We start from the raw sequence: 121896 nt of genomic DNA, 5'->3' as shown, positions 1-121896 counted from the left end.
ATCTGCAGCAGCTGACATCTCCCTGATGATTTTCGCTCTATTATTGGATATATCAGGTTAGTATGATCTGAGCCGATATTTGTAATATCCACCGGATATTACAAAGACCCTATTTCGATGATTTTTCCCACAGCTCCATCGATAGCAAGAAGCTTGAAAAACGCAAGGAAACCGGTCACCGCTGAAAGCCTGCAGTGGTGGCCGGTAACCTTGGCAATGAGCTGTAAACTATATAAGTTATAAATCCCTCAATTCCTGAGAACTGAGAGGTAAACTGCAAATTGAAATTTTAATAAAGATGTTATGCTATGTGACCCCCACTCCACCCTTGAAATAGTCACGGCTGCAGGAAGCGTTTGGGACTCGCCCTTCTAGTTTCTTTTCGAACGTAGATGACAGGGGGGAGCAAAATCATTTCTACAATTTCCTAATTGGCACTTTGGAAGACTGTCTTAGTGGTTTTGATTTCTGAGCATCTGTAAAAAGAATGTCATCATGGTGAAAAATTTCTTGGAATCAGCGTGTGCCCGGAGACATACGTACAATCTTGTGAGATGAAGACACTGGGATTGTGAAGAAGGAGTTTTACCCATTTATATACAGAACTTATAAAAATAAAGCCACTACAAAATGATCATTACAAAACCACGATAAACCTGTATCAAAACCTTTAACTGTACACAAAATGCTATGGTCACCACTGCCAAGCAATAATTCAGTGTCTATACAGCACGCAATACAGTGTGCTCTGTTATGATTCATGCACAATGACCGATATCACTAAAAAGCTAGATTAAAGCCTGACTCCATTTCTCATCTTCAAGCATACATGATTTCCTGCCCCTGTAGCCGCCTCCTTCCATTTGAAGATGCACAATTTCTTCCGCCATTGTCTTGTTCTTCGCGCACTAGGCCGCGATGCATAGCATTAGAAGACCAAACTTCCTGCGACCACCTCTCGAAATGTGGCCACGTGTGAAGCGTAAGAAGTGCTATGAACTCTATGTGTATGCGGTCTCTGCAGTGGAGTTAGGCTTTAACTCTGTTTTGGAGACAGAAGTAATGGGATGTACACACACAAATAGACAGACCGACTGGCATGGCCGGAGCAGGTACACGGAAGGATGGGTACAGTGGTACAACTTTTAAACATTCAAGGGACCATTTCTTTATAGCAGACAATATTCTGAACGGGTCACAAAAGTTATAGACTTCTTATCTTTAAACTCACGTGTAAAGCGGAAGGAAAGAGAAGCTTTTGCTTTACATACATTACTTGTTTTGCATTATGCATCGACTCGACATATAAATAGTTGGCAAAAATTATCACTAATACTGAAATGTTTTATCACTTGGTTGTACAGTGGCCAAAAATAAAAAGCAGGTACAGCAGTCAGTGTTGCGCCAGCAGCCTCTGGGTGAAGTTTATGTTGCAGTTTGAGGAATTGTCTGTGATCATCACTACTTTTATATAATAAAATAAAAAAAAATATAAAATAAAAAAAAATAGCTTATTTTTTATGTTGTGTTTTTTTTTGCAGGGCGTTTGCATTTTATGCATTTCTGGTATGAAAGAAAAAAATTCTAAGGCAGTAATCTTGGGAAGTGGTGGGGGTAGGGAAGATAATTTTTAAAATTATAATTAGAAAAAAGAAATAAAAAAATAAAATCAACCTTGCAAAGAAAATAAAAATGAAGCCTCACGATTTTTATGGCTTTGATCTCCTAAAGAAAAAAACAAAAAGAAAATGAAGAATATTGCCACACTGAGTGGGTAAAGGCAGGCGAAAAGAAGCCCCCCAACAAAATAACCAGGTAAAGCAAAATGGAACTGGCCTGATGACTATTTTCTATGCTTTTGTGATTGGGCTTTAGCAGTTTTTAAAAGGGAATCCAGACAAGTGCGGATTCCAGCCAGATGGAGCAGAGAGCCGGCCGCCTCTTTGAGCTCCTCGTCAATATCTTGGCATGATTCCTTTCTGAGCTTTTTGCTGTGCAAATCTTTGCCCGAGGAATTCACGCAGGGTTGGGAAGCATAACCACTGTCACCAAGAGCATCTTCTTCATAGTCAATATCAGTTTCGTCCTCGCTGTGAAACCCTTCGCTGCCATCACTTCCTGCCCTACTGTTCTTTGGGATGAACTCGTAGACCTCATCCACCGACGACAAGGAAGACACACTGGACCGAGATTCACATCGCTGAGAGTTGGTGCCGCTCGCACTGTAGTTGTGATCCTCCTTGGGATCGATGGTGATGACAGTAGAATCTTTTTCTTGAAGAGTCAGAGACGTACAATGCTTGAATGCGCTGGTGTAATTGCGTTTCTTCGGTAGCACCACCTTGAGGGGCTGAGGATTCTGGTCTAAAGAAAAGAAGATCAAACAAAATCAACTGCAAAACAGACTGAAATTTACAGATAATTATTAGTGATGAGCGACTATACTCGTTACTCAAGATTTCCCGAGCATGCTCGGGTGGTCTCCGAGTATTTGGGCGTGCTCGGAGATTTCGTTTTTGCCACCGCAGCTGCATGATTTGTGGCTGCTAGACAGGCTGAACACATGCAGGGATTCCCTAACAAACCGACAACCCCTGCATGTATTCAGGCAGTCTAGCAGCCACAAATCATGCATTTGCGGTGACAAAAACTAAATCTCCAAGTACGCCCAAATACTCAGAGACCATGACATATAGCAATTAGAGTGTCCATTTGGGCGGTGGAAATAATACACACCAAGGGTCCATTTACACAGACTGACTGGCCGCACAATACAACCATAGGTCAGTAAATCTCTACAATTTGGCGGTCATATGTTTACACAGGCAGACTACTAAAATAAGCGATACACACTGGGTGGTCTATAGATGCTGAGTGCACATGGGCTGCCATGGTTCTCGGCTTCTTGGCAGACCAGCTTACATGGAACGATGCACCACTGAGTGATTATCGTTTGTGCTGTGCAAATAATGGATGTGTACCATTAGTAACAAGATCCCTTTAAATACTATAGATAAGATTGACATACAAAACAAAATATTAAAGCAAAGAACGCAAAAAAAAAAGTGATTCTTACAATCCAAAGGTTCCTGCTTGATAGAGCTATTTAAGAGCATCATCGCAGTGGCAGCGTCAATATCAGAATCTGCAAAGTACAAAGAAGAGATTTAGAAGCGAGAAAGTCCTTTCTTCAAAGTTGTCTGGGCAAAATTGCCGAGCCCACCATATACACTCAGTAGTAAACATCTTTCATCCATCTGGCCACGTGGTTGCACTTAAGTATGGAAGGCTTTCCTTTACAGTTGTGGGCCAATTACTGGGCCCCATGTTAAAGAAAGCCATTCCTGGTGACCGACTACCTTCAATGTGCTTTAGAGAGGATATTTCCATCTCGTGTGTTTATGGCATATTCACAGGATCTGCCATAAATGATTGGAGAATACGCTGCTGTCCGTGGAGACGTGGATGGCATTCCCATGCACATGTATAGGAATTCCCAAGACTATGAATACCTCGCCACTAACCGCGCGCATCAGGGCCTCGCTCTGTATGTAGATGTGGGTCTCAGTGGTGACACCAACAAGCCATTAACGCAAGACATTGGTAGTATGAACAAGATGGAATACACCTTTAATAAGACATCTGGGTTTTTTTGGCAAAAAAGTTGTCAATTTGTTTTCTACGCTGATGAGCCCCATCATTAGCCTCTAGTTGGATGGATTTTCACAGCTCATCTTTTAAGGTTTATAATTTGACAAAGTATAATTTATTAGTATCCACGTACATTTTAGACTTGCCACTTGGCCCTTAGAAACATTTTGCAAAATCCATCCAAATGACAAAGTTGTACATCATGTACCAAAGCGCTGCAGCACGATGAGGTTCTCCGCTGAGCTCAGACAGAACAGAAGATAATGGTGAATATACAGCAAAGAATGGCATGAGGCGGTGAGTACAGCACCTGACCCCTGCCCTGTCAATCAATCAATCAAACATTTATCTCACATATGCTGCAGCCAGGATCATATTCCTCACCAATCGTTACACCGATGCCTCTACCTTGTGCCAGTCATTACACTGGTCACCCATCCACTCCAGAATACAGTACAAGCTTATCACCCTCACCCACAAAGCGCTCCATGGCTCAGCACCACCGTACATCTCCTCCCTGGTCTCAGCCTACCACCCTACCCGTGCCCTCCGTTCCGCTAATGACCGGAGGTTAGCATCCTCAATAATCAGAACCTTCCCACTCCCGTCTCCAAGACTTTACACGTGCTGCGCCAATTCTTTGGAATGCACTACCCAGGTTAATATGATTAATCCCCAATCCACACAGTTTAAAGCGTGCCCTAAAAACGCATTTGTTCAGACTGGCCTGTGTGGCCCATTCAACATTTTTACCATAATCAGGTTCCTCGCATCATGTTCTCATACGCTTCATGCATTTTATAGCCCTCTGTATCTGTACTGCTACATACTTAGGCTGATAACCGGTTCATGCAGCTTTACATGAACACCCGAGCCTTACACTATGGCTGGTCCGAACAACGAAAGCAATTGTTACCATCCACCTCTCGTGTCTCCCCTTTTCCTCATAGATTGTAAGCTTGCGAGCAGGGCCCTCATTCCTACTGGTATCTGTTTTGCTCTGTGTTTATTGTTATGCTGTAATGTCTATTGTAAGTAAAAGTCCCCTCTACAATGTACAGTGCTGGGGAATATGTCGGCACTATAGAAATAAAATTATTATATTACATTTATATTTTTATCACTATCTAGTGTATATTGAAAACAAAAATCTTGCAGTTTACACACTGCCCACTAGGCCTAATATTAGACTCCTACCTCCTGCATATCAGATGGGCATTAGAAGCAATTGACTTACCCCAACCCTACTGAATTGTATGGAAGTGTTTAATAATCATGCTGTAACTGCACAAAGATGTGAAGGGAGGAGGCAGAGGTGAGCTGTGACATTGTCAGTTGTAAATAGTGGATCCTATGTTATCTTCTGTATATAGATGTGTTATTAGTCAATGTACAGGACGGTGAGCTGTGATATCACCTACTGTGAATGGTGGAACCTCTGTTCTCTCTGACCATAGAGGTGTCATTAGTCATTATAAGGAGGGGGGGAGGAGGTGATCTGTGACCGCCTACAGTGAATGGTGGATCCTGTGTCATCTACTGCATATAGAGGTGTTATCAATCATTGTACAGGAGGAGGAGGGGGCGATGAGCTGTGATAACGCCTATTATAAATGGTGGATCCTCTGTTATCTACCATGTATAGGAGGTATAATCAGTAATTTTCCAGGAGAGGGTGAGCTGTTATCTATTGTATCTAGAGGTGTTATCAGTCCTTGTACAGGAGGGGTAGGAGGTGACCTGTGATATCTCCTATTCTGAATAGTGGATCTTTGCTATCCACTGTATATAGAGATGTAATCAGTCAATCATTCATTTTACAGGAGGTGTAGTGGGTGAGCTGTTATCTTCTGTATACAGGAGGTGTTATCAGTCATTGCACAGGAGGGCGAGAAGGTGAGCTGTGATATCGCCTATGGGGGATCCTGCGTCATCTACTGTACAGTATCCAGGAGATGTTATCAGACAGTTATAATTACCGGTAACCATACTGCTGAAAACTCTTCTGTACAGAACAGCATGAGAGAGTCTGCAGTCTAGTCTATAAAACCTAGCGAGAAAATTCAAACATTTCCAATTTCATGATATAGTACTTCTAAATGTGTCCTGTAATATAAACTCGCAGGAAGCGTAGACAAGGTCAAGGATGCTTAAGAGCCCAAAAAAACTGGCAGCTGAAACTTAGAATAAGGAATACGGACATCATGGGAGATGACAAAGTAGAGAGCCCCTAACAAAACATCCACTGGCAGTACTAGAGAAGTGTTTGGCCAGGCACAATGTACTTGAAGATCAGGACCATGTCACTTCTTTTGTGCGGATCTGCAGTGGTTCTGCACCCTTCCATTATAGAAATCCGCAGGGGTAAAAAAATGCATGAAATCCGCAACAAAAACGCACAAAATCCGCATTAAAAAAAACGCATCAAATCTGCACCTGCGTTTTCTGCCAGGAGATGCAGATTTTGTTCCGAAAATTCTGCACCCCAATCCGCAACGTGTGCACATAGCCTAAAGGCCGCCAACATTTCTAACACTTAACAATGGTCAGTGTGTGAGTAAATAATCCAACATACTAGACATACCTTTCACAGATTGCCCCCGAGTCGGTTTTGTTGCAGACGATAAGCTAAGAGGTGATGCACTGAAAGAAAATAGCAATTTATTACAAAGGACCACACAATATATGAGCGAGAGAGGGGTGCAGAGAGCGGGGGACAGAGCGCGACAGAGCGGGGGACAGAGCGCGACAGAGCGGGGGACAGAGCGCGACAGAGCGGGGGACAGAGCGCGACAGAGCGGGGGACAGAGCGCGACAGAGCGGGGGACAGAGCGCGACAGAGCGGGGGACAGAGCGCGACAGAGCGGGGGACAGAGCGCGACAGAGCGGGGGACAGAGCGCGGGACAGAGCGCGACAGAGCGGGGGACAGAGCGCGACAGAGCGGGGGACAGAGCGCGACAGAGCGGGGGACAGAGCGCGACAGAGCGGGGGACAGAGCGCGACAGAGCGGGGGACAGAGCGCGACAGAGCGGGGGACAGAGCGCGACAGAGCGGGGGACAGAGCGCGACAGAGCGGGGGACAGAGCGGGGGACAGAGCGCGACAGAGCGGGGGACAGAGCGCGACAGAGCGGGGGACAGAGCGCGACAGAGCGGGGGACAGAGCGCGACAGAGCGGGGGACAGAGCGCGACAGAGCGGGGGACAGAGCGCGACAGAGCGGGGGACAGAGCGCGACAGAGCGGGGGACAGAGCGCGACAGAGCGGGGGACAGAGCGCGACAGAGCGGGGGACAGAGCGCGACAGAGCGGGGGACAGAGCGCGACAGAGCGGGGGACAGAGCGCGACAGAGCGGGGGACAGAGCGCGACAGAGCGGGGGACAGAGCGCGACAGAGCGGGGGACAGAGCGCGACAGAGCGGGGGACAGAGCGCGACAGAGCGGGGGACAGAGCGCGACAGAGCGGGGGACAGAGCGCGACAGAGCGGGGGACAGAGCGCGACAGAGCGGGGGACAGAGCGCGACAGAGCGGGGGACAGAGCGCGACAGAGCGGGGGACAGAGCGCGACAGAGCGGGGGACAGAGCGCGACAGAGCGGGGGACAGAGCGCGACAGAGCGGGGGACAGAGCGCGACAGAGCGGGGGACAGAGCGCGACAGAGCGGGGGACAGAGCGCGACAGAGCGGGGGACAGAGCGCGACAGAGCGGGGGACAGAGCGCGACAGAGCGGGGGACAGAGCGCGACAGAGCGGGGGACAGAGCGCGACAGAGCGGGGGACAGAGCGCGACAGAGCGGGGGACAGAGCGCGACAGAGCGGGGGACAGAGCGCGACAGAGCGGGGGACAGAGCGCGACAGAGCGGGGGACAGAGCGCGACAGAGCGGGGGACAGAGCGCGACAGAGCGGGGGACAGAGCGCGACAGAGCGGGGGACAGAGCGCGACAGAGCGGGGGACAGAGCGCGACAGAGCGGGGGACAGAGCGCGACAGAGCGGGGGACAGAGCGCGACAGAGCGGGGGACAGAGCGCGACAGAGCGGGGGACAGAGCGCGACAGAGCGGGGGACAGAGCGCGACAGAGCGGGGGACAGAGCGCGACAGAGCGGGGGACAGAGCGCGACAGAGCGGGGGACAGAGCGCGACAGAGCGGGGGACAGAGCGCGACAGAGCGGGGGACAGAGCGCGACAGAGCGGGGGACAGAGCGCGACAGAGCGGGGGACAGAGCGCGACAGAGCGGGGGACAGAGCGCGACAGAGCGGGGGACAGAGCGCGACAGAGCGGGGGACAGAGCGCGACAGAGCGGGGGACAGAGCGCGACAGAGCGGGGGACAGAGCGCGACAGAGCGGGGGACAGAGCGCGACAGAGCGGGGGACAGAGCGCGACAGAGCGGGGGACAGAGCGCGACAGAGCGGGGGACAGAGCGCGACAGAGCGGGGGACAGAGCGCGACAGAGCGGGGGACAGAGCGCGACAGAGCGGGGGACAGAGCGCGACAGAGCGGGGGACAGAGCGCGACAGAGCGGGGGACAGAGCGCGACAGAGCGGGGGACAGAGCGCGACAGAGCGGGGGACAGAGCGCGACAGAGCGGGGGACAGAGCGCGACAGAGCGGGGGACAGAGCGCGACAGAGCGGGGGACAGAGCGCGACAGAGCGGGGGACAGAGCGCGACAGAGCGGGGGACAGAGCGCGACAGAGCGGGGGACAGAGCGCGACAGAGCGGGGGACAGAGCGCGACAGAGCGGGGGACAGAGCGCGACAGAGCGGGGGACAGAGCGCGACAGAGCGGGGGACAGAGCGCGACAGAGCGGGGGACAGAGCGCGACAGAGCGGGGGACAGAGCGCGACAGAGCGGGGGACAGAGCGCGACAGAGCGGGGGACAGAGCGCGACAGAGCGGGGGACAGAGCGCGACAGAGCGGGGGACAGAGCGCGACAGAGCGGGGGACAGAGCGCGACAGAGCGGGGGACAGAGCGCGACAGAGCGGGGGACAGAGCGCGACAGAGCGGGGGACAGAGCGCGACAGAGCGGGGGACAGAGCGCGACAGAGCGGGGGACAGAGCGCGACAGAGCGGGGGACAGAGCGCGACAGAGCGGGGGACAGAGCGCGACAGAGCGGGGGACAGAGCGCGACAGAGCGGGGGACAGAGCGCGACAGAGCGGGGGACAGAGCGCGACAGAGCGGGGGACAGAGCGCGACAGAGCGGGGGACAGAGCGCGACAGAGCGGGGGACAGAGCGCGACAGAGCGGGGGACAGAGCGCGACAGAGCGGGGGACAGAGCGCGACAGAGCGGGGGACAGAGCGCGACAGAGCGGGGGACAGAGCGCGACAGAGCGGGGGACAGAGCGCGACAGAGCGGGGGACAGAGCGCGACAGAGCGGGGGACAGAGCGCGACAGAGCGGGGGACAGAGCGCGACAGAGCGGGGGACAGAGCGCGACAGAGCGGGGGACAGAGCGCGACAGAGCGGGGGACAGAGCGCGACAGAGCGGGGGACAGAGCGCGACAGAGCGGGGGACAGAGCGCGACAGAGCGGGGGACAGAGCGCGACAGAGCGGGGGACAGAGCGCGACAGAGCGGGGGACAGAGCGCGACAGAGCGGGGGACAGAGCGCGACAGAGCGGGGGACAGAGCGCGACAGAGCGGGGGACAGAGCGCGAGAGGGGGACAGAGCGCGCGAGAGGGGGACAGAGCGCGCGAGAGGGGGACAGAGCGCGCGAGAGGGGGACAGAGCGCGCGAGAGGGGGACAGAGCGCGCGAGAGGGGGACAGAGCGCGCGAGAGGGGGACAGAGCGCGCGAGAGGGGGGCAGAGCGCGCGAGAGGGGGGCAGAGCGCGCGAGAGGGGGGCAGAGCGCGCGAGAGGGGGACAGAGCGCGCGAGGGGGGGACAGAGCGCGCGAGGGGGGGACAGAGCGCGAGAGGGGGGGACAGAGCGCGAGAGGGGGGGACAGAGCGCGAGAGGGGGGGACAGAGCGCGAGAGGGGGGGACAGAGCGCGAGAGGGGGGGACAGAGCGCGAGAGGGGGGGACAGAGCGCGAGAGGGGGGGACAGAGCGCGAGAGGGGGGGACAGAGCGCGAGAGGGGGGGACAGAGCGCGAGAGGGGGGGACAGAGCGCGAGAGGGGGGGACAGAGCGCGAGAGGGGGGGACAGAGCGCGAGAGGGGGGGACAGAGCGCGAGGGGGGGACAGAGCGCGAGAGGGGGGGACAGAGCGCGAGAGGGGGGGACAGAGCGCGAGAGGGGGGGACAGAGCGCGAGAGGGGGGGACAGAGCGCGAGAGGGGGGGACAGAGCGCGAGAGGGGGGGACAGAGCGCGAGAGGGGGACAGAGCGCGAGAGGGGGACAGAGCCAGATATATAGATTTTTTGTTTGTTTGTTTGTTTTGTTTAGCACGGAAAGTTATAAAATTTGCCAGTCTCTTTAATTAGAAAATTCATATTCATTCCTGTACCAAAAAAAAAAAATAAAGAAAAGAAAATGTGGCAAACTGCTTCCAAACCTCTGCTTTTTCCCCAGCCTGTTTGCCAGCCTTCCGCTGCACTGATATCTGGACGTACTTATTGGAAACACTGCTGATGGCAGTGATGGGTCAGCTCCTGCGTCACTAGGTTCACACTGCGTTAACAGCAGCCCGTCCAACACATGCGTTAACGGGCTGCTGTTATCGCAGGTGCCGATATGTCATCGCGCTAGCGCAGATATAGTATCTGCTAGTGCTAGCAGTGACTGACCTGCAGCCCGCGTCCCAGGGTCGGTCACTCAATGACGGCTAGCGCACGCCCATCATATGACTTAATGGCGGCGTTAATGGACTGCTTTACACCGTGTTATGCCGCGGTGTAACGTAGTCCGTCTAACGGACGCCTATAACGCAATGTGAACCCAGCCCTGGAGAAGCTGCTGCAGGCGATTGCTCTGATCAGCCCAACACTCAGAGGAGGAGACAGGAGCCGACTCATCACTGCAATCAGCTGTACTCCCAATGATAACACTCATATCAATGCAGGTGAAAGCAGGAAAACAGACTGAGTAAAAGCTGGGGTTTGGAAACCATTTACATGCATTTTTACCCAGCAATTAAGACAAATCCCCCTAATAAAGTGATTTGCTAAGTTGCAAAGCTTTCTATGCAGGGCAAGAATTCTATATATAAAAAATTGAAAGTTTAGTTAGTCTTTAAAGGGAACAGTTCATGTCCTTTTGTGTATTAAACTGACCCCCCAGTGTGTTGTTATTGATGCAATGTGCATCAGTAACATTGTTTTCTCAAAGAAAAGCTCCCAGTATATGTGTAAGAACACTTTCTACCATTAGTAGATTGCATCACATAGCGCTATGACAAACAAAAGGTGGCACTTGTTACAGCTTCTGTCACAGTCAGTCATGGTCCTGTTCAATATTATTCACGCCCACCATATTGCGATTGCATGCTTGGCATGACGCCACAGCAGCGGCCTCAGAAATCCCATGGTTGCGCCCTGCTCATCGGCTCCCCGGTGTGCGCACTGATTCTGGATGTACATCCCCAGCTTCTTTTCACATGTGCGCATGCTCCGGAGCCGCTGTAAGTCAGTGGCCACATGATAGCATGCGCGCTCACAAACTATGTGCGCCACTGTCATCCAGCTCGCCACCGCGCCCGCTGGGGACGGACACCCAGATTCAGTGCGCATGCCAGATTTTCTTTGAGAAAACAATGTTAGTGATGTACATTGCATCACTAATACCACACCAAGGCCAGTTTAATACACAAAAAGAACATGACAGGTTCCCTTTAACTGATGTTCATATTTACTATACTCTTCGGACTACAAGCAGAACAATGGAGGCACCCAGGGCAAAGACGCTATTGTTTTATCAAAAACCGGTTTCAGCTTAAGTGCGGCTTGTGTATTTAAGTGAGAAACCATCTCACATCAGATTGTTTAGTCTCTCGAGCTTTTAGGGAGCTGGACTAAGGGTACCGTCACACAATGCCATTTTAATCGCTACGACGGCACGATCCGTGACGTCGCAGCGTCGTATGATTATCGCTCCAGCGTCGTAGACTGCGGTCACACTGTGCAATCACGGCGCTGGAGCGATGCCGAAGTCCCCGGGTAACCAGGGTAAACATCGGGTTACTAAGCGCAGGGCCGCGCTTAGTAACCCGATGTTTACGGTGGTTACCAGCGTAAAAGTAAAAAAAAACAAACCGTACATACTCACCATCTGATGTCCGTCCGGTCCCTTGCAGTCTGCTTCCCGCTGTGACTGAGTGCCACCGTAAAGTGAAAGCAGATCACAGCGGCGACGTCACCGCTGTGATCTGCTCTCACTTTCCGGCCGGCAGTCAGTCAGAGCGGGAAGCAGACGGCGGGGGACCTGACGGACATCAGATGGTGAGTATGTACGGTTTGTTTTTTTTTACTTTTACGCTGGTAACCACCGTAAACATCGGGTTACTAAGCGCAGCCCTGCGCTTAGTAACCCGATGTTTACCCTGGTTACCAGAGAACGCATCGCTGGATCGCTGTCACACACAACGATCCAGCGATGACAGCGGGAGATCCAGCGACGAAAGAAAGTTTCAAACGATGTGCTACGACGTACGATTCTCAGCTGGGTGCCTGATCGCAGTAGCGTGTCAGACACTGCGAGATCGTAACGATATCGCTAGAACGTCACGAATCGTGCCGTCGTAGCAATAAAAATGCCACTGTGTGATGGTACCCTAAGTGTGGTTATTCAAAAGAGAAGAGCAAAGTGAGACGTTCCTTCTGGTGCAGAAGAGAAGTATAAAGGATTGACTTGGAATGTTAAGAAGTTGAACCTCTTAGCCTCAAAAAGGATGGAATCTTCAGAGGGCAGCAAATTAAGTATTTCACTTATGCCAAGTACCCATATCCCTGCGTACCTGGAAGGAGAGGCAGGAAGGGTGTACAATGCAAGCGCTGCAGAAAAGGGCTGCTTCTTCAGTGCTTGTACAAGGTTCGGTTTATACTCTGGATCAACACACCATAAGGAGCCTTTTCCATTTACCTAAAACAAAATAAAAAAAAACGCAAAGTAACTATTAATGTAAAAAAAAAAAAGCCAGTACAAATACCATCTTGAACCAGTCACAGGTCGACATCCCAGGGCCTATACCATACCAAAAGACGTCTGATGCCCCAGCAGATCTGGCCCCAGAAGGTGGCAGCCTTCATTATATCAGAGCTGGACTCCATCATTGTTGTCGCTTTATTACCATGTAGAAGACGAACCTGTGTTACTTCTAAAACCAGTAAATGCCCATCTGTAGGAACATACCTGTAAAGTCTGTGGATACTTAAAAGGCAGTCTGTCAGCAGAAAATGACTGTTCAAACCAAGCACAGGCGCTCGGTGCATGACCAAGCAGTTTAGCCCACCTTCACAGCAATTTTTTTATTTTTTTTTCCCACTTTTTAAATCTATGTTCTACCTTAATTTACAGTTCTCGCTTTACATGAGTCAGAGAAAAGTGGATATAGATGGAAAACAAGAATGGTCACAACAAGAGTGCACAGAGTGCCTGTGCTGGGCTTGAACAGTCGTAGTGTACTGTCAAGGACACTTTAAAAGGGTATTCCCATCTCCTAGATCCTGTCTGAATATGTAGTAGGTGTAATGATAATATTAGCAAATACCTCCAATTAAAAATGTAGCATAGTTCTTCTGATTAGCCATTTCGCTTACCCCATGTGCAGGGAATTACAGTAGCTTAGTTATGACCACTCATATTGTGACAGTTAATTAGTTACATCCACCAGCAGCTAGCTAAGCCACTGCAACGCCCTGCATATGGGGTAAGCGACATGGCTTATCAGAAGAACTACACTACATTTCTAATTATAGGTATTTGCTAATATGATTATTACACCAACTACATATTGGGATAGGATCTTCGAGTTGGGAATACAATACCCTTTTAATAAAACACCAATACACATATCCTGCTGAAATCCACAGGTTTGGCCGATATGCATCTAATGTTTGTAGCAGGTGTAACCCATCACTCTGCTCTTCTAAAACACAAATTTAAGCTGATAAAGCCAAATAAAATAAAATAAAAAGGTCCATGAAGAGGGATGTGAGCTCTATCAGACTCCAGGAGAGCAGTCAGAGGGTATTGACCGAAAAGTCTGATCGCTCGTTCCTCAGATTTCACACTGAACTATGCAGCCAAGAATACATGGAGGCAACAGAAGGCACACGGTTGGATATAACACATCAGGACAGTAGTAGGAGCAAGCAGCTGTTTATTTTGTTTGCATGGTGGAGAGGGATACAGAGAAACAATATTCAGCAGGTCAGCGGCCCGTGACTGTTTCCTCATACTACCGGAGTCACTGACAATCTACTTTTTGATATGTTACATTTGAACTCTGTCAAATATTGCACCACACATGTGAATACCGACCAGTGTGTTTATCCTGTTTTAGAAATCCAGGTAACGTGTCCTTGGATGTGCTGCTGATGACTGAAATTATATCGACTATCTGACTACAAAAGATTTATTGAACAGGTTTAAAGTCAACGCGTTTTGAAGTCATACAAAAGACCTATATAGGTTTTATCCTGACGAAAAAGTCCTTTGTATGACAAAACCTGCAGCAAAAATACCGAAAGAATTGAGATGCTGCAGATTTAAGGCTATGTTCACACGTTGCTTTTTTGTTGCCAACAAAATCTGATCTCTTGGCAGACAAAAAGCAGGTTTTGCTGCCTTTTTCAGGACCCCAACATTCAGCTTTGCTTCCATTGTACAAGCATGAACAATGCAAGACATATGTGAAACTTTTTTAGGAGTGTAGGAGAAGCTTTGTAATTTAATTCTTTCATTTATACCAGAAAAACACGGATGAGACCATGATGGAAAACATTGATTACACCGGTACAGTTTTTTCACGCACAGGCTAGCCGTGTGAAGGAGCCTCAGAACACTCTCCCTTTAATAATGACAATCAGGAATGTGAAAGCTGTGTATTGACCTGGTAACTTGTTGGAGATCTGAGAACCTGAGCTATTCCATATAGGACTATAAAAACCAAATCAACTTTTACACCACAATGTGCATTCCTATTCTGCGGTCATCAGGAAGTTAGGTTGGGAATTTAAAGGGGGTGTCCACTATTGTTTAAAACCCCGTTTTAAATGCTCTCAGTGTGCTGAATAAAACAAAACAAAAAAAAAAAAACAACATACTTACCTGTCGGACTAGCACCGCGCCACCTCCCAGAGTGCTGAGGCGATCTAGTGACACTGTTTATTTCACGCAAACACTGCAGCCAATCAGAGGCAGCGGAGATCAACAACGTCAGTGTTGAGAAGAGGAGCGACGCCAGTCCGGGAGGACAAATATGCTTTTTTTTTTTTTCTCCTTCCATATGTTGTTATCCAGGACACTGCGGCATTTAAAAATGAATGTCACAAGTGGATGAACCCTTTAAAATACCCTTCGGCCCTGCATATAAGTCACTGGAAGCAAATTAGCCAGTTACGTTGGATGCATTGTTGGTGATGACCCTGTGCTTACAGTGCACCTACATGTTTTAGATGTGGGGGGAATCAGAAATCGCCTGCTTCTTCTAATCTTTAATAAAGGAGCACGCAGCTTCAAGTTTAGTAAGACCAAGTATGATCTCACATTACTGAGAGCTGAAGAATAGAGCCAGGAGGAGGAAGTGCTGCCATGGCAACCCAAACCAGACTGTTATCCGAGACCAGAGCGAGACGTGCAAGTGTACAGCGACTGCCTATATGGAGCTGGTGGGAAACACTTCCAAATATAGGCTTCCCTATAGTGACCAATATATATTCACACATATAAAAAAAATGATGTTGATTTCCAAAATTAAATGGTTAAATTTTTTCCATATAAAAAAAAAAAAGCGTAAACCAGGCATCATTCAGTTATAAGGGCTTCGATATTCGATCTTTTCCGTGTTCAAGTCTGAGTCAGAGTGACAGAAAAGATCATAAATGTCTTAAAGGAGGGACTTGTTCCCATCCTCGGTATGTGGGGGCCTCGATCCTTATGCCACCTGGTTTAGAGATGCATTTAGACTGCGGGTTGTAGGGAAGCCTTCTCCCAATTAAAGGCCCCAGTGCAAAAAATGTTGGTGCTCAGCATTGAGGCGCAGAAAGGACGGAGCGGTGGCTGTGCATTTGCCTTTAGTTCTATGGTCTTGGCAGACAAGCGCACCTGCTCAGCTAACTCCCATAGCAGTGAATGAAGAGCACCTCGTGCACAGCCACCGCCCCATTTATTCTCTGTCTGGATGGAGTGCCACCACAAGGGTCAGAGGACTCATTTCTGCAGACTGTTCTGGACCGTGGAGGTGGGATCAGCACTGTCAGACATTTATAACATATCCTGTGGACTTGCCATAAATGTCTATGATGGGAAGGCAAAATCAATGGCGATTGTGGCCTGTTCAGCGTGAACTTATTTTGAGGCCCATCAGGAAGTAAAAGGCAAACCGCATTATGAAGGTGGTCTTTCATTTTAATGCCCAACAAGCGTATAGATGATTATCAGAAAGCTACAATAGCAATAGAAGAGGACATTAAAAAACGTCACAGCCCCCAGTCTTGTGCAGCAGCTTTCTCCCACTATATATAGCCCAAAGATTTTCTGGTCTATACCAGAAGGCAGACAAAAGACAGCAGCGAAACCCGTGGGCCATTTTTTTTTTTTTTTTATGGGATGGGGGGGGGGGGGGATAAAGTGAGAGGCAAAATTATTTCAACCAAATAGGTGTGTCATCGAGTCAGTCAATGCGATCCATGAATTTAGGATAGACTAAAAGCGATTAAATTCTCCACCATGCCCTCAATAAAGCTTTTACTTTTGGTCGCTGCAAACATACAGAAAATTATAATGAAAGGCAAAGTGCTAGAAGAGCAGAATCTCCCCTCAAATGACTCCATTTTGGAAATTATAACCCTTTGGGAATTTATCTACAGGTGTAGTGATGATTTTGACTCCATGGGTGTTTTCCAGAAACAAGCAGCAGTGGATGTTGCCGAGTGAAAACCGCAAACTGACGTTGCAGTGACCAGGACGTTGCAGTGACCAGGACGTTGCAGTGACCAGGACGTTGCAGTGACCAGGACATGCTTCTGGAGACACACACCTGTAAATTAGGAGGGCTCTCATCACTACAGAAATGCCAAACATATGGACTCTAAATGTGGTTTAGACACACTGGGGCTCAGAAGGGAAAAAAAATAATAATCAACAACTGGTGAAGAATTTGTTTTAAATTATTTTTTACACCGTTCGTGCAGTATAAGTGATTAGGTGACTTTATTCTTAGGGACGGGGTGATTCCAGCGATACCAGATTTACATCCGGTTTTTGGGTTTGGCTGCTGTCACACTAAAAGGCGTTTCTTTATTGCTAACTGCTTTTTTGTGGGATGAGTTGTCGTTTTTATTGGTACCATTTTCGCTCACATGACATTTTTTGATCGCTATTCCGATTTTTGGGAGCCAGAATGAACAAAAACCAGCAATTCAGAAACGGTTTTCTGTTTTTTAATTTTTTAAATACCATCACGCATGTGGTAAAATTGATAAAGCAGCTATATTCTATGGATCTATACGATTACAGCGATACCACATTTATATCTGTTTTTATGTTTTGGCGCTTTCACACAAACTATTTTGTAGAAAAAAAAAATATTTTTGCATCGCTTTATCCTAAGAGCTATAACTTATTCTTCCGCTGACGGCAATACCAAATGTGTTCCTTATTGTTTTTGTTTGTTTCTCTTTTTTTTTTTTACTTAAATTTTTTTATCTAAAAAAAAAAAAAAAAAAAATTATTTTTTTACTTGAGGATTTTTTTTTAGAAAACTTTTAATAAAAAAAAAAAAAAAGTTAACGTTGTCCCAGGAAGAGACATCAACTTTATACTGACAGATCGTTGATCTTATACTCTGTAATGCTTCTGCACTGCAGGGCATCAGAGCGGCGTCTGACACCTTCCTTGAAAGACCCTGTGGCCATGTTGCTGACCAGGGTCACCATGGAGACCATCGACAACGCTATCGCATTGTGTTGTGCCATAGGGAGCAGACAGGGAGCTCCCTCCCTATGCGATGCACCTTGATGTCGCTGTCCCTATTGACAGTGGAATCAAAGGGGTTAAAAGTCCACTATCGGTGCTAGCTCCGATCGTAGGTGTAGCTACAGGGTGTCAGCTCTCACATAGCGGTCACCCGCATCCAAATGTGGCGGTGATCAGTGTGAGCCCGCGCGATCTCTGCGAAGTAATATAATCTTGCTGGATTGGTGAAGCAGGTTGTAGGTCATTTTAACCATACAAATAGTGCAAAACAAATGATGGCACAAAAAAGAAAATTGGCTGCTTCACATCAATGGAGTGGATCTTCTTCCAGGCTGCTTTATTGACAGGGCAAGACTGCCAACGTCATGCTGCTCAACAATAGACAGCGGGGAGCCGGCTGTCAATCACATCCCATCAACAGAGCAGAGCGGAAGAGAAGCGGCTGCTGTCGACACAATGTCAGCGGCCTGTGACCAGAAATCTGTGCCTAACACAATGGGTAGGTAGCAACAGGCCGCCTGTTAGTTCTTAGGCAGACCGTAACATAAATAAATTATACTCCCAGATACCCCCTTTAAGGAGTTATGGTGAAAATGGGAGTATCACTTTCATGGTAGTGGAAATTTAAAGTGTTCCTCTTTGGAGTGACATTATCCAGAGATTGCCATTTTCTGTTGTTTCCCTATGGCAATGCTTTTGTAAATGCTGTAATGTGAGTTATATAAAACAACATTTTTACTTACTTTACCATGGCTGCGCTCAACTTTCCGAAAGCATTTATTTAATGAAAGGTTGTGTCGGACAGAGTTCTTCCAGCCAGTTGGGGCAGTAGCAAAATACGGAAACCTGTCGAGGATCCAGCTGTAGATTTCTTTCACCGGCAGACATTTGTTGGTGGAGTGCTCAATGGCCATATAAATTAAGAGACTGAATGAATATGGAGGCTTTGAGGAGGCAGAGGTTTTTTCGGGGTTTCGACAACCAATTGGGGAACTGTCACCTTCAATATCATACAGTGGGTTATTTGCGGCCAGCCCCTCACTCCCCAGGCTGAAGTTGTTCAGTAAATTGGTACTTTCATGAAGCCAGTTCAAGTTTGTCAGCTCTTCGTCTGCCGGAGCGCAGTCCACTGCAGAGGCCTTTGGTCTGTCGGCACCAACCTCTTCTGGTAGACTTCCCATCGTGTCAAGTGGACTTAATCCTGCAACTTTCTCAGCTCCGGGGGTCTCTATATTTTTGTCTGGAGTCATTCCCGTAACCGGACCCATGCAACCTTATATCTCTGATAAAGACAAAAAAATAAAAGAATCAGTATAGGTTCAAGATATTTTTTATTATGTTTCTAGTTCTTTAACCTATCGAATCTAGTACTTCAAGTCAGTTATGTATTTCTCATGCACTGACACATTTTGTAATTTATGATCATAGACATAAAAAGGTATCTCCCTGAACTCACAAGGGATAATATTTTTTGGTTATGACATACATATACATTCCCTGCAACAAACAATGGAAAGTCACAGTTTATATTGCGGTAAGCGTTTCATCTTTGCAAAAAGCCTACACATTTTTCATATGCAAATTCCCACCCACCAACCCCTACCCGCAATCAGAAAAAAATAGGTTCTTGATTACAATTTTGAATCTCCTGGTATCTTGTATATTCAGCACAGATATATGAGCATGTAGCGGAGCTTCTGGGGCTGTATGCACTTGGAACTTGCCCCCCAGGAGGATCAGAGGGAGAAGAGTAATAGATGCACTAAACCAGAGACACAAAGGTTTACATAAAGGCTCTATACTTCAGCCTTAGGATATTGCTAAACAAACTTGCAAAGTTGCACCACTTTCATCTCATAAGCATAGGAGCAATAAAAAAACAAAAAAACAAACACAAAACTCCATACCCTAAATAAAACATGAATGATTAATTCCTAGAGTTGAGCAAAGATGCTGCGCTAGTTGGACATCCAGTCCGGACCTCCGAGGCAGCAGGACCCGGCCGGTCGCCTCTTGCGCTTACTAGTCCTTCAACTCCCAAGGTAAGCAACAGCGGTACTCAGGACACAGATGAGGAATGCAATATTTTAGTTACATAGTTACATAGTTATTAAGGTTGAAGGAAGACTGTAAGTCCATCTAGTTCAACCCATAGCCTAACCTAACATGCCCTAACATGTTGATCCAGGGGAAGGCAAAAAAAACCCATGTGGCAAAGAGTAACTCCACCATGGGGAAAAAAATTCCTTCCCGACTCCACATACGGCAATCAGACTAGTTCCCTGGATCAACGCCTTATCAAGGAATCTAGTTTATATACCCTGTAACATTATACTTTTCCAGAAAGGTATCCAGTCCCCTCTTAAATTTAATTAATGAATCACTCATTACAACATCATACGGCAGAGAGTTCCATAGTCTCACTGCTCTTACAGTAAAGAATCCGCGTCTGTTATTATGCGTAAACCTTCTTTCCTCCAGACGTAGAGGATGCCCCCTTGTCCCTGTCTCAGGTCTATGATTAAAAAGATCATCAGAAAGGTCTTTGTACTGTCCCCTCATATATTTATACATTAACATAAGATCACCCCTTAGTCTTCGTTTCTCCAAACTAAATAGCCCCAAGTGTAATAACCTATCTTGGTATTGCAGACCCCCCAGTCCTCTAATAACCTTGGTTGCTCTTCTCTGCACCCGCTCCAGTTCAGCTATGTCTTTCTTATACACCGGAGACCAGAACTGTGCACAGTATTCTAAGTGTGGTCGAACTAGTGACTTGTATAGAGGTAAAATTATGTTCTCCTCATGAGCATCTATGCCTCTTTTAATACATCCCATTATTTTATTTGCCTTTGTAGCAGCTGCCTGACACTGGCCACTGAATATGAGTTTGTCATCCACCCATACACCCAGGTCTTTTTCATTGACGGTTTTGCCCAGAGTTTTAGAATTAAGCACATAGTTATACATCTTATTACTTCTACCCAAGTGCATGACCTTACATTTATCCCCATTAAAGCTCATTTGCCATTTATCAGCCCAAGCTTCTAGTTTACATAAATCATCCTGTAATATAAAATTGTCCTCCCCTGTATTGATTACCCTGCAGAGTTTAGTGTCATCTGCAAATATTGAAATTCTACTCTGAATGCCCCCTACAAGGTCATTAATAAATATGTTAAAAAGAAGAGGGCCCAATACTGACCCCTGTGGTACCCCACTGCTAACCGTGACCCAGTCCGAGTGTGCTCCATTAATAACCACCCTTTGTTTCCTATCCCTGAGCCAGCTCTCAACCCACTTACACATATTTTCCCCTATCCCCATTACTCTCATTTTATGTAACAACCTTTTGTGTGGCACCGTATCAAAAGCTTTGGAAAAGTCCATATATACTACGTCCACTGGGTTCCCTTGGTCCAGTCCTGAACTTACCTCTTCATAGAAGCTGATCAAATTAGTCTGACATGAACGGTCCCTAGTAAACCCGTGCTGATACTGGGTCATGAGGTTATTCCTCTTCAGATACTCCAGTATAGCATCCCTTAGAATGCCCTCCAGGATTTTACCCACAGTAGAGGTTAAACTTACTGGCCTATAATTACCGAGTTCAGTTTTTGCCCCTTTTTTGAATATTGGCACCACATTTGCTATACGCCAGTCCTGTGGTACAGACCCTGTTATTATGGAGTCTTTAAAGATTAAAAATAATGGTCTATCAATGACTGTACTTAGTTCCTGCAGTACTCGGGGGTGTATCCCATCCGGGCCCGGAGATTTGTCAATTTTAGTTATTTTTAGACGCCGCTGTACTTCCTGCTGGGTTAAGCAGGTGACATTTTGTTTGGTTTTTTTTAACCCTTACAACCCCTTTCAATTATTGTAAAATGGTTTGGCTCAGTTTTCATGTTTAGACCTATGGCTAGTTTAAAATTTGGATTTTTCACATCTCTAAATACTTAAAGGGAATCTGTCAGTATAATGAACCCTCCTAAGCTATCTATATCAGTGTTTAGGTCCTAGTAAGCTAAATAAAACGATACCTTGATATCTGTGATCCGATGTCTTATTCCAGTTTTTTTTAATATGTAAATCAGCTGTTAAGATCTAAGGGCCGGACATAGATCTGTGCGAGTGTGACAGGGTAACGCCCATTTTCATTTACAATGAGCTTCAGATGCAGATTCTCAAGGAGATCTGTGTCCGGCCCATAAATCTTAACAGCTCATTTACATAAGAAAAACGGGAATTTCTCTTGAGTAAGACATGGTATCACAGATATCAAGGTATCATTTTAGTCAACTTTCTATGACCTGCATGCCCATGTAGACTGCTTAGTAGGGATGCTCCTACTGACAGATTTCCTTTAAGTAAAACTAGCAAAAGCTACAAAACAGTAACTTTATCATTTTGAATGGAAATTATTTTTTCTACTATAGCATAGGGATCAAACACTAACGCTGTTTTTACACTATTGATAAGTCATATCATTATCCCGCTGATGATAATCCGCAGCACCTTTGTCGCTCCGTATATTTGAGGCCTTTTAGAATGAAAGATCACCGATTCTGCGTAAGTAAAAAAAAAAAAAAAATTGGGATCCATGGAAACACTGACAGAAATAAGTGCCACCCTTCACAGACTTTTGCCATCAGGTGCTGCCTAGGAGACCATTTGCATTTTTTCCCCCCATGAAGAAAAATGTACAGCCATATGGTCACTGTCCTGCCCTCCCCATCAGACAGAGATCTGTGATGGACAATTCCCCAGGCTCACAAAGCCAAATCTCCATCAAGTCTAATGTTAGAGGAACAAATGGCTGTGAGCCGATACCAGCCTTACTGTAGCCACCATGATGCCCCCAGTTACTCACTGTGTATCGCTATAATACTGCATATTCAAAAACACAAAAAAGATAAGAAATCATTCAGCCTCTTTCCCCTGACAACGCCAGGTCTCTGGTGAAACATGTCAGGGAGGCTTTAGGGCACTTTTTACTTAACATCGGTCAGATGTGTATGGGGATTTTGAAGGAAATAAGGCAGCGGCCGCACCAAGAAATCCCTACAAACCGTGGTACAGGCCAATGACTATGAGCAAGGAGATAAGTACTATGACCAGTAAGAGATATATTCTATTTATTATTATTATTCTTCTTCTTCTTCTATCTGATCTGCTCCTTACACACTCTGACCTCTGTAGGTTTTTAAATAATTCATTCCTTTTAAATAGAGGATTAAAAGTTACACTTTATGGTGCTTAGATGTTTTTTTTGTTGCCTTAGGCAAATTGTAATTAATCAATATAATACTGCAGCGCAAACAGCCAAGATATCAAAATGCTGTGAAAGTCAAACAGTAATATACTGCAGACCTGCCGCTGACAGACAAATATTGTAGCCAGACATAATACAAACAAGCTCTTTTTACTGAACTGACAACGCTCTGCCATTTGTCACACATTACAAATAGCTCCTTGTCCTATATGTTGACTGGTGTTGGAGGAAATACAGTATTTTAACTAAACCTATAAAATAAAATAAAAATTACTGCAATGATAAAGGGCATCTAAAATTTCCACAAAATATTGCAAGGTAACAAAACTTAAAATGTGAGAAATTGAAGGTGTGTCCAAAGGTGCTAGACAAAGTGCTGCAATTCTTCAAGTCATTTTTAAGTGTCCTGTATACTTTGTTTTGGTTTTTTAAATGGGTCTCCAAAAAAACAAGTGATAAAATGCTAATCAGTAGTGCAGTTACTGGCACGTAGGCTTTGTTCAGAAGTCCATGAGTTACGTATGTGTTCTGTGTCTTTCAAGGATAGAACAAGTGCCCATAATAGCATATGGAGCCGTTCACATGCCCATTTATTATTGCGGACCAAGTGGTCTGAAAACAATCCCAGAGACATGCATGACCTTTTTTTGATCTGAATCATGGATCTTCGTTTCCCATACAAGTTTATGGGTCTGTGAAAATCAAAGACAGGACATAGCTGGCCATCATCTGTCCGTGATTGGCATTGTAAACATTGATGAACAACAACATAGGAACAACAGAGAAAAGTAACACGTGCACCAGTTCTGCATTCTTCACCCACTCCTGATTTTGGCTTACAATTGTGCACTGAATGTCCGAGCACCTACAAAAGGCACATTCAATTGCATCTGTATTTTCCACCTCTGCCCACGAATAGGGTAGTTGTCAAAATTTTTGTCCATGACTGTATACTTGTTTGTCCGTCGCTTCATTCATTCCCCATGGAACTGCCGGCAAAAGCCGAATACAACGCTTGGCAGCCCTAAGGGAAATGGATGGAGCGATGTCCTAGCGTGCACACAAACGCCATTCGTACTAGGCTGTGTCCCATCCATTATGGCCAGGGATCCTCCTCCTATCTACATGTTACCACCTAACCTAAGAATAGATGATTACTTCTATCTACTGGAAAACACCACTAAGTCGGCGCCCTTTAACAATTACATAGAGCAAAGCTTTCTGATCATCAGCATACCAGTGTGCAGAGACTCTGCCCTGATTGATAAGGTTATTTAACTCACTTTCTTTAGCATTGAGCTCCATTTCTCTGTTCCTATACACAGATACTGTAAATACTCCTAAAAATCTCTGCTTTTGTCACCAGAATGGGACAGACCTGTACGTGTCTCCCATTTAGTTCAATAGGCGCTGGCTTATAGGAAGAACAGGGCAAAGGCCAATTAATGAGGCAACCTAGTGAGTCACGTAAGAAAGCAGCAATCACATTTCCTCTACCTGTAGATCACGCAGTTCTTACCATTTAGGAAATGCTGGAAAATCCCTTTAGATATTTTACTGTACAAGTAATGAAATTGTGCCATGAAACTTCGACCCCTTTGTGTACGTTTCCCCTACAGCCGGGTATTGTCCGTCTCCTCCATAAGCAGCTGCTAAGATTGGAGGTCAGATCTAAATCCCAAAACGCCCAACAAAAGGGCGAGATTCGATTACAATGCAGCACGATGTCAGTATCCAGGACAACTGAGGCATTAGTGTGTCTGCTCGGGCCGCGCCGCAGTAAAAGCTTAGGCCACAAGTGCAGCTGCCGGTCTTTATCAAAGCATGACAGAAGGGAAAACAGATCTGGTTTTATGGACTTACCATTTATACACAAAATTACACTATTAGCCTTTATCTATTGATTGACATAGAACAGTATTTATCTGTGTAATGCCTATATTTAAAAAGGAAAAAATAACTAATGTTCCTAAAAGGGGTTTTTTACAGGATTTTTATAAAAATTGTAAGAGCAAAGAATGTAAGAAAATAAAGAAAAGTAAAAAAAAAGTTACATGCCATTTTCAGCAGCTGCTCCACAGCTGGCGCTTTCCAGTGGCATTTATTTTGTCACTGTATATTCATGTGACCTCTGCAGCCAATCACTGTCCTCAGTGGTGATCTCTGCAGCCAATCACTGTCCTCAATGGTGATCTCTGCATGCTTGGCGCAAAACCACTGAGGTCAGGGATTGGCTGCAGCAAACATGTACGGTAAATATTGGTCAAATGATGATACCAGCAAAAAAAAACAAAAACAAAAAAAAAAAAGCATAGACCAACAAGGACAATTGAAGTGATGGAATTCACATTAGCATCTTAGCACATGATTTGCTCTTAAGTATTTTTTAGCCTGGGGAATTATTTGAAATATACCAAAACCAATATCTTAAATCCTTGCAGAGGGGCAGTCCGCTCTCCTGGCAGCTCTGCTTTCAGAAACCGTTGTATTCTCCAATAAAATAGCAAATTCTGATTAATCTTTTCTTAGACTCAAGACTGCACCATGGCACACGTTATTCATCTTGGAAATTTATGACACGACTGACAACTGAGCTTTAGTATTCCTTTGTCAATGGGATAAGTTGTACTCATTCTGACATTGAAAACGAACAATTTCAGGCCGGGGTCACAGGAGTGAACATGCTCTCCTCCAAGAGAATCGAATAGATCATGGTAATGACCCTCTGATCAAACTCTAATCTGAGTGACTGCTTAGGCTAGTTTCACACTAGCGTTAACTGCAATACGTCGCAAATGCGTCGTTTTGCCGAAAATACGCATCCAGCAAAAGTTCTTGCTGGATACGTTTTTTCGTCATAGACTAACATTAGCAACGCATTTGCGACGCATTGCCAAACGTCGCGTCCGTTTTGCGACGCTTGGGCGTGTGGTAGCGGACAGTCGGGAGAAAAAAAACGTTTTTTGCTCCCGACGGTCCACTTTTTCCGACCGCGCATGCGCGGCCGGAACTCCGCCCCCACCTCCCCGCACCTCACAATGGGGCAGCGGATGCGTGGGAAAAATGCATCCGCTGCCCCCGTTGTGCGGCGGAGACCACCCTAGCGTCGGAAACGTCGGCCCGACGCACAGCAACGGGTTGTTCCCGACGCTAGTGTGAAACTAGCCTTAGTGTGATCCAATGCTCTCGGGTGAGAGGTGAGGAGACGAGACGATGGAGAACAACACTTTTCCATTGTGCGAGTTCATGGAAATTGAACTGCACCCAGATGTCCTCCAAGTGCAGTCTGATATTTTTCAGGCACCCATGGACTTTAATGGGCGAGTGGCTTCTGATTTCAGAGTGAAATCACAGCAGGCTGCGATTTTTTTTCCACAGATTCAGTAAGTTTAAAATTAAAAAAAATAAAAAAAAAATCAGTAATCAGCTCATTAAATAACATTGGTCCAAGAGCTATCTGATTAAAAAAAATTCGATAGCACTCAACCGACAAATACGGTGGTGTGAGCGAGTTCTCATGTGTATGGAGACATCTTAATGACGAGGCGAAAGGTATCACCCAGTTGTCAATGTAGTCATACATTTCCAGAAAGAACATCTTAAGGCCCCACGCCTTATATTTTGCATTGCTCTTCTAATAAACATTCTGATTGTGCAAATAATAAAATATTTGAATTTGGCTACTGGCTGCATTGCTGCAATCCTTCAGGCTACATGCACACGTTGCAATTTTGCTGCGGATCCGCAGCAGATTTGATGATGCGGATCTGCAGCAGTTTTCCATGCCTTGTACAGTACCATATTAATGTACGGAAAACAAAATCCGCAGTGCACATGCTGCAGAAAAAAAAAAAACGCGCGGAAATGCAGCGTTGTTTTTTCCGCATTTCAATTCTTTGTGCGGATTCCGCAGTGGTTTACACCTGCTCCACAATAGGAATCCGCAGCTGTAAAACCGCAGGTGGAATCCGCACAAAAAAAAAAAAAAAAGTATAAAAAAAGTCTCTGAAGACTGAGGCTATGTGCACACGTTGCGGAATGGTGTGTGGATTTTTCCGCACTGTTTTTGCAAAATCCACACTGCGGATTACCTGTGGATTTACCACAGTTTTTTTGCGTTTTTTTTTTTTTGCAGATTCCACCTGCGGTTTGACACCTGCGGATTCCTATTGTGGAGCAGGTGTAAACCGCTGCGGAATCTGCACAAAGAATTGACATTCTGCGGAAAAAACGCTGCTGCGTTTCTGCACATTATTTTCTGCAACATGTGCACTGCGGATTTTGTTTTCCATATGTTAACATGGTACTCTACAACGCATGGAAAACTGCTGCAGATCAGCAGCGTCAAATCCGCTGCGGTTCCGCAGCGTGTGCACATAGCCTGAGGGCGTATCACCAGAACATGCCATGCTGTTAGGATAGGGCATGGATAGGGGCAATTTAAATACCAGTGATCCATCCCTCATGTCATGCTGTGACAGTATGTGCCATTTTGAAGAATGCATGACCTGTATAATGACAATATATAGAAGCGAGTGTCCCTGCAGCAGTTCTAGTGCTGGAGTACAAAACAGATTGACCGTGTCTTCAGGATAATCTTGGGACATCTGTACTGACAAGGGCGAGTTACTAGCTAATAATATTCTAGACAACCAAATGTTGTAATCACTTCGATATCATATTATTCTGATGTTGGTGTAGATGACAACGAGTCACACTAGTCAGTGAAGACTTACAACCAGGATCTTTTGACTCCCATTTTTAAAAACATTAGTTGGATAAAGGAGTTTAAGGGTACATGTACCCAGCGTCAGCTGCAAAAAGTAAGTAATGCACAGCAATATAAAAAGGAGTGTCAGTGCACAAATTCAGTCTTTTGTTACTTTTTTTTCTTTTTTTAACCACTGCAGGGTATGGAAACCATGAAGAGGTTAAAAGAAGCAGTATGTTCATTCTTCGGACAGCTATAGTTTAACTTTTAAAAGAAAAAAAAAAGGCGGAAGCAAACCTTTATTTTATTGAAAAAGTAAATGAGGGGTCCTTGGTTTATCCTGGCTGTGGCTAACAGCTCAAGACACCATTCTGCCCTTTTAATTACAATGCTCAGCACCTCCCCTCATGTTGATGGACAATGCTCTCTTCCAAGCACTGCAATAACTGAATCCTCATCCCCCCCCATCCCCGCACACACTGGCACCGCAGGGATTACAGTAATAGCACACACAGTCAGTACGGCCGCTCGCTGAACACAGTAGACAGGGAGTGGAACATGCCTGTACCGACACTTGTGCTCTCGACCTCTGCACAGTCAGTGTGCGCAGGGATGAGGACTTAATTCAGGCAGCTTTCCAAAGTAATCATGGTCATTCAAAGTAAGGCTACCGTAAGTTCAGAGCATGATCGTGGATGGGCCAGAACGGTGTACTGAGACTTGGACACAGTGGGGCAGCACCAAAGACCCCCCATTTACATATGTACCGTATTTTCCGGCATATAAGACGACTGGGCGTATAAGACGACCCAACTTTTGCAGTTAAAATATGAAATCTTCTTAAAAGTCGGGGGTCTTCTTATATGCCGTATGTCGTCTTATAGGGCCGGTGACTAATGTGCCTTTTGGGGTGGGGAGTGGTCCCGATGATGAAGAGAGGAAAGTGTGAGTGGAGTAGCCCCCTATTACCTCATTGCGGCAGCGTGGGGGTCTCTGTGCTGGGGAGCGGTGGCTCCTCATTGCGGTAGCATAGTGTTTCTGTGCTGGGAGCGGCAGCTCCTCTTCGTGCCGTGGGTGCTGTGGGGCGGTGCATCTTCTTGCAGCATCGGGGCTCCTCCGGCATCTCCTCAAGGCCCAGAGGTACCGGCAGCTCCATTGCTGCGATGCGGTGGCCTCCGGGAAAATGGCCGCTGGGGGCGGCGCATGCTCAGATTCAGATCTCGTCTCCCAAGATCTCGGGACGAGATTTCAATCTGAGCATGCGCCGCCCCCAGCGGCCATTTTCCCGGAGGCCACCGCATCGCAGCAATGGAGCTGCCGGTGCCTCCGGGCCTTGAGGAGATGCCGGAGGAGCCCCGACGCTGCAAGAAGATGCACCGCCCCACAGCACAGAGCCCCCACAGCACGAAGAGGAGCTGCCGCTCCCAGCACAGAAACCCTATGCTGCCGCAATGAGGAGCCGCCGCTCCCCAGCACAGAGACCCCCACGCTGCCGCAATGAGGTAATAAGGGGCTACTCCACTCACACTTTCCTGTGAGAAGCCCCCTCTCTTCGTCATCGGGACCACTCCCCCCCACCTACCATATGCACATTTGTCTGTACCCGGCGTATAAGACGACCCCCGACTTTTAAGAAGATTTTGAGGGGTTAAAAAGTCGTCTTATACACTGGAAAATACGTAATAAAACTTTTTTTTTTATATAAAAAGAAACTAATATGTACACTACAGGTATGATGTTTATAGCAGCCAAGTGCCCTATATGAATGTGTAAGTGGTTGAGTTTTGGGGATGACACTCCTTTTAACGTTAGCTCTGCCATTATTGATGTAGAAGTGGGCTCCATACATGTAATAATGTGGAAATGAGCAGCAAGAAGTGGCCATCTAGAGCCTAGTATGATGCAGCACTTCCGTGCTGGACCCACTGCGCTGTGCATCAGCAAAAGGTCTTTGGACGTGAAACAAAGTGACATATCAGCAGATACTAAGATATCACCAAACTGTTCTAAAAGGAGTTATTGCCTGGTACAGGGCTTTTTCTGGCAGGTTTTCTATATGTTGCCTTCCTGTTGTGTCATTGCTACATACAAGAACTAGGTTAAGGCCAGCTTTAATGTATCTGAGCAACTAAAGCATTTGTCCATGAAAACATTAGCATTACCATTTTTAAAGACGCTATTTTAGATGGCAGCACTTTTATAAACTATCAAATATTATATACTGGCATTTAACAGCCATTAGACCAAGAAAGCTTTTTTTTTTTTTTTTTTTTAGTTTTGCTCTTGATAAGTGATCGCTGATCGATATCTTTACCTTTAAAATGTGTCCTGGTCTGAGCGTCTATTGATTAGACGCTCGTCTGGAACAAATGACCCAAAGCTGTACTGGGAAAAAGAAAAATATATAAAAAACAAAACACAACATGAAGATCAACATTTTTATTGATCTCCATTTTAGGTCTGCAGAGCCCCATAGCTAGCATTAAAATTAATTATACAGGTGCTTCTCACAAAATTAGAATATAGTCAAAAAGCTAAACTTATAATAATAATTTTTATTTATATAGCGCCAACATATTCCGCAGCACTTTACAATTAATTTATTTCAGTTATTCAATACAAAAAGTGAAACCCCCTATATTATATAGAGTCATTACAAACATAGTGATCAATTTCAAGTGTTTATTTCTGTTAATGTTGATGATTAGGCTTACAGCCTATTAAATCCCAAAAGTCATTATCTAAGTAAATTAGAAAACTTTATAATACCAGCTTGAAAAATGATTTTAAAATCCAAAATATTGGCCTACTGAAATGCACTCAATACTTGGTCGAGGCTCCTTTTGCATCAATTACTGCATCAATGCGGCGTGGCATGGAGGCGATCAGCCTGTGGCACTGCTGAGGGGTTATGGAAGCCCAGGTTGCTTTGATAGCAGCCTTCAGCTCATCTGCATTGTTGGGTCTGGTGTCTCATCTTCCTCTTGACAATATCCCGTAGATTCTCTATGGGGTTAAGGTCAGGCGAGTTTGCTGCCAATCACGCACAGTGATACTGTTGTTTATAAACCAGGTATTGGTACTTTTGGCAGTGTGGACAGGTGCCAAGTCCTGCAGGAGAACGAAATTTCCATCTCCAATAAGCTTGTCAGCAGAGGGAAGCATGAAGTGCTCTAAAATTTCCTGGTAGATGGCTGCGCTGCCTTTGGTCTGGATAAAACACAGTGGACCTACACCAGCAGATGACATGGCTCCCCAAACCATGACTGATTGTGGAAGTTTAAACACTAGACATCAAGCAGCTTGGATTGTGGTCTCCGCTCTTCCTCTAGATTCTGGGACCTTGATTTCCAAGTGAAATGCAAAATTTACTTTCATCTGAAAACACCTTGGACCACTGAGCAACAGTCCAGTTCTTTTTCTCCTTGGCCCAGGTAAGACGCTTCTGGCGTTGTCTATTGGTTATTAGTGGCTTGACACAAGGAATGCGACACTTGTAACCCATGTCCTGGATACGTCTGTGTGTGGTGACTCTTGAAGCAATGACTCCAGCAGCAGTTCACTCCTTGTCAATCTCCCCAAAATTTTTGAATGGCCTTTTCCTAATCCTTTGAGGCTACAGTTATCCCAGTTGCTTGTGCACCTTTTTCTACCACACTTTATCCTTCCACTCAACTTTCCATTACTATTCTTGGATACAGCACACTGTGAACAGCCAGCTTCTTTAGCAATGACCTTTTGTGGCTTACGCTACTTTCACACTAGCGTTAACTGCATTCCGTCACAATGCGTCGTTTTGCCGAAAAAACGCATCCTGCAAAAGTGTTTGCAGGATGCGTTTTTTCAGCATTGATTAACATGAAGCGACGCATTGTGACGGATTGCCACACGTCGCACCCGTCGTGCGACGGATGCGTCGTGCAGTGGCGGACCGTCGGGAGCAAAAAACGCTACATGTAACGTTTTTTGTTCACGACGGTCCGCTTTTTCCGACCGCGCATGCGCGGCCGGAACTCCGCCCCCACCTCCCCGAACTTCCCCGCACCTCACAATGGGGCAGCGGATGCGCTGGAAAAATGCATCCGCTGCCCCCGTTGTGCGGCGGAGACAACGCTAGCGTCGGCCCGACGCACAGCGACGGGCCGAGCCCGACGCTAGTGTGAAAGTAGCCTTACCATCCTTGTGGAGTGTGTCAATGACTGGCTTCTGGGTTTTCATTGGCTGTAAGCCATAATAAATCAACATTAACAGAAATAAACACTTGAAATAGATCACTGTTTGTAATGACTATATAAAATATACGAGTTTCACTTTGTGTATTGAAGAACTGAAAAAAAAAATATATAACATGATATTCTAATTTTGTGAGAAGCATCTGTATATATTATATACACATACATACACTCACTCCTGTAACTCTCCATATTTCCCATTTTAGGCCGGTTTCACACATCAGTGGCTCCGGTACGTGTGGTGTCAGTTTTCTCACGTAGCGGAGACACTGACTCACGTAGACACATTAAAATCATTGTGTCTCTGCACATGTCAGCGTGTTTTCACGGACCGTGTGTCCGTTTGAAAAACACGGAGACATGTCAGTGTTCGTGGGAGCGCAAGGATCACACGGACCCATTAAAGTCAATGGGTGCGTGTAAAACACGTACCGCACACGGATGCTGTCCGTGTGCCGTGCAGGAGACAGCGCTACAGTAAGCGCTGTCCCCCCAGCGTGTGGTGCTGAAGCCACCATTCATTTCTTCTCTCCAGCAGCGTTCGCTGGAGAGAAGGAATGAAAAAATCATTGTTTTTTTATTCCCACGATGCTTCCTCTCAGCACGTCCTGTATGAGCGGTCACGTAATACCGCTCATTACAGTGATGAATATGCGGCTCCACCTCCCATAGGGGTGGAGCCGCATATTCGTCACTTATGAGCGGTGCCACGAGACCGCTCATACAGGAAGTAGTTGCGGCGCTGAGAGGAAGCATCGAGGGAGCCGGGTGACTATTTTATTTCCAGCGGGCGGGCGCACAGGGGGTGGTGACAAGGATCTTTATTTTAAACCCTCAAAAAATAAAAACAATGATTTTTCATTCCTTCTCTCCAGCGAACGCTGCTGGGAAGGAATGAATGAATTCCGGCTTCAGCACCAGATGCAGGGGACAGCGCTTATCTCTAGCGCTGTCTCCTGCACAGTCCGTGTGGTACCCAGTCGGCACACGGGCAGCACACAGCTGCCGCACGTGTGCCACGTGAGCACACGGACACGGATAACTCTGGTACCGGAATTATCTGGACGTGTGAGACTGGAGATATATATATATATATAGATATGCATATAGATATACATATAGATATACATATAGATATACATATAGATATACATATACATACACACACACAGCAATGGAATAGATGCCAAGTGCCTGGCAAGGGAAAGAATTCCAGGGTGAGATACTCTTTAAACCAGCTGCAATGAATGGGCGAACCTCAACCTTATAACTCTGACGTCTCTATAAGAAAATTAGGGTCATTTAGGCATTTTAGAGCCTACAATACATTGTGATTTTCTCTTCCAACAGCAAGTTAGATAATGAGTACATGAATTATGAGTGAACCTTGTGACAGGTGGAGTTCTTGTACCACTAGTACAGGTATGTATTCAATTTCTAAGCTTAGATGCATCTTGCTAGATATGTACAGATAGTTTTTCTTCCATTCTGTGAACTCCAGAGCATAATGATAACTCAGGATTGCTACATATTAATATAACCTGCCCTTTAACAGCATTAACATCCAACATTAGAATTTGATTATATAATTATATCTATTGTAGCATAGCGCCTACTACGTTGTCTTGGGGGACACTCGCTTGGCACAGGATTAATGCACTCAGGCACGGTTTTCTATCAAAACAGAGTCTTTTAGGTTTATTTCGCACAACATTAAACCACATCCATAGGAACTTAGTAACAGCTTGAACAGTATCTGGACATATTCAACTTTACCACAGTTCGTCTCTGACCCCGGTCAGCATTACACACGGTTTTCAGACCGTTACCCGTTGGCAACCTTCACGGGTTCCTGGACACCTCTTGGCCTCAGAGGTGCCCCAGACACAATGTCTTTCTCTTCCTTTCACTCTGACCCCGGTCAGAACACGAATCTCCATTCGTTACCTGCCATTGCCGCACAGGTTCTCGGATACCTCTCTTCACCAGAGGCATCCTTCCGACATTCTCACTCTGACCCCGGTCAGTACAACATGGATGTCCATCCGTTCCACAGCCTGGTCTGTGCGAGGTTCAGAGCCCCCGTCATGTGCTCTTCAGGGAGCCGACACCCCCAACACATGGGGCTCTCTCCAGGACCTTCCAGCACAGACCATTCAGATCCACACTCAGAGCCCATGTGACCAAACCTCAGTCACATTATATGCTACTAACCACTCCCCTAGATGGGAGTGTGTTTGTGTGGCTAGTTTGTCCTGCCCACCTCACACCACTAGCCTAATAAGTCTCCCTTACAACTACACCATAGATATACACTCTTGAGGGACTACAGGTCCCAGAACAACAACATTGCATCAGACTTACCACGCAGACTCCCTCTGTGACACATATCGGCCATTCACAACACTGCCAGTCACTGTTTCACCATGATTATAATGATAAATATGCCTCCATGCTTATCCCAAGGAGCACACACAGCGCCCCCTAGCTGCCACAGGGGTCACTACACCACACTATCTATATATATTTTATATAGGAAAAAAAAGGGTATACTGTGTGAATATACTGAATAAAATTCTGCACACCTCAAACTCATATCTATGTTGCCCATGAAATGTCATCATTTCTGCATTATCTCAGATGTCCGATGTGCTGCTCCTGTCATTCCTAATAGTAGGCTATAAATAAAATTGACAACTGGGCGTCAGCAGTTGGAGGGTGTGTCCCTACACAGTCCAATCAGAGGTGGCAGGATAGAGACAAACAGGTTTGCCAAAGGGAATGGTATCAACCCTGTTAATTTAGTCATACGTTTCCAGATGAAAGCGAAAAAAGCTCAATGCAAAATTCTTAGAAAACGTGTTTCAGAATTGTCATTTATCGGTGTATTTACTAACACCGACATGTCAGGAGATCTGACCAATTCTTAATTATCAGGGCAGTGAACCGAGAGCAGACATAGGGCCCAATTCATTATTATATTTATGCTCTCTTGTTGTCTAGTTTTTGGAGTTTTTAATTTTCAACTAATTGTTTTTAAAATCTATACCAATATTCCCAATATAGGATGCCGCGCTGAAAGAGGATAAAACCATTTGTGACTGAAACATGAAAACAGTGAATATTCAGTTGTATTACCTTGTAAGTGTAACCGGCTTATCCACCGTATGGAAAGTGAGCTGTTGCTGCAATCGTGCCGTTCGCACTACTGAGGGGAGAAGCAGCGTTTTGCAAACCACAAATGCAAGGAAGCGTCCTGCCGATCTGCCGAGTCCCCTGTGCGCACGCTGCTGGATGTGCCGGCAAGCAGCCTCGGCCAATGGTGCCGCCGTGCAGTCGCGTGGTGTGCGGGGGGCGTGGCTAAAGCGGTGACGTCACCTGTCCATCTGACGGACACTAGCAAGGGGCCAACCCCGACGCGTTTCAAGGGAACGTCCCTCTTTTTCTCTTTCTTTTTCTGACACCTTGAGAAAGAGGGACGGTTCCCTCGAAACGCGTCCCCTCAGTAGTGCGAACGGCACGGTTGCAGCAACAGCTCACTTTCCATACGGTGGATAAGCCAGTTACACTTACAAGGTAATACAACTGAATATTCACCGTTTTCATGTTTCAGTCACAAATAGTTTTATCCTCTTTCAGCGCGGCATCCCATATTGGGAATATTGGTATTTATTAAGTGTCAGCAGGTGTGCACACAACACCTGCGTAGGTGCCTGCAGCTTGTTTGGTACAGGTTAGCGTAGCGCCGGTGTGGTTTTTCTTGATAATCTTACTGTTTTTAAAATCTATTTTACACATTTTTTTTTTTCTTTCCACTTAATATTTGCCAATGCAGGTGAGTTTTTGTTTTCTATATTTTATTTGCAGTTAATTTATCAAATGGCAATTTTTGAGAGAAAAAAAAAAGTGTCACAAATTTTTTGCAACAATGTACTTTGTTATTTAGGTTTGAGCACATTTTTGTAACATTTTAGCAAAATGTGACTTTTTGCTTTGCAAAAAATGGAACAGACAGAAATAATGAGAATTTGTTACATGTACCATCTTGAAAAATTTGGGATAAAAATGTCAATGAATACTACAAGTCAAAGAGTTAAGGAAAAAAAAAAAAAGCAAATGATGAATCGGTCCCCAAGTATCTAGCAATCTACATCAGGTATTATTCTGCAATAATTCTTGCAAATGAAGCAGCATTCATTGTGAGGAGTCATCTTCTTGCCAGTCATCAAATGAGAAGAGGCAGCATCCCCATCAATTGTGAGAAGGCTGCTTCAGTGCAGTGTCCCTTTCCATTCTCTGTTGCCACAAAAGGAAGGAAAAACTGCCTTCCCTTGCACTGATTGCGTATACTAGTGATATGCTGTCTCTACCCGTGATGGGAATACTTCTTTAATTGTATTGATAAGACTCTGAATTAAAGGGATTAGTTTAATGAAGACTTCCCTTTCATAGGCAAATAAACAGGTGCATGTCTGGATTCTCTAAATTTGGGCATGACTACGTATTTGCGTCTGGCATAAGTATCAATATTACTGTGTCTAGTGGTTTTCATACATTTTAGTGATCAGTGCACCCTGATAACACATGATAGAGTGCCTTAAAAAAAAAGAAAGGTGACAGAACTTTATCAGTCCCACAGCGTGGAGTGGAAATGTACAGGCTCAACACTTTCTTAAAAAGGGAGCCTGTCAGCTGTTTTGGCCGATATAAAGGTACCTTCACACGAAGCGACGCTGCAGCGATAGCGACAACGATGTCGATCGCTGCAGCGTCGCTGTTTGGTCGCTGGAGAGCTGTCACACAGACCGCTCTCCAGCGATCAACGATGCCGAGGTCCCCTGGTAACCAGGGTAAACATCGGGTAACTAAGCGCAGGGCCGCGCTTAGTAACCCGATGTTTACCCTGGTTACCAGCGTAAAATCTAAAAAAAACAAACAGCACATACTTACATTCACGTCCCCCTGCGTCCACTTCCTGACTGACTGAGCGCCGTACAGTGAGAGCAGAGCGGTGACGTCACCGCTGTGCTGCTTTCACTTTCACTTTGCGGCGCTGAGTCAGAGGAGGAAGCAGACTGCAGGGGACGCAATGTGAGTATGTGCTGTTTGTTTTTTTTACATTTTACGCTAGTAACCAGGGTAAACATCGGGTAACTAAGCGCGGCCCTGCGCTTAGTAACCCGATGTTTACCCTGGTTACCAGTGTAAAATATCGCTGGTATCGTTGCTTTTGCTTTCAAACACAACGATACACAGCGATCGGACGACCAAATAAAGTTCTGGACTTTATTCAGCGACCAGCGACATCACAGCAGGATCCTGATCGCTGCTGCGTGTCAAACGAAACGATATCGCTAGCGAGGACGCTGCAACGTCACGGATTGCTAGCGATATCGTTATAATGTCGTTTCGTGTGAAGGTACCTTAAGATGCGGCCACCGCCTTTCAGGGCTTATCTACAGCATTCTATAATGCTGTAGATAAGCCCCTGTTCAGACCTGAAAGATAAGAAAAATAAGTTTTATTATACCCACTGGGGGGGCGGTCCGGTCGGTGTTGCAGGTCCGGCGCCTCCCATCTTCTTGCGATGCCGCCCTCCTGTTCCATCTCTCCCCGGCATCGTGCTCCTGTGCAGGTGTACTTATCTGCCCTGTTGAAGCCACAGCAAAGTACTGCAGTGCGCAGGGCCTCTGACCTTTCCTGGCACCTGCGCACTGCAGTACTTTGCTGTGGCCTCAACAGGGCAGATAAGTACGCCTGCAATGGAGCGGGGGCTTATCTACAGCATTATAGAATGCTGTAGATAAGCCCTGAAAGGCGATGGTCGTATCTTATAGCGGCCAAACCTGGTGACAGGTTCGCTTTAATTTTCTAATGGGGGACAAAGTGTCCCTTTCTTGCGATCGGAGAGGAACTCAACCCACTGGTCAAAAAGTCGTCACCTTTACTTTGGATACTTGTTAAATTATTGCACGATAAAATCTTTAAAAGAACCATAGCTGCACTATAAAATCAGAAATCACAAACTTAATTAGGGTACTTTCACACTAGCGTTTTTTGCAATACGTCGCAATGCGTCGTTTTGGCGAAAAAACGCATCCTGCAAAGTTGTCTGCAGGATGCGTTTTTTCCCCCATTGACCAACATTAGCGACGCATTGACACGTCGCAACCGTCGTGCGACAGATGCGTCGTGCTTTGGCGGACCGTCGGCACAAAAAAACGCTACATGTAAGTTTTTTTGTGCGACGTGTCCGCTTTTTCCGACCGCGCATGCGCGGCCGGAACTCCGCCCCTCCTCCCCGCACCTCACAATGGGGCAGCGGATGCGCTGAAAATCAGCATCCGCTGCACCCGTTGTGCAGCGCAAACAACGCTAGCGTCGGTACGTCGGCCCGACGCACTGCGAAGGGCCGAGTACGACGCTAGTGTGAAAGTAGCCTTAATCGGCATAACAGTCTTGTGGAGCAAGCTGAAATAGATGGACCGCAATACGATCGAACTGGTTGAAATCCAAGCAGTTTTCTTGGATGGCAGGACCATCTGCCAGGCATATTACATAAGAATAATTTTTATGTTAAAAAAAAATAAAATAAATTATTTACCCAACTCCACCCGTCAGTCGCCCTTTTGAAACAAGGTTCTTTGTTGGAGACTACTCTTGACTTGTCTGTGGCAGGAGGTGCTTATTTGGAAACTAGATGAATGGATAACAAAGAGCATTCATCCTACTCAAGTATGCGACTCTTATGCAAATCCTGAACAATCTGAATGTGAATAGCTGTGAGCCCCAGAAAAGACCCCACAACAGGGTATTATTAGGAGGCCTGAAGATCAGACCCTGGCTATGTAAGGTGTGAAAAAAGAGAAGTGGTACAATACCCATGTGACTGGGTAACTGGACACAAGAAAGCACTTCAGCAAAATCAAAGCCTGTCTTCGGTACATTGCACCCATTGTTTTTTATACAAAGAGGACACACACGACCAATGCTGCCGGCCCCTGAAGACGCAGCACATCTACAGCTCAGCCTTTAGCTTACACTGCCTGGATAACAGAATACCCCATCCATCTATCTATCTATCTATCTATATAAAATACACGTCGTTAGAAAGTTCCTATTGACTTACCATACCTGTAAATATTTGCATAAAACATCAGTGTCTCATGTCAGAATCTGGTGATTATCCGGGGATAACACTAATTATATTAGCATTCTATGACAGGAATAGTGCACCCAGCCACTGGTCTATTTACTTCCATATGATCACCGAACTTCTTGGCGACTTCTAATATTCTTGGGGTGGGGTGGGGGAGGGGAGTTTAAGGGGGCAGCACGGTGGCTCAGTGGTTAGCACTGCAGTGCTGGAGTACTGGGTTCTAATCCCACCTTGGACAACATCTGCAAGGAGTTTGTATGTTCTCCCCGTGTTTGTGTGGGTTTCCTCGGGGTACTCCGGTTTCCTCCCACATACCAAAGACATACTGATAGGGAATTTAGATTGTGAGCTCCATCGGGGACAGCGATGATAATGTGTGCAAACTGTAAAGCGCTGCGGAATATGTTAGCGCTATAAACAAAAATATATTATTATTATTTAATATGGTCACATTTATTAAGAGGACATAAGTAGCCATTATTTTGGCAAGGGCTAGTGAAGACAACTGTATTTTCAGTCCAAGTGCGGTCCAACAAAATATCAGCTCACACCCGGACAAATTTTATTCTATGCAGCTGTACATGATTTTCATCCAATATTGGGATTGCACTCAGCTTTGCAAGTCAATGAGTCCATGGGGTGGGGGGGGGGGGGGGGGGGGAAACAAACAAAAAAAAATCCCTGCACACTGATGACAAATCAGATCGCACTTCTTCACAGCTACCGTAAAATCAGGCTGCCGAGATGCAACACCATTTTAATAAAAGCATTTTTATTCCTATTTTTCTCCCCAAAATTTGGGGTGCGTCGTAGGCTGCTTTCACACACTTTTTTTGCCGTCAGTCACAATCCGACGAATTTTGAAAAAAAAAAAAAAAAGGATCCGGCAAAAGTTTTTTTTTTCCTCATAGACTTGTATTAGCGACGGATGGCCTCACGTTTCATCCGTTTTTCGCAGGATCCATCAAAAATTGTTTGTTTATTCGGCGGCCGGAGAAAACGGACATAGTAAAGTTTTTTGTGTCCGTTGAAAAAAAAAAAACGGACAGCGATCCGTCGCCATCTGTCGTTTGCTAGAATGGAAGCTTATGGCGCCGGAGCCGTCAAATGACTGAATTCTGGCTACTGATTTCGGCTACTGATTCCGTTTTGTTTTTTTAACTGACCATGCTCCGATTTTTTTAGGATCCAGTTAGGATTGGTTGTTAGAGACATCTGGTGGGAATTTCATATCAATAGAACCTTTAGAAATATGTTAAACACTTATTTCACCCGCTGCGAACAGAATATCAAAAAGGAAAAAAAAAACAAAACAAAAAACCTCACAGTAAAAATATTATACCATAAGTATTGTCTGTTACCTTGACAACATCAAAATATTTGAGCTATTGCCTAGCAACTAGATCAGTAGGAAGCTAGGAGACAACGCTGTTGCACTTTACTCTTACTGGATGGATGTCATCACCTATGATTCTGCAGAAGTGGTGCAAAGGGGGTAATGATGACACTACCATCCTTTTATACATCTATAACTGCAATAATGGGACATTGAGAAAAAAATAAATTAAAAATGGTGTGTTGCCAGAGATTCCCTATAATATTTTGAATGTGTAATTTTAACATCAATTGAAAGACAATACGATCAGCTATTTTCAGGTTCCATTAATGAATCATGGTAAGCGCTAAAGGACAAGGTGTGAAAAATGTAGACGGGCAACACGACTGCTTCATCAGCACTCTCGTCTCTGCGTCATCTTCTTGTTAAAGATGAAAATCGGGAGTTATACCGCCCAGGAGCAAAAACCTACAGCAGCCAGCGCTCCCTGCCCTGAGTATGTATTTAACATATGGCAAATCTACTGTATATAAGACGTAAAACATGACAAGGACATGATTTACAGCTTCTTCACATACCAGAAGCAAAACTAACTAAAACACAGCATTGTAAACAAGATCCATGTGAGATTGGGCCACAAGCGTGGGGAAAAAAAAAAAAAGTATTTGATACACTGCCGATTTTGCAAGTTTTCCCACCTACAAAGAATAGAGACATCTATAATTTCTATCTTAGGCACACTTCAAATGTGAGACAGAATTTAAAAATTAAAACCAGAAAATCACATTGCACTATTTTTCAAATAATTAAACTGCATTTTATTGCGTGAAATAAGTATTTCCAGTTCACCAATCCTGACAGCACCATTGAGGAAGTCCTTCTTAGCCTCATTGGGACAGGAAACGAGAGATGAAAAGGACCTTCCCATCTCCACCCTCTCGGTGTTTTTTCCTGTTCCATTAAGGATAGGAATGACTAGAGGATGCTCCTATTCCTGGCTCCACCGGGCAGATCAGCATGGATGGGGGACCCAGCCTTTCCCTTCCTTCTGTCAAGAAATCTGCATCTGACGCCCTCCGATGGGGGGTCCCTCAGCCTACCTCAATGACCGCTGGTCCTGAGTTGCGAGCCGCTTCCTCCTTACTGGGGGCTCTCGGCTCCGGCACGCTGAAACCCTGCAGGCGTGTTTCCTGGAACGTCATCTCTGCATGCCTGACAGAGCACTACCGGGTCCCAGCCAGCGTGCGTTCCACTGCGGAACGCAGAAAGGAGGATCCAGCGAAGACATCAGCAGAAGAGATCCGAGATGGGCATCGTATAAATAGGGTCCTGAAATATGTGTAGGCTGCCCTACTGTATGCTTAGGACATGGAGGATTCTACTAAGACTGACACTGTCTTGGAAGAGAGCCAGGGGCATGCGAGTAAACACACACATAGAATCTACTCTATGTATTCTGGGGGGCCACCTGTCTCGGCAACTCCTAAGAAAGATAGCAAGAAGTCAGGAAAGGGTAGATCTGCAACGTCAAACTACCAGATACCTGGCAGAAGCACCTGTGTGAATACTGCACTTCAAAAATTATCAGAGAAGAGCAGACCTCTTTGCTGTCGGACATAAGGTCCATAATCAGAGAGGAGGTCCAGGCCTCAAATTCTGTGCTAGTATACGCCCATACCTCATCCCAGATTGGGTCCCATAAAAGACCAAGGGAGATAGAAGTGTCCTCTGAGGAAGAAATGATGTCGGATGAATCAGACCAGGAAGAGGGGGAAGTATTTACCGACCCACCAGAGGGAGGGAAGAGATACCTCTTTTCCTCAAACGACAGACTGGTTATTCCTAGAGACTTCAAACTTCCCCTACCCTTTAAGCCAGAAGACATCCCCAAGATCGACGTTCTGGTAGCCAAAGTGGAGAAGACCACCTCAATCCTGTTTGAAGACTCCTCCAGCCTGAAAGAACACATGGACCGGAAGGTGGACGGCCTCCTAAAGGGAACCTGGGAAACCTTGGCAGCCATAAGCCAAGCTAACATCTTGGCAACCTCAGTGGCTTGATCAATGCATCTATGGGTTGATGACATGTAGGAACACTTGAGGTCCAAGACCCCCCAGGGACACCATCCTAAAATACCTTCCCCAACTGAAACTGGCGACCGGATTCATGGCTGACGCATCAGCAGAATCTGTACAATTCGCAGCCAGGAATGGGTAATTATTCAATAAAGCTGGAAGAGCTATCTGGCTAAAGACTTGGTCCGGGGACACAGTCCAAAAACAAACTCTGTTCCATTCCCTTTTCGGGCAATAAAGTGTTTGGGCCTGTTTGAGATGATATTCTGGAAAAGGCATTAGACAAAATTAAGGGGTTCCCTGAGGAGAAACCAAAGTAATACCAGCCCTTTTGTAGGCTCCAATCTAGCCAGAAGTCAGGCTATAAGGGAAAGGGCAAAACGGGCAGATGGAGCTACCCCAAAGCAGAAAGGGATAAGAACTTTATTCTTGGTTCAGGCTCAGATAGAAAATGACACCATTGGGGGGGAAGGGGGTGGTCAGCTAGGGCAGGTCCCGGGGGGCTGGCAGGAGATCTCAGAAAAATCAGTGGATTTTGGGGATAGTTTCCCACGGTTACAAAACAGAGTTCACCCAGCTACTTCCAGAAAGGTTCATAATAAACAAACTCCAGCCTTCAGTTAGCCGCTTTCCCAATTGTGGACTGACATTCAGGATCTACTATTTGAAAATAAATAAATATCCGAGCAGTAGTTCTGGTACCCGAGCAGGAAAAATGCAAGGGCCATTACTCCAGCCTCTTCTGAGTAAAAAAAAAACCTCAGAAAAAAGCAAGACAATAACTAATTTAAAGCCCCTAAATCAATGGATATAATACAAGATGTTCAAGATGGAATCCATCAAATCTATGATTGCCCTTATAGACAGGAATGCGGTGATGTGTACCCTATATTTAAAAAACGCGTACTATCTAGTGATGAGCGAGTGTACTCTTGCTTGGGTTTTCCAGAGCACACTTGGGTGACCAAGTATTTGTTAGTGTTCGGAGACTTAGTTTTTCATCACGGCAGCAAAATGATTTACAGCTATTAGCCAGGCTGAGTACATGTGGAGGGTTGCCTGGTTGCTAGTGAATCCCCACATGTAATCAAGCTGGCTAATAGCTGTAAATCATGCCGCTGAGGCGATGAAAACTTAATCTCCGAGCAGTCATAAATACCGTACTCGGAGACCACCCGAGCAACGAGTACACTCGCTCATCACTAGTACTATCCCGTCTATGCTTCATTTTAGAAATTCCAAAAGGTTTGCTCTGAGGCTCCAGGGGAGAGTCCGTCACTAGCAGTTCTGTTGTCTTCCCTTTGACCTAGCTTTAGCACCCAGAGTATTTACTAAACTTGTGGCAGAATTAGTCACCTATCTAAGGAAACAGGACATCATCATAGTACCCTACCTAGACGACTTCTTAAAGGGAACCTGTCACCCCATTTTTTGAAGATGAGCTAAAAATAGCATTAAATAGGGGCAGAGCTGGGCGTTACATTAGTGTCTTTGTGTGCCTTTATTACCCACCTATGCTGCCGAAATACCTTTGTAAAGTCGCCGTTTTCTGCTGTCACTCACGCTGGTCTGGTCCTATGGACGTGGTGACAGCGCTGTTTCTCCCCCAAATCCTGCTCATCATTACGTTGGTGGCGTAGTGGTGTGCGCATGTCCAAAAGGATAATCCACTGCCCAGGTGATGAAAAACAGGGCGATCTGGGCTATTTAGCCGTTTACCAGTGGGCGCGGCCATCTTTCCTGTGGCCGCGCGTGCGCAGATGGAGCGCTCTGCTGCCGCCGCGATCTCCATCTGCGCATGCGCGGAATCCCGGGGCCATTTTCCTGAAGCCCCGGGGCAGCAGAGCGCTTCATCTGCGCACGCGCGGCCACAGGAAAGATGGCCACGCCCACCGGTAAACGGCTGAATAGCCCAGATCGCCCTGTTTTTCATCACCTGGGCAGTGGATTAGCCTTTTGGACATGCGCACACCACTACGCCACCAACGTAATGATGAGCAGGATTCTGGGGGAGAAACAGCGCTGTCACCACGCCCATAGGACCAGACCAGCGTGAGTGACAGCAGAAAACAGCAACTTTACAAAGGTATTTCGGCAGCATAGGTGGGTAATAAAGGCACACAAAGACACTAATGTAACGCCCAGCTCTGCCCCTATTTAACGCTATTTTAGCTCATCTTCAAAAAACGGGGTGACAAGTTCCCTTTAATCATAGCCAGCTACGAAGAACACTGAAGCACTGCTGGACCTAGATTTCCACGCTTCAGAGGGATGGGTCATAAATTGAGAAAATTTGGATCTTATTCCAGAATACAGAAAGCGATTCCTAGGGGTTCTGCTAGACTCCCAATTAAGAACATCTTTTTTAAACAGAAGAGAAGCAGAACGCCATGATGGAAAGAATCCACCAATTTACAGGAAGCCGCTGCTCCATCAGAGAAGCGATGAGAATCCTGGAACTGATGACCTCTAGTATCCACTGTGTAAGGTGGAGTCAGTTCCACTCACAAGAGCTCCAGGGCACAGTTCTATCTGCCTGGGACAAACATCAACTGTCGCCGGACAAGGTAATGCCACCATCTCTCCTGGTGAAGCAATCTGTACGCTGGTGGACTACTCTGAAAACTTCCAGGCGGGAGTTCCCTGGATTCTCTCCCCATGCATTGTGTTCACTACTGACGCAAGTCAGCTAGGCAGGAGGGAGCCCATGAGGAAGGCAGATACTTCCAGGGAGAGAATGGGATCCAGATCTTCAAATTTCAGGGAACTGTATGCAGTATGGAAAGTACTACTTCAGGTCCAGTCAATGGTCAGAGGCAGACACAAATATCCTGTTCGACAACATGACGGTGGTGGAATTCTTGCGTCATCAATCAGGACCAAAGCATCCTACACCGCAACACATGGCCAAAAAGATCTTCTGATGGGCAGAAAGGATGGTCTTTTCCGTCTCTGCAGTACACCGGGAAGGATCCAGGAACCAGGTGGCAGACTTCCTGAGCAGGCAGAAGTTATCCCCCACAGACTGGGAGCTGAACGAGGAAGTGTTCGGTATGAGAAACTGCAAAGGTCATAAGATTTTTCTCCCTAAACCCCCTAGACGGTTCAGCGGAAGTTGACGCACTGTCCCAACCATGGGGAGAGGGGTTATCCTATACATTTCCCCCCTTCCTCTGGTTCCGAGAGTGCTGAGGAAAGTGCAGGAAGAAAGGGCAAAGACCATTCTGGTAGTGCCCTTCAGGCCGAAGAGGAGCTGGTTCCCACTGCTGAGGAAGATGGTGGAAGACGACTCCATCCTCCTTCCAAGGAGAGAAGACCTCCTCCACCAGGACCCAGGTCTCCACCGCAATCCGGACAATCTTCAACTCTCAGCATGGATCCTGAGAGGCAAGTCCTGAAGTCAAGGGGATTGTCAGACAAAGTGATATCTACCCTTCAAGCAAGCAGAAAGCCTGTGACCTCTGATATATATAATAAAATCTGGACACGTTTCTGCATTTACTATGGAGAATCGTCAGATAGGTCTACAGTAAGTACTGTTTTTATAACCTACAAACCAGCAAGAATTCTGGCTATCATAGACCTGTTAGTTTAAGAAGCCCTCCTACTCTGCACTCATTACCTGGATTAATTGCACCTGTTTGAACTTGTTACCTGTATAAAAAGACACTCAATGAATCACAAGATAACTTTATATCATCCTCTGTCAGGGGCTCCATGCAAGATCTCAGGCTGCAGCTAACACTGCCCGCATGTAAAGCCCCACCACCGCACCACACACACAAAGCACCGCACCACATACACACACGCAGGCACACAGACACAGCGCAGCACATCCCGGCTTCCTGTCTGAGACAGCCCAGCTGGATGACGTCAGACAGAAAGCTGCCGGCGAGGAAGAGGCTGTCGGGAAGGTGAGCTGTGCTGTGTGTGTGCCTGCGCGTGTGTGGTGGGGAAGGACAATGATTGATATTGTGGAGGTGAGGCAATGATGCAGATGATGAAATGGACAATGATGGTGGTGGAAGAGGAGGCAATGATGGAGGTAGTGGAAAGGGCAGTGATCGGGTGGTGGGGGAGAAGGCAATGATGGAGGAGGTGATGGACAATTATGGGGGTGGAGAGGAGCTGCATTATACTTTATGAGGGGACTACATTATATTCTGTGAGGGGACTGCATTATTTTCAGGGGACTACATTATATTCTGGGGGCTACATCATACTATACGAGGGGGCTACAGTATACTCTTTGGAGGGCTGCATTATTCTCTCAGGGGACTACATTATATTCTGGGGGGCTACATCATACTATACGAGGGGGCTGCATTATACCCTATGAGGGTGCTACATTATATTCTATGGTGGGAACTGCGTTATACCTGAAGGGGTTGCATTATATTTTGTGGGGTGCTGCATTATATTTTATGAGGGGGGGCTACATTATATTCTATGAGGGAGGCTACCCCTCTGATTCTACCCTAACCCTTGCTACATAATTAAGACGTGTACTACCTTATATTATACCCTGATATTGGCGTGTTTTACCACACAATTGGTGGTCTTGTATTTATTTCTATGTAGCTACATAGTGGGCCCCAAGAACGACTTTCTCTGGTGGGCTAAAGGTGCTCCAGTCTGACGCCGTTTAGTAACTATGCCGTCATGGATTAAAATCCTGCTGCTCACATCAGCACATGTCCAGGACTGTTTGAAGTTCGACAATTACCTTCTGGATCATCCAGAAGGTTATGTGATCAGAGGAGACCAAAATAGAATATTGGTATCAACTCCACTTGCCATGTTTGAAGGAAGAAGAATTAATACAACCCCAAAAACACAGTCCCAACCGTGAAGCATGGGGTGGAAACATACTTTTGGGGTGCTTTTCTGCAAAGGGGACAGGATGACTGCACCGTATTGAAGGGAGGATGGATGGGATAATGTATCATAATATTTTGGCTAACAACCTCCTTCCCTCAGTAAGAACACTGAAGATGGGTCCTGGCTGGGTCTTTAAGCATGACAACGACTCGAAACATAAAGCCAGGGCAACTAAGGAGTGGGTCTGTAAGAAGCATTTCAAGGTCCTTGAGTGACCTAGCCAGTCTCCAGACCCAATAGAAGAAAAAAGAAAAAATCTTTGGAGGGAGCTGAAACTCAATGTTGCCCAGTGACAGCCCCAAAACCTGAAAGATAAGTATGGAGGAGTGGGCCAAAATCCCTGCTGCAGGGAGTGCAAACTCGCTCAAGAACTACAGGAAACATCTGACCTCTAATTGCAAACAAAAGGTTTCTGAATCAAAAACAAGTTCTATATTTTTGTATTGTATCAAATACTTATTTCATGCAATAAAATGCAAATTAGATTATTCAAATATCATACAATATGATCATCTGTATTTTTTTTAATAAGATTCTGTCTCTCGCATTTGAAGTGTACCTACAATAAAACTTACAGACCTCTCCATTCTTTGTAGGTGGACAAACTTGCAAAATCGGCAGTGTATAAAAATTCTTGTTTTCTACACTGTATATTCATGATGAAATTCTCCCGTCACATGCATTCAGCATATCCATGGGCTTTCATTAGCCAGGCATATGACACAAGGAGTGCCTTATCTTAACCCCTTCACGACATGCACCGTACTAGTGCTGAGCATATCTTGTCTCCCCCTTTGATGTGGGCTCCGGCGGTGAGCCCACATCAAAGTCGCGACATGTCAGCTGTTTTGTACAGCTGACATGTGTGTGCAATAGCGGCAGGTGAAGTCGCAATTCACCCGACGCTATTAACCTGTTAAATGCCACTGTCAAACGCTGACAGCGGCATTTAACTACAGCTTCCGGCCGCCCGGCCGGAAAGGAGCGCATCGCCGACCCCCATCACATGATCGGGAGTCGGCAATGTGTCAGGACAGTAACCATAGAGGTCCTTGAGACCTCTATGGTTACTGATGCTGGCCTGCTGTGAGAGCCCCCCTGTGGTCGGCGCTCATAGCAAGCCTGCATTTCAGCTACATAGCAGCGATCTGATGATTGCTGCTGTGTAGCAGAGCCGATCCAGTGGTGCCAGCTTCTAGCCTCCCATGGAGGCTATTGAAGCATGACACAAGTTCCAAAAAAGTTTTTAAAAATATGAAAAAAAATAAAAAAAAATATAAAAAAGTTTAAATCACCCCCTTTCTCCCCATCCTAAATAAAACCATAATAAAAAAAAAAAAACACACATATTTGGTATCGCTGCGTTCAGAATCGCCTGATAACCTGATCGCTAAACAGCGTAGCGAGAAAAAAAATTTAAACGCCAGAATTACGCTTTTTGGTCGCCGTGACATTGCATTAAAGTGCAATAACTGGCGATCAAAAGAACGAATCTGCACAAAAGTGATATAATTAAAAACGTCAGCTCGGCACAAAATAAGCCCTTATCCAACCCCAGATCACGAAAAATGGAGACGCTACGGGTATCGGAAAATGGCGCTTTTTTTTTTATTTATTTTTTTTTTTTAGCAAAGTTTTGAATTTTTTTTCACCACTTAGATAAAAAAAATAACCTAGACATGTTAGGTGTCTATGAACTCAATGACCTGGAGAATCATAATGGCAGGTCAGTTTTAGCATTTAGTGAAGCTAGAAAAAAAAAGCCAAACAAAAAAACAAGTGTGGGATTGCACTTTTTTTGCAATTTCACCACACCTGGAATTTTTTTCCCATTTTCTAGTACAAGACATGGTAAAACCAATGATGTCGTTCAAAAGTACAACTCGTCCCACAAAAAATAAGCCCTCACATGACCATATTGACTGAAAAATAAAAAAGTTATGGCTCTGGGAAGGAGGGAAGTGAAAAACTAAAATGCAAAAAAAAAAAAAAAAAAGGGCCGAGGCGGGAAGGGGTTAAGTTACAGTAAAGTGGTACCACAGGACTCCTATATATGGTGCACAAGTAGGATCCTATCCTATTACCAGATGGTAATTTCGTTTTTTTTTTGTTTTTTTTTTACTTTAAGTGCAGGCAATATAAGGGCGAGTGTCCACGGTAAGTAAACGCTGCGTGATTGACACTGCAGCGTCAAACACGCAGCGTCCCGATGTTCCAGCATAGTGGAGGGGATTTGTTGAAATCCCGTGTCCACTATGCGTGGAAACCCGCACGCGGCGGCCCTGCGACTCCGGACATGCTGCGCGTCTTTTCAGATCGCAGCATGTCCGTACACCTTGCGGGGACGCAGCGTCCCCGCAAGGCATATCACAGGGCCCTATGGCGAGGGGTGCGATGATCCCGGATGTGTACTGTACACATCCGGCACCATCGTGTCCCAGAAAGGGGGCGGGGCTTAGCGCCGAGCGGCTTCGTCGCTGCGGCGATACCGCCGGCCATCCTGAGCGTGGACACGCACCCTTACAAGTGCAGACGTTTCCTGCAATTGCAGTGCTCATCACTCACCCACAGCGTTAGCTTATACAGGTGCTTCTCACTAAATTAGAATATCATCAAAAAGTTAATTTCAGTTCTTCAATACAAAAAGTGAAACTCATTATATAGAGTCATTACAAACAGTGATCTATTTCAAGTGTTTATTTCTGTTAATGATTATGGCTCACAGCCAATGAAACCAAAAAGTCATTATCTCAGTAAATTAGAATACTTTATAACACCAGCTTGAAAAGTTATTTTAAAATTCGAAACGTTGGCCTACTGAAATGTATGTTCAATAAATGCACTCAATACTTGGTCGCTGGTAAAGGCCTTTTCTTAATCCTTTCAAGGCTGCGGTTATCCCGTTAGCTTGTGCACCTTTTTCTACCACACTTTTTCCTTCCACTCAACTTTCCATTAATATTCATCAATACAGCACTCTGAACAGCCAGTTTCTTTAGCATATGACCTTTTGTGGCTTAGGCCTCTTTCATATTTCCGTCGGTACGGGGCCGTCGCAAACAGTCGGCCCGACGTACGTTGTGCAAAATTGTGCACATCGTGGGCAGCGGATGCAGTTTTCCGACGCATCCGCTGCCCATTATGAAGTCCAGGGAGGAGGGGGCGGAGTTCCGGACGCGCATGTTCGGTCGGAAATGGCGGATCCGACGGACGAAAAATCGTTCTCTTCAATGTTTTTTTTGTCACGACGGACTGCAAAAACACAACGCATCCGTTGCACGACGTCGCAATCCGTCGTCAATAAAAGTCTATGGAAAAAAAACACATCCTGCGGGCACATTTGCAGGATCCGTTTTTTTACCAAAACGACGGATTGCGACGGATGGCAAAAAACAAATGTGAAAGAGGCCTAACCCTCCTTGTGAAGTGTGTCAATGACTGCCTTAAGACCTTGTCATATCAGCAAAATAGAAAAAAAGACAGCGCCACAATGGACAGTGATAATAATCTTACGTTTTTAATCTGCCTCCTGCGGCGACGTTTCGGTCGAAACGTCGCCGCAGGAGGCAGATTAAAAACGTAAGATTATTATCACTGTCCATTGTGGCGCTGTCTTTTTTCTATTTTGGATATGGACTAGTAGCCGGGTTGGACCCCCTGGTATTGACGTGCGCCAACATGCACATAGAGGCTGTATGGACATAGGGTGCGGTTTAACTTCTTTTTGGATTGTCATGTCAGCAGTCTTCCCCATGATTGTGGAGCCTACTGAAACAGACTAAGGGTACCGTCTCACAAAACGATTTACCAACGATCACAACCAGCGATACGACCTGGCCGTGATCGTTGGTAAGTCGTTGTGTGATCGCTGGGGAGCTGTCACACAGACAGCTCTCCAGCGACCAACGATGCCGAGGTCCCCGGGTAACCAGGGTAAACATCGGGTTACTAAGCGCAGGGCCGCTGTGCTCTGCTTTCACTTTACGGCCGGGAGTCAGTCAGTGCGGGAAGCAGACGGCAAGGGACCTGACGGACACCGGAATGTGAGTATGTACTGTTTGTTTTTTTTTACATTTACGACGGTAACCAGGGTAAACATCGGGTTACTAAGCGCGGCCCTGCGCTTAGTAACCCGATGTTTACCCTGGTTACAAGCGAACACACCGATCCAATGATGACAGGGGGAGATCCAGCGACGAAAGAAAGTTCCAAACGATCTGCTACGACGTAAGATTCTCAGCAGGGTCCCTGATCGCTGCTGCGTGTCAGACACAGCGATATCGTATGGATATCGCTGGAACGTCACGGATCGTACCGTCGTAGCGACAAAAGTGCCACTGTGAGACGGTACCCTTAGGGAGTTTTTAAAAAGCTTAGGAAGCCTTTGCAGATGCTTTTGTTAATCATTCTAATTAACTGAGATAATGACTTTTGGGTTTTCATTGGCTGTAAGCCATAATCATCAACATTAACAAAAATCAACACCTGAAATAGATCACTGTGTTTGTAATGACTATATAATATATGAATTTCACTTTTTGTATTGAAGAACTGAAATAGATTAACTTTTTGATGATATTCTTCTAATTTAATGAGAAGCACTTGCACGTTCTTCCTTTTTCAATCCGTCATACTGATGGTCACTCGAAACGTCTTCACTGTTTGGATTGCCTGCACTTTAAATAAATATATTAAAAATATTCTCCAATTTACTAGCAGTGACAAGATCTTTTTTTGGTTTTTTTTAACTACTTTACCTTAAATTATTGAAAAGTGTAGGCAGCCGATTGTCAAATTTTCCCCCAAAAAAGTTCCCAAAACATTGCCAACTTATCCTGGGAACGTTATTACCCGCAGGGGTCAAATAAACTGACATCCTAGTAAATCATGGAAGAACGAGGTCTCCACCCCAGATCATAGATTTGGGGTCCCAAATGCCACCCCAATTACATCCATATGCCATAAAAGGAAATCTATCAACATGTTTTTGCTTTTTAATCTGAGACCAACATAATGTAGGGGCAGAGACAAACAATTAGAAACAACACCCTTCAAAAAGTTACTGGATCTTGATTTTATAGATGTTATAAATTAATTTGCACATTAGCTGATATTTTAAAATGTTAAGAACTCAGGAAAGGTTGAGAGGGATAGATAGGAGAAAATAAAATCATTTTAATGCAGACCACTAGACGTCTTCACTGCCTGTAGTCAAATTTACTCCATCTCTATCAGAAGAGATGTCAAAACAGATTATGAGGAATGTAAACTGGTTAAAAAGGAAGTTCCTGCACCTACAAAGCTGGCAGAATGCTGATTAAGTGGAATTGGCGACTGAAAAATGTTAACTTCTATAACTTTTGTCAAAGATTTAAGACTATATTGCAGGAGAGTGATCATGACAATGACCAACTTATTTGATTTTCATCATGGGAAGTCATAGAATAATAACACTAGAAATTACAAGAAAACATAATTGGTTAAACATATAAACCCCCCTTCCAAATGAATTATGTGGAACAAATCTCAAAAGTCATGAGAATGTCAGACCCAAGTACTGCGGCTATTTGGAGAGGAGAAAGCATTATTCTGGCGGGTTTCCACTTCATTCCTTTGTACTCTGTTATTATGTGACTGAAATGTAACCAATAGAAACTGCTGCTCCTTTAAGCTGCTTCAAGGAATAGTTTCCTTATTTTATCACATTATCATAATGCAAACTTTCCAATGTCACTATGTTGTTAGTGTGGACTTTTCAGCAGGAGCATAAAACTCATGTCAGTGATTGCTTGTTTCTCAAGAATCTTGTAGATTGTGAGCCTTCGCGGGCAGGGTCCTCACTCCTCCTGTAACAGTTGTGACTTGTATTGTTCAAGATTATCGTACCAGTTTTTATTATGTATACCTCTCCTCACATGTAAAGCGCCATGGAATAAATGGATCTATAATAATAAAATAATAATAACAACAACAACAACAACAGAGACAAAAAAAAACGTATGTACAAAGCTTGATGGATGACTGCCCCCTTATCAAGAGGCCCTGAGGCGCTATGGCCAGACAAGGTCATCAGCCATCACTGAGCACATGTAACATGCTCTTCTCTAGGAGCACAGGTTGTTCATTAACATAAGGTAAGTGGAACAGTGATAGACACTGACACATGAGGCAGCAACTAGTACTAAATGTTAACGCTTTGCATAATTTGCCCACAAAACCAAAGATTCCCTTTAAAAGGCAATCACGTTCCTTACTTAGTGGCAAAATCATTGTATTTTTACTTTGATTTTAAAAATTGCTGCTAAACAAGAAAAAAAAAATACTGGTACACGTACAGTGACTGCAATGTGTGAACATGAGCTGAAAGGTTCTCTTTTCATCCTTTGATTCACCTTCTAAATGCAGGCATCCGTAAAGGTAATCTTATCTCCAGCTATATACTCTTTTCGGCCAGTCTCACACGTCCAGATAATTCCGGTACCGGAGTTATCCGTGTGCTCACGTGGCACATCAGTGTGGCACACGTGCGGCAGCCGTGTGCCGACTGGGTACCACACGGACCGTGCAGGAGACAGCGCTACAGTAAGCACTGTCCCCTGCTTTGGGTGCTGAAGCCGCCATTCATTTCTTCTCTCCAGCAGCGTTCGCTGGAGAGAAGGAATGAAAAATCATTGGTTTTTTTTTGCGGTTGAAATAAAGTTCCCGGTAACCAACCCCCTCCCACCCCCTGTGTGCCCGCCCGCTGGAAATAAAATACTCACCCAGCTCCCTCGATGCTTCCTCTCAGCGTCGCAGCTTGTCCTGTATGAGCGGTCACGTGGTGCCGCTCATTAGTGATGAATATGCGGCTCCACCCCTATGGGAGGTGGAGCCGCATATTCATGACTAATGAGCGGCACCACGTGACCGCTCATACAGGACAAGCTGCGACGCTGAGAGGAAGCTGGGTGAGTATTTTATTTCCAGCGGGCGGGCGCACAGGGGGTGGGAGGGGGTTTCTTACCGGGAACTTAATTTCAACCACAAAAAAAACAATGATTTTTCATTCCTTCTCTCCAGCGAACGCTGCTGGAGAGAAGAAATGAATGGCGGCTTCAGCACCACAAGCTGGGGGGACAGCGCTTACTGTAGCGCTGTCTCCTGCACGGCACACGGACAGCATCCGTGTGCGGTACGTGTTTTACATGGACCCATTGACTTTAATGGGTTCGTGTGATCCGTGCGCTCCCACGAACACTGACATGTCTCCGTATTTTTCAAACGGACACACGGTCCGTGAAAACACGCTGACATGTGCAGAGACACATTGATTTTAATGTGTCTACGTGAGTCAGTGTCTCCGGTACGTGAGAAAACTGTCACCACACGTACCGGAGCCATTGACGTGTGAAACCGGCCTTCAATTGGCTAGCAAAGATTTGGGGTAACGCTGCAGGTTTCCACAGGAGAACCTGCTACATCTGCAAGAGGTCTGCGACATTAGCCCTACATAACCGTGGCTCTAATTTCACATGCAATCAGTCCAATCTGAAGATATTTCTTAGGGTTGGTACTAAACGATTAGAACAACTCGGTCCAGCAGCCAGGTGAGCAATCTGTGGCCGTCAGACAGAAAACCCGAGAACTACTTTCTCCCTTCTGGCATACAAGACTCTTCCTTTGATTAACAGTCCAACAAAAGAAAGAAAATGGGGCGGCACTGACTGTGTGAGGTATATTACAGACTGCAATATTGGTGCCTTTGACACATCCCAGAAATCCAGACTTCGGGTGCTCCTCTGAAAATAGACGTATATATGAAATGTCTGAGTATCAGAAAAATAAAGGGCACTCACCGGTCTTCACTAGATAAAGTCCTTTATTGTTAAAATACAACACACGAATTCATGGCCGGAGTCGATGGAGCCGAAGCTCGTGTGAGCAGGGGAGATAGCAGACGACGGCCGTCGTAGAAGCGCAGGCACAGCGCGAAACGGCCGTCGTCTGCTATCTCCCCTGCTCACACGAGCTTCGGCTCCATCGACTCCGGCCATGAATTCGTGTGTTGTATTTTAACAATAAAGGACTTTATCTAGTGAAGACCGGTGAGTGCCCTCTATTTTTCTGATACTCAGACATTGCATCTTCCTTTGATTAGTTGTCCTGGAGTGAGGTTACATGTGCATCATGCGAGGAAGACCTATTAAAAGAAGAGCCACAGATGCTGAGAGGTAGGTGGTTCTCAGGGCTCCTGTCCGACTGCCACAGATTACTGACCTGGGGGATGGACCATCTACAGCAATGTTCCCCGACTCCGGTCCTCAAGAGCCACCAACAGGTCATGTTTTCAGGATTTCCTTAGTATTGCACAGGTGATAATCACATCAGCTGGACAGGCAAGCATTCAATCACCTGTGCAATACTAACGAAATCCTGAAAACATGACCTGTTGGTGGCTCTTGAGGACCGGAGTTGGGGAACACTCGTCTACAGTGAGTCGGCTTGCACCAATTCTAAGGTTATGTGCACACGTATTCTGGTCCACTGCGGATTTTTCAGCAGCGGATTTCATAAATCCGCAGTGCAAAACGGCTGCGGACTTAATCGTGGATTTACCGCGGTTTTTCTGCGGTTTTACAACAGCGGTTTTCTATTGGAGCAGCTGTAAAACCGCTGTGAAATCCGCAGAAAGTGACATGCTGCGGAATGTAAACCGCTGCGTTTCCACACGGTTTTTTCCGCAGCGTGTGCACAGCGTTTTTTTTGTTTCCCATAGGTTTACATTGAACTGTAAACTCATGGGAAACTGCTGCGGAGCCGCAGCTGCGGAAACGCTGCATTTTCCGCAGCGTGTGCACATACCCTAATATTTTCCCTTAGAAACAGATGGAGGATACACAGAGGCATTTTGCCATGCACAGAGGGGAAACCCTTGCACAACCCTTTGTTGCGGAAAGATTGTGACTTTTTATACCAGCCTGGAGAATGCAGTCAACCAGATTGAAAACACATTTACAGCAGAAACATGGATATTAAAGCAAACATCTACACCATCTCAGAGCAGATATAGATTTCAGAGTTTGGGACTCAGACAGCACCTCCTAATGCTTGGTGCATCTTGTGGGCCATGGACCAGAACTGGTGCACAAAACTCCAGTCTTGAGGATTTGCCCTTCAGTGCCTACAAGACCGATAGGGACCCCATAATAACTTTACCAGTTGCATAAGGTTTTAGTAAAAGAATTCATGGCTGTAGAAGTTTTATTTTCTCTTTCTTCATCCTACTGAACCATGACAAAGGTCAGAAGGTGAATCTGTGCATAGATCAGGCACCTCATGAAAGTTACTGCCTCTACAAAATCCTGACTTTAATAAGCTGAATATTTAATGAATGCAATGAACATAGATTAATCTAAGAGTCAATATTATATATTCAGAAAAGGACACCGATAAAAAAAAATATATCACTACAGTAACAATAAGTGGGGATCTATAAAGGGATGTGAACCCTTCAGTTCAGCAATTATACAGCACCCTATATCAATAAACCCCATGAACTGCTTCCCATATTCCAAATCTGCACTCGATGGTTTCAATTATATTGCACATATCCAGAGTTTACACAAGCTCAACGAGTAAATATGTATTATCAAGGACATTATACAATATGGGCAGCGGTACAAAGTGCTCTGGATTATGTTATCAGCAATGAATTACTGCATCTCCACAAGTACTAGCAGCAGTGAGCAGCTATTCTTTACAAGTGGTTTCATAGGCACAACACTCCTGTAGTTACACAACAGACTGCGCTGGCTGGATATTGCTCAACTGGTACATTTCTTCATTTCCCCTGACAAGCCTTACATATAACAATTCTGGAACATCTTCGGAACATTACGCTGGGCCGTTCCTCTGTTACTCCTCCTAGGAAACTCAAAATAAATAGGCATGTCTGTAAGGCTGCCGTCACACTAGCAGTATTTGGTCAGTATTTTACATCAGTATTTGTAAGCCAAAACCAGGAGTGGGTGATGATGAATGCAGAAGTGGTGCATGGGTTTCTATTATACTTTTCCTCTAAGGGTATGTGCACACGTTGCGGATTCTGCTGCGGATCCGCAGCGGATTTGACGCTGCGGATCCGCAGCAGTTTTCTTAAAAGTTTACAGTACCATGTAAACCTATGTGAAAAAAAAAAAACCGCTGTGCACATGCTGCGGAAAAATCCGCGCGGAAACGCAGCGGATTATTTTCCGCAGCATGTCAATTCTTTGTGCGGAATCCTGCAGCGGTTTTCAACCAGCACCAATAGGAAAGTGCAGTTGAAAACCCACAGAGGAATCCGCAGAAGAAACCGCGAGAAAATCCGCAGTGAAAACCGCAGTGGTTTTGCACTGCGGATTTTCCAAATCCGCAACGTGGGCACATACCCTAGTTGTTCCATTCCTGGTTTTGGCTCACAAATACTGATGTAAAATACTGACCAAATACTGCTAGTGTGACGGCAGCCTAAGGGTATGTGCACACGCTGCGGATTTTGCTGCGTTTCAGCAGCTGCGGATCCGCAGCAGTTTCCCATGCATTTACAGTACCATGTAAAGCTATGGGAAATGAAATCCGCAGTGCACATGCTGCGGAAAAAAACGTGCGGAAACGCAGCGGTTTATTTTCCGCAGCATGTCAATTCTTTGTGCGGATTCCGCTGCGGGTTTACACCTGCTCCAATAGAATTCTGCAGGTGAAAACCCGCAGAGGAAACCGCAAAAGAAACCGCGATAAATCCGCAGTAAAAACCGCAGCGGTCTTTCACTGCGGATTTAGCAAATCCGCTGCGGAAAATTCCACAATGGAATCTGCAGCGTGTGCACATGGCCTAAGGCTACGTTCACATTTGCGTTGTGCGCCGCAGCGCCGGCGACGCAACGCACAACGCAAACAAAAACGCAGCAAAACGCATGCACAACGCTGCGTTTTGCGACGCATGCGTCCTTTTTTTGGTTGATTTTAGACGCAGCAAAAAAGCAAATTGCTGCGTCCTCTGCGCCCGGACGCGTGCGCCGCAGTGACGTATGCGTCGCAAAACGCAAGTGCAACGCATGTCCATGCGCCCCAATGTTAAATATAGGGGCGCATGGCGCATGCGGCGACTCTGCGGCGCCCGACGCTGCGGCGCAGACCGCAAATGTGAACGTAGACTAAGTAGTATACAAGGTCTTATCAGAGCTGGTGCCTTCAGACTGTAGGAACACACCCCATTGCAAGGGGTAATAGATCCTCTAGAAAAGAGTTGGCCACTGTTTTGACAACACATTCATAAATGCCAGATGCAAAGAAGAAACACTTACGCTGCCCTTCAGCACTGGCTCTCCCAATGCTCGAGTTACATCATGTCAAGAGAGTGCTGAACCCAATCATCTCCAACTGCAGCATTTACTATTTCATCAGAGCAGACATCCACGCTGATGTAATACTGATGAACTGCAGATCAGTGACAGATGATTGGCGGCAGCGGTCAGATGACCCTGTAAAGTAATGCGACAAGACTTGGGAATAGCAGCACTGACCCCACTGGAACTATGCCACTTGATGGAGGCAAATATATATTGTTTTTATTTTCTATGGTGCACTGAATTGATTAGGCTGGATTAACCCAGTAGTTGGCACCCCTTTACAAGATATCCAGTCATTTTAAAGGGGATGTCTCAGGCAATGAATTTCCTGTTTCGGGAGGAGGTCCTCCACTTAGAACAGCCCTTTTAACCGCAGCCGAGAGCTGCTTATCAAGAGTGTTTCTTGCTCCTACAGAAAGGGTCCATCAACATATTGCAAAGGTCGGCCACAAAGGTGATACAACTAGAGCAAGTTTCATTTATTTCTAGCACTACTGTACTGACAATTTGCTAAAACATGAAAAATTCACTTTGTCTATGAGCTAAATGCCTAACAGATGTATTTACCATATATGACAATAGTGGTTTATAGTGAGGGTGTTGCCTCATAAAAAAAGTCCACTTTTACAGATGTAGGGTATGCTCACACATGGCAAAATTGCTTTAGAAAATCTCTACAGAAAACGTGCCACTATGCCCACTTTTCCTGAAGCCTATATGGTTCCCTTGCCATTACAACCAGGACTTCAACTTACTCCATTTTTTTTGCATAACTTCCTTACATAAATCTCCTCATTTTTACAGAGCCTTGTGTTACCGGATAACTTTTTACAGACCTTTGCTTTATCTACAAGCACCTTAAAAGGGTGTTCCTATCTAGTAAAATCATGGCATGTTCCTAGACATTGGAAGACAGACAGAAGAGGGACCCAGTGCTGTGCAAAAACAGTATATGGGCCCTTTGCAGTCCAATGCCATCTTTTTGGGGGGTTGCAGTGTCCCTTTTACCGCTCTGGCCCTGTGCGGCTGCACCAATGGTATGTCCGCCCCTGTTGCTAGTATGTAGCTGGACCTTATGAATGATATGGGACTGCTTACTACTAGTGATGAGCGAGTATACTCGTTGCTCGGGTAGTCTCCGAGTATTTGTGACTGCTCGGAGATTTTCTTCGCCTCAGCTGCATGATTTTCGACTGATAGACAGCTTGATTACATGTGGGGATTCCCTAGCAACCAGGCAACCCCCACATGTACTCAGGCTGGCTACCAGCCGTAATTCATGCAGCTGAGTCAACAAAACTGAATCTCCAAGAAATCCCAATTACTCGGAGACCACCCGAGCAACGAGTATATTCGCTCATCACTACTTACTTAAAAATAAAGGGTTTCGAGCAATTACCCCCATGCACAGTGCCACACCTTGTCACTTGGCTGTGCAGGGAACTGCAGCCTGCCAAGTTCCCTGGAATAGGGTGCGCTGCAGGTCCTTATAGCCTTCCTCTTATGCAGTCGAATATCTGCGCCACTTGCTGTGCAGGATGAAACTATGATGGAGGCGATAAAGTACACCAGCAATATGGCCCACGGGCAGGATTGACCAAGTCAAAGAGGTCACCAAACAAAAAGTGGTGGCCACTGCTAGCAACATGCCATCATTTTATAAGGTAGGAGTACGCCTTTAATTGATGTTGCTCCATGGGGTCATAAATTCCTCTGAAGAGCTGCCATGTACAAAACTAAAAACAATAACTAAATAATCCATTTCACCAGTAACACAATAGCAGAAAATATCAAACTGAATAAATGTCACATTTGCCTAAACAGGAAGCTTCAACCACAAGAGACAGCACGTAACAAAGAAGAACACATAGGAATGTCGAAATAGGCAAGCGGATGAGAACTAGTGGGTGGAGTAGTCCCAGCCAGTGACCAGCCAGGGCAAGCTACTGCTGGCTCAGCTTTCTCCTCACCACGTGTCTGTCACAACCCACAGCAAAAATTAGGAGTCCACACAAACAGCAAAGCTGACTCTCCTAGAGAAAACAGCTGGAAAAAAAGCCTCAATGCCAGAATTCAGTGGGGTCACAAAAGTGGTAACGATCTTCCGGCACAATGACAAACCTTCATGCAGTTTATGGATGGAAAGACTATAAAACCAACAGAGTCCAAGGGCTGTGGAGGACAAAGAGCACACAGCGAACAGATCCAAACACCTCGTGCCATTTACACACAGGCGGCAGTTCATTAAATCAGTTGGCACTGCTGTTGTGACCGAAGACAATAGACATTAGTCATCATTCATACTAGCCCACATCTGCAGACCGAGACGATTAATCTGCTTATACATGGCAACCGGAGAATTAAACGCCACAGATCACAGGCCGAAACCCAGAGTAAAACTACAATACGCCACATTATGTCTGCTTTGTTTATACTTTAAATAAAAAGAGTATTTTTACTGTGAATTTTTGTTTTCCTTTTACATAATATTTGTTTCATTCCATTATTTAAAACATAAATAAGTGTAATAATTCCAAGGCATAGAATTGCATTAGTCAGTAGCTTAAAAAATATTTTACTAGCCCAAGGGACAATGAACCCATAATGACAGGGTGTAATAATACCAACCCCTAAGAAAGCACACGAGTCTAACAATCCATAACCTAGTGGTATGTCTTTAAGAGAAACTTTACTATAGTGGTTTGGAGCCTTGTAGGCCCATAAAATAAAAGAGGACCTGTTCTTCACCAAATATGACCCACAGGGGATTGGGGGCTTCTCTTGCACCCACCCTGGACTTGTACTAAATCCAGTCCCCTGGGGGGGAGCAAGGCCAGAAACTGTAGAACAGATCAAGTTCCCAATTCTTTTTAGGGAACATTACATCAATGGCCTTTGTATTAATTGAAGGTTTCGGGGGGGTTTACATGGCTGAAAAATCCACATAGCAAAAAATCTCAAGTAACTTTTGGGTGGGCACTTTGCATTGCTGATTTTTTTTTTTTACATTTGGATTTTTTTTCCAATCCCCTCAATCACTGATCTGCTCCTTTTCTCCATGTGGAATAACAACACCATGTGCAGTACAGGAGGATTTACCATAGAAATCAATAGGGAGTCTAGTGGATGCCGCTTTTCATGTGGATTTTATAGGCCGCAAATGTCAAAAATGAAAAAAAAAGACTAAAATAAAATGTGGAACTACAGCCTACAGTGCAACAAAGTAACAAAAACAGGAATAAAAGCTACAGAGTAAAAATGGAACAAGGGGAGAGAAGTTCCCCGGCAGCGGCGCCCACTGAGGGCGGTACGCGGCAGCGGCCACCACTGAGGGCGGCACACGGCAGAGGCCACCACTGAGGGCGGCACACGGCAGAGGCCACCCCTGAGGACGGCACACGGCAGAGGCCACCACTGAGGGCGGCACACGGCAGAGGCCACCACTGAGGGCGGCACACGGCAGCGGCCACCACTGAGGGCGGCACACGGCAGCGGCCACCACTGAGGGCGGCACACGGCAGCGGCCACCACTGAGGGCGGCACACGGCAGCGGCCACCACTGAGGGCGGCACACGGCAGAGGCCACCACTGAGGGCGGCACACGGCAGAGGCCACCACTGAGGGCGGCACACGGCAGAGGCCACCACTGAGGGCGGCACACGGCAGAGGCCACCACTGAGGGCGGCACACGGCAGAGGCCACCACTGAGGGCGGCACACGGCAGAGGCCACCACTGAGGGCGGCACACGGCAGAGGCCACCACTGAGGGCGGCACACGGCAGAGGCCACCACTGAGGGCGGCACACGGCAGAGGCCACCACTGAGGGCGGCACACGGCAGCGGCCACCACTGAGGGCGGCACACGGCAGAGGCCACCACTGAGGCCACCACACGGCAGCGGCCACCACTGAGGGCGGCACACGGCAGAGGCCACCACTGAGGGCGGCACACGGCAGAGGCCACCACTGAGGGCGGCACACGGCAGCGGCCACCACTGAGGGCGGCACACGGCAGCGGCCACCACTGAGGGCGGCACACGGCAGAGGCCACATGGAGAGAAAACAGGAAACGGGGGAACAACAATTAGAGCCACAAACGTGCCGCAGCCGGGGAGGAAGTGGCGGGCAGACGTGGCACAGCCGGCACCTCAGGGGTTACGCGGAAACAAAGCCTGCTGCCCGAGCACGGAGCGTGCAGGGGGCCGGGGGCTCCGCAGACCCCTCCGCACACACACAGCCCACCGTGCCGCCGCCCCCACATCTGTACCAGCAGCCCCCGGTCACATATGGTCGCCCCAGTCACCTTCCGGGCCTACACACAAGCCAAGGGCACGGGGCGGGAAGCTACTCACCGGCATGCACCGTGTCCCGGTACAATGTGGCAGTGCGGCGGAGCTCGGGGGGAGGATGTGTCAGAGATCAGCAGCTGCTCCCTCCATCCGCGTACAAGCAACGCCACCAAATCCCCCACCGAGTCGCCATGGTAACGAGGCGCCCAATGGAACCTCCTCCCACCTCTTTTTTCCCCGCCTACGGCGTGAGGCACGGCACGTCTAGCCACGCCCTCAAATTAGCCACTGCCTTTCTTGCTATCGCTCAGTACCACGCCTTATCGACATGACTCCGCCCCTAGGCGCGCCACGCCCACTCTGATCAAGCTTTCGGTTTACCTCAGGGTTCCCTTTCTCCCTCCAGTACGTGTACGGTTGGCCGGTGTAAGGACTTGCAGTCCGGTGTCATTAGATACACAACAGGGAGCCGCCCCCTGAGCGCTATGAACACGTCTCCCTGGTTTTTTGATTTTTTGGCTTCTTTGTGGGAACATTATGGGCGTGGCTGTGGCGCTGACGCACATGTTAGACTCTCCCGCCCCCTCGGCCATGTGACTTTTTTTTGCCTGATGACGTGTACGATTAACCCTTTTTCGGTAGGCGGAGCCAAAATGGAAAAAAAACAGAAGTGTGACGCGGGAAATCTGCTGCAGGCAGGCGATGCGTTTCCATGGAGACACATCCCGCTCGGTCTGAGCATGCGCCTGACACGGAGGAGGAATGTAGAGCACGGGCTGGTCACGTGTTAGGCTGGTCACGTGTCTGTCTGCCCCCTTTGTCTCTCTACTGTGTGTACTGCGTGTGTGTGGAAGCAGCTGCTGAAGCTTGTGCTGTGCTGGGACTTCTAGTTCTAGATAAAAGTTATGGCTCTTGACAGAAGGGGAGGGAAAACAGTACGTGAGCCCGGCCCAAGCAGTGCAAGTGGTGCTGGCTGTATTACCTAGCTGGCATCTGCAGCAGCGATCGGTCAATCTCTGACCACAGCAATGGTGAATCACTGAGAGAAGCGATCGGTCAATCACTGAGAGAAGCGATCGGTCAATCACTGACAGAAACGATCGGTCAATCACTGAGAGAAGCGATCGGTCAATCACTGACAGAAACGATCGGTCAATCACTGACAGAAACGATCGGTCAATCACTGACACCAGCGATCGGTCAATCACTGAGAGAAGCGATCGGTCAATCACTGACAGCAGCGATCGGTCAATCACTGACAGCAGCGATCAGTCAATCACTGAGAGAAGCGATCGGTCAATCACTGAGAGAAACGATCGGTCAATCACTGAGAGAAACGATCGGTCAATCACTGACAGCAGCGATCAGTCAATCACTGACAGAAGCGATCGGTCAATCACTGACAGAAACGATCGGTCAATCACTGACAGAAACGATCGGTCAATCACTGACAGCAGCGATCAGTCAATCACTGACAGAAGCGATCGGTCAATCACTGAGAGAAACGATCGGTCAATCACTGAGAGAAACGATCGGTCAATCACTGACAGCAGCGATCGGTCAATCACTGACAGAAGCGATCGGTCAATCACTGAGAGAAACGATCGGTCAATCACTGAGAGAAACGATCGGTCAATCACAGAAACGATCGGTCAATCACTGACAAGCGATCGGTCAATCACTGACAAACGATCGGTCAATCACTGACAGAAGCGATCGGTCAATCACTGACAGAAACGATCGGTCAATCACTGAGAGAAACGATCGGTCAATCACTGAGAGAAACGATCGGTCAATGACAGCAGCGATCAGTCAATCACTGAGAGAAACGATCGGTCAATCACTGAGAGAAACGATCGGTCAATCACTGACAGCAGCGATCGGTCAATGACAGCAGCGATCAGTCAATCACTGAGAGAAACGATCGGTCAATCACTGACAGAAACGATCGGTCAATCACTGACAGAAACAATCGGTCAATCACTGACAGCAGCAATCGGTCAATCACTGAGAGAAACGATCGGTCAATCACTGACAGAAGCGATCGGTAAATCACTGAAACGATCGGTCAATCACTGACAGAAGCGATCAGTCAATCACTGAGAGAAGCGATCGGTCAATCACTGACAGAAGCGATCGGTAAATCACTGAAACGATCGGTCAATCACTGACAGCAGCGATCGGTCAATCACTGAGAGAAACGATCAGTCAATCACTGACAGCAGCGATCGGTCAATCACTGACAGAAACGATCGGTCAATCACTGACAGAAGCGATCAGTCAATCACTGAGAGAAACGATCAGTCAATCACTGACAGCAGCGATCAGTCAATCACTGACAGAAACGATCGGTCAATCACTGACAGAAGCGATCAGTCAATCACTGACAGAAACGATCAGTCAATCACTGACAGCAGCGATCAGTCAATCACTGACAGAAACGATCGGTCAATCACTGACAGAAGCGATCGGTCAATCACTGACAGCAGCGATCGGTCAATCACTGACAGAAGCGATCGGTCAATCACTGACAGCAGCGATCGGTCAATCACTGACAGCAGCGATCGGTCAATCACTGACAGAAGCGATCGGTCAATCACTGACAGCAGCGATCGGTCAATCACTGACAGCAGCGATCGGTCAATCGCTGACAGAAGCGATCGGTCAATCCCTGACAGAAGCGATCGGTCAATCACTGACAGCAGCGATCGGTCAATAACTGACGGAAGCGGTCTGGCCGGGGATCCGTTCAGGCACCCATTAGTCTCTGAGATGCCATCACTTGAGGACCAATGGGCTGGTAGGACAGCTGGAAGCATGCCCCCTTGCCGGCCATGTTTTACCTGTCACGTCTGGCCACAGGCTGGGCACCGTCAGAGACCATGATTTTTTACTTTATGCACCAATACTGAGGTAAAAGGTGCTGTAGGACAAGCAATAAAACAATCCCAGGTTCAAAGGCAGCTGACAAAAAAATAAAAATGCAAATCACAACCCCCCCTTTAACTGTGTTAAAATTAAAGAAATGTAGAAATGTACAAAAAAATAATGATACTGCAGTGTGCATACAATTTTTATCTATTAAATTATACAATGAATTAAAGGGAACCTGTCAGCAGGATTGTGCACAGTAAACTACACACAGTGTCAGGTCGGCTCCATTATACTGATTAAAATGATACCTGGTGATGAAATCCGTCTTGTGGTTGTTGTTTGATCTTTATTTGTAGTTTTCAGTTAATGATATACCCGTGTTCCGGTCCTGTGGGGGGTCTTGATGTGGTGCTCTGCTTATATATTCATCTGTATGGGCATCGAGCAAAATGACATTTATCACTTACCGATAGATGCTACTGCACATGCGCCGCCGCCATCTTGCTGTCCAGAGACATTTTTTTCTTGCTCCCAACAAAATGGCGGCGCATGCACAGTAGCGGGCTATCGCTTTTCAATAGATGCTGCTGCACCGGCGCCATTTTACTGCAGCCAAATTTTTTTTCCTCCAAAAAAATGTTTCCTCCTTCTGTATACTATGCTGTCTACAGATCGGATTGCATGTACACCATGACTGGTTCCCTTAAAGGGAACCTGTCACCCCCAAAATCGAAGTTGAGCTAAGCCCACCAGCTTCAGGGGCTTATCTACAGCATTCTGTAATACTGTAGATAAGCCCCCAATGTATCCTGAAAGATGAGAAAAAGACGTTAGATTATAGTCACCCAGGGGCGGTCCCGCTGCGGTCCGGGTCCAGTGAGTGTCGCGGTCCGGTCCGGGGCCTCCCATCTTCTTACGATGACGTCCTCTTCTTTTCTTCCTGCCGCGGCTCCGGCGCAGGTGTACTTTGTGTGCCCTGTTGAGGGCAGAGCAAAGTGCTGTAGTGCGCAGGCGCTGGGCCTCTCTGACCTTTCCCCGGCACCTGCGCACTGCAGTACTTTGCTCTGCCCTCAACAGGGCAGACAAAGTACACCTGCGCCGGAGCCGCAGCGTGAAGACAAGAAGAGGACGTCATCATAAGTAGATGGGAGGCCCCGGACCGCGACGCCCATTGGACCAGAACCGGACCGGGACCTCCCCTGGGTGAGTATAATCTAACGTCTTTTTCTCATCTTTCAGGATACATTGGGGGCTTATCTACAGCATTACAGAATTCTGTAGATAAGACCCTGATGCTGGTGGGCTTAGCTCATCTTCGATTTTGGGGGTGACAGGTTCCCTTTAAAGGGGTTAAAAAGTCACAAATTAAGAGAAGAATAAGGTGTAAATGAAAAACAAGCAAAAAAAAATCACAAAAACTAGACTATTACAAATACAATAGTCAATCATGATTTCTGTGCTTAGTTTATACTTAGCAGTGAATCTGAGAGCACTCATCGTTTCAGGTGTCTGCAGGCTTGTTAATAAGAGTGACTTCTCAAATGCCTTATTGAGGGCAGCTTTTCCATAAACAGTGGGCTGTTCTTCCATCTTGCCTTGCTGACCATAATACAGGCCAGTATTCAGGCTTTTCAGAAACTTTTGGAAAAGTTGGACTATGACTTGGAGTCAAACCCCACTGAGCCCTATTGGACCGGTCTTCAATGGCCCATCTTCCGTCTGTTTCCTGCATATGCTGTAAATCCTCTCCATTGAAACAATGCTCTGCAAAACCCCTTGCTATGGCTTGCTGGTGTTCCGAGCAGTCGGATTACCAGTAGTGATGAGCGAGTGTACTCGTTGCTCGGGTTTTCCCAAGCACGCTCGGGTGGTCTCCGAGTATTTATGACTGCCCAGAGATTTAGTTTTCATCGCCTCAGCAGCATGACTTGCGGCTACTAGACAGCTTCAACACATGTGGGGATTCCCTAGCAACCAGGCAACCCCCACATATACTCAGGCTGGGTAGTAGCTATAAATCATTCAGCTGCAGTGATGAAAACTAAGTCTCCGAACACTAACAAATACTCGGAGATCACCCGAGCGTGCTTGGGAAAACTCGAGCCACAAGTACACTTGCTCATCACTAATCACCAGCAGTTAGTTATCATACAACCGTAACCATAACCGTTTTTAAGGTTGATTGCATAGAATAAGTTGTTTTGACCTCTAATACCCAACTACAGTCACACCAACGAACATCTAACATGCTGATCAGATGTCTCTTCCACGCGGAGAAACACTTAGATCACATGTAAAAAAATCTCCTTAAAGGAGTTTTCCCACGAACAAAAGTTCATTTTAATCACTAGATCTTGGAATAATAATACTTTCTACAATTGGATGTGTTTAAATAGAATGTTCCTGTGCTGAGATAATCTTATAAATGTGCCCCTGCTGTGTACTGTGTAATGGCCGTACAAAACAAAATACCCTCATATCTAATGATAAGATCCCTTCACGGATACATATTGCACACCAATAGAGAACTATGAAGACTCAGGATCATAAAGTAAATATAAAATCCCAATTTTTATTACAAAAAATGTCTAAAATTACATACAGATAAAAAACACACGTACTGGTGAGACGTTATAATAAACAGATGCAGAGTCAGGAAACAGAAGCTACAGACTAACAAGACCCCTGTACACAATCATCAGCAAGGTGTCAACTCACCATAAAGTCTAGATAGACATACCGTGTAACCGGCTTGCTACCACATATATATTGAGTCTACACAAGGTATATGACTATAGTTATACTTCAACATCCCTGAATATACATAGTGGTCAACAGGTGAAAAGTACTAAGTCCTAGCTAGCAGCAGTAATTACCTGTAGTCATATTGAACCAGGAGAAGAGGGGTCGTATAGCCTGTGCGCACCTAGACGCGCTTTTCACTGCGACGGCAGCTTCGTCAGGAGGTAAGGTACTGGCGTGGTGAGGGTCTATATATATTGAACCTAATATGAAAATGCGCGGCACCTGCTAAGTGGCGCACCGCCGCCATGTTGCAGCGTCACCTAGGGGACCGCGCTCACCCTGCGCGTCACCCAGTCACGCGCTCCGATCACATGATCGGGCACGTGACCCAGGCGACGTCGCTAGGTCCTGGAGCGCTTCCCCATGGAGGCGCAGCAGCGCATGCGCGGCGTGCGCACACAAGTACCGGTAAGAAATGGTGTATTAACCTATACAAAAACATAAACGTGTCACCACCAAACAAACTGTGTTACCCCCCCAGGAGTTGGTATGACGACTACCCTAATAAAACAGAGCCCATATTCTAGGTAGGATCACATATACACATACGTGCATAGTAAGCATCCACATGTGTGTAGGCCGTATTCAGTCCAAAGGGGATGTTTACAAATAAACCATATTGCTGAACGGCCAGAGTATCACAGAGGTATGAGCCGTCATACAGTCAATAGTACATAAATGTCATGTTTCACACATAAGTCACACAGCCCACATACACAGATATAACATATCATTGTATAATCTGGTGCTTCATCCATCCTCCTTCCGACGACCAAGATCATCTGAAAGTGGCAGTAATGCGGTCAGGGCTTGTAGGGTAGTCTGAAATGGGGTGGAACTCGACCGATAACACCCAAGGAGAAATTAGAGTGAATTCTAAAAAAAGAATTTAGATTAGACACAATTCTAATATATTTAAATATCAGTGCATCACGGTCATAGGGGACATATGGATGCAGTAGGTGGGACAGGAGGGAAAGAGGGGGTAGGATAACCGATAAAGGGAGGGAGGGGGGGGGAAGGGGGAAAGAGGGGGAGGGATCAAAGATCAGAAATAAAAACAACTAGACCACAAGCCACTAGAACTATATAAAATTCGCGCTAACCTAAGAAGGATTTGAAGCTGATGTATTCATTAAGCCCTTTGGGGGCTACAGTGTCCAACACCACCGTCCATCTGGTCTCTTTTTTTAATAGTTCTTTTTTGTAGTTACCCCCCCTAATACCTAATTGTACTCGATCAATCCCTTTTACTTTGAAGTATTTAGGGTCACTTTTGTGATATTTTCGAAAGTGCTTGGGTATGGTTTTCAAAAACTCCACATTGTCTACCGCAGCTCCATTCCTAATATCTCGTACATGCTCTAGAATGCGTACACGCAATTCGCGTATGGTAATGCCGATATATATTAGATTGCATGCACATGTGGCATAATAGATGACATTGTCTGTCCTACAATTGATGAAATGGGTGATAGAAAACGATTCATTTCCACTGCTATTCTCAAATGTGGAGGTTCTTTCTATAAATTGACATGCGGAGCAATTACCACATTTAAAGGAGCCCCATCTTTGTCCAATCCTTTCAGAAAAAAATGTTTTTTGGGGGGCTACATAATGACTGTTGGTTAACATGTCTTTTAGGTTCTTGGATCTACGCCATGTCACGGACGGATGATCCAAAATATGTGGAGCTACATCTTCATCTGCCAGAAGTACTGGCCAATATTTCCTCAAAATGCCCGATACTTCCCTCCATTCGGAATTAAAAGATGTAATAAACCGAACAGGTAAATCATGCTCATGTCTATTCAGGGATCTGTGCCCAGTTTGGGCCAGAAGTGCATCACGTGATGCAAACTTGGCCCTTCTGTAGCCTGCACGTATCACTTTGTGATTGTACCCTCGTTGTCGCAAATTATCCTTAAGGATCTTAGCCTGTTGCTCAAAAATACCGTCGTCAGAGCAAATGCGTTTGATGCGCAGGAATTGACTAGTGGGAACCGATCTAAATGTCTGGGGATGATGTGATGATGTTGCGTGTAGTAAAGCGTTAGTGGCAGTGGACTTACGAAATACATCTGTGGAAATAAATCCATCACCATCCTTCACCAGAGTCACATCAAGAAATTCCACTTTGTCATGACTGTATTTCCACGTCAGGTTGATGTTCAATTGATTACAATTCAACCTGTTGAGGAAAGAAATGAGAGAAGTCTCAGAGCCCTGCCAGATAAAAAGTACATCATCTATATAGCGAGACCATGAGACCACGGCGTCAATGCCCTCAGTATTGTGGACTACCTCACGTTCCCACAGCCCCAGGAATAGGTTGGCGTATGAGGGTGCGCAAGTCGCCCCCATCGCCGTTCCCTGGAGCTGTAGGAAGTAGCGGTCTTTAAAAACAAAAAAGTTATGCGTGAGGGAAAAGTATAACAAGTCCAAAATAAAACGGCAGAGTCGCTCATCAATGTGAGCCATTGTCAGAAAAAATCTAGACGCCGTGATCCCATGGTCGTGCCATATAGATGTGTAGAGTGACTCCACGTCACATGTAACAAGATACATGTCCTCCTCAAGTTGTATACCATTAAGGCGATTGAGAATGTCAGTTGTGTCTCTAGTGAAGGATGGCAAAGTCTCCACACACTGCTGCAGATAAAAGTCAATGTATCTACAGATACTTTCAGTGAGGCTCCCAATGCCCGACACAATAGGTCGGCCAGGCGGATTAGTAGTGTTTTTGTGGACTTTGGGTGTAAGGTAGAATGTGGGGACTATGGGATGTTCTACCATCAGGCCCTCCATCATCTTAGATGTAATCACCCCACCATCTTTTGCCGACTTGAGTATTGAATCCAATTCTCTTTTATAGCTCTCAAGCGGATTTTCAGCCAGCCGTGTGTAATGGCCGTGCCTGACCTCTGAGGCTGCCGTCACACTATCAGTATTTGGTCAGTATTTTACATCAGTATTTGTAAGCCAAAACCAGGAGTGGAACAATTAGAGGAAAAGTATAATAGAAACATATGCACCACTTCTGTATTTATCACACGCTCCTGGTTTTGGCTTACAAATACTGATGTAAAATACTGACCAAATACTGCTAGTGTGACGGCAGCCTAAGGCCGGTTTCACACATCAGTGGCTCCGGTACGTGAGGTGACAGTTTCCTCACGTACCGGAGACACTGACACACGTAGACACATTAAAATCAATGTGTCTCTGCACATGTCAGCGTGTTTTCGCAGACCGTGTGTCCGCGTGCAGAACACAGAGACGTGTCAGTGTTCGTGGGAGCGCACGGATCACACGAACCCATTAAAGTCAATGGGTCCGTGTAAAACACGTACCGCACACGGATGCTGTCCGTGTGCAGTCCGTGTGCCGTGCAGGAGACAGTGCTACAGTAAGCACTGTCCCCCCAGCGTGGTGCTGAAGCCCCCATTCATTTCTTCTCTCCAGCAGCGTTCGCTGGAGAGAAAAAATGAAAAATCATTGTATTTTGGGTTTTTTTTAGGTAGAAATAAAGATCTTTGTTTCCCCCCCCCCCCTCCCACCCCCTGTGTGCCCGACCGCTGGAAAGAAAATACTCACCCGGCTCCCTCGCTACATCCTCTCCGCCGGCTTCTCCTGTGTGAGCGGTCACGTGGTGCCACCCATTACAGTCATGAATATGCGGCTCCACCTCCCATAGGGGTGGAGCCGCATATTCATGACTGAAATGGGCGGCACCACGTGACCGCTCATACAGGAGAAGGTGCGGCGCGGAGAGGACGCTTCGAGGGAGCCGGGTGAGTATTTTATTAACAGCGGGCGGGCGCACAGGGGGTGGGAGGTGGGAGGGGACAGGGATCTTTATTTCAATCACGAAAAAAAAAAAAAAAAAGGATTTTTCATATCTTCTCTCCAGCGAACGCTGCTGGAGAGAAGATATGAATGGCCGCTTCAGCACCAGATGCAGGGGACAGCGCATATCTCTAGCGCTGTCTCCTGCACGCTCCGTGTGGTACCCAGTCGGCACACGGGCGGCACATGTGTGCCACACGGATGGCCTACGTGAGCTCACGGATAACTCCGGTACCGATTTTTCCGGTACCAGAATTATCTGGACATGTGAGACTCTCCTCAATGTGTGAATTTGGCCTGAGGGTGGCCTTACACCCAGTTAACTCATATCTCGAAGAGCAAGAACCGATAATAAAAAAGTTCTTCTGAGGAAGAACTGCCGAAATGGCCGTTAAAAGGGTCCACTATTGCAGGTTGGAGCTCTGGTAAATATGCCTGTCTGTATGCCTACACTGAGTGTTGCTTAGAGATCTGCTTAGTAAACCATATTTGTGTCACTGCCCTTGGTCTGTCTGCTCCCAGATGGTTTGGGATCATGCTATAACAGCCCTATTTCTAATATCCAAGCCGTCTGGTCTGCACCACACACCTGGGACAGTCTCCGGCACCTTCCAGCATCATGTGTATGTATTAGGCTACGTCCCCACGGTCAGTATTGGGCAGCGCTTTGGATGCAGCACATGTCCGCTCCGTCCAAAGCGCTGCCGGCTTTTGAATGCAGGTGATTCCACATGTGTTCATTGAACCGTGCAGAATCACCGCACCCTATACATTGTACGGGTAATGTTTATTTTGTGGACACTGAGCGTTTCCACAAGATAAATAGACATGCTGCGGTCTGGAAAGACGCGCCGTATGTCCGTCTCCTCAGGGAAGCCGGAGGCGTCAGTGCACACATAGTGGAGATGGGAATTCTTGAAATCCCTTTCACTATGCTGTAACATCTGGCCACTGTGGGTTGGAGGCTCCGGATGTATCCAGCGTCCAATCCGCAGTGTTTACTGACCGTGGGAACATACCCTTAAGCACTGAGCACTTTGTTTCTTGCATATTAACCCTTACTGTCTTGGATGTTCATTATGATGTATATTGCATTGTTAGTGTGATTAGGAATGCTGCATATATTTCCATCATCAATATTAGGTACTTACTAGTTTACAGCCTCTATATGTATAAACCCCAGTAAATGGAGTGATTCTTAATGTAACCTCTGCACAGTGTATTTTTCGTTTTCTGTTTGTATATGTTGCCATCTCCTTTTTAATTATGTCCTTTTTTTAAATAATTGTTAAATAAAAATCAATACTTTTTAGACACTATTTTGCATATGGAGGATCCTTTTTTCCTTATCGGTCCTTAGGCTAGGTTCACACTGCGTTAGTGTGACCCATTTAATGGACTACGTTACACCGCGGCATAACGCGGTGTAACGTAATCCGTTAACGCCGCCATTGAATGCAATGGCGGACGCATCGCTAGCGCACGCCCACAATGGGCGTGCGCTAGTGATGTGCCGTCATTGAGTGACGGACCCGGAGACGCGGGCTGCAGCGTTTCCGGGTCCGTCACTGCTAGCGCAGATAGAGCTAGCAGAGCTCTATCTGCGCTAGCGGGATGCAAACGCCGGCACTTGCGCTAGCAGCAGCCCGTTAGCGTATGTGCTGAACGGGCTGTTGCTAGCACAATGTGAACCTAGCCTTAGGCTACTTTCACACTAGCGTCGTACGACGCACGACGCAATGCGTCGTGCCGACGTACCGACGTATGCTGTGAAAAAAAAGGCACAACGGGGGCAGCGGATGCAGTTTTTCAACGCATCCGCTGCCCCAGTGTGATGAGCGGAGAGGAGGGGTGGAGTTCCGGCCGCGCATGCGCTGTCGGAAATGGCGGACATGACGCACAAAAAAACGTTACATGTAACTTTTTCGTGCCGACGGTCCGCTAAAACACGACGCATCCGTCGCACGATGGATGCGACGTGTGGCAATGCGTCGCTAATGCAACCCTATGGAGAAAAAACGCATCCTGCGGGCAACTTTGCAGGATGCGTTTTTTATCCCAAACGATGCATTGCAACATGCGTCGTACGAAGCTAGTGTGAAAGCACCCTTAGGCTACTTTTACACTTACCGTTTTTTTTGCGACCCGTTATTGCGGGCCTTTTTTGCGGGTCGTATTGCCGCAATTTTCACTGTCTGCCGCAATAACGGACCTAAAAAAATTTGCAGATCGACGTTTTTCGGGTTTCCCAATACTATAGCAAAAGTATTGGGAAAAAAAACGGTGGTGGTCCGCAAAACCGGAAGTCACGGTGCACCGCAAAAACAACCTTCCGTTGTTTTTGCGACCCCATGGATTTACAATGGGGGCCGTGTCCGTAAGCCGTGAAAAAGATCGAGCAGACTCGATCTTTTTAGACAGCCGTAAATACAGCCCTCACGGCCATATGGCGCACAGCGCTCCGTGGAATTATTGCCACCCGTTTTTGCGGCCCCATAGAAATCTATTGGGGTCGCAAAAACGGGCCGCAAAATCACGGCAAGTGTAAAAGAAGCCTTAGTCCTTCACAGTCCTCCATGTTAGGCTAGGTTCACATTGCGTTGATGGCGTCCGTTAAAAGGACTACGTTACACCGCGGCATAACGCGGTGTAACGTAGTCCGTTAAGGCCGCCATTGAATGCAATGTCGGACGCATCGCTAGCGCACGCCCACAATGGGCATGCGCTAGGGATGTGCCGTCATTGAGTGACGAACCCTGAGACGCGGGCTGCAGCGTTTCCGGGTCCGTCACCGCTAGCGCAGATAGAGCTAGCAGATGCCATACCGGCACTTGCGTTAACAGCAGCCCGTTAACTTATGTGTTCAACGGGCTGCTGTTAACGCAGTATGAACCTAGCCTTACTATTTTGAGCACAATAGGCTCTCATATCGCGAAGAGTTGAGCATCTTTTACACGTGGAGAAATCTTTTGGCTATAGGTTTGATGGATAGTTCTCCAAGATCCATCTAAACCACAGACCTTTCTTTGATCCTGGCTTAAAGGAAACCTGTTACCTGAATCATACAACTCCTAGTGCCGATCCAGGTGATTGACAGGTGTGGCCCAAAGAAAAGCCGCCTCTGGGGTGCAGCTCTGGACTAGGGTCATCTCTCTAGGGTTTCTCCTAGATCCCAGATGGATCATTAAAGTAGATCTTCTCTGAAGTGTTGGAACATTTAATGAAAAAATTATAACTGCCATCGTGTAGCCAGGATCTGACTGATGCTGCCAGTGGTTTGAGCAGCATGAATCAGGATCAGGTGACAGGTTCCTTTAAAGTCACCCGATCATTTTTCCATACTGCTCCTCTCACCACAGGGTTCCATACCCCGCATTAAAGATGGAATAACCAAGCAGTTATTATAACTATGGAGACCATTTTAGAGGGTAGGAGGATGGCCCCTAGACATTGGCTACAATATTTTCAACTTCACAGCTACATCAACTCTCTGACTCCTGGATCTGGGCTATTTCTTTCTCTTGCCTCCTTTAAACAGTTATGCCTTTCATTGGAAACACCAACCCTTGCCATATCTCTGTTATATATAATATAATAGTACTGGGGGGAGGCAGAGGGCACACTCCATAACTGTATGGATGAATGGCATAAAGAATTGGGATATGACATCCCAACCGAAATGTGGACTAGATCCTTCACTTTTACAAGCTAACCTGGTCCTGCAGACTCCAGGGACTGAACCCAGCGATTTCAGATGCATGCTGGTGGTGCTCAGGTACATCTGGGTCAATATAACATATTTGGTGGAGCTGTCGAGGAGTTTGGCCTCTCTGGAATGATGTATTCTCTCTCTACTATCACCGTCACAACGCCCGGATTGAGCCTTCTCCAGAAATAGCTCTGACATCTGTGTTCCCGGGATCTATCTCTAAACTTAAGATAAAATTGTTGCCATATTTTGTGATAGATTAGCCACCGACCAAACTATTCCCAGACTCTGGAGGCCATCCTCCACACCAAAAAAAATACACTGGGTGGAGGCGGTGAATGTGCTTTAATGATTGGGGGAACTCATGGTGTTTGATAACGGGTCGGGTTCGGTGTGGTTTGCTACATGGCATCCCTGGAGTCAAATGTAAAGAATCTCAACATTTCCAGATTCGGATCACGTAAGGTAATTTTACCAAATAGCTATCCAGTAAAGGTACTAAGGCCCCTTTCACACATCAGTTTTTTGATATCAGTCACAATCCGTCGAATTTTGAAAAAAAAATGGATCTGGCGACTGATGCCGCCGGATCCGTTTTTTTCTCACAGACTTGTATCAGTGACGGATTGCGACGAATGGCCTCACGTTTCATCCGTTGTTCCCCGAATCCGTCGAAAATTGTTTGTCTGGCGGCCGGAGACAACAAAGTAACGTTTTTTGTGTACTTAGAAAAAACGGACAGCGACGGATCCGTCGCCCTCCTTCGTTTGCTCAAATGGAACCCTATGGGCGCAGGATCCATCAAGTGACGGAATCCAGCGACAGATTCCTTTTTTTTAAACTGAGCATGTTCCGATTTTTTTAGGATCCAATTAGCCAGATCCGCTAGTCGGATCCGGCGAAAAAACGGATCTGTCACATCAGTTTTTCACAATCTGTGACGGATCCGTGGAGCCAACGGATTGTGACTGATGGCAAAAAAATGATGTGTGAAAGGGGCCTAAGATTCTTAACTTATGGAAACCAGTGACATCCCAATTCTTTCCTTTCTTTTCTTCTCCACTTTCTGTATGTGTTACTTATTTAAGGTTACTGATTTGATATGTCTTACTGAATAGAAGGGAACAATATTATTATTGTAGACATACTATTATTCTGAATCCGAAGTTGGACGGAGGGGCTCCCTCCAGCCTTATGTTTATTCTAACACCTTATTTGTTTGTATTGTGTTACGCATGATTAATATAATCACCCGATTAATCAACTCCTGTCTGATGTCTGATTACACTTGACTCATCTTTGGCTTCCAACTAAAAATTAATTAATGACAATAAAGAGAGGGGCCCTTTTTAATATTCGTTTAAGGGTTACCTCTTTCTATGATCACTCTTGCTTTGGGACTGGCACCATATTCTCCTTTCTTCACTTTTTTAAACTTTTATGGTCCAAATACACTTTCCGGCACTAAAATTGCCGGGGATCCTTTCTTCTCCTAGTGCATATTAAATCATATTCCGTTTTTTGTTAAACCCTAATCAGATGTGGCTGCAGAAATAAAGCAGTGCATGTTCCTATGATATATTTTCACAGTTTAGGAAAGACATCTGGTTTTAGCTTAAAGGGTTATTCCCATGATTCCGATAGGGTTGCATTATATAGCCATTGTAAAAATAAGCACATTCGCTGTACCCCAATTTCTCATTTTTATTTTTATTTTAGTTAATGATCTTTGTCAAGTGGACTGGCCACTGCTATAAGTTTGCTAAACATGTGCAGTGCTAGTGCAGCGCCCCAGAGTCCTGGTCGTTGCAGTAATGTCGCTCTTCCAGCTGGGGGAGTGATGGTACGTCTGATGGTACTAAAGGAGTTCACCTGACCAGGTATCACAGTCACACACTACACTTCACACTCCGGCCACCAGGGGGAGCAAAGGGTTCTATCTATTAGGCCACTCCTCACACTCGGGTAAAACTGGGGGTTGGATAGGAAGTTAGTCAGAAAGCTACCTGGGTGAGACCCAGAGAGGACCTGTCAGGCAGACAGGGGGAGAAGGAGGAACATCTGAGCTGCAGACAGAGGGTCCCTGTCAGGGGTGGGATCCTGACAGAGACATAGCAAGAGATAGAACGTTACGGAGCCGCGCCTGTACATCATTGCGGCGGCATCCTAAGAAAGGACACGAAGCGAAGTATATTGTGGAGAGTGAGAAACGAGATCACAGCACAAGGAGATAGAACCAGGAGGAGTCCTGCCTTAAAATTGGCAACATCCTTCTGAGGCGCGTAGCCGGTGGCCGGACACACCGAGGGAGTAATAGGCTCTACGTATTACTTCAAACAACGGCAGGACAGTTAATTGCAAGTTGGCTGCCCGACCTTTAAACTAATGAAGACAACGGAGGCAAATTGTGGGAGAGGGGCGTCTCTAGTGTCCCTATAAATAAGCTCCAGGCCTACCCCGTCATACGGGTTGTCCTATCCATACCATCTGGGGGACGGAGAGAAAGAACATCAGAAATATACACGACAGTTGTGAGGACTATCCCGTGGTGCTCAGCAGGGAGGTACTACAACACACAGGCGCTAGTAGGAAGGCTACTGATTTCCACCTGCAAAGAGAACTCTGGATGTGCCTTCGGACCGGCTGGACTCAGCCTGCCCTGTGAACGGTACTCTGGACTGCGGACACTGAAGTCTTCAGTAAAAGGTAAAGAGACTGCAACCTTTGTGTCCTCGTTATTCATCGCGCCTTACAACGTCCACCATTACCACCTACTCATCAAGGGAAGCCCTGGGGACATACTTCACCTGTGGGAAGGTATATCATCTAGCTGCCATTCCATCACCCCAGCAGACCCCTAAGCAGCGTCGGTCACCCTGACCGAGTACCACAGGTGGCGTCACGAACACCAGACAAACTACACCTTTAATTGGGCGCCCCTCAAAGGGCCACGGACCGGGTCGGGCCACCGTGACATCCCCAGAACCGAGACAGAGGGACCCGGTACCGAGTGCCCCACTGCCCTGCGCCTGGGGGCGATCCACTTACAATCTCTGTCCTATTGAGCTTGTAAGCACTGCAGTGAGGATGGTCTGGAGCGTGCAGTGGAAAGGCCGCCTAAGGCCAGCAACAACCTGGCACTGGCACTCAAACAGGAGCGCTCACCCCTAGCAATCAGGAGGCTGGGGAGTGGTGCACTCCTACCTTTTTTTTTTTTTTTTTACAAGCTACACTTGGACATGAAGGGATATGAAATTAGAAGCATTGTGTCATCCTTGCAGCCTTGTGTTATGGTTATAATGTTGTTAACTGCATGAGTCAATTAATCCAGGACACCCACCCCACCAGGGAAAGGAGCGCGTCTAGGTGAAAATGACATTGTGTAATCAGCGGGAAAGAAATGGGGCGAGGCAGATATTTTGATACTGCCGTAAGTTGGTAGAGGTTATTTAATTTTACCTGTGAAAAAGGATATGCTGTAACCTTGATTAATGCTTTAGCTTAGACCATGGATAGCATTACAAGTCTCTTCCAATTTCAGCCTCCCCTAAATGGGGATATCATGATTTTTTGCCATATATACTGTAGTTAGCATTAGGGCAGGTGCAGACGGCAGCAGAGAATCGTCCCAATTATGCTAATCACACTCTGATTAGAGCTGGACCATCGTGTCATCCGGTTCTCTTGGATAAGGAGAAGATTGAGAAAAAAAAAATCTCCATCTTCTCCATTCAATGAAGCTGCGGAAATCAAACTGCGCTCAGATGTCATCTGAGTGCAGACTGATGGTTTTCATGAAATCATTCACTTACATGGCTGAGTAGGATCCGAATATTGGATCAAACTTGGGCATGCTGCTATTTGTTTCCTTGGACAGTCTCTGTCGAGAAAAACAATCGGATATGTGCACGGACCCATAGAGTAACATCGGTCCAAGTGTTTTGTTGAATCACACGCAGACCAAAAATACACTCGTCTGTACCTGCCCTTATTGTGTTAATAATCGTAATTTGGATAAAACCAGAAAAGCCCTTCTGCTCACATCATGCTCCAACAGTTTATGCGCCCGGAATCTATTGATAAGTGTATCTATACAGCCCATAGGCCTGGGGTGAGCCAAGAGGGTGCCCTTTAACCCCCTGCCAGGCTGGTATACACTGCGCATTGGCATATCCTTTTTTTAATATGGTATGGAAAAGGTAATAGATTGCACAAATGCATATACTACGTGGTAAGGCATAGTATGGCCCTGTATGCCTCTACATGTTTTGCATCATCTCAGGTAGACAGAATGTGAACAGAGCCCAACAAACGTGTGTTAGGAAACAATGTAACAATTTTATGACTACTCCACAATATTGACCCCCAAATACCTATTGATAAACCCATCTTCTTCTGTTCTGGGCCCATATTGTCACACAAGAGCTCTGTTAGTACGGGGTAATACTGCTCTCTGTTTATTAAATTGTCACTAGGAATGTTTACTAGACGTAAAAAAAGCATAAACTTCCTGAAAATCTAGTAAAGACCGGGAAAATCCTTCACAGAATTAGTTTCAGGATGTAATTCTGATTGCACACCCAGATGTTCAGAGACTCGGATTAGCTCGAGAACACGGTGCAGTCCAAGATCTGCCGAGGTGGTGTCCTAGATTATTTCCGAACATCCACGTCAGCCTGCTACAAAGCTAACAAGAAAGAGTATAAGGGTATGTGCACACGTCCGGATTTCTTCAGGAATTTTTGCGTTTTTTTGCGGAATTCCCCAATAAAAACGCAATAATTCTGCACCAAAAACGCTTAAATTATGCATCCTATCATTTAGAATGCATTCCGCATTTTTTGTGCAAATTTTGCACAATCCGCAAAAAGAAGCAACATGTTCACTCTTTTTGCGGATTTTTTGCAGATTTCCCATGATTTTGGAATGTCAGGAGAAAATCTGCAAAAATTCCGCAAAAAAAAAAAAAATGCAAAAAAACGCCAAAAAAAAATTTGTGGATTTCAGGCAGAAATGTCCGGTTTTGTCAGGAAAATTTCTGCAAGAAATCCTGACGTGTGCACATACCCTAAAGGACGTTTTACCCAGAAACCGACCAGAGAGTGAGGAAATATCTGAGAAATGATGGAGTAGCCACATCTAATGCTCAAGCATGTTCAGACACCTCATATGTGTTGCAGATTTTAACCTCTTCAGTATACAGAAATTTTGGGCCTTGAAGGTATTTTCTTATTTCCCAGCTCAATCGGCAGAAAAGGGGTCCATGGAACCTTTTTTTCTTTTTCTAAGTGGGGGAATCACACAAAAATGTCTTTGAAAGTTTATATCTACTACTTTGTGCAGTTTATTTGTGTAGACTGGGACAAGGGGCAGCAGATGGCCATAAATGTAATGCTTCAGCTCCATTGTGCTGCTATAAGGGTAAGTTCACACTAGGAGTTTTTCAGCTGCAGAAAAAAGCAGGTTTTTCTTGTTTTCTTTTTTTTTTGCTGCGGTTTTCGCATGCTAGATTTGTCTCTTGTTCATGCTGATTAAGTTTAGTGTTGGGAAAAAAAAGTCCTGTTCTATAGAATCAGGTTTTGGCACAAAAAGTGCAGCAAGACATGATACCTGCGTTTTGGTGAGGATTTTCAGCATTTTTTCACCACCTTTTCATGTCAATGGGTGAAAAACGCTGAAAGAAATCCTGACATGCTACATTGTCCAAAAAAACATGCAGAGCACAAAATCTTGATGGCAAAAAAAAAACAAGCTGTGTGCATGAGATTTAAAAAATCTCATAGACTTTCCTGGTACTGTAAAACGCAGCTGAAAATTTGCATAAAAAATACACCGCGAAAACGCTTAGTGTGAACTTGTCCTACACCTTAGAACAAATACTATGTGCAACTGTCTTGTCAATGCATGGTGTTGGGGTGAAGGGCCTTTTCCCTAACCCTTTTTGGGGCCACTATAAGGGCTCATACTCACTTGCGAGCAACTCGGATGAGTCTCGCACGGCAATACCCGGCACTGCACCTGGCACAGAGGAGCGGAGCGTGCGGCCGCATGTATTCCTATGCGACCGCACGCTCCGATCTGAGTGCCGGCAGCAGCGCCGGGTTTTAACATGCGAGACTCATCCGAGTTGAGCCCTTAGGCCGGCGTCACACTGGCGTTTTAAACGGCCGAGTGCAATACGATAAAAAATCGCATTGCACTCGGACCAATGTTAACATATGGGGCAGCTCCCAGCAGCCGACTTTTTGTCGGCCGTTTTCTTCCATCCGAGACAATCGCAGCATGCCGAGGAAAACTCTGGGCTCACTCGCACCCATATAAGCCTATGGGTGCGAGTGAGACAGCGCACACCACTCGGATATCATCCGAGTGACGTGTGTTATAAGCGGACCCCAGCAATGGAGGAGATGGAGAAATTCATTTCTCCGCCTCCTCCGCAGCTGTGCTCCGATCCTCCCTGTGCTAGAGAATCGGAGCACAGACGCATGACACTCGGCTCCTGCTCAATATTGCCTTGCGCAGGCGTGTACTCCGGAGGACAGAGAATGAACTTCAATCCAATATTGCGGCCAGCATGCAGCCAGCGGGTAAGGAAAGGGTGAATCAAACACCCGAAAACTGGTCCTGCCAAATTCAGGTGACAGGTTCCCTTTAACATGGTCAATCCATCCCACTGAGTTTAGCCGATGATTATCCAAGGGGCTGTTCAGATTACATTTTTTCTCTTTGTTTACCATATACTGTAAACAGAGATTATGTCAAATTTCATGTACTGCTATGTTAACCAGACTTCACAGGATAGACTAGCTGTTGATTAGTCGATGAGTTCTCAGCAACAGCCACTGCACAGTGTACTGATCTGTGTTGTTCTACTTTGTAAACTTCACAGAACTCAATGGCCTGTCCTATTCCTATTCTGTTAAAGCAACATTTCCCATCAGCACCTTGCTTCTCCTCATTGCTGCAGACCCCTTCCTCTGTCTTCTGTGTGTATTTGGCCTGTCCCACTCTGAGTTATTATCAAGCTAAACTAAGTGTACAGTTTCTTATGCTTCTGTGCATTCTCTGCTCCTGTACTTGTACCATGCTTGACCAATTTTGTCTACTGCCATCTACATCAGTAAAGCAGCCTGTGTGGTTTTGCCTCATTGTTATCTTGTTTCTTTCAGAACACAACTATCTTGCACTCCTCCACAACGGAGCTTGTAATTAAGCGCTGCAGAGTTGAGTGGTGTTAGTTCCATGCTGATGACTATTTCAGTGGTATGAAAGAGTAAATCTTGTTCTTTTGATGCATATGGCAGAGGATTATCTTCTGCCATATGCATCAACAGAGCAGCATTTGCAGTTTCACATTATCATGTGTCAGCAGCAGGCAACAAACAGTGACAAGTGATTACAATCTATGTTGTGTAGGAGTGTAGAAAAAGCTAGCGACGTAAAAACATACGGGAAGCTATACTAATGCAGATGGCAGAAAATAAAATAGGTCAGCAGGGTAGTGCACAAGAGCAGAGAGTGCACACAGTCATAGAGTCACACTCCATGTCAGTACTGGAGGCAGAGCAGAGCTATTACATCTTCTCTAAGACAATGCTGGTGGCACAATGATTTTTTTGTTTTGTCAATGCCTTTCAGTAGGGGAGTGGGCAGAACAAAGGGCCGTGCGGGTGCGTCTGATGCAAGTTCAGTGGCTTTTTGTTTTGTTCCCGGGATACAGTATCTGTTAATAGAATTTCATACTCAGATGTTTATAGAGTGTATGTGTGTATGTGTGTATGTGTGTGTGTGTGTGTGTGTGTGTGTGTGTGTGTGTGTGTGTATGTGTGTACAAAATCAGGCAGCTTATTAGATACAGACGGGGGGGGGGGGGGAGAAAAAGCAACAGGCACTAAATAGTGCACAATGACCCCCCCACCAGAAAGAAAAACCAGCTCCATAACAGTCACTGAAGAAAGGAGAAACCTGTGAGCGTATGGATATTTAAATAGTAGAAAAATGCTTTATTAAATAGCACATAAATAACTAGCTTAGTAGCAAAATACAAGAAAGCACAAAACATACAGGAAAGTAAACACTATACAAGGATGTTTTAAAAAAGGAGTGTGGGTAACCCCCGGTGTGCGCTTGCAAGGAAACCACCAAACGTAACTCTATAGTGTGAGGCCAGCTGCTGCAAACACCTATATCGCTATAGTAGCAAAAGACAAATCATGTGGCGTGTGGTAGAGAATTAAGGGATTGAAGGAGCAGCGCTTACCCGTGGGAGGCACCAAGCAGAGCACACCGGTTGGGGTCCACAGAACGCGACCCCCGACGCGCGTTTCGCCCACAAAGAGACGGCTTTTTCAAGGGAAGGTACTAGTGAGTATATATGACGTCCTTAAATAGCATCAATGAAGATACATGTGACCGGGCACCTGATCTGAGTCAGCCAGTGGTTGCGGATTTAGACGGCGCACGTGCGCGCAAAAAGCCGGGCCCGGCGTCACAGACCGCGTCATGCAGGGCGGGCGCGCCTGGGGAACCCCAGAGCGCACGTGCCAAGCAAACAAGACGCCGCTGGGACAACGGGCAGGGCAAGGTGCGCAGCGCAGGCGCACTACCGCACACCAGAGGGGTGTCGGCCTGAAGTTGCGGAGTGAACGGGCGCATGCGCGCATCACAGGCCGAGCCAGACGTCACAGCCCGCGTCATGCATCGCGGGAGCGCCCGAGGAAAAAACCAAGGGCGCACGCGCAAGGCACTAACAGACGCCGCTGGGACACCGGCGGAGCATGCAGCGCATGCGCACCACCGCAATAAACCTGCCCTGATAAGACGTCTGTCCGCTGATGACACTTGAAAATTTTTAAGGTGAGAAAATGCGAGCAAAGAGATGTTAAATCGTTTAACCATTGGAATGTACCATAACACATACAGAGTACCTCAATGAATAACAAAGGGCAATCAACATATATAGCTAAAGTAAAGGCCCCGTCTCACATAGCGAGATCGCTAGCGAGATCGCTGCTGAGTCACAAGTTTTGTGACGCAACAGCGACCTCCATAGCGATCTCGCTATGTGTGACACGTACCAGCGATCAGGCCCCTGCTGCGAGATCGCTGGTCGTGTCGGAATGGCCTGGACCTTTTTTTGGTCGTTGAGGCCCCGCTGACATTGCTGAATCGGTGTGTGTGACACCGATCCAGCGATGTCTTCACTGGTAACCAGGGTAAACATCGGGTTACTAAGCGCAGGGCCGCGCTTAGTAACCCGATGTTTACCCTGGTTACCAGCGTAAATGTAAAAAAAAACAAACAGTACATACTCGCCTTCTGATGTCCGTCAGGTCCCTTGCCGTCTGCTTCCTGCTCTCACTGACTCCCGGCCGTACAGTGAGAAGTGAGAGCACAGCAGTGACGTCACCGCTGCGCTCTGCTCTCACTGTACGGCGGCTCAGTCAGAGCAGGAAGCGGACGGCAAGGGACCTGGACACCGAAAGGCGAGTATGTAGTGTTTGTTTTTTTTGGTAACCAGGGTAAACATCGGGTTACTAAGCGCGGCCCTGCGCTTAGTAACCCGATGTTTACCCTGGTTACCCAGGTGCTGCAGGGGGATTTCGGCATCGTTGAAGACAGTTTCAACGATGCCGAAGTCGTTCCCCTGATCGTTGGTCGCTGGGGAGAGCGGTCTGTGTGACAGCTCCCCAGCGACCACACAGCGACTTACCAACGATCACGGCCAGGTCATATCGCTGGTCGTGATCGTTGGTAAATCGCTTAGTGAGACGGGGCCTTAAGCCCAATATACAAGGTAACACATCTGTACAAAGCATAAATTACAGATGGTAGACTGATCCATTAAAGGTTGGTTGTAGCAGAAGTGTAGTCATTTATCAGCGGTAAATTCAACTCGGGCAGGAGAACATTGTGCCAAAAAGGACATCAGTACTTCAGACATCATGATGTAACTAAAAAAATATATGAGAGACATACTTAAAATATAATAAAAACATACACAGGGACCCCAAATAGGTATCCACTCACAGGGGGGAGATGTTAAACATGGAGAGCAGGAGATGAACAGGAGCCAAAAACCATAATAGAACTACAATACAAGAGGATTTTTTGTCTTTTATAAATAAAAGACAATGGGGTTGTTCATGGGAGAAATAGAGCAAAACGATGGGGGACACCTACTACGTGCAAAATAGCACTGCACTAATACTCGATACGGAAAGCGAGTTTTTTAGAGAAAGGGGGAGAAACTTAGGTACTCGTTAAGTCCCTTTGGTACCATGGTATCTACACGGACAATCCAGCCCGCTTCACGCTGGGCAAGGACCTTTTTGTAGTTGCCGCCTCGTACCCCAAGATGGATACTTTCGATGCCTCTGACCTGAAGCGTCCTGGCGTCACACCCATGAAACATCTTAAAATGACGTGGGATTGTTTTCAGGTCAGAGGCATCGTCTATAGTTTTGGCAGCACATATGTCCCTGACATGTTCGCGGACACGTACGCGCAACTCCCTGGATGTCAACCCGATGTAGATTAGGGAGCAACCACATGTGGCATAGTATACAACGTTAGATGTGCCACATGTGATGCGCTGTCTGATGGAAAATTCTTTTGTACCATCAGAGGATTTAAAGGTAGTAGCCCGTGTAATATTGGCACATGCCATGCAATGTCCGCATTGGTAAGAGCCAAGTACAGGACCCCTAGTGCTAAAAGGGTTGATGATAGATGGGACATAGTGGCTACGGACGAGGAGGCTGCTCGTATATATATATATATATACAGTATATACTAGATGGTGGCCCGATTCTAACGCATCGGGTATTCTAGAATATGTATGTAGTTTATGAAGTTTTCAGAATAATGCAATTTACAGGATTCGACCGGCCGCGACCAATTATTGAAGCGTGGTTCAAATTCCGCGCCAATTCGCGGGAGGACTGCGCCTGTCGCTGATTGGTCACGCCTTGCCGCGAACAATCAGTCAAGCCAGGGCCGGCTCCTGGTTTTTAAGGGCCCCGGGCCCTCAGTGGGCCCCCCTCTTTAACACATACCACGATTCATGATGCACAGATACAGCAGAGAAATATAGCACAGCCAAGTAGCATATAACACAGCCCACGTAGTATATAACACAGCCACGTAGTATATTGCCCAGCCACGTAGTATATAGCACAGCCCACGTAGTATCTAACACAGCCACGTAGTATATAGCACAGCCCACGTAGTATATTGCCCAGCCACGTAGTATATAGCACAGCCCACGTAGTAAGTAGCACAGACACATAGTATATTGCCCAGCAACGTAGTATATTTCCCAGCCACGTAGTATATTGCCCAGCCCACGCAGTACATAACACAGCCCACGTAGCATATAGCACAGACACGTAGTGTATAGCACAGCCACGTAGTATATTGCACAGCCACGTAATATATTGCACAGCCACATAGTATATAGCACAGCCAAGTAGTATATAGCACAGAGATGTAGTATATAACACTGCCCATGCAGTATATAACACAGCCACGTAGTATATAGGACAGCCCACATAGTATATATCACAGAGATGTAGTATATAACACAGCCCACGTAGTATATAGCAATGTGGACACCATATCCCTGTTAAAAAAAGAATTAAAATAAAAAATAGTTATATACTCACCTTCTGTCGGCCCCAGGATCCAGCCCAGGCATTTACCGATGCTCCTCGCGACGCTCTGATCCCAAGAGTGCATTGCGGTCTCGCGAGATGAGGACGTAGCGGTCTCGCGAGACCGCTATGTCATCATCTTGCGAGACCGCAATGCATGGACTGGACCGGCGCGAGGAGCGGGAAAGGCGCCGGAAGGTGAGAATATAATAATTTTTTATTTGTTTTATTATTTTTAACAATAGATTTTTTTACTATTGATGCTGGATAGGCAGCATCAATAGTAAAAAATTGGTCACACAGGGTTAATAGCAGCATTAACGGACTGCGTTACACCGCAGCATAACGCGGTCCGTTAACGCTACCATTAATCCTGTGTGAGCGCTGACTGGGGGGGAGAATGGACTGCGGGCACTGCCTGCAGGGGAGTAAGGAGCGGCCATTTCGCGGCCGCACTGTGCCCGTTGCTGATTGGTTGCGGTCAAACGGCCATGACCAATCAGCGACTTGGGATTTCCGTGACAGACAGACAGAAAGACGGAAGTGACCCTTAGACAATTATATAGTAGACTAGATGGTGGCCCGATTCTAACGCATCGGGTATTCTAGAATATGTATGTATGCATGTATATAGCAGCCACATAATATATAACATAGTAGATATATATATACATACAGTATATATGTATATAGCTTTGGAGTTATTGACCTGCAGCAAAAAAAGGTCAATTTTAATCATTGTCGTGGGGTCTCTCATCTGTGTTCCTGTGCCTGGCAGAAGTTTGTCATATAAGGAACATTTTGGGTATTAGTTACTAATACTCCTTATCAGACCTGACTGTAAGCCACAAGAGAGGCACAAGTGCTCAGAATCCAGTAGTGTATTTCTCAAGGGACTCCACAAATGAATTCAATGAAGCGTTGCATTCCCTTAATTCCAATGACACTCTGCCTAATTGTTGTTTTGGAAATATTCATTATTACAGATTGTCACTTTCCATAAGGCATTAAAATCAGCCTCAATCCCATTATCTCTGTAAAATAAATAGACACAATACTCCAAATATAATTACTCGCTTAACGTTTGTGCGCAATTCATCAGGATCTCCTTCAAGAAGTTCATTTTGCCCATATTCTGAAATACTGTAAAGTCTATGGAAAACCTTGTACATTTCTTGCACTGATCACTATGTATCTGCATTCCATATGCTGCAAAGCTAAAATCTCCCAGAGCGCTATGAGCTGACCTTTCAGTAATATAACACAAAAACTAAAGTTAACCATCAATGTTAAACTTTTCATCACCTTTGAGCCCATATGCTGTCAGTTTATGTATGGATATGTACTATATGGGCAAAAGAACTGGTCCACCGGTCTATTACACCTACAGGGGCTTTAGTGACCTCCCATTCACACGCATTAATATGGAATTGGTCCCTTTACAGCTATAACGGCTCCCGTTCTTCTGGGAAGGCTTTCTACAATATTTTGGAGGAGTCTGTTGGAATTTTTGCCTGTTCATCCAGATGAACATTTGTGAGATCAGACACTGATATTGGAGGATAGACCTGGGATCACAATCTCTGCTCTGGTTTATCCTAATGATGTTCAGTGAGATTAAAGGGAACCTATCACCCCGTTTTTTAAAGATTAGATAAAAATAGTGTGAAATAGGGGCAGAGCTGGGCTTTACATTAGTGCCTTTTTGTTGCCTTTATTCCCCCGTTAGGCTGCCGAAATACCTTTGTGAAGTGTCCGTTTTGTCCTGTCACTCAAGTTGGTCAGGTCGGATGGGCGTGGTTAAATAGCGGTTCCTCCCCCCTGCTTCTCGGCGTGTCTTTCGTAAACGCAATCTGTGAATGGCACAGATCGCGCTTTTTCTTAGCAGTTGCGCAGTGAATTTGCCTCCGGCGCCTGCGCATTATGTTTTTCCCAACTGTGGGCATAGCATATTTTATATCATTGCGCATGCGCGGGTCGTAACTTTAGCCTTAGTGCCCCGGAAGTGATCATATGGGCATAGTGTTTATCTGGATGCCGGTAATTTTTTCTCAGCCCGAACTGCGAGCGTAAGTTTGGTGCCAAAATCGCTCGCCTGCCTATCGTTCTATCTATCGTTTTTTACCGGCATCCAGATAAACACTATGCCCATATGATCACTTCCGGGGCACCAAGGCTAAAGTTACGACCCGCGCATGCGCAATGATATAAAATATGCTATGCCCACAGTTGGGAAAAACATAATGCGCAGGCGCCGGAGGCAAATTCACTGCGCAACTGCTAAGAAAAAGCGCGATCTGTGCCATTCACAGATCGCGTTTACGAAAGACGCCGAGAAGCAGGGGGGAGGAACCGCTATTTAACCACGCCCATCCGACCTGACCAACTTGAGTGACAGGACAAAACGGACACTTCACAAAGGTATTTCGGCAGCCTAACGGGGGAATAAAGGCAACAAAAAGGCACTAATGTAAAGCCCAGCTCTGCCCCTATTTCACACTATTTTTATCAAATCTTTAAAAAACGGGGTGATAGGTTCCCTTTAAGGTCATGTTCTTACACACAACTCACCCAACCATGTCTTAATAGAGTTTACTTTGTTCACTGGGGCACAGTCATCCTGGAACAGAAATGGAACTTCCCTAAATTGTTTACACATAGATGGAACCTATAATTGCCCCAAATGTCTTGGTATGCTGATGTAAGGGGATGGCCGGTCCCCTCAGTTGCGGCCTCTCCTTCTCATTGTGGACCCCCTGTGTGCTTGGTGCGGTATCCGGACGGTGTACCTGTTTCTTTATTGCCTTGTATATCTGTGTTAACTTGTAATGTTTCTGTATTCCCCATTGTATGTGCTGTGCTTGCCATGTCTTTTATTGTATTAATGCTGTTCCTTGAGGTACATCATCCCTGAGCAGACTTGCAGGGGCACTGCCAGACTCCCAGAGGGGAGAGATCTGTTGCCCCGGACTCCAAAGACACAGAGGAGCTGGAAAGGACTCCCAGGACTCAAGAGGGGTCCACAGGACTAGACAGAACTAAGGACTGCAACACGGGCCCCCCGATGAAGGGGTCTCAGGCGCCCAGATTCCAGCGTGTGGACTACTGCAGATCTTTGGCTGCTGCAGCTACTGTGGGTGCAGCTGTAGAGAGTGTGCAGCGCCCCAGAGTCCTGGTCGTTGCAGTACTGATGCTCCGCCGCTAAGGGGAGTGATGGTACGTCTGATGGCACTGAAGGAGTTCACCTGACCAGGTATCACAGACACCAATACACTTCATAGTCTGGCCTCCAGGGGGAGCTAAGGGCGCTATGTATTAGGCCACTCCTCACAATCTGGTAAAACTGGGGGTTAGACAGAAAGTTAGACAGAAAGCTGACTGGGTTGGAACCAAGCAACATCCTGTGGCAGAGGGTGTTGCAGGGGAAGATTCAGGGGGGTCCCTGTAAGGGGTGGGATCCTGACAGAGGCCTAGCGAACAGGAAAGAACGTTAAGGAACCGCGCCTGCACTACATCGCGGCGGTATCTCAAGAAAGGACAAGAAGCGAGGTTTATTTGTGGAGAGTGAGAAACGTGATCATAGCAAAAAGGAGATAACACCAGTAGGAGTCGTGCTGTAAGGTCGAGGCAACATCCTACTGAGGTGCGTAGCCGGTGGCCAGAACGCCGAGGAAGTATTAGACTCCAAGCAATACTTCAAACAGCGGCAGGACAGTTGATTTTAGGTTGGCTGTCTCACCAAAATCACCTAAGAAGACATAGGGGGCAACTGTGGGAGAGGGGCGACACTAGGGTCCTGGAAGAACTCCAGGCCTTCCCGTCATACGGGTGCGTCCTATCCATATCATCTGGGGGACGGAGAAGAACATCAGAACAGACATAAGTTGTGGGAAATAACATCAGAAACAGACACAACAGTTGTGAGGACTATCCCGTGGTGCTCAGCAGGGAGGTACTACAACACACAGGCGCTAGAAGGTAGGCACAGATCTCCACCTGCAAAGGGAACTCTGGAGGTGCCATCGGACCGGCCGGTCTCTTGCAGCCCTGTTAACCGTACTCTGGATTGAGGACCTTGAAACCTTCAGTAAAGAGGTAAAGAGACTGCAACCCTGTGTCCTCGTTATTCATCGCGACTTGCACCACCACTTACATCTTTCATTGGACGCCCCTTAGCAGGGTCACGGACCGGGTCTAGCCACCGTGACAACCCCAGAACTGAGACCGAGGGGCCCGGTACCGAGTGCCCCGCGGCCCTGCATCTGGGGGCGCTCCAAGTGCAGGGAGAGATCAGGAAATCCAGTGTTGTACTCTTTTCATTGTTTTCCATCCTTGTTCATTAAACATTATTCCCTGTTGGACAACAGTTGCCTCATTGGACTCTATTTCGCCTGGACTACCGTGGCCAGAGGAAGAGAAGGTAACCTGTGGGGAAAAGCTGTGTTGGTCCCGTCTATCTATGTGCAAAGGACCGGGGGTGCTCACTGACCGTTTGCTCAGTGGACTCTGTGTATGTACTGTGCCTTTAAATAGCTGGACAATAACTACCCTCCTGTTGCCCTTGTTACACTGAAGCATTAAGATTTCACTATACTGGAACTAAGACACTAGACCGACCCCTGAAAGACAACCCTTTTGCATTATTTGTCCTACACCAATCCAGGAGCACCATATCCAGAGTACTGGTCTACAGTCAAGCAAGTGGAGCAGTGATGTGTCGTTCGCGAACGATCTGACACGAAGAGCCGGCTCCCTGCTATGAACGATGGGAGCCGACACCCCCGTGAGAGCCACTAAAATCCATGAATGGCTCTCACTGGGCGTAAAATCCCTGACTTTGGCAGGTGTAACCCCGCCCACCTGAGCAAAAGTCCACCTACTCATCAATTTAATTGGTTCCTAGCAAGTTGGCGGAGTTCCTGCGGTAGGTGGGCGTGGTTTCAGGCGCCTGAACACACATTCAATAGGGATCCATTTAGGATCCAAAAAGAGCAGTTTTGTGAGCCGAAAGAGCCGTCTCTTTTTGGTGAGCGGAGCCATGAGAGCCGGATCACCAAAAAGAGCCGGACTGCCCATCACTAAAGTGGAGAAGTCAAGGTTGCCATGCCCTAATTCCACCTAATCGGGCTCAGTTTACATACCTGGGGACTAGATTTATGAAATGCTGCAAATGCGCAATTGACTCCTAGTTCTGGCACATGCGCTGGGAAGAAGGGTGCACTGTATGAATGCATACATCGCCTGTGCAACAAGTATTCCTTGGATAACTGCATGTGTCAGAACTAGACATCATTGCTATATATATATGCACGTTTTCAGAAAAGTTAAGGATAACGTACCCTGTTTTCAAGAGCTTCAATCCAGCCAATTTGGGTAATTCACACATCCATGTGACACATCCTAGTGCTGTCTGTTTACAGCTCTGGCAAAAATTAAGAGACCACTGCAAAATGTTCAGTTTGTCTGAGTTTTCTCTTTATATGTATATTTTTGAGTAAAATGTAAATTGTTCTTTTATTCTATAAACTTCTGACAACATGCCCCCAGAATTTCCAAGCAATACATTTTTTATTTTTTTCTGAAAAGGAGAAATGGTCAAAATAAAAAAAAAAAACAACAGTTCTTTCAGACCTCAAATAATGCAAAGAAAACAAGTTCATAATCATTTAGAAACAACAATACTAATGTTTTAACTCAGGAAGAGTTCAGAAATCAATATTTTGTGGAATAACCATGATTTTTAATCACAGCTTTCATGTGTCTTGGCATGCTTTCCACCAGTCTTTCACACTGCTTCTGGTGCAAAAAAGTAAGCAGTTCTTCTTTGTTTGATGGCTTGTGACTATACCTTATCCTACTGATTACATTCCAGAGGTTTTCAGTGGGGTTCAGGTCTGGAGATTGGGCTGCCCATGACAGGGTTTTTATGTGGTGGTCTCATAATTTTTGCTACAGCTGTATTTTCTTGGAACGCATCCCATACAACTTCATTGATCTATACACAGTTTTAAAAACAGATCAATGCCTCTGGTACATGAGACTCAGGCAGGGGCGCATTATAATAGGGTCAATCTGGGCGGTAGCCCAGGGCCCAGTGGTCTGGGGGGGCCCTTGGCTACCGCTGAGATTGCCCGCCACCATCAGGGCATTACTGCCCTGACTGGCGTATGGGCCCGGTGGGCAGAGGGGGCCCGCATCAGGCCCCGTCTCATCTGCTCACCGGGCCCCTACCGGCGCTGCGGCAGTTTCACCTATTGACGTGCAGTCACGCGCCCGTACGTCAATAGTTAACAACAGCCGCCAGCCAATTAGAGGCTGGCAGCTGAAGTCGGCCGCAGGCGCAGCGCACACGTCGCCGGCGTCTGACGTCATTGTCAGTCGCCGGCGAGTGCGCACTGCTGGAGGGAGCTTCGCCGCTGGAGCGCAGGTCAGGTGAGAAGAACTCGTTTTGTTTTTTTTTCTTTTGCGAACGGCAATCCGGGGAGCCCGGGCCAGAATGCTGGATACTGTCTGGGGGCAATATGCTGGATACACTGGGGCAGATTGCTGGAGACACTGGGGGCAATGCTGGACACACTGGGGCAGATTGCTGGACACACTTGGGCAATATGCTGGACACACTGGGGCAGATTGCTGGACACACTGGGGGCAATATTGGAGACACTGGAGCAGATTGCTGGACACACTGGGGCAATATGCTAGACATACTGGGTGTAACGCTCGCGCCGAGACTGGTTGGCGCGGGCGCCTGGGGGCGTGACCCCACTGGACCACAGACCGAACTTCCCTGGAAGGGGCGTAACTAAGTAGCTTCCTAGGTGTTCGCTGGAGCCTCTGATGGTGAGGTCAGACTTGTGCAATAGGAAGCTACCAGGTACCACTCCAGGGGACAAGACACAGGCAGGCACGGCTGTGACACTGGCTGACAGATGGGTATGGCAGAGGCCCTGACGGGCAGACTGGCTTGACGGAGATACAGGCACACGGGCGCGGCTGGCACTCAGGCGGGCACTGGCAGATAGGGGTGATACTCTGGTAGGAACTGGTATTCAGATGGATGGATGAAAACAGGTAAGAACCTGTTCAGACTGGAGAACATAAAGAAACAGGTAGAGACCAGTACGGCAAGTGCAGAATAAAGGTAGAGCAAGAGTGGAAGCAAAGCAGAATCACAGGAGGCGGAGTAAGAGCAGGAAGTGGAGCCAAGAGTAGAGAAGGAGAAGGCAGAGCTATGAACAGAGAAGGAGAAGGCAGAGCAAAGAGTAGAGAAGGAGAAGGCAGAGCTATGAGCAGAGAAGGAGAAGGCTGAGCCAAGGACGGAGCCGCAGGAGGCGGAGCCAAGAGCGGAGATGCTGGAGGCAGAGCCAGGAGCGGAGACGCTGGAGGCGGAGCCAAAAACTGAGACGCTGGAGGCGGAGCCAGGAGCCAGAACCGCAGGAGGTAACGCCAAGAGCCAGAGAGTGCAGAACCACAGGTTGTGGCGAGGGAAGCTGAGAGGCACAGAACCACAGGTTGTGGCAGAACAGAGCAGTAAGATGCAGAGCCACTGATAGTGGCAAGCAGAGCAGAAAGATAAGGCGGAGGTACACACAGCAGAGTGGGAAATGACAAATGACAAAGAAGGAACAGGAACGGACATAGACCAGAGTTCAGACAGGAACGGACACGGATACAGAACACAGATGAAGGCCTGCAGTATTGCAGCCCTCTGACACAGGAAACAGACACGACCTGGCAGCTCAGTAGCAAATGCTAACTGAGGGGAATAGTTTGCTCAGGCATCCTCCAATGGGTGAGGATGCCTTAAGTATCAGAGGCCTCAAGGCTATTGGCCAGGAACACCCCAGGGAGGTGCACACAGTCTCAATAAGAATCCGGAGTGGCTGGCGCCGCCCCCCTATGCACACAGCCAGGAAGTGTACACAGAGCAAGCCGCCATGAAGCACATGGCATGGAGCCGGCAGCAGACAGATCTCACAGCATGGCACTGGGTGAGTGAATTGATGTGACAGGCAGGTGGGGAAAGGAAGGCCATGCAGTGATGCTGGCAGGGTTGTTACACTGGGGCAGATTGCTGGACACACTGGGGCAGATTGCTGGACACACTGGGGGCAATATTGGAGACACTGGGGCAGAATGCTGGGCAATATGCTCAACACACTGGGGCAGATTGCTGGACTCTGGGGGTAATATGCTGGACACACTGGGGCAGATTGCTGGACACACTGGGGGCAATGCTGGAGACACTGGGACAGATTGCTGGACACACTGGGGCAATATGCTGGACACACTGGGGGTAATATGCTGGACACACTGGGGCAGATTGCTGGACACACTGGGGGCAATATTGGAGACACTGGGGCAGGTTGCTGGACACACTGGGGGCAATGCTGGAGACACTGGGGCAGATTGCTGGACACACTGGGGGCAATATGCTGGACACACTGGGGGTAATATGCTGGACACACTGGGGCAGATTGCTGGACACACCGGGGGCAATATTGGAGACACTGGGGCAGATTGCTGGACACACTGGGGCAGATTGCTGGACACACTGGGGCAGATTGCTGGAGACACTGGGGGCAACATGCTGGACACACTGGGGCAGATTGCTGGACACAATGGGGGCAGGATGCTGGACACATTGGGGCAGAGATGCTGGACACATTGGGGGCAGAGATGCTGGACACATTGGGGGCAGAGGTGCTGGACACATTGGGAGCAGAGATGCTGGACACTGGGGGAAGATGCTGGACACATTGGGGGCAGAGATGCTGGAGACACTGGGAGCAATATGCTGGAGACACTGGGGGCAATATGCTGGAGACACTGGGGGCAGGATGCTGGAGACACTGGGGGCAGGATGCTGGAGACACTGGGAGCAGGATGCTGGACACATTGGGGGCAGAGATGCTGGACACTGGGGGCAGAGATGCTGGATACTGGGGGCAGAGATGCTAGACACTGGGGGCAGAGATGCTGGAGACACTGGGAGCAGGATGCTGGACACATTGGGGGCAGAGATGCTGGACACTGGGGGCAGAGATGCTGGATACTGGGGGCAGAGATGCTGGACACTGGGGGCAGAGATGCTAGACACTGGGGGCAGAGATGCTGGACACACTGGGGGCAGGACTGGAGACATGGGCAGAATGTAGATACGAAGCATGATTGGAGACATGGGGCAGGATTGGAGACAGATCGTGCAGGATCATGGAGCAGGATGGATACGATGGAGACTGATGGGGCAGGATGGGGAGATCATATGGGGCAGGATGGATACTCATGAGGGCAGGATGGGAGAACATATGGCTGGAGCCAGGAATGAGATACACGGCGCCAGGATGGGGGATATTATTATTACCATAGGGGCTAATTAAGTGATATTACTGCAGTGATGTATTTATTTTATTTTTTGAGGACACTGTTTTAAATGGGGGGGAGGTCCTGTTACTGTGTAGAGTGACATTATGTCGCCTCTTTTTCTTCATGTGGTGTAATGTAGAAGTTGGGAAAAATTAAATAATGTGTTCTACAAGCGGAGCTCGAGATAACTGTGTTATTTCCTGCAGAGACGAGTCCTGGCTGGAAGACATGATGGCGGTCTGTGCTGGATGAAAGATGAAGGACTTCACCTAGAGACGTCACTGGTGAGTCAGTGTTACCTATACACTGACACTGTATACTATATACTGAACTGAAGGGTAAATTGACTAGATCAATGGATGTTTGACAGGTTATAGTTTCACACAGCAACTATTTTTCTGGAATAATCTTGTTCAGGTATATGATGACCCCATCCCATGACCCCGTCACATGACCGAGGGGCCCACAGTGTCTGAACAGCCAGGGGCCATTCTCATCCGTTTTGCGACTCAGACTCGACTATTAAAGTCTATGGGGATCGGGGTAAAATAGATTACACTCTGAAGTCAGACTATCTACTTGAAAGCTCTATCCGAATTTCATCAATTTTTAGCTGATGCATTGTTAAGTCTCAATGGATGGAAAAAAGTTCAGACTCTCAACTTGCTATAGTGAAGAAGAAAAAATAAACAGAAGCATTAGGATGACACCTGGGAAAAAAATGATCCATTTATCTCGTATGCTAACACACACAGATGTGTGGCTATAGCCTTAAGGTACCGTCACACTAGGCGACGCTGCAGCGATACAGACAATGATGTCGATCGCTGCAGCGTCGCTGTTTGGTCACTGGAGAGCTGTCACACAGACCGCTCTCGAGCGACCAACGATGCCGAGGTCCCTGGGTAACCAGGGTAAACATCGGGTTGCTAAGCGCAGGGCCGCGCTTAGTAACCCGATGTTTACCCTGGTTACCAGTGTAAAATGTAAAATAACAAACAGTACATACTCACCTTCGCGTCCCCCGGCGTCCGCTTCCTGCACTGACTGAGTGCCGGCCCTAACAGCAGAGCGGTGACGTCACCGCTGTGCTGTACTTTCACTTTACGGCCGGCGCTGTCTGTGCAGGAAGCGGACGGCGAGGGACGTGTGACAGACATCAGAATGTAAGTATGTAGTGTTTGTTTTTTTACATTTTACACTGGTAACCAGGGTAAACATCGGGTTACTAAGCGCGGCCCTGCGCTTAGTAACCCGATATTTACCCTGGTTACCATTGTAAAACATCGCTGGTATCGTTGCTTTTGCTGTCAAACACAACGATACACGCCGGTCTGACGACCAAATAAAGTTCTGAACTTTAATCAACGACCAGCGATATCACAGCAGGATCCTGATCGCTGCTGCGTGTCAAACACAACGATATCGCTAGCCAGGACGCTGCAACGTCACGGATTGCTAGCGATATCGTTTAGTGTGATGGTACCTTTAGGCTGCATTCACACATTAGAGTGAAGTGTCGGTGTCCTGCTCGATTTTTAATCGGAGAGCACACAGATCCTATTCGGATACTCAAAATCGTATCAGAATAAGAAATACTGTGAGTTTCACACATATCGTTCTTGGATCTGCCATTTTCACAGATGTGTGAATAGACAGATTTAACTCAAGGGGTCTGTGTTCTGTCCGATAAAAGCAATTGGACAGCGCTCTGACATTTCACGCAGATGTGGGATTGTATCCTAAGGCTCATTAAGCGCAACATCTCCGCATACGTCTGCAGCCTCGTGGCTTGTAGTCCCATAATTTCCATACGGTGCAAGTACTGGAGCAGAACTGAATGGTAGTGATGGCATCTCAGAGGGTTACACACACCCGACAGCTTCCCTTTAAACTGTGAAATCATTTGTGACTATGGTGGAGGTACTGGATAAACCTTTGCCATTGCTTCTAATCCACCTGCGGGATGTGGATATATGGCGCTTAGACCCTCTTTAGACCTGGCGTTTGAGTCTAGCAGCTATGTTGACAGCCCCGATACCGCAATGTAAAACAACGACAGATGACAATGTCCCCTAGACATCGCTATACATGTTCTTGCTCACGTTTGGCATTAATACTTGTGCGATCAAGTGAACGAGCCGGCAGTCTATCAGGCAGGATACTCAGGGAGCTGACATTTTGTAGCATGCACAGCAAATCTTGTTGGGTTAATTACCAATAAATCAGCATGACCTCTTCTCTGTGACATTTTTTTTTCAACAATGATCTTTTCAAGCAGAAAATGAAGAGGCTGATTTTACAGCGTGTGCACACTGCCTGTGGTAAGATAACAGGCTTGCAACCCAGGGAGCCACCACTACACTACGCCGCCAAGCACTCTATTAAATGACACATCTTATTTGTTTCCAAGACTATCTTCTCCCAGACTGATGACTATATAAAGGAGAAGAAAATGAACTGTGGTTAGTTTATCTATCCACATAGTCATACATTCTGCATAGAGGACAATGGAGAAATACCCTGCATGTTTCTACAGTTCCCAGGAAAATACAGATGTTCGCAGAGGATCATTATTACTAATGACACACGATCATGCGTCCTGTCCGCGTTTAATAAGGTCTTACAATAGCTAAAAATATATATTTGAATGGAAATGACTAACTGGATAGATGGTAACACAATGTTTCCACACTACTCAGGTCTCTTCATTAGGCGTAGTGTAGCATAAAATCTTATTTATACACATCACGACCTAGAATAGTGCAGTAAGTAAGACGAGTGACGCAAAGTAGAACTATCATGACAGAAAGGGGAAAGAAGATGTCAGTAAATATTGGTCAGATCATAGATATGAATGTGAACTTTTTACTGCCCTCTTATTGAGATTTGATCCATAGATGTGATGCCCCTCGAGATGCCAGGAGAACATTTCTTAAAGGGTTACCAGGACTTTGCTGGGTTTTTTTTGCTATGGGGCTCAGAATTTAGCAGCAGGTTGTTGCTAACTACCTGCTTGTTTTGCCCTATGACAATCTTTTTTTAGGTCAAGTGGTTGATTCTTCTGCATTTTTTTATCTCATGTCAACAGAGCATCCCTTTCTCTTCCAGTCTGCTCTGTTGGTGGGTGGTCACTGCCGATGTCATGCTGTCAGGACTCTGAACATTTTTATTACCTTTTGTGCATTACTGCCCTTTTCCAAGATGGCGTCTTTGGTCTCATGTACACTGTGTCTTCCTGCTATAAAACTCCACCCCAGCCTTCAGTCTGTGCTAGGGTATTCTGCCTTGCATCCAGCTCCTGACTCTGGTGACTCCCTGGCTATACACCTGCTCCTGTGAACCTGTGTGGTGATCCTGCTACTCTGCTCTGAGTTCCTGCTGCATACACCAGTTTCCAGTAATCCTCCTTCATCTGCTGCTCGTGTTTACTTCCATCTGCATTTGCTGGACATGTAAGCTGTTGCTGCTCTGCAAAAACCTGAGACTATTAACCAGACCTCCCTGGTTGAGCTAAGATATTATTTGAACTGCCTTATAAGCATATCTATCTGTGTTTGGACTAAGACAAGGATTTATTCGTGTCAAGTATCCTCAAGAATAACTGTGCTTCATAGACTTTCTGCGTGATTGCATTTTCCTCTGAATTTTCCTATAGATTGTTAAGCTGCGTTTAATATTTACTCCAAGTGTTGTGAACTTGAGTTTCTCTCTGCACCTGTTTGAATCACCGTGTGATAATATAGACTTTACCACTTATAACACTGTGTCCTGTAGTTGTCTTGTTCCACGCAAAGAGTCTCCTGAGTTATCCCCTATAATTGTTACACATGCTGATTGAAAACCAGCTCCCTGAAGTTAGGCATTGGGGAGCCAGCAGTCAATCAGCACGACGACACACTTCCCATTGACAGAGCAGAGCGAAAGAGTTAAAGCTGTGATGTCACCGGAAGCAGGAAAAGCAGGCAAGAGTGGTCTATGAGCTGAAACAGATCATCACAGAGCAGAAAGCCGAAGTAGTTAACAACTACCTGCCAGTAAGTTCTAGCCACATAAAAAATTCCTTTAATTGATGTAGAATTACATACACCAAAGTGGCACATTTATTCCTGGGTTGTCTTACTCCTCCCACTTGGCCACATAGATGTTGGCATAACTTGGGGCAAACCGCGTGCCCATAGCGGTGCCCCAAGTTTGTAGGTAATACTGGCCCTCGTATGTGAAATAGTTGTGTTGCAAAATAAATTTAATGCAATCCACAATGAAGAGAACCTGTTCCCTTACATATATATCCAGGGCCATAAGGAAATATTCGGCCGCTTGGCACCCTTTATCCTGGTTAATGACCGTATATAGTGACTTAATGTCTAATGTACCTATAATGTAATTACGTTCCCATTTAATAGTGTCCAAAACTTGTAAAGTGTGGCCTGTATCTTTTAAATATGATGGTATTTTCGGCATGCATTTCTGCAAGTGTATGTCAACATATCTTGACAAATTAGACGTTAGACTATTGATACCTGATATTATAGGCCTACCCGGGGGGCAGGTGAGGCTCTTGTGGAGCTTAGGGATATGTCATGATTCTCAATGGCGAGAGAACATAGCCCAGCATATATAAGAACTAGCTCTTGGAAGATGGAATCTAAACTGACCATGAACTAAACCTGCCGCACAATTAACAGTGGCCGGGTAGCGTGCCTACGTTTTATCCCTAGACGCCCAGCGCCAGCCGGAGGACTAACTAATCCTAGCAGAGGAAAATACAGTCCTGGCTCACCTCTAGAGAAATTTCCCCAAAAGGCAGACAGAGGCCCCCACATATATTGGCGGTGATTTTAGATGAAATGACAAACGTAGTATGAAAATAGGTTTAGCAAAATCGAGGTCCGCTTACTAGATAGCAGGAAGACAGAAAGGGCACTTTCATGGTCAGCTGAAAACCCTATCAAAACACCATCCAGAAATTACTTTAAGACTCTAGTATTAACTCATAACACCAGAGTGGCAATTTCAGATCACAAGAGCTTTCCAGACACAGTAACGAAACAGCAGCTGTGAACTGGAACAAAATGCAAAAACAAACAAGGACGAAAGTCCAACTTAGCTGGGAGTTGTCTAGTAGCAGGAACATGCAAAGAAAGGCTTCTGATTACATTGTTGACCGGCATGAAACTGACAGAGGAGCAAGGTTATATAGAGACTCCCACATCCTGATGGGAACAGGTGAACAGAGAGGATGATGCACACAAGTTCAATTCCACCAGTGGCCACCGGGGGAGCCCAGAATCCAATTTCACAACAGTACCCCCCCCTCAAGGAGGGGGCACCGAACCCTCACCAGAACCACCAGGGCGATCAGGATGAGCCCTATGAAAGGCACGGACAAGATCGGAGGCATGAACATCAGAGGCAGTCACCCAAGAATTATCCTCCTGACCGTATCCCTTCCATTTGACCAGATACTGGAGTTTCCGTCTGGAAACACGGGAGTCTAAGATCTTTTCCACAACGTACTCCAACTCACCCTCAACCAACACCGGAGCAGGAGGCTCAACGGAAGGCACAACCGGTACCTCATACCTGCGCAATAATGACCGATGAAAAACATTATGAATAGAAAAAGATGCAGGGAGGTCCAAACGGAAGGACACAGGGTTAAGAATCTCCAATATCTTGTACGGGCCGATGAACCGAGGCTTAAACTTAGGAGAAGAAACCCTCATAGGGACAAAACGAGAAGACAACCACACCAAGTCCCCAACACAAAGCCGAGGACCAACACGACGACGGCAGTTGGCAAAAAGCTGAGTCTTCTCCTGGGACAACTTCAAATTGTCCACTACCTGCCCCCAAATCTGATGCAACCTCTCCACCACAGCATCCACTCCAGGACAATCCGAAGATTCCACCTGACCGGAGGAAAATCGAGGATGAAACCCCGAATTACAGAAAAACGGGGACACCAAGGTGGCAGAGCTGGCCCGATTATTGAGGGCGAACTCCGCCAATGGCAAAAAAGCAACCCAATCATCCTGATCCGCAGACACAAAACACCTCAAATATGTCTCCAAGGTCTGATTAGTCCGCTCGGTCTGGCCATTAGTCTGAGGATGGAAAGCAGACGAAAAAGACAAATCTATGCCCATCCTAGCACAGAATGCCCGCCAAAATCTAGACACGAATTGGGTCCCTCTGTCAGAAACGATATTCTCCGGAATACCATGCAAACGAACAACATTTTGAAAAAACAGAGGAACCAACTCGGAAGAAGAAGGCAACTTAGGCAAGGGAACCAAATGGACCATCTTAGAGAAACGGTCACACACCACCCAGATGACAGACATCTTCTGAGAAACAGGCAGATCCGAAATAAAATCCATCGAGATGTGCGTCCAAGGCCTCTTCGGAATAGGCAAGGGCAACAACAATCCACTAGCCCGAGAACAACAAGGCTTGGCCCGAGCACAAACGTCACAAGACTGCACAAAGCCTCGCACATCTCGTGACAGGGAAGGCCACCAGAAGGACCTTGCCACCAAATCCCTGGTACCAAAGATTCCAGGATGACCTGCCAACGCAGAAGAATGAACCTCAGAGATGACTCTACTGGTCCAATCATCAGGAACAAACAGTCTACCAGGTGGGCAACGATCCGGTCTATCCGCCTGAAACTCCTGCAAGGCCCGCCGCAGGTCTGGAGAAACGGCAGACAATATCACTCCATCCTTAAGGATACCTGTGGGCTCAGAATTACCAGGGGAGTCAGGCTCAAAACTCCTAGAAAGGGCATCCGCCTTAACATTCTTAGAACCCGGTAGGTATGACACCACAAAATTAAACCGAGAGAAAAACAACGACCAGCGCGCCTGTCTAGGATTCAGGCGCCTGGCAGACTCAAGGTAAATTAAATTTTTGTGGTCAGTCAATACCACCACCTGATGTCTGGCCCCCTCAAGCCAGTGACGCCACTCCTCAAAAGCCCACTTCATGGCCAAAAGCTCCCGATTCCCAATATCATAATTCCGCTCGGCGGGCGAAAATTTACGGGAAAAAAAAGCACAAGGTCTCATCACGGGGCAGTCGGAACTTCTCTGCGACAACACCGCCCCAGCTCCGATTTCAGAAGCGTCGACCTCAACCTGAAAAGGAAGAGCAACATCAGGCTGACGCAACACAGGGGCGGAAGAAAAGCGGCGCTTAAGCTCCCGAAAGGCCTCCACAGCATCAGGGGACCAATCAGCAACATCAGCACCCTTCTTAGTCAAATCACTCAATGGTTTAACAACATCAGAAAAACCAGCAATAAATCGACGATAAAAGTTAGCAAAGCCCAAAAATTTCTGAAGACTCTTAAGAGAAGAGGGTTGCGTCCAATCACAAATAGCCTGAACCTTGACAGGATCCATCTCGATGGAAGAGGGGGAAAAAATGTATCCCAAGAAGGAAATCTTTTGAACCCCAAAAACGCACGTAGAACCCTTCACACACAAGGAATTAGACCGCAAAACCTGAAAAACCCTCCTGACCTGCTGGACATGAGAGTCCCAGTCATCCGAAAAAATCAGAATATCATCCAGATACACAATCATAAATTTATCCAAATAATCGCGGAAAATGTCATGCATAAAGGACTGGAAGACTGAAGGGGCATTTGAAAGACCAAAAGGCATCACCAAATACTCAAAGTGGCCCTCGGGCGTATTAAATGCGGTTTTCCACTCATCCCCCTGCTTGATTCGCACCAAATTATACGCCCCACGGAGATCAATCTTAGAGAACCACTTGGCCCCCTTTATACGAGCAAACAAATCAGTCAGCAGTGGTAACGGATATTGATATTTAACCGTGATTTTATTCAAAAGCCGATAATCAATACACGGCCTCAAAGAGCCATCTTTCTTAGACACAAAGAAAAAACCGGCTCCTAAGGGAGATGACGAAGGACGAATATGTCCCTTTTCCAAGGACTCCTTTATATATTCTCGCATAGCAGCGTGTTCAGGCACAGACAGATTAAATAAACGACCCTTAGGGTATTTACTACCCGGGATCAAATCTATGGCACAATCGCACTCCCGGTGCGGAGGTAGTGAACCAAGCTTGGGTTCTTCAAAAACGTCACGATAGTCAGACAAGAATTCAGGAATCTCAGAGGGAATAGATGATGAAATGGAAACCAAAGGTACGTCCCCATGAGTCCCTTTACATCCCCAGCTTAACACAGACATAGCTTTCCAGTCGAGGACTGGGTTATGAGATTGCAGCCATGGCAATCCTAGCACCAAAACATCATGTAGATTATACAGCACCAGAAAGCGAATAATCTCCTGGTGATCCGGATTAATACGCATAGTTACTTGTGTCCAGTATTGTGGTTTATTACTAGCCAATGGGGTGGAGTCAATCCCCTTCAGAGGTATAGGAGCTTCCAAAGGCTCCAAATCATACCCACAGCGTTTGGCAAAGGACCAATCCATAAGACTCAAAGCGGCGCCAGAGTCGACATAGGCGTCCGCGGTAATAGATGATAAAGAACAAATCAGGGTCACAGATAGAATAAACTTAGACTGTAAAGTGCTAATTGAAACAGACTTGTCAAGCTTCTTAGTACGCTTAGAGCATGCTGATATAACATGAGTTGAATCACCACAATAGAAGCACAACCCATTTTTTCGTCTAAAATTCTGCCGCTCGCTTCTGGACAGAATTCTATCACATTGCATATTTTCTGGCGTCTTCTCAGTAGACACCGCCAAATGGTGCACAGGTTTGCGCTCCCGCAGACGCCTATCGATCTGAATAGCCATTGTCATGGACTCATTCAGACCCGCAGGCACAGGGAACCCCACCATAACATCCTTAATGGCATCAGAGAGACCTTCTCTGAAAATCGCCGTCAGGGCGCACTCATTCCACTGAGTAAGCACAGACCATTTACGGAATTTTTGGCAGTATATTTCAGCTTCATCTTGCCCCTGAGATAGGGACATCAAAGCTTTTTCCGCCTGAAGCTCTAAATGAGGTTCCTCATAAAGCAACCCCAAGGCCAGAAAAAACGCATCCACATTGAGCAACGCAGGATCCCCTGGTGTCAATGCAAAAGCCCAATCTTGAGGGTCGCCCCGGAGCAAGGAAATTACAATCCTGACCTGCTGTGCAGGATCTCCGGCAGAGCGAGACTTCAGGGACAAAAACAATTTGCAATTATTTTTAAAATTTTGAAAGCAAGATCTATTCCCTGAAAAAAATTCAGGCAAAGGAATTCTAGGTTCAGACATAGGTGCATGAACAACAAAATCTTGCAAATTTTGTACCTTCGTGGCGAGATTATTCAAACCTGTAGCTACACTCTGAAGATCCATTTCAAACAGGTGAACACAGAGCCATTCAAGGATTAGAAGGAGAGAAAGAGAGGAAGGCTGCAGTATAGGCAGACTAGCAAGTGATTCAATTATGAGCACACTCAGAACTAGAGACAAAAAAAAAAAAAAAAAAAAAATTTTCAGCAGACTTCTTTTTTCTCTCCTTTCTCAGCCAATAATTTAACCCTTTTGGGCCGGTCAAACTGTCATGATTCTCAATGGCGAGAGAACATAGCCCAGCATATATAAGAACTAGCTCTTGGAAGATGGAATCTAAACTGACCATGAACTAAACCTGCCGCACAATTAACAGTGGCCGGGTAGCGTGCCTACGTTTTATCCCTAGACGCCCAGCGCCAGCCGGAGGACTAACTAATCCTAGCAGAGGAAAATACAGTCCTGGCTCACCTCTAGAGAAATTTCCCCAAAAGGCAGACAGAGGCCCCCACATATATTGGCGGTGATTTTAGATGAAATGACAAACGTAGTATGAAAATAGGTTTAGCAAAATCGAGGTCCGCTTACTAGATAGCAGGAAGACAGAAAGGGCACTTTCATGGTCAGCTGAAAACCCTATCAAAACACCATCCAGAAATTACTTTAAGACTCTAGTATTAACTCATAACACCAGAGTGGCAATTTCAGATCACAAGAGCTTTCCAGACACAGTAACGAAACAGCAGCTGTGAACTGGAACAAAATGCAAAAACAAACAAGGACGAAAGTCCAACTTAGCTGGGAGTTGTCTAGTAGCAGGAACATGCAAAGAAAGGCTTCTGATTACATTGTTGACCGGCATGAAACTGACAGAGGAGCAAGGTTATATGTCTCTATATATCCCACATCCTGATGGGAACAGGTGAACAGAGAGGATGATGCACACAAGTTCAATTCCACCAGTGGCCACCGGGGGAGCCCAGAATCCAATTTCACAACAGGGATATGATAAAATAGAGCCTTACTTGGACTCTTATTCATTATATATTTGAATTCCTTAACACTCAGAATGCCCGATGATCTGCCTTTTTGTGCCAGGACGTTCAGTTTGCTAATATAATGTAAAGTAGGATCCCAACACAACACAACTATTTCACATACGAGGGCCAGTATTACCTACAAATGTGTCCAAGTGGGAGGAGTCCCACATATATAAGGAAGGCAAATTACACCCTGGTTTGGTGATGTGGCGTCGCTTTATAGACGACATCCTGTTTATATGGGAGGGGTCCCAAGTGGAACTTAACACCTTCTTATCGGGACTTAATAATAATTCCTATGGTTTGGAGTTTACTTCACATACAAGCTCTGTGGAGGTAAATTTTTTGGACCTCACTATCTATGTGGAGAATAACCAATTGTGTACTAAATGCCACCGGAAGGTGGTAGACTCTAATAGTTTTATACATCTTACTAGCTGCCACCTTCCGGTTTGGCTCACAAACATACCAAAGGGGCAATTTACAAGGATCAGACGTAATTGCTCAACCATAGACAATTATCACTTGGAGTCTAGCTTTCTCACTAAAAAATTTGTGGAAAAGGGATACCCTAGACCGTTGTTGGAAAGAACAAGAATTGAATTGGCCGAAACAGATAGGCGTGCCCTGCTTGTATCAACATCTAAAAAGGACCCAATCAATGGGGGTTTATCGGAACAAGTGTACAGTTTACCATTTGTGACACAATTCCATGCGGGTTACAATAAGTTTACCCGCATCATTCGCAAACATTGGCCTGTCCTACAGAAAGATAAAGTGGTAGGCGAACTTCTTCACCCTCGCCCTAGATTTATATATAGGAAGGCACAAACATTGGGCAATCTTATAGCCCCTACTGTGGCTAATAATACCAGAAAAGGCGGTCAAACAGCCAACCAATTAAAGGCTGGTTTTCTGCCATGCGGCGGCTGCTTTGGCTGCCTACACATCTCTTTTAAGAAGACCAGAATAAATACATTTTATGACACAAATGGTACTAAAGAATTTTTAATTAAAGAAAATATCTCTTGTTTTTCTTCAGGGGTAATTTATTTGATCAAATGCCCATGCGGGAAGTTATACGTTGGTCGCACTAAACGCCGCCTTATGGAGCGCATTAAGGAGCATTTCAGAAATATACAAAGGGGCTTTGTGGGACACCCCCTTTCCCGCCATTTTAAAGAAAGACACGATCAATCTTTGAGAAATGTCACCTTTTGCGGTATACAGACCGTCCCCCATAGCCAAAGGGGTGGGGACTATTTGATGAAAATGTCCAGGGTTGAATCCCTATGGATTTTTAATTTAAATAGTCTGGCCCCTATGGGCCTGAACTATGAATTAGAATTATATGCATTTTAATGTCTTCGCATTGGTGGTATAGGTTTTAATTTTTAATTTTAATAAAAAATATAGTAGCTTTGAGACAGTGTAGCTCAAACATATGTATATACTGTCCAAGCACATGCTATATTTATTTAATTCCCTATTTAATTCCGTATTTATTTCCTTATATGGAAAGCCAGCAACTTTGTATACAAATAATTTTTTATATACATAAAATTTTTTATACATCCTATTATATTATATTGGTATATGTATTTTAACACTTGTTTGGTTTTAATTAGGATATCAATAAAATTGGTTTTATCGTATTTTATTTTATGCAGGAATTGGTGGTAACTTTATGCATTTTATCCCACTTATTACAACAAATTAGTGCAAGCAATTGTCGCACACTCATACTTCCTTGTAGGGGTTAATTGGCTAATTTATTAATTACACTGGTATAGCATATATAGTGATCGGCAGTGAGGGGGCGGTAACCCTGACGAAGAGGGACGGAGTCCCTCGAAACGCGTTGGTTTAGCTTTTTGCCCTGTCCTACACGCCGTAGTATCTGTGACGTCACACGCTGCTTCCTAGCAGCGGCGGCCATTTTTTCATACGCGCATCCAGTATCGCTACCGGCCGGAGCGCTGCTGGCTCTGCGCGTCCCCTGACATGGGCATCCTGATATCCACTCCTGCCGCCGGGTGTCTAATATCTACAACCACTGACACCTACTACCAGCGCCTCTATACCAGCCGCAATCTCCATCAAGCCACCCTTAGTAAGGAGCAGAGTTTACTTCTCTTTATAATATCTACACTGGTTCTGGTTTTGGCATTCATAGTGGCGGCAGTTTGTTGTTGTTATTATTATTATCACTTGTTATTATTACTATTTGTTATTATCATTATTGGTCCTTGTGTCTTAGTTGACAGATTCAAGTAAGACACATAGTGTTTTTAGCGCGATATCTCAGTTTTATATATAAAAAATATCACGTTTATTGTATATCAAAAATAAATTAGTGTCAAAGATAGACAATTGGACAACTGTAATCATATAAAATAGTAGGTCATTAGTAAGGACACAAGGAAACGAACAGAAGGACAATGTTAGTACATAGTTGATGGGTATAAAATATAATTAGCAAATATTACCATTCAGCTGAGCTTACTCTCAAAAAGATCCAAGCACAGTATGTAATAAAATCATTACACTATCAGATAGCATTAACGTGCAAGAAAAGTTTCAGCGGTATGCTCGAATCACTGAGATACTGATATACAATAAACTGGATATTTTTTACTTAATTATTGCTCATAATTTATACCTTCTTATGACTAATTTCTTTGGGGATTTGCCGACTCCAGGATTTTGTAGGATATAACTATTTGGGTGTTCCCTAGGTAACTTGGTACTATGGTCCCTATATATTGTTTGCCATGCTTTTCAGTTTATAGGATTCTATTGTCATAAATTATGCTTGACGAAGAGACCCAAGCAGTGTGGAAACGTTGCTGTTTGTTATCACCTTTCAGTTAGCCATTAAAAGATGGCTCTCATTTTTTATTGTTTTTCTATTTGCTAGCTAACAAAGAACAAAAATATATTTTTCCTGTATTCTATGCATTTACGTATACTATACCACCATACACAATAGGATGGAGCAATCCTATCTTATTTATAATGTATATAGAACTTGCTATGTATGCCACTTTAAAAGTTTGTTTTATGATGTTACATTAATGACTCTTCCCTAAAATCAATACAAATCAGTAGTGTCCAAACCACTCTCCCGTGTTTGAGGATGAGCCACAGTACCAAACACACAGGTATGGCTGACTGCAATATGATGCAGTGAAACGGCTGAGTTTGGCATCACCATTCTGTTAATCATTGAAGTTGAAGGAATCAGACCTAAAATATCATATATTGATGGATGTTAAATAGTTATAAGACTAGTACGATGCACTATAATCAGTTAATTCTTAGGAGTCAATTTATTATCTAATTTCTGCAAATTCTCAGGAATAATTTGCGCTATGTTCTTTATAACCCAATGTGTCAGAATAGCCAATGTCACGCTGTGACGGTCTGCAGTAATGAAGAGGGGCCTCAAACTGTCCATGCAGCTGGGACCCTAACTATCCCTGTCCGAGGGGTACTCTTAAAGGCAGAGAGGCCCAAGTCTCCGACCTCACTATGCTCCTGTAAAAACCCTAATCTGTACCCTCCCCCTTCCCATGAGGCATGGGACAGAAATTAAAGGTAAACCAGACACAGACAAAACAGGAATAACAAAAAATCTCTATCAAACAAAAGCACTAACCAACAATAGGGAGGAGGATAGGGACTGGGAGGAATAAACTAAATGGGAAAAGGGACCAGGAGATAAACTCAACAGCAAGCTACAGAACACCACAACTCCATCTCCAAACTTCAAGTACTGAGCTTTAGCACACAGCACCGAAAAACAAATCTCCAACAGCAACAACAAACTCCTATTCAACACAGCGTCTCCTAAGAGCAAGGAAGCAGAGCTTTCACCTGCAGGACAGAGAGGGTCTGAACAGGTTTTATCGGAAGTTAAGGACTAGATCAGAAGCAGCTGAAATGGAGCTGCAAGTTTCTGACCAGCATAAAAAGGGTCGTTAACCTCTTCAGCACCAAAGGAAAACTACATTAATTTAAAATGGGATCCAAATAAACAGGCTAAGTGGAAGACCTGCATTCACAATATGCTGTGATCTTCTACCCCAGATCTCCCAGGTTGGTGTGACACACTCATGACAGCCAATGGGCACATTCTCAGTACAATTAGCTGGTGTTCTCTTCTGGCACATGGCATGATGGTTAATTGGAGCAGAATGGAATCGGCAGTAGATGGCATCTGATAGCAGGATGTCAAGTGACCATGAGCGATAACGACTAACGGGTACATTTTGTTTTAGAAATGTAAATTAGGAAAATGCTTTTTTTTTTAGCCAAGATGGTGTAATAAGAATAACATTTTTAGGATTAAACGACCACCTTTAAAGAGGATATCCGGAACTTTACAAAAAAGGCATGTAGTTGCTAACACAGGAAAATACCTGCCTGTTGTACCCGGCGCCGATCATTGACTGCTCTTGCCATAGATTCAGCTGCTCCCTGTGAACAGAGCAGCAGTTTCTCTTCTTGTTGACAGGGACGACTACTGGTGTCATGCTGATTGACAGCCTGCTCTCCACTGCCTAATTAGGGGAAGCCAGCTGTCAATCAGCATGACGCCAGTAGTCCTGCCCTGTCAACAGGAAGAGAAACTGCTGCTCTGTTGACAGGGAGCAGCTGAATCTCTTGGAGGATCAGTCAATGATTGGCGCTAGGTAAAACAGGCAGGTAGTTGCCTCTGTTACAACTACATGCCTTTTTTTGTAAGTCCCGGATATCCTCTTTAAATGTTTCATCTTGAATTAGGCTCAAATTTCTAGTTATGGAATTCAATTGATATGTGAAGCAGAATAACATAAAAAAAATTCTCAACTGATGAATCTCTCCCAGTATTTGTATTAATAACCATAATGACCACACATAGAGTGATTTCGCACATCAGTCACATTGCAGTTTTTGCCAAAATTGCAGCAAAAACACAAATTGACAAAAAAGTTTGGATTAATCTCCTATGAGGGTCTCCTGTTTGCTTTGTAGTTGTTGCTGTCACTGTTTTTCCTTCTTTAGTGGGGTTAAATCCTTGTGAGAAAAATGCATGTGCCCTTTACATTAGGTCACAGTTATTTTAAGAAGAATGGAAAGACTTCTAGAAAGAAATACACACACTGTATTTTCTTTCTCAACCAAATCACTTTTACCATAGTGTGACCCGGGCCTTGGGGCAACATTTCATGAATTTCCTTTTCTGATCTGACATTAGTTCAGACTGTCAAAGACAGTGGAGATCACGAATGAAAGCGTGATTGCCAGGAGATGGAGCAGCTGAGGTTTAAAAAAAAAAATAGAACAATGGCATACGTCAAGTTATCACATTATTTCTGACACTTATTTAAAAGCTTCTTATTTACTTCTTACTGGCAAAGCTCATTTCTTGGAATGCCTTACATAGCTAAAGGTATTTTTTTTGCTAAGGCCGGGGTCACACTTGCGAGTGCAATGCGAGAAACTCGCGCATCAATACCTGGCACAGCCGCCGGCCCTTGGGACCCGAGAGTGCGGCTGCATGTATTTCTATACAGCTGAACGCTCCTGTTCCGAGTGCCGGTGGCAGTACCGGGTATTGATGTGAGAGACTCGTGCTAGTTTCTCGCATTGCACTCACTAGTGCGACCCCGGCCTAATACCACTTATTGCGTAAGCAGAGTTGGACATTTGTCCAGTTTTTGCAATCCATTGAAGTTTTTTAGGAAGCAGCCTCTATAAGCGCACCTGTCTTTTTTTACACAAAACCTGTAGAAAATACTGGTCATGCTGCCCTCATCAACTACAAGTTAAAACTGCTTTTGGTGCAGTTGTCCAGGAATTGCCCAGGTTTCCTCTCCTGTCCTGGCTTCAGCACGAAGCTTCCTTCTGTTCCTCTATTACCAAAATCGTCATACAAATCAGAAGTCAAGGTCTTATAGGTCGGCTGAAGAAGCAGCATGCTGTCTGAATATTCAGGTAGTTGGTATCCACACCAGTTTGAAGATTGTTTGTTGGACTATTCCATACACATTAGACTCTTCCATGTGTCAAGGCCTCTTGACTCTCTCCGGACAGATGATGTCAGCGAAGATAAGGATCCAGCATGTGCCTTGTGGTCTTGGCGAGAAAAGCCGCCAGAGGAGTCTGGCAGCGTCTCTCTATGAGATCACAGGAGTACTCGGCAAAACACTCCTGTGTATGGAAGAGTCGGGAGAGATAGCTGTCAGTTGCATGATCAGCAGAACCATGATTCAGCTGACAGCTGTCTATGAGTACGGGGCACCTTAGTCTCCTGACTAGTGATGAGCGCAAGAGCTCGTTACTCGAGTTTGTCTAGGATGCTCGGGTATCCAGTGAGTATCGCGGGTGATCAAGTGACATGTTCGCATTCCCACAGCCGTATATTTCATGCCTAACAAGCAATCCCACCATGTTTTTTGGCTGGCTAATCAACTATGCACCATATTGATGTAGGAGAAGGATGGCACTCTGTTGTGAATTCTGTTCTTGGGCTCCATCCTGTGGTTGCGAATGGTATTTTGGGGAGTTCTGCTCTTGGGCTCCCTCTGGTGGTTTCAAGTGGAACTTAGCAGCTGCGTTCACTAATCGGTTCCCTGGCCTTTGTTATTTAACTGGGCTTTTGGCTGTAGGTGATGCCAGCTGTCAATGTTTTTCCTGTGGATTCAGTCCTTTCCTGGAAGTTCTCTGTTGGCCAGTCCATTTTCAGCTTAAGATAAGTCTGCTAGTTTTTGGGTGTTTCCCTGCTTATGACCTTTTGTTCAGTTTAATTTTGTCTCTTTTGTCCAGCTTGTCATTATGAAATATTCTGGCTAGTTGGAAGCTCTGGGGTCGCAGATTTGCCCCTCCACACCGTGAGTCGGTGTGGTGGTTATTTTTTGTAAACTCTGCGTGGACATTTAGTTTTTATACTGACCGCACAGTAGCCTTTCCTATCTCTGTCTATTTAGATAGTATTGGCCTTAATTTGTCTTTTTCTTCGGCGTTTCACCCTCAGACAAATGGACAGACGGAGTGAACCAATCAGACCTTGGAAACCTATTTGAGATGCTTTGTGTCTGCTGATCAGGATGATTGGGTTACCTTCTTGCCGTTGGCCGAGTTTGCCCTTAATAATCGGGCTAGTTCGGCTACTTTCGTTTCGCCTTTTTTTGTAATTTCGGTTTTCATCCTCGTTTTTCTTCAGGGCAGGTTGAGCCTTCGGACTGTCCTGGGGTAGATTCTGTGGTGGACAGGTTGCAGCAGATTTGGACTCATGTGGTGGACAATTTAACATTGTCTCAGGAAAAGGCTCAACGTTTTGCTAACCGCCGTCGGTGCGTTGGTCCCCGGCTTCGGGTTGGGGATTTGGTCTGGTTGTCTTCTCGTCATGTTCCTATGAAGGTCTCTTCCCCTAAGTTCAAACCTCATTTTATTGGTCCTTATAGGATTTCAGAAATTATCAATCCGGTGTCTTTTCGTTTGGCCCTTCCAGCTTCGTTTTCCATTCATAATGTGTTCCATAGATCTTTGTTGCAGAGATATGTGGTGCCCATTGTTCCCTCTGTTGACCCTCCTGCAACGGTGTTGGTTGAGGGGGAGCTGGAATATGTGGTGGAGAAGATTTTGGATTCTCGTCTTTCAAGGCGGAAACTTCAGTATCTGGTCAAGTGGAAGGGTTATGGCCAGGAGAATAACTCTTGGGTTTTTGCCTCCGATGTCCATGCTGCCGATTTGGTACGTGCTTTTCATTTGGCTCGTCCCGATCGGCCTGGGGGCTCTGGTGAGGGTTCAGTGACCCCTCCTCAAGGGGGGGGGGTACTCTTGTGAATTTCGTTCTTGGGCTCCATCCTGTGGTTGCGAATGGTATTTTTGGGAGTTCTGCTCTTGGGCTCCCTCTGGTGGTTTCAAGTGGAACTTAGCAGCTGCGTTCACTAATCGGTTCCCTGGCCTTTGTTATTTAACTGGGCTTTTGGCTGTAGTGGATGCCAGCTGTCAATGTTTTTCCTGTGGATTCAGTCCTTTCCTGGAAGTTCTCTGTTGGCCAGTCCATTTTCAGCTTAAGATAAGTCTGCTAGTTTTTGGGTGTTTCCCTGCTTATGACCTTCTGTTCAGTTTAATTTTGTCTCTTTTGTCCAGCTTGTCATTATGAAATATTCCGGCTAGTTGGAAGCTCTGGGGTCGCAGATTTGCCCCTCCACACCGTGAGTCGGTGTGGTGGTTATTTTTTGTAAACTCTGCGTGGACATTTCATTTTTATACTGACCGCACAGTAGCCTTTCCTATCTCTGTCTATTTAGATAGTATTGGCCTCCTTTGCTAAAAAATCTAGTTTCATTTCTGAGTTTGTCATTTCCCTCTCCACTCACCGTCAATATTTGTGGGGGGCTGTCTTCCTTTGGGGGTTTCTCTGAGGCGAGATAGTTTTCCGTTTCCATCTTCAGGGGTAGCTAGTTCTTAGGCTGTGCAGAGGCGTCTAGGCAGAGTTAGGTACGCTCCACGGCTATTTCTAGTATTGGTGTTAGGAGTAGGGATTGCGGTCAGTAGAGTTACCACCTCCTCAGAGCTCCTCAGAGCTAGTACATTATTTGTTTTACCCACCAGGTCATCTCAGTACCGCTCCGTAACCACCAGGTCATAACCAGGTCATAACAGCACTCATACAAAAAAACAGCCAAAGGTGCTCAAGTAGGGTATACAACCCAGAAATATCCAATTTTGAAAAAACTTTGCATTCAAACAGTGGTTTTAACGTGAAGGGAGAGGTTCCATTTATTATGATGAGCGCTCATCCTCCTACGACCCCGGTCGCACACCACAATGCGCTGTCCCATGTGGGCTCCATTCAGGCGTCTTCAATTCCCCGTGGAATTTTGGCGCACGGCAGGATGTCCTCATTGGATTATAGAATCATCTTGTCATCTTCTACTGAACCAGTTCTGATGAAGGTCCTATTGAGGACCAAAAACGTTTAACAACATATTCTGTGGATGCATAATAAATGGAACCTCTCCCTTCACGTTAAAACCACTGTTTGAGTGCCAAGTTTTTTTCTAAATTGGGTATCAACTCTGCAACATAGTTAGGCTCTTCTATATTACTATAGTGAGTTTCCTGATCTATTCAGCCTTGCCACATTGCCAAGTCTTCTTTGCTTTGCCGTTTTATCAACCCATTCCAGTTTCCTTGTGGTTCACTACTCTACTCCTCCATTTACTACCCAGCTTTTTCCAGTCTCCAGATCTCTACCCTGATCATCTTGCTGCATCAGCTAAACAAACGTCATTAGAACCGAGCACTTTGAAAAGCCTCCTCACCAGGTGAGACATAACATGTAACTTTTCATCCACTCCTTTTTGACTGGGCTGTTTCTCTTACCAGTATTTTGCTAGCACTATATGCTAGTACTTTACGTGGTTCCATTCGGCACCAAGTAAAGTTTAATTTACCCTATAAAAATAGCAGTTTGACTGTTTTACTGCTTTAGTAATGATATAAGACAGAGGATGGATGGCAAAGTCACAAATGTAAGATTCTACTCCACGTCAAGGTCCTGAGAGACAATACACGATATGAGAAGAATATCTGACAGTGTTAGAGGTGGTCCTGCACCACAGAGATCACATAATCACTGGCTCTGCCCTTCCATTATAATTTTTCTTGTTTGTCCTCCTCTGTGTCCATGAATCTTATTACATAGGTTCTTTACAGGTTATTAATATGTGTCTGTTAATTACTAGGATTCTATCTACTTTGGTTCTCTGTCAAGTCACAGTTGGCAGTCATGGTAAAAAAAAATGGAAGATAAAATTAGTAGTGGTGATCGAGCACTGAAATGCTGGCATTCAGGCCAGTCTCACACGTCCAGATTATTCCGGTACCGGAAAAATCGGTAACGGAGTTATCCGTGTCCGTGTGTCCATGTGCTCACGTGGCACATCAGTGTGGCACACGTTCGGCAGCCGTGTGCCGCCCGTGTGCCGACTGAGGACCACACGGACCGTGCAGGAGACAGCGCTAGAGTTAAGCGCTGTCCCCCCTGCGTGTGGTGCTGAAGCCGGCATTCATTCCTTCTCCCTAGCAGCATTCGCTGAAGAGAAGGAATGAAAAATCAAGGTTTTTTTTGTGTGTTTAAAATAAAGTTCGTGGTCACCTCCCACCCCCTGTGCGCCTTCCAGCTTGCATTAAAATACTCACCCAGCTCCCGCGATGCTTCCTCTCAGCGCCGGCAGCTTGTCCTGTGTGAGCGGTCACGTGGTGCCGCTCATTACAGGGATGAATATGCGGCTCCACCCCTATGGGATGGCGGGCGCACAGGGGGTGGGAGGCGGGAGGTGACCACGAACTTGATTTTAAACACATAAAAAAAACCCTTGATTTTAAATTCCTTCTCTCCCGCGAACGCTGCTGGGGAGAAGGAATGAATGCCGGCTTCAGCACCACACGCAGGGGGGACAGCGCTTACTGTAGCGCTGTTTCTCCTGCGGCGGTACGTGCACACGGAGGAGCGTGCACACAGTTCTCCGTGTGCACGTGTGCGGGACACTTTGCGGACCGTGCTGCCGGAAAAACGTAGACATGTCTCCTTGTTTTGCACACGGACACTCGGTCCGCGAAAAATCACTGACATGTGCAGAGACACATTGATTTTAATGTGTCTACGTGTGTCAGTGTCTCCGGTACGTGCGGAAACTGTCACCACACGTACCGGAGCCACTGACGTTTTAAACAGGCCTCATAGGAGATCGAGATTTTCTCTATACATAACTGCTAGTGCACTGCAATGTATAGCACAAGCGATCAGACAGTCGCAGCTTCAGGTCCCCTAAGGGTATGTGTCCACGTTCAGGAAATGCTGCGTTTTTGACGCAGCATTGAGCAGCATGCATAAAAAACGCAGCGTCCAGATGTTACAGCATAGTGGAGGGGATTTCATGAAATCCTGTCTCCACTATGCAGTAAAAGACGCATGCGGCACACCCGAGAAAACTCACATGCGGCGCGTCTTTTAAGAACGCAGCATGTCCTTACATTGCAGAAAAAACTCAAGGACAACGCAGGTGACCTGACAGTGACCTCAGGTGCAGATTTGGTCAGGATTTTACCTGCATAAAACTTAATAAATAGACATGTGCACTGCCTTTAAACTTGTGGTGCTCAGGTAGGTTCCAACACCATAACAATATGTAATAAAACCTGGCACTCAACTTTTTATCTGGAAATGTATTTTATTATCAGCAACAAAACGTTTCGGTCGCAAACTGGAACTTCATCAGTTACTGAAAGTGCAAATAAAACAATATACAAAAAATGAACAAAATAAAATAAACAAAGTATATACAAAGCTGGACATCCAGTGTATAAAGAGCATGGCAATGTAGCTACTGAAAAGGTACAAAAAACAGTACAGAACCGACCACTATTGGCACAATACTACTTCGGATGGTGAGGGGCTTATCTATTGAAAGTGAGAGGGTAGTCACATACCGTGCTATGCAGGTTATTTAGGAGAGACGTGCCCGTGTGGGCGGATGGTAGTTAGCTTCTGAAATAGTCTGTGTAAGGCTGTATGAGCAACAACCTACTGGGTATAGAACGCAAAGAAGGTTAGGTGAAAGGCATCAGCCTATGTCACCAGGCAATATGTGGGGTTACCTTACCGTGTAGGGATGGCGTGGCTGACGCGGTGTCCACCGCTAGTCTGACGCCATGTACACTGATTGTGCGCTATATATACATACTGCCCGCGGGAGCCTGTGTGCCGATAACCGGAAGTGGACGTGTCCGGCGCGCAATGATGTTAGCTGAGGCCGGGAACGACGTCACCAACATGGTGGTGCGTTCCAAGGAGCAGCTCTTGCGTGTCACACCAAGAGGTGTGCCTAATAGGAGGAGGTGCTCCCTTGCACAGAGCGGTGATATGCCAAGTGTGGTAATATATCGCCAGAGATGATGTGTGTGCCTGGTCCTAAATGGGTATCGATGCTAGGTGGCACGTGGGTGCGATGATCTGTGTGGAGGCATGCAATGGAGGAATGGGCCAGTGTCTTCTAATATGTTTATGGAGAATGTTGGTTGGTGACGTCGTTCCCGGCCTCAGCTAACATCATTGCGTGTCGGACACGTCCACTTCCGGTTAGCGGCACACAGGCTCCCGCGGGCAGTATGTATATATAGCGCACAATCAGCGTACATGGCGTCAGACTAGCGGTGGACACCGCGTCAGCCACGCCATCCCTACACGGTAAGGTAACCCCACATATTGCCTGGTCACATAGGCTGATGCCTTTCACCTAACCTTCTTTGCGTTCTATACCCAGTAGGTTGTTGCTCATACAGCCTTACACAGACTAATACTCTGCATCTTTATGGGTATGTCTTGCTCCTTCTATACCACTACACCCCTGGCCTATCACTCATTTATTCAACCCTCTATTTCAGAAGCTAACTACCATCCGCCCACACGGGCACGTCTCTCCTAAATAACCTGCATAGCACGGTATGTGACTACCCTCTCACTTTCAATAGATAAGCCCCTCACCAACCGAAGTAGTATTGTGCCAATATTGGTCGGTTCTGTACTGTTTTTTGTACCTTTTCAGTAGCTACATTGCCATGCTCTTTATACACTGGATGTCCAGCTTTGTATATACTTTGTTTATTTTATTTTGTTCATTTTTTGTATATTGTTTTATTTGCACTTTCAGTAACTGATGAAGGTCCAGTTTGCGACCGAAACGTTTTGTTGCTGATAATAAAATACATTTCCAGATAAAAAGTTGTGTGCCAGGTTTTATTAGATACAGTGGGGCAAAAAAGTATTTAGTCAGTCAGCAATAGTGGAAGTTCCACCACTTAAAAAGATGAGAGGCGTCTGTAATTTACATCATAGGTAGACCTCAACTATGGGAGACAAACTGAGAAAAAAAAATCCAGAAAATCACATTGTCTGTTTTTGTTTATCATTTTATTTGCATATTATGGTGGAAAATAAGTATTTGGTCAGAAACAAAATTTCATCTCAATACTTTGTAATCTATCCTTTGTTGGGAATGACAGAGGTCAAACGTTTTCTGTAAGTCTTCACAAGGTTGCCACACACTGTTGTTGGTATGTTGGCCCATTCCTCCATGCAGATCTCCTCTAGAGCAGTGATGTTTTTGGCTTTTCGCTTGGCAACACGGACTTTCAACTCCCTCCAAAGGTTTTCTATAGGGTTGAGATCTGGAGACTGGCTAGGCCACTCCAGGACCTTGAAATGCTTCTTACGAAGCCACTCCTTCGTTGCCCTGGCGGTGTGCTTTGGATCATTGTCATGTTGAAAGACCCAGCCACGTTTCATCTTCAATGCCCTTGCTGATGGAAGGAGGTTTGCACTCAAAATCTCACGATACATGGCCCCATTCATTCTTTCATGTACCCGGATCAGTCGTCCTGGCCCCTTTGCAGAGAAACAGCCCCAAAGCATGATGTTTCCATCACCATGCTTTACAGTAGGTATGGTGTTTGATGGATGCAACTCAGTATTCTTTTTCCTCCAAACACGACAAGTTGTGTTTCTACCAAACAGTTCCAGTTTGGTTTCATCAGACCATAGGACATTCTCCCAAAACTCCTCTGGATCATCCAAATGCTCTCTAGCAAACTTCAGACGGGCCCGGACATGTACTGGCTTAAGCAGTGGGACACGTCTGGCACTGCAGGATCTGAGTCCATGGTGGCGTAGTGTGTTACTTATGGTAGGCCTTGTTACATTGGTCCCAGCTCTCTGCAGTTCATTCACTAGGTCCCCCCGCGTGGTTCTGGGATTTTTGCTCACCGTTCTTGTGATCATTCTGACCCCACGGGGTGGGATTTTGCGTGGAGCCCCAGATCGAGGGAGATTATCAGTGGTCTTGAATGTCTTCCATTTTCTAATTATTGCTCCCACTGTTGATTTCTTCACTCCAAGCTGGTTGGCTATTGCAGATTCAGTCTTCCCAGCCTGGTGCAGGGCTACAATTTTGTTTCTGGTGTCCTTTGACAGCTCTTTGGTCTTCACCATAGTGGAGTTTATAACAACAACAACAAAAGAGAAGATGCAGCCATAAAGTCCCATATAAAATACAATTTATTAGAAGAATGTTAAAAAACCACCAGATAAATACAATGTTACACGAAAGGGGGAGGAAAAGGTGTGCACCAAATGGTCAAAAACGGGCACGAACATCAGTGCTGACCTGCCTGAACAAAGTACCCTGC

The 121896-nt window shown here is 46.2% G+C and overlaps 1 protein-coding gene across 2 annotated transcripts; it reads right to left on the bottom strand.

Annotated features, from left to right (window-relative positions):
• Positions 1-571: 571 nt before the first annotated feature.
• FOXN2 (forkhead box N2) lies at positions 572-63569 on the bottom strand. 2 transcript variants are annotated; one of them, XM_077282442.1, is made up of 6 exons: positions 63432-63569; positions 18468-19006; positions 12542-12666; positions 6236-6294; positions 3077-3145; positions 572-2364 (listed from the first exon to the last, which is right to left on the bottom strand). In XM_077282442.1, the coding sequence occupies exons 2-6, from the start codon at positions 18990-18992 to the stop codon at positions 1844-1846; spliced, it is 1299 nt and encodes a 432-aa protein (XP_077138557.1). In that variant the 5' UTR covers positions 18993-19006; positions 63432-63569; the 3' UTR covers positions 572-1843. The 2 variants fall into 2 exon arrangements, with proteins under 2 accessions (XP_077138557.1, XP_077138558.1); XM_077282443.1 differs by lacking the exon at positions 63432-63569 and adding an exon at positions 63114-63316.
• Positions 63570-121896: the final 58327 nt, after the last annotated feature.

Source organism: Ranitomeya variabilis, chromosome 2 (assembly GCF_051348905.1).
Source record: "Ranitomeya variabilis isolate aRanVar5 chromosome 2, aRanVar5.hap1, whole genome shotgun sequence".
Lineage (NCBI taxonomy): Eukaryota > Metazoa > Chordata > Amphibia > Anura > Dendrobatidae > Ranitomeya > Ranitomeya variabilis.
The sequence above is the reverse complement of the archived record's forward strand: the minus strand, read 5'-3'. Positions and strand labels throughout refer to the sequence as shown.

Coding starts and splice junctions, on each gene's coding strand:
- FOXN2 (XM_077282442.1), bottom strand. CDS start 18,992: ATGGGTCCGGTTACGGGAATGACTCCAGACAAAAATATAGAGACCCCC. Junction 3,146..6,235: donor TCGGGGGCAATCTGTGAAAG/GTATGTCTAGTA, acceptor TGTACTTTGCAG/ATTCTGATATTGACGCTGCC. Junction 2,365..3,076: donor CAAGCAGGAACCTTTGGATT/GTAAGAATCACT, acceptor TCTTTTCTTTAG/ACCAGAATCCTCAGCCCCTC.